The following is a 144,179-nucleotide window of genomic DNA, read 5'->3' as shown; positions in this document are numbered from 1 at the left end:
GTTACAACTGATACACCCAGCAAACAGGAGCTATGAACAGGAGTTTTGCAAGGAAGTTCTCCAAGTGAAAAAGAGGAGATTATGTGACAGTGATGGGGTGTCCACACATGCAAGCCCTGAGTGGGTTAATGTGGTCCAGAAGGGGCTAATTAACCTTATATGCTGCAGCTGGAGGGAAGCCAGGGTTTGATGAAGCATTTAGTTGCTGAGGGAGGAGTTGGGGATAGGAGTCTGAAGTCAGGAAGGGGATGCAGGGAGGAAGTCTGTAGCCTTTCCCTAGAAGCAAAGGGAGTTGGCTGGAGCTGGAGCTGGAGCTGGAGCTGGGAATTTGACTAGCCAAAATGAGTGAAGTACCTGAGGAGTTGAGGAAGCTCTAGTGGCAAACCCAGAGATAGAGAGGTGGGTAGGAAAAAGCCCAGGGAAATAACAGGAGGGAGTGGCTACCAGTAATAGAGGTCCTGGGCTGGAACCTAGTATAGAGGGAGGCACCTGAACAGCTTGTCTGGTGGGACTCTGTTACCCTAGGAGAGGAGGCCTGTATAGTGACCTGGTTGGAGGACTGAGTCCTAGAGAAAGAGAGAGGGGCCATAGTGTGAGTAACTAATGGAAGGGGGTACCAGACAGAGCAAGAGCTAATTCCCAGACCTCACCACAAAGAGGTGCCACTGAGGGAGTTTGTCAACTTGTTTGTTATGTTCTTGTTCGCATGCTGTGTGCTTGTTTAATTAGAGTATAGTATGGTTTGTTCTGGGCAGTGTGCTGAGCCAAGCAGCTGACTAGGCTGAGAACTTACTAATGAGGCTCTAGCCTGCCATACTTTGATTCCCTAATGCCCTTGAGAATCCCTTAATGGAGTGTGGGCTAACTCAAGGAGAACAAGGGTTTAAAAAGTCAGCTCCTAATCAGGGACGGCTCTAGGCATTTTGCCGCCCCAAGCATGGCAGGCAGGCTGCCTTCGGCGGCGTCCCTGTGGAGGGTCTGCTGGTCCCGTGGGACCAGCGGACCCTCCGCAGGGACGCCTGCGGGAGGTCCGCCGAAGCGGTGGGACCAGCGGACCCTCCGCAGGGACGCCTGCGGGAGGTCCGCCGAAGCGGTGGGACCAGCGGACCCTCCGCAGGGACGCCTGCGGGAGGTCCGCCGAAGCCGCGGGACCAGCGGATCCTCCGCAGGAACGCCTGCGGGAGGTCTGCCGAAGCCGCGGGACCAGCGGACCCTCCGCAGGAACGCCTGCGGGAGGTCCGCCGAAGCCGCGGGACCAGCGGACCCTCCGCAGGGACGCCTGCGGGAGGTCCGCCGAAGCCGCGGGACCAGCGGACCCTGTCCAGGCATGCCGCTGAAGGCAGCCTGCCTGCCGCCCTCGCGGCGACCGGCAGAGCGCCCCCAGTGGCTTGCCGCCCCAAGCACGTGCTTGACATGCTGGGGCCTGGAGCTGCCCCTGCTCCTAATTGACCAAGAGAGTGAGGCTGATATTCATAATAAACATACTCTAAATGTAGTCTGACTCCTTGCCCTTGCACCGCAAAAACAAACAAACTCTGCCTGCATTATTTTTACTCTTGCAGAGGAAGTCCAGTAGCAGAGTGGAGGCTATTTTCATATACTGAATGCAGTGTGTGAAATTGTCTGCCTCATGGGCAGATGGCATGTGTACATTTTAGTGCAAGAAGCTCATGGCCCTCAGACTGAGTATGGGCTCTTGAGAGCAGAATGGCTGAACTGGAGGAGCTAAGGGATTCAGAAAAGGGACATTAATAAGATTTTTCCTGGCCACAGTAGAGAGGTCCCACCCCCAGTCTGACAGCCTTTGCGCTGTTGAGGAAGATGAAAGTCTCAGGGAAGGAGAACATTAAGCTGGAGTGGAGAGAAATAACTTCAGAACTGGGATCCTCCTTCTAGATCAGTGGAATTCAGCCAGGGGTATGCTTACCCCTGGGTGTACACAGAGGTGTTCCAGGGGCTACATTAGCTCATCTAGATATTTGCCTTGTTTTACAACAGGCTACATAAAAAGCACTAGCAAAGTCAGTACAAACTAAAATTTCATACAATGACTTATTTATACTGCTCTATATACTACACTGAAAAGTACAATATTTATGCCAATTGATTTTATAATTCAATGGCAAAAATGAGAAAGTAAGCAATTTTTCAGTAACAGCGTGCTGTGACACTTGCATTTTTATGTCTGATTTTGTAAGCAAGTTGTTTTTAAGTGAGGAGAAGCTTGGGGGTACACAAGACAAATCAGACTCCTGAAAGGGGTACAGTAGTCTGGAAATGTTGTGAGCCACTATTCTAGATGATGTCATGGTATCCTCTTGCAATGAGGCTATCCCTCTGGGAGAGCAGACCCTAGTTATTTGGAAAAGGCAGGTAATAGAAATGGGGGATTTGATTATTAAAAATATAGTTAGTTGGATTTGTGATGACCAGGAGAATTGGATGGTGAATTGCCTGCTAGATGTGCAGGTTGTGGATCTCCTGAGGCAGCTAGACAGACTTGTGGTGGAGGGGAGTCGGTGCTGGTGACACATGTAGGTACCAGTGACACAGTGTAAGTTGAGAGAGGTCTTGGAGGCCAAATTTAGGCTTAGGAAAGAGTTTAAAGTCCAGGATATCCATGTTAGCATTCTCTGAAATGCTTCCAGTTCCACATGCAGGGCCAGTTAGGCAAAATGTGGCAGTAGATTGCTAGTAACATATACATTTAATTTTTAATTTTGGTTACTTAGCATCACTATGCATCATAACTCCAATCCTCTCTCTCTTCAGTATGGGCTTCAGGCAGATACAGGTGAAAATTAAGGTTGTCATTTAAAAAAAACAACACACATGGGTCTTGCTGGCACTATTGGAAAATAGTAATTAAAATGTTTGTTAGTGACAAATACAAGAAGTGGTAAAGCATATTCTGGTTGGGGCAGGTAGAACATTTGCAATATCGTTGTGACAGCTAAAAAATTTCATTAATTCACAATAGGGACTAACTGTACGAAATCTAAGCATTTGATTTGATGTTCTGTAAATGGCCTGTTCATGTGGCTGGACCTGATTAAAGCTCAAATCATATTATTCTGACTATTTTTTAAAACACCATAGGCTGCTGCATTATAGCAGGAGTCTTCCAATGGAAAGGCCAAACAGAGGGAGATACAAGCAGGACTGGTCTTAGAACTTCTGGGACCTCATCTGAGTTTCATTTATAGTGTCCTATATGGTGGTTTATCACTTCTATTACACCTTACAGAAGTCTTCTGCTGCTGAAGGCCACCTCCTGCCCTCTGGCTATGGAGAAGAGGTGTACTATGTCTTGTAACTACAAAGAAATGCTACCCTTTCAGGCCTCATGGAGTGTGTAATGACCACTGGAGTGACTGTTTCTTCACTTCCCATCTCCTGCGGCATATATCCATAGCAACAATAGAATGCTGACTTGCATGTATAAACCTTGGAGGTACAGCCAGAGCATAGCCTTCTTGCAGTCTCAGGGTATGGCTACACTTACGGTTTGCAGTGCTGGTAGTTTGCAGCGCTGGTCGTCCAGCTGTGCAGGGCCAGCGCTGCAGTGTGGCCACACTGACAGCTACCAGCGCTGCAGTGTGGCCACATTGGCAGCATTTCCAGCGCTGTACTGAGAGGTGCATTGTGGGCAGCTATCCCACAGAGCACCTCATCCCGTTTTGGCGCCGTTTTGGCGCTGAGTATTGTGGGAAGGGGAAGGAAGTGTGTGGGTCATTCCGCTTCCTGTTCCAACGCCCCGTGGTGCATCGCTTCACTTCCCAGCAGTCTCAGTTTCGCCGTCCACGTTTCTTGCCATTGTCAGTTCAGCACGCTGTGAAATGGAGCCTGAGCTGCTGAGGAATTTGCTGCTGACTGTCGCCAGCACATCACGTTTGGCAGTTGAGCTATTCCTCCTTCAGCTCCAAAGTGACAGTGAGGAGTCCGATGATGATATGGATTTTCCTAAAGCGGGTGACATGAAAATGCTTGTGGCGGTAACGGAAATGCTCAGCACCGTGGAACGCCGCTTTTGGGCTCGTGAGACAAGCAGTGAGTGGTGGGATCACATTGTCATGGAAGTCTGGGATGACAAGCAGTGGCTGCAGAACTTTCGTATGAGAAAAGCCACTTTCATGGGACTGTGTGCTGAGCTCGCCCCCACCCTGCGGCACAAGGACACAAGATTGAGAGCTGCCCTGATGGTGGAAAAGCGGGTGGCTATTGCAATCTGGAAGCTGGCAACTCCAGACAGCTACCGGTCTGTCGGGAACCAGTTTGGGGTGGGAAAGTCGACCGTTGGAATCGTATTGATGCAAGTTTGCAGGGCCATTAATCGCATCCTGCTGAGGAGAACCGTGACTGTGGGGAACGTGCAGGACATTGTGGATGGCTTTTCAGAAATGGGTTTCCCTAACTGTGGAGGGGCAATAGATGGGACGCATATTCCTATTCTGGCACCACCCCACCTAGCCTATGAGTACATTAATCGCAAGGGGTATTTCTCTATGGTTCTCCAGGCGCTTGTGGATCACCGTGGGCGTTTCATTGATATTTACACAGGCTGGCCTGGAAAAGTGCATGATGCACACATCTTTCGGAACAGTGGCCTGTTCAGGAAGATGCAGGAAGGTACATTTTTCCCAGACCGAAAGATAACAGTAAGGGACGTTGAAATGCCCATTGTGATCCTTGGGGACCCCGCTTACCCATTAATGCCTTGGCTCATGAAACCATATACAGGGAAGCTGAACAGGAGCCAGGACCGTTTCAACTACAGGCTGAGCCGATGCCGAATGACTGTGGAGTGTGCTTTTGGCCGTTTAAAAGCTCGCTGGAGATGTCTGTATGGGAAGCTAGACTTGGGGGAAAGCAGCATCCCTGCGGTTCTATCCGCGTTCTGTACCGTCCATAATATTTGTGAAGGGAAGGGTGAAGCATTCAGCCAGGCATGGACCAACGAGGTGCAACTCCTGGAGGCTGAATTTGCACAGCCAGACAGCAGGGCTACTAGAGACGCCCATCACAGGGCAACAAGGATTAGGGATGCCTTGAGGGAGAAATTTGAGGCTGAAAGCCAACAGTAATGTTTTTTTTGCCTTGACCAGGAGTGACGTGCACTGGTTACAGTGCTTTTAAGTGCCTGTGTTTTCCTTGATGTTTGTTACCTGTGTTTTCATTGGGGTTTGTTATCTTTCACTTTATGCAATAATAAAAACTGATTCATAATCAAAGAAATCATTTATTTAAAAAAAAGGAAGTACACGGGCAGGGGGGTTGGTTGTTGAACTGTACATTCATAATTTTTCATATGTACTGCCAGGAGTTCTGTGCACCTCAGGATTGTACTGTTGCATGGTGATGGGGGTTGAGTGCAGAGGGTAAGGGTCGTAGTTCTCTGGGCTCATAGGTGACCGTACAGGTGTCGGGGGCAGCTGGTGATGGTGTAGGTAAGAACCTGGATGCTGGGGAACAGGACTTGGAGCTGACATTGGTGCATAGGGGAAAGAGGTTTGGGAGGGTGGGGGTTTGGCACGGTAGTGCTCTGCCTGCATTGCTACCATTGACTGCATACAGTCTGTTTGGCGCGCAATGAGGTTTATAAGCTGCCTCGTGGTTTTCTTCAGTGTCAACGCCTTTCTCCTGCTTTCCGTTTGCCTCCAGTGATGCATCTTTTCTCTCCATTCCTGCGCATTTTTATTCTCTGTTGCACACTGGTTCATTACTGACTTCAACAGTTCTTCTTTGCTCTTGTTCGGTTTCCTCCTCAGGTTTTGCTGCTTTCTTTCAGTCACTGATAAGACTGGACCAGGACTACTCAAGGTCACTGTAAAAATGCAGCAAATGATACATTTTAAGAGAGCTTCCATTGTGTATAATCTGAAGTTATTTTAAAGTCTCACAAGCATTCCTCACACATTTCAGCAACTGCTAGAGAATTCACAGCCTCCCAGAAATGGTAATGGTAATTAACCCTGGGGTTTCCTTCCGTGGTGTGCTCGAGCAGGGTGCTGCTGCTTTGTTAAACGCAGCACCTCCATCTCCCTCAGGAATTAACCCTGGGGTTTCCTTCCGCGGTGTGCTCGAGCAGGGTGCTGCTGCTTTGTTAAACGCAGCACCTCCATCTCCCTCAGGAATTAACCCTGGGGTTTCCTTCCGTGGTGTGCTCGAGCAGGGTGCTTCTTGCTTCATGGCTAGGCTGCCTGTTTCGGGGCTTTGTTAACCCTGGGGTTCCTGCCTGCCGCGCTATGCAGTTGGGGAAACCAGCACTGAAACACTCCCTCCATTTCCCACAGGAGTTAATACTGGAAGATATCTCCCTTCTGCGGATTACCAAAGAAGCAAGGGAGGGTCTCCTACAACAATGCGGATTCCGCCCGGGTCCTTATGCAGCGTGCCTCTGTGCAAGCATGGTTCCCCCACCCCTCCTGGAACAGTGGCGCGGACGCGTTAGCCTGAATGGGACAGGGACCACAATGGCTCTCCCTTTAAACTTGGTCACGCGAATTGCCTATGCTCTTGCAGAAACTTTTGAAGAGATTACAGAGGCAGATTACTGCGACGTGATAGACCACATCAATGGGATATTCCATGTCTAGGCATGCAGGCATGCAGCCATACCATCCCCCCTCCTCTCCCAAAACCTTTGTATTGCAATAAAAGCTGCTTACCTGGGACCTGCTCCTGTGATTCTTCTGCAACAAGTTCCAGGGGCTGCGACTGGCTAGCTTCCTCCTGGCTTGAGAAGAGCTCCTGACTGCATGCCTCCTGTGACTCCGGGGTGTCTTCCCCCACCACAGTAGCCTCACTGTCTGCCTCCCCCTCCCCCTCCTCTACCGGCTCTGAACTGTCCATCGTGGTCCTTGGATTTACAGAGGGGTCACCCCCATAAATCGCATCCAGCTCCTTGTAAAACCAGCAGGTCGTGGGGGCACTGCCAGATCTGCGGTTTCCCTCGCGTGCTTTGCAATAGGCACTCCGCAGCTCCTTTACTTTTACCCTGCACTGCACCGCGTCACGCTCATGGCCCCTTTCCATCATGGCTCTCGATACCTGGGCAAAGGTATCATAATTCTTACGGCTAGAGCGCAGCTGTGCCTGCACAGATTCCTCCCCCCAAACACTGATGAGGTCCATCAGCTCGCCATTGCTCCATGCTGGGGCTCGTTTGCCACGTGGAGGCATGGTCACCTGTAAAGATTCACTGATTGCACTCCATACCTGGCTGAGCAAACAGGAAGGGGATTTTTAAAATTCCCGGGGCATTTAAAGGGCGGGTCACCTGAGGCCAGGGAAGTAGAGTCTGACCTGATGAGCAGAGTGGCTGAACAGGCATTCTGGGATACATCCTTATACCCTGGAGGCCAATCACAGCGCCGGTGTGTGGCCACACTTGATGACCAGCGCTGCAGCACCAGCGCTGGAATCCTTATTCCCCATGCCGAGAGGGGTGTTCGGCCAGCGCTGCAGCCAGGGAGTTGCAGCGCTGGAAGTGCCTTGCAGGTGTGGCCACTTACTAATTGCAGCGCTGGTGGAGGCTTTCCAGCGCTGCAAATCACCAGTGTAGCCATACCCTCAGGTAAAATAATTCATTAACATTAGTAAAGTGATTCATGGTCCTCAGCTGGAATACACAAAGTTTTGTAACAAATCAGTGACCACCTTAGACTCCTTGGCTATCACTGTGCTACACATCCTGGCAACTCAGAACATCGTGGGTAGGCGTGACAGAATTCAATTTTAATTTTTGCGTAGTTTTGACAGATAACATCAATGTTTAAGTGTTTTTTTTCAATTTATATCTATTTAATTTTTTACAGTTGCAGGAAATTAGGGGGGCTTCAGGCAATAGGGAGATCAGACAATAATTATGTAATGACAGTAGATGTTGATATTCAAAAAAATAAAGCTTTATAACTATTAAAACACATTGTCAACATCACATATAAAATTAAACAAAGTAAATTGCCTTAAATCAAACTCAAAGTTCTCAAGCATAATTTCTCTTACTTTGCTTATCTGCAAATTTTGATTATTATCGATAGAAATATTTTTATTGGTTTGTGTGTGTATGATGAAATTGACATTTACCAATAAAAATCTAATCCTTCCAAGCCAATCATAGGACTGGAAAGGACCTCAAAAGGTCATCTAGTCCAATTCCTTGCACTTGTGGCAGGACTAAGTATTATCTAGATCATCCCTGCCAGGGGTTTGTCTAACCTGCTCTTAAAAATCTCCAGTGATGGAAATTCCACAATCTCCCTAGGCAATTTATTCCAGTGCTTACCCACCCTGACAGTTCGGAAGTTTTTCTGAATGTCCAACCTAAACCTCCCTTGCTGCAATTTAAGCCCATTGCTTCTTGTCCTATCCTCAGAGGTTAAGATTTGCAACATGAGTCAAAGGGCTTGTCTACATGATTCATTAGTCTGCACCATCAGAGTGTACATTTTAGTCTGTACTAGTGTGTTGTGCACTGAATGTCCCATATGGGCCCTGCTGATGCACACAAAAAGTTCCCTAGTGTGTGTTAATGTAGTCCCATTTAAAACAGTACTATGGAAATGCACACTAGGGAACGTTTAGTGTGCACCAGCAGGGTCCACACAGGTCAGTAAGTGCATGGACTTATTAGTGAGCACTAAGCACGAGAGGGATGTACATTTTAGTCCTCACTAATGAGTCATGCACTAACTGACCTGTGTAGACCCTCCTGGCAAATGCCCTTTAAAGCTGGGAGAGACAACCACCTGCACAAGCTCAAAGAAAAACAAAACCCCTTAGGGTTGCAGGTGATTGTCTCTCCTCGATTTAAAGGGACATTTACTAAGAAGGCTCCTCTGAAAGAATAAACACAAAATTAGGAATTTAATGATGGCAAGTAATTCAGAAACTAGGTAGTTCACAGAAAAACGAGACTCAATTTCTTTCTGAGGAGTAGGATTCTGGATGAAAAACAACCTGAGATTTTGTGTGCTAAGTATTTGTGTTATTGAGGTCTTTCCTTTTGTGTTTCTGGATTATTATTGTGATTTTAAGCCTTGGTTCTGCAAGGTGCTTAAACAAAAACCTAACTCTAAAGCACCAGAGTTCTCATATTGACTGCAATGGGAATACAATTAGGCATGTGTGTCCAATGGACCAATATAAATACCTCATTCCCTTGTGGACATCAGTTGCTTAATTTGCTGGAGGTTTTTCCATCACGGATACATGCGTCATAAGCTTCTTGGGGCAGGAAATATAAACTATACCTTTGTAAAGTGCTGTGTAAAATTATGATTTTACAATGGGCACAGTTAATTTTTTCTTTTTCTATGATGTAAGATGTTACCAGTTCCAGCAGCATTATAAGAATTAAAAACATCTGCTCAATCTGGTAAAAATGTTTAAATTTTGACTCCTGTGTCATTTTTATAAATAATTGTAGTTAAGGGGAATCAATTCTGTCACCCTTCTTACATTTAATACCTTGCTCAGCAAGTTGTCTATTCAAGTGAAGCATAGTCACACACTGCTCAGCATGATTAAGGGTGGCAAAATTGGGCCCTAAGTCATCATCTGTTCTAAATATCCAGATTCTTTCTGATAATGAATTGCCTACAATGTATATCTTTATTCATCCATACCTTTCCATGAAGCAATGTTTCTAAAAATTATTACTACTTATAGGATCTTTAATATTATTGCTTGTTCTTCCAAAAGAGACTTTAAAAACTGAGTCTCTGTCAGATTTGGGGAACCCTAAATCAACAACATTTGAAGGGTGTGTGTGTGAGTGTGTGTGTGTGCGCGTGCACAACATGAGAGGACTACCGCTTTGTTTAAACTGTCCAACACTGCACCCAAGAGGCTAGACAGTATTGCCAGCTTTCTATTTTGAAAGAAACTAAAGCGTAACCAACGCATTTTGGGCCTTCAGTATTCACTAAGGTTTAATAACAGCATAAGAAATTTTCCATCTTACAGTCCTTGTAGTATCATGAAGCATTTTGTATAGCTATTATGGATAGGATATTTATTTGAAGAGCTTGTATTTTAACATTGAAAAGACAAATCCATTTCACCAGCAGGAAGACCATCATCAGATGGTACTAGGTAACTAAAAGTAAGGACATGCTTTGGAGGTGTGAAAGGCCACTCACTAACCTCTCTATCTGAGGGTGCATCAGCTCTATTTTGACTGTTGGCATTATTTGTTTTAATATTTAGGCAAGTTCTGTCTTCAGTGGGTATCTCTACATGCCTCCTTTCATTGCATTTTATTCTTCTGAATTGAAAACAGATGCAAGAGAAAAGTGGTATAAAGAATATAGACCAAATTCATTGTTGAGTCACAGCAAGTTTTGCCAGTCGTACCCAGGCTTTGACCTCCAGTGATGGAAAGTCCACCAGAGTGAGGATGCAGTGCCACAATCCACTTGCAATCCTTGCTTTACCCGGGGTGCAGGGCCTGCCGGAACAACTTACACAGTCGATGTGATGGCTGGGGTGAGGTGGTGAGGTTTTGGGCTCACAGTTGTGCTGAGTCAACTCAGTACATCTCACAGTGTGTCCGCTTTTGGGCTTCTATAGATGTGTGGAATTTAGTGTAGTGTCCTTCCCAGGCGCTCCTGAGTGCGGCTGTCTCCATAATATTGTGCACACACTATACAAATGAAGTTCTCTAAACAGAACTTTATCAGTGAAGAATTGCAAGCATGTAATTACTGTAAATGATAAGTTTCAGAGTAGCAGCCATGTTAGTCTGTATCCGCAAAAAGAACAGGAGTACTTGTGGCACCTTAGAGACTAGTGGGCTGTAGCCCACGAAAGCTTATGCTCAAATAAATTTGTTAGTCTCTAAGGTGCCACAAGTACTCCTGTTCTTTTTGTAAATGATAACCTCAGTAGGGTTTGCAGAACACTAAACTGCTGGTGCTGAACACAGGGCTAAATTCTACTTTTGTTTAAGTCAGTGTAAATGAGAGCAAATAGTGCCGCATAGGCTATGATTTGAGTACAATGCAGCCTCCATTATTGATAGCAAAATGAAAGCATCACATGAAAACATTATTGTGGTTGATAAAATAAGTTGTAAAAGAAGCATTGTCTAGTGGTCAGTAGATGTGTGTTTCTGTTCCTAATCTTGTCATTGATTCACTGCGTGCCTCTGGTTAAAACAATTTGCATGTCTCCATTTTCTCATATGTGAAATAAGGCTAAAAGTATTTACTATTTTTTGAAAAGTGCTTTCGGATCCTGGGATGCAGATGCTATCTAAATGCAAAATATTATCATTATTGTAGCAATTATCTTTGAGAATTCATGGAGGATGAGTGAGATGGCAGTGGACTGGAGAAGGGGAAACATAGTACACCTGTTTTTACAAAGAGGAACCAGGGAATTACAGACCAATCAGCCTAACTTCAATAGCTGGAAAGCTACTAGAACAAATTATTAAACAATCAGTTTGTAAACACCGAGAGGACAATAGGGTTATAAGGATTAGCCAGCATGGATTGTCAAGAATGAATCATGACATACCCATCTAATTTCCTCCTTTGACAGGGTTACTGGCCTACTGCATGGTGGGGAAGCAACAGATGTGATATATCTTGATTTTAGTAGGGCTTTTGACACAGTCCACATGACACTTTCATAAGAGAACTAGGAAAATGTGGTCTAGATTAAATTACTAGAAGACGGATGCACAGCTGGTTGAAAGATCATACTCAAAGAGTAGTTATCAATGATTTGTTATTAAACTGGTAGGGCTTATTGAGTAGGGTCTTGCAAGTGTTATTCTTGGATAGAGACTTACTCAATATTTTCGTTAATGACTTGAGTAGGGAGCATGCATATGTAATTTGTGGGTGACACCAAGATGGGAGGGGTTGCAAGCAGTTTGGAGGACAGGATTAGCATTCAAAATGACCAAGACAAATTAGAGAATTGGTCTGAAATCAACAAGATAAAATTCAATAAAGACAAGTGCAAAGTACTTCACTTAGGCATGAAAAATCAAATGCACAATTACAAAATCGGGCTAGGTGGTAGTAACACAGAAAAAAGATCTAGGGTTTATAGTAGATCAGTGTGATGTACTTGTGAAAAAGGCTAATATTCTGGGGTGTATTAACAGGAGTGTTTTATGTAAGACACAGAAGGCAATTACTCTGCTCTCCTGGGCACGGGTGAGGCCTCAGCTGGAGTACTGTGTCCAGTTCTGGGCACCACACTTTAGGAAAGATGTGGATATATTGGAGAGAGAGAGAGAGAGGTGAACAATAAAATGATAAAAAGTTTAGAAAACTGTCCTATAAGGAAAGTTTAAAAAAAACCCGAGCATGTTTAATCTTGAGAAAAGATAACTGAGGGCAGGTCTACACTAAGGGCGGGGGTCGAACTAGGGTACGCAAGTTCAGCTACGTGAATAGCGTAGCTGAATTCGAAGTACCCTAGTTCGAACTACTCACCCGTCCAGACGCCGCGGAATCGAAGTCCGCGGCTCCAAGGTCGACTCCGCCACCGCCGTTTGCAGTGGTGGAGTACCGGAGTCGACCGCGGGGCGCCCGGAGTTCTAACTCCCGCGTCCAGATTAGACGCGATAGTTCGAACTCCGAGAAGTCGAACTCACCGCGTCGACCCGGCTGGTAAGTGTAGACTAGCCCTGAGAGGGGACCTTGTGACGGGGGCCTTGTTTGTCGAGCTGGGTTGCCCCAGTGTGGGGTTGGTACACTCTATCATCCAGTCGTTAGGATTCCCTGTTAGATCAGGTGATTGCAGCAAGGCATACTCTGGACTCTTGCTGGGGCAGTGTAAACAAATGGTCTGTAGCCCCTGAGCCTCTGGCCTGGGACCAACAAGAACAATTGGAGTTCTCGCCCTCTGGGCGGGGCAGGACAATGATCTGCCTGTAGCCCCCGGGCAGGGCTTGCGAACAAATAGTCTATGGCCCCTAAACCTCTGGGCTGGTGCAGACAGTAGCAATTGGGGTTCTGACCCTCTGGGCAGAGCAGAACAACAATCAGTCTGTAGCCCCTGGGCGGGACAGAACAAACAAATAGTCTATCACCCCCTAAGCCTCCTGGCTAGGACCGAGAGCAAACAGCAGACATGCCTAGTGGCCTGTGGGGTGTGGTAGGGGAACCCAGCCCTTCCTGCTCCACCGGGTTCCAACCGAGGGCCCTATGAAGCCAGGGACTTCCCCACTAAGTGTTTAGTCATCGGCTTCTACTACATCCCTGGGGTCACTTCCTACCACAAATTGCGTCACAGGCATCTCCTCAGCTGGCGGCGGCTTGGTGTCCCCGTCAGTCTCCGCAGTTGGTGAATCATCCACAGCATAGTCTGGGTCCACGAGTTCTGCCACCTGGAGCATCACTGGCACCTCTGGAGGACCCTGCAGTATAAGTCCTTCCTCCTCTGCAGCCAGCCCCGACTGAGCTGGGCTGTCTCCTTTTATCTGGTTCTTCCACCTGCAGGGAAACGGGGAAAGAAGGCATGGCCTCCTGGGATCCCTGTTTGGCCCAGTGCAGCGTTGGTACATTCCATCACAGACCTGATAAGTCTTCAAATATGTTAAGGGTTGTTATAAAGAGGACAGTGATCAATTGTTCTCCTTGTCCATTGATGGTAGGACAAGAAGTAATGGACTTAATCTGCAGCAAGGGAGATTTAGGTTAGGTACAGTAGATGCTTGTTTGCAGCTACACCTTCTAAGATCAACTGCCACTTGCAAGCAATATTTCCCTGGGAACACTTTCCCTACCTTGAATTGTCCACTCGGTAACATCAACAGAGCCGCATTAGAGCAACATTTGTGACATTGTAATATCACACCCTATGCTTACTTGCATCATTTTTGTGTGTGGGTGCAAAAACAGACAAAATGCCAAGAAGTCTCTCCTGAAAGAAAAAGTACAGATTATCCAAGACTGTCAAACTCCAGGGACTACTGAAAACCAAGATCCAGTCAAGTGGGAATTGCACAGGTTGGTTTTGTGCAGTATGTGGAAGCAGAAGGATAAGCTTCTGGGTAAATATGAAGACAGACAGTTGAATAGCTTCCGTAAGAGTGGGCATGAAGAAAAAGCCCCTCATGTCCACCAGGCTCTCTTATATAGTTTAAGGAGAAGAGGGCACAGGGAACACTGTTTGCAGGACCTACAATCAAGGAAAAGCCCTTCAGCTTGCCGCTTCACTTGCATTGAATGATTTTAAGGCAAATGGCAGTTGGTTTACCAGATAGAAGAAATGCTTCAATGTCACTTTCAAAAAAGAGCATGGCAAAAAACAGTTGGCGGACAAACCATCAGCTTAACAGTACCAGTACAAAAAAATTCCTCACATTCTTGAAAATTTTCCCCGCCGACATCTACAGTGCTGAGGACACAGGACTTTATCTGAAAGGCTCTGTGACAGGACATAGAAAAATTGAAAAGCAAGAAGGAGAGAAAGCTTCCAAGGACAGGGTATCTGTGCTTATCTGTGCCAACATGGATGGGAGTGACAAATGCCCGCTGTTCGTGATTGGGAAGTTAAAATGACCTAGATGTTTTCTGAAGGATTTCAATAAACTTCCCCTCAGTTATGTCAGTTCAGCGACTGCCTGGGTGACAGGTGAGATTTTCATCAACTGGCTAAAAAAAGTGGGAACATCAGCTTTGCTTGCAGAGCCGTAAGATATACTTCTGACTGGATAACTGTTCTGCTCCAAGGAGTGGTTATCACGAACATTCAGCTTGAATTCTTACCCCCTAACACTACATCTTTGATGCAATCTATGGATCAAGGTGTGATTAAGAACCTCACGGAACAGTAATCCAGTTTGTGATTTTTTTGATCAGTATTTTTGCTCTTGATGTGGACTCCAATGCTGATGTTCAGACAGTCCAGAAAACTGTAAATTTGCTCAAGTGCATTCATCTTGTTGCTGAGGCCCCTGCAAGATGTAAAGCTGGTAACAATTTCCAACTGTTTTAGGAAAGGCAAATTTGTTGTGCCGGTGGCAGGTGTGAAAGAGAAGGATATTGAAGAGTTTGACGACCCCTCTGAACAATGTTCCACTTCCAGTCAATGTGGAAAAAGAGGACTAAGTAGCTGCTGTATATGAAGATTTGCTCACATTCAGAGAGCTAACTGATGAGGAATTACCAAGTGCTGCAGCTGTTGCAAGGTCAGAGAAATGAACTTGTGTTGATGAAACATAACATAATCAAGAGAGTGAGGATGATTTTGGTGAAGTTCCACCTCTGACAAACTCTGAGCTGTTGAAGACTTTGAACAGTTTTTGCTGTTACATTGTTTTGTTTTTGAGTGCAGTTATGTAAAACTTTAGCACCTACAAGTCCACTCAGTCCTCCTTCTTGTTCAGCCAATTGCTAAGAGAAACAAGTTTCTTTACATTTATGGGAGGTAATGCTGAAAGTGAGACCAGGTGTTCGCATGGCACTGTTGTAGCTGGTATTGCAAGATATTTATGTGCCAGATGCGCTAAAGAGTCATATGCCTCTTCATGCTTTGGCCATTGTTCCAGAGGACATGCTTCCATACTGATGACTCTCATTTAAAAAAAAATGCGTTAATTAAATTTGTGACTGAACTCCTTGGGGGAGAATTGTATGTCTCCTGCTCTGTTTTACCTGCATTCTGCCATATATTTCATGTTATAGCAGTCTCAGATGATGACCTAGCACATGTTGCTCATTTTAAGAACACTTTCACTGCAAATTTGAGAAAATGCAAAGAAGGTACCAATGTGAGATTTCTAAAGATAGCTACAGCACTCCACCCAAGCTTTAAGAATTTGAAGTGCCTTTCAAAATCTGAGAGGGATGAGGTGTAGAGCATGCTTTCAGAAGTCTTAAAAGAGCAACACACTGATGTGTAAACTGCAGAACCCAAACTACCAAAAAAGAAAATCAACCTTCTGCTGGTGGCATCTGACTCAGATGATGAAAATGAACATGTGTTGGTCCACACTGCTTTGGATTGTTACCGAGCAGAACCTGTCATCAGCATAGACGCATGTCCTCTGGAATAGTGGTTGACGCATGAAGGGACATATAAATCTTTAGTGCATCTGGCATGTAAATATCTTGTGATGCTGGCTACAACAGTGCCGTGCAAATGCCTGTTCTCACTTTCAGATGACATTGTAAACAAGAAGCAGGCATCATTATCTTCTGAAAATGTAAAAAATCTTGTTTGCCTGAGCGATTGGCTGAACAAGAAGTATGACTGATTGGACTTAGGCTCTAAAGTTTTACATTCTTTTATTTTTGTACATAATTCTACATTTGCAAGTTCAACTTTCATGATAAAGAGATTGCACTACAGTACTTGTATGAGTATTTTTCAATTCACCTATTTCTTTTGTTTATCATTTTTACAGTGTGAATATTTGTAATAAAAATAATATAAAGTGAGCACTGTACACTTTGTATTCTGTGTTGTAACTGAAATTGATATATTTGAAAATGTAGAAAAACACGCCAAAATATTTAATACATTTCAGTTGGTATTCTATTGTTTAACAGTGTGATTAATTGTGATTAATTTTTTGAGTTAATTGCAATTAATTGACAGCCCTAATTACTACATTACTGCAGTTCTAATGTAGTCTGAGATATTTCTCTTTTGATTCTCACTGATGACCTCAGTCTGCATTACTTCCGCTGTGCAAAGCCTGCAATGATATTCATTATTTCTCTCTCTTTCTCCTTGGTTGACAAGCCATTTTATAATACTCATACATATATTAGTACTAATACAGATGCTACGTATCTGCACAAAATAAGCAGTTATTATATCTGATGTTTATAAAATTTAGTTGATTAAATCAGGCATTGGGAACCCTGCATATCCCTTAATAGAGAATGTCTTCCATTCTGATAGGAATATCTTATCTATGTCTCACATTGCCCCCCTCCAACATCATTCCCTTAATACAACTCTCATGTCTCACATGGACTTCAACTAAATCCTTGGGCCTAATTCTCCTCATTTACACTAGTGTAAATCAGGAGTAACTACTGAAGATAAATTATACTTCTATTAAACTGGTGTAAGTAAGAGCTGAATCAGATCCTATGGGCTCGAAACACTCCCAAATTTTGGAGATTTTGAAGTGTGGATCTAGAACTTGATACTGTAGCCTGGGCTTTTCAGAGTGATGAGGCTTAAGTGAATTTCTGGCCCCAGTTGAGCTGCATGACGAATATTAAATCTGTGTAAATACTAGTTTTGCAGCCTATCCTGCTTTCTTGATTATGGTGACTGGCACCTTCCTATAACCCCAGCATTCTTTTTAAGGAAGAATTTGAGTGCCATCTCTTCAGCCCTCTCTAAATGGCATCTCTTGATAATGCAGTCTCAGGGCTTATCTTCACAGTGAGGTAATGCGCTCTACTGGGGAGTGATTTCTAAAGTGTACTAACCATGTTGTACATTAATTGGTCCATGTAGACCTTGCTGACATCCTAATACATAGCGCTGTTTGAAACAGTACTTCATTAAAGCACACTAGAAAATACTTAGTGCCCACCAGCAAGGTCTACACAGACCAATTAATGCACAATATGTTAGCTTGCTTTAGAATCACACTCCAGTAGAACACATTACCGCACTGTATAGACAAGCCCTCTGTCTTTCTAGGGCCTAAAATGGAAATCAAACTAGTCACTGCTTACAAGAGAAATAAAGTGATGATTTAAATCAGCAGCAATGGCCAATGCATATTTTTCTATTTTTCGTAAAAATAAACAAAACCCAAAAAATTCACTGCACTTTTTTAGGCCCTAAGTTTCCCATTTCTATTCCATCCCTTTCTTTCCATACACAGCATCAATTTCCCTGCTCCGAACTAAACAGTCATCTTTGCAATCAACCTATTGCTCCCAGATTTGTTCTGCAAGATAGTGTTTGGGTGCACACTGGTTGAGATTATCTCTGGATAGAAGTATCTTCACAGAGGCAGCAAAGGCATCACGTGCTTCTGTGTTTATTGTTGCAGATCAATAAAAGTTAGAAATTAAAGATTACATTTTTCCATCAGTTACACTGGTGTCAATCCAGAGTAACTCCACTGAGATCAATAGAGGTACTCTTGTTTTATAACTGAGGGCAGATTGGGCCCTGAAGAAGCATATCTTATGTCTAGTGGGAGCATCACCTGGGGAGTGGGCAGTCATTGAGCTCTCTAAATACCTTCACAGACCCTCTGGAAAGTTAAGCACACTGAAGGGAGTGCATATTTAAAATACACAAAAGAGCCATAACAGAAATAAAAGAAATATATAAACAGGAAGAAACTTATCTGAAAGCAAAAGGGGTAAGGAAAACAGGAAAAGGGAGATACTGGAAGAAGAGGCAAATAGGAAAAATAAGAGGAGATGGGGCAATTACACAGTCAGATGAAGAGAGGCAGGGTATTCTAGAAGTGTTTGGGAAGGAAAAATGTTTCCCAACAAATTTCACTGCGCATAACCACCTCTCCCTATGGACACAGGTATCACAACTCTCCTCGATGGGACTCCTATGCCTCTCAGACTCAGTTACTTACTACACTGTACCTTGATATAACGCTGTCCTCAGGAGCCAAAAAATCTTACCACATTATAGATGAAACTGCGTTATATCGAACTTGATTTGATCTGCCAGAGCGCAGCCCCGCCCCCCCTGGAGCACAGCTTTACCGCATTATATCCAAATTCATGTTATATCGGGTTGCGTTATATCGCGGTAGAGGTGTACTTTCATCCCCTGATTATCTCATCAGGATACAAAATCAGCTATTAGTCATCAGCAGGAATTGCTGCAGATGCCCTGTTTTTGTCTTGAGAGTCTTGATTATCATCTTTAAAATATTCCTCTCAGTCCTTTGTATTTTACTTTTGTATGTTGTATAATCACCTTCTAAAATGTCCTGTCAAGCTTATTTCTTATTCTCTTTGGTCATAGCATGTTGGATAGTCTTGAAAAAAAGGTATTTTTAAATATGCAAGATTTTTTTTCTCCTGGGGTAAACTCGATCATGTTATAGCAAAGTTTTGTAAATCAACCTTATTTCATTGCCCTCTGGTGGTGTTTCTAGGTAATTTAAAATAGTTTCAATGTAATTGGAAAATATTTGCTTGTAAAGCAGAGTAAGGAATTCATAAGAGAGAATTCGGTTAATCAGTCAAGGATATTACAGTTCCCCTTCAGTATGAGATTAGCTAATCAGGATTTGCTGCTCTTTTGCTGAAGAAAATAACCATGCAGCTAAATCAAGATTCTGTTCAGCTGAACTCTATTACAAAAATAATTTAAAAAAATTGTGATAAATTGTTTACCATTTTGGTAATGCCCTAAATTTTGCTTTTGTAATATGATGATGATTTTAAGGGCATGACTTTATTTAAAAGACCAAAGTAATTGTTTCAGAAGAGTTCTTATGCTCTAGGGCAGAATATTACAAAATGCACCCTTGTCACGAAATGTTATTAAACTTAACTAGAAGAGATTTAAGCAGTATGTATAAAGGCCCTGATTCTACAGTGAAGCTTATGAAGGCAAATATCTCCACCCATGCAGAACTGATTGTGGGACTAGGTTGTAAGACTGTACTGTTAATCAGCTTTCAGCTTTATGATTACAGGACCAGTATTATAAGCAGTTTTTAAATGTACATGTGGAAAAAAATCATGTCCACACAAGAAATAATAAATAACCAGTGATAATCTTTCATATTTCCCCCAATACTATTTTATTAATTATACTGCAGTAGTGCCCAAAATGTGTTAGCTGGTGCACAGATGTATAGGAAGACTCAGTCCCTGCCTCAAAGAGCTTATAATTAAGAAGTTCATATAAACTATTATCAAATTCCTTATCTGATGATCATATTGAAAGAGAATTATTTGCTAACATTTGATATTCAAAATTAAACGTTTTTATTGTACAAATATATTTTCAATTACTCCTCTCACTTACACTGCTTTTATGTCCGTGTTAATGAACTGACTTCTATGCAGTTACTTATAATATACACCAGCATATGGGAGAAAATAATCATTCTCATTTCTATACAGTGGAATTACATTGCTGGAATGAAAACAAGTAGCTAGCCAATATAATCCCCAAACTTTCAATCCCTTATGCAAGTACTTAACTTTATGCACATGCTTAACATGATAGCTAGGAGAGCGTTAGGCAGCCTCAAATATAGGAATCACTACTGGTCTGTCTATATTATAGGTTTATATAATATATATATTTATCTTTATATGTGTATTTCTGTGGAGATGAATATATAGAGTATACACACAGTAGGCCAGATCTTGGCCCCCATTCCTCCTTTGTGGTGCTCCAGAAAGTCACCTTAGCCAGTTATATGGTGATTTCCCCCAGTATAGGAAAATCCCCAGCTGGCCTTGCCATAAGAGGTGTATTGAGAGTGTGGTCATGAGAAAGGAGGCATGGCTTGACCACTGATGCACTCTGGCTATCCCTGACAGTTAAAATGGCCTATTGAGAGCTGTTGTATCCACATAAGGCTGCTCTAAGTTGGACCTGGGTCTCAACTGGCACCCAGCTAGCCCCAGTATCACTGAGAAGATAAAGATGGCATTACGGCCATCTTTGTTCTTCCCCTGCACTTCCCCTTCCTCTTCCAGTTACACCAGATGTAGTTGTGACTGGTGTCATTGACAATCTACATTTACATATTTAAAAAAAAATCCAGTCTTCTAACATATATAACAATATTCAGCCAATTTTACTAAATCTTAACACTGTTACACTACCCTGAACCTTTATAGAACTTAAACTGGACATTTGTAGGGCATTTTGAGACTTTTGTTGCTATTGGCAATGGTTTAATCTTTTTCTTCAACAAGATGATCCATGAACTGTATAATGAATGTGGAACTGTTTCAAGACATCTAGAATTTAAAAAAGAAACAAAACAAAAAACTCAACCAAAAAACCCCTGGTTAGTTAGGAGTGAAAGTGAATCCCTCAAAGGAACCAGACAGAGCTGACATTGATCTATGTCTGATCAAACTTTATATAAGTTGTATGTATTCAGAATATTGTATTACAGAACTCAGCAAGTAATTTTTTCCTCCTAAATGAAATAAAAATGTCTGTGTTATCACAGAAGGTGAAAACATCTGCTCTGGTAACACAAAGTATTTTTTTATTTGGTAAATTGTACCAGAATATCTTTTAGTCATTTCTTCTTTTGTGATCATATAGATGTGGCACTTAACAAAAAGAATCCAAGGCCTACTTCATAGTGTGCCTCCGAGCTGGGCTCAGCACAGCTCAGGAGAGTGGGCAAAGATGACTTTAAGCCACACTTGCACTCCTCCCCCTGATTGCGGGGCTAGCTAGCTGCTGGTGTCAAGCAGAGCTGCCTCTGGTTGCTTTACTTTGTGTGTGGCTGTCAATAGGCCCTGATGGCCGTTCCAGGGATTTTATAGAGTTGCCCTAATCATGCTACTTTGCTCCTTGTCACACATTCTATGCTGGGGGAAAGTGGAGGACATAGGAGCTATTACAGATGCTTGTCATGGACCAAGAATTTTCCCACACAGGAAGAATCTTCAGGATGCTGGATCTGCTGGATTTATAGCAGTGCAAAGAAGCAGGACTAGGGGCCAGGATCTAGTACTAAGTATTCCCAGCATTCTTATTGAAAAACAGCTAGCAAAATACTAAAACAATAAAGATACTAAAATAGCCACAACATATTTCCAGTCATTTGGTGGGGCCATATATTTACATCTCTTGTAATTGTTTCATGTCTGCAAATGCATTTCCTTCTATCTGTTGCTGTACAGTTGATAGGCATGAGTATGAAGTTGAATATGACAGTGGCGCAGCCAGGAATGAAAATATGAGACCTGGACTTGTCTCCCTTCTCCCCCTTACGGGTTTCACCTAGGGAGGTTGGTGTGAAATTACATTGCAGATTTAAGGGCCTGAGACAGGAAGAGAAATACAGTGGGGTTGCCACAGGTCTAACTGGACTAGAATTTGGTGCAATATTTACCATGAAGCTGATTGTTTTGGAGGAGAAGCTCTGTAACCAGAATATTGGGCTCTGTTCTCACTCAGAACCTTGAAGGGTCAGCTCCTCAGACAAGATATCTGACTCCTTCTACTGGAAAAGAAGAACATGCCAAACAGCAGAAAGATGTAGCTTGCAAATAAGTGTATTTTTTTAAAGGAAATATAGGCACAAAATAGACCAAAATAAATGTTTCTGTTCATGCCGTTTGTTACGTTTTGTCTAACAAGCCTCCCCCTTCCCTATCCCACCTCTGTTCCCTCCATTCTGTAACCTCACCACCCTGACTGCTATTGGGCTTGAAGCCAGGATGAAACTTCTATTGTACTGGGATCGGCTACATTCTTCCAACTTGCCTCCCCTTTATTTTTAATGAGTTTTGCTTTGCTTACTGAACACTCTAAGCTTCACTAACTACAGAGCAGCAGAGGATGACCCTGGCCTGGCCTGCAAGACAGCAGTTCCTAAAGCACTCCTAGTACAAGCTGGCCTGATTCTGACCCTTGTAATATTAACAGTTAAAATAACCCTGTGGCTAGACAGCACTGGAGAGAACCATGATTTACTACAGCATAAAACTGTTTTTGTTAATGAGTGGAAGGGTTTTAGGCAGTTGGATGTTCTGTGATAAGCAGTATGTCCAAAATCAGCGTAATAGTTATTTGGCTAACTGCCTGGAACGGGAAGGATCAATAAACGAAATGGGCGATTTTCTAAATTATTGGGGCTTTTGGAGTAGGTACTCACACAAGATTCAGATAAAGAGGCCTTTACCCCCACAACAATCCACAACTATTCTATGTCAAAGTAAGGCATGATGGAGTCTGGAGTCACTGGAGAGCACATTGATTTCTTTCTCTAGATGCACAGATGAAAGAGCATTCAGACCTTCTCCATGAAAGAGATCAGTGATTGAATGGATTCTTGATCTTGTGAATGCTGATTGCTTACAATTCCTGCTGACTTTAGTTGCAGCTGGGAGTTCTCAGCACCTTGCAGCATCAGGGTCTGGCTTTATACTGGAAACAGAGAATCTCAGACATAACTGAACAAGTTGATGTAGGGCACACTATAAACAAAATCAAGGAAAAACAGCTGTTCCTGGAATTTAATGAGAATGAGACAACAAAAATAATGAGACATGACATGCATAAATCCTTAATTTTGATCTAAAATACACCTGGGAACTTATTCTCCTTTTACATTGCTAGAGTTATTATAAACGAGAATCACACCCTTTGACTCTATGTTGCATATGTAATTTATGGAGCTCTCTTTTCTCTTTACATGGTGTACTGCTATTAGTATTTGTGGAAATGCCTAGGAACCAAAGTCATGGTCCAGGACCCCACTGCACTCAGGGCAGTGCAGACACAGAACAAAAAGTCAACTCCCACTCCCCAAAGAGTTACAATTCGCTCTGCTTGTAGTGTTCCTTGTACATGCTCAAACTGAGGTTCCTACTGGTCTGTTTTGTGTTTTCTTGAAAATGGAAAAACAAAGGTGTGAGGTGGGGGGGGGAGAGAGGGATGAAGTGAGAACATACTATCCCCAAAGCAAAGAGAATATTACAGCTACACATTACTGTTTTAGTTCCAGGTGCAACCTTTTAAAGTGAACAAGTATTTTTCAAGCAATTTGCTGTTGTGAAAACAATAATTTAAGTTTTGATCTCCTAAAAATGCTTATTTTTGGAAGAAGCAATGTGCAGTGACCAGTGCAGAGCAGCAGGCGCTCACTATGAGTTTGTCTCTTTGAGGAAGAGCAGTCTCGACATTGTCACTCCTGCTGCTGCCAGGCAACTTGCACCTTGGTGCATTAAACGAGATCTTCTGGAAGTTGCACTCACCATAAACCACTTCTTGGTCTCTGCTTTGGAGAGTAGGGGGACAGCGTATACAAGTAGCAACAATACAAAGCCATTAGAATCTCCTTTGGAGCTGAATTGGGGATGCTTTAGGGTGGTAGGGTTTATTCATCCTATTTTATGTCATCTTAAGTTCAGTAATTTGCAAACCTTGTAATCTATCTTTTCTAATGTGCTTGAAATCTATTGCATCTAGTAGTTGTCACCTACTTAAAGGCCACTCTATTATAGCACTCATTTAGGTATCAAGGAGTGAACTCTGTTCCCCTGTACAATGCCAAAGCAAAGGCCTTTAGGCAAGGTATATTTTTGGTGTGTGTGTGTGGGCATATAGATAACTAGATAGACATAAAAATGTAGAGTAATTATGGCAGATGTATGCTGGGTACAGGAGAGCTGGAGGGTTATATTTGATTATTATTATCTGAGCGACCAGTAAAGTCAAACCCCAGGTAGAGTGTATATTTGGGTGACATATACTGTGTCCATTCTGTTAGGAGCACCTTGGGAACTCCACCTGCTTCCAGAGTCCTGTTCAGTGCTTAGATGGCAGGGTGCAGAAAGGTTCTTATCTCATTATTTAAACCAGAGAGGTGCTTCAAACACCTCTCAACAGACAGAATATATATTACAATCCCACTGAAATTACTACTGGCCATAAATGCTGATTTAGAGTACTATACCCTCCCAATTAATTTAACATTCTATACCTGCAATATTCTAATCATTCAATTACAAGGAGCTCTTTTAACTTTAGACTCCATAATTTCAACTTGCATGCCTCATCTGCTGATAGGGCTTCAATTCCCATCTTCATTCCAATGGCTCCCAAATCTACCTGCCCACTCCCAATCCATCTGCCTCCATGCAATCCCATATCTGTTTATTTCTTTTATGTTTTGCCATGAACTTAAATGTAACATGGCCAAACCTGAACTCTTTATCTTTCCTCTCAGGCCCTCTCCACTCTTCATATTTTCTGTCATTAACAACCCCACCATCCTCTCACCTGAATCATCTCTGGCTCCTTTCTTTCCCTTACCCCATACATCCATGCTGTGTCCAAATCTTGCAGTTTCTTCCTTCATAGTGTCTCAAAGTGCTGTCCTTTTCTTTATGTCCAAACTAAAACTCTCACACAGGCCCTCATCATTTCCTGTCTTGATTACTGCAGTTGCCTTGTATGTGGCCTCCCCTATATCCATGTTGGCCATCTGCAGTCCATTCAAAAATACAACTACTAGGGTCACTTTTCTTGCCTGGGTTTCAGGTCACATCACACCCTCCCCTCCCTGTGAATCTATCCACTTGTTTCCTGTTTTCCTCCACAAAGACTTTAAGCTTCCGGTCATCACATTCAACACCCTTTGCAACTCATCACCTCTCCAATTACTTGCTCTTGTCTCTTATTATGTCACCCCTTCTCCTCCAATCTGCTGATGCCTTGAAGACTTCTGTACCTCTCTGACAACCATACTTTCCTATCTCTAACACAAATACCTTGCCTGATAAATTCTAGCATCACATTAGCCTTTTTCATGGCCCATCATGTTGCTTGGCTTATGGCCCCAAGGGATGTTCTGACAGTCAGACATAGTCACTACCCCTCTGAACTCCGGCCAATCCTCCTTTCCCCTAGGACACACCCACTGCACTGGAGGGTCCAAAACGTGGTGGTCCAGAGTAACTATATTAGCTCTACACCACCTGGGAATTCCTCATGCACTGGGGAACCTAGTGTGCTATACCGTGAGGTTTATTGAACTCAATGGAGTTATCCCAGGGATGAATTTGGCTCTGTGTATATTTATGAATTAGAGATTTAGACTGTGGGGATAACTAGGATCTCACAGCTGGAGAGCAGTAGGATGCAGGACAGCTGAATAATATGAACTGTGCTGTTTCCAGAAACATGTTCATTTACAGTTTCTTAACATTTCATTTTCTTGCAAATAACTGGCCCCTTGTCCCTGGGGAGTAGAAGTAAATGGTGCTAGGATAATTTGTATCCCTTGGGTGCCAGCGAAGCATGCTGAGGAATGTGACTGTTCCCTTTACCCAAAGACCCCTCTCACTCCCAGAAGCTCCCCTGGCCTTGAACATGCCAAAGTAATCCCAGAAGTGATTTCAGTGGGGAAGTATGCTGCATTGTCTCTACTCTCCTTCACTGCTGCTTGGGGCTTTCCTGCCCTATTTGACTTTTATTTACTCCCATCCACATCTCACAGCAAAAGGGAGCAGAACAGTCTTAGTCAATGTTTGTAAAGCTTTTCAAAGATGAACACCAGTAAGTATTATTGCTAGTATATGTATACAACTTTAACTGCCCCCTCCCAGGCATGACATGTTCAGCATCCACCTGTTTAGGAGTAGAAATCCCAACCCCGCCCCAGAGCCTGGCCCTCCTGAATCACAGTGCACAGAGCTGATGGCGCCCTGTTGGGCCTGCTTACTGAACCATTGCTTTTTAAATTCTGATTCATGCATTTTTATACTAGTTGAATATTTATCCCAGTTCCGTTGACATTAAAATTGTGCCAAACAGTGTGTAGCAGAGCTTTCTTTCTTTAAATTAGCATCAGATGCTGTGAGTGTGCAGGGAAGGGTGGGCAGGAGGGAGGTTACTTTGTGTCATGTGATCCCCACATCATATGATACGACAATAACACATTTCTTGGTGTCAGGAGCTGGATTCTTGGCAGGATTTCCCAGGCCAGCAATGAAAGTACCTGGCTTGAAAACATCCGTGGAAAGAGCTCACTTCTGCTGTCCTTACTCAGGCACAATATCCTTTAAAGCCAATTAGATATTTATCTGTGTGAGGTCTGTAGGCCAGGACTCAAAGAGGTTTTCCATTGCTTGCAAAAATAGATTACCCAGAAGTATCCAGTCATTTTGAGACACCTGTTTGTGGATTCAGACAGAGGATATACTTCACTTGACATCTTCTGTAATGAATGCCACTTACTTCAAGGGGAAAAAAGGGAAGAGCTCTGAAATGAGCAAACAACCTGTTCAAACAGCCAGACAGTTATTGTCGGGTAGGCCAACAAATACTTCACTGAGGACCTCAGAAATCTACTTAGAAAAATAAATCACTGTTGTAATGCTACATAAGACTCACTTGACAGAAACAGGTATTTCTGATCAGCATAAATATGAGGAATTATGAGGGCATGTTGCATTTATACCCCATTTTAGTAAGATACTTAAGATCACATCCAACTTAAGCAGGTGAGTTATCCCACTGACTTCAGTGGGGACTAACAGGCCAATCCTGTGAGGGGCTGAGCTCCTTGAACCGCTAGGAATGTCAGAAGGAGAGAAGGACACTGGGCACCTTGGAGGAGGAGCTCAGCTCATTGCAGAATCAAGCTTATTTGTTCCCTGTACATACTACTCACTTTTTAAATTGTGACCAAGCATTTGATTATGTGAAGGGAATTCTGTGTAGTCCATTTTTGGAGATGTCCTTACTGTAAAAGCCCGAATAAAAAGTATTTCAGTCTTTTATGCTTTTCCCAGGCTGCAGAGTGTCCTGAAAATAGTTCTATACCCCACCTCTCTTCTACCACCCCTCTCCGCTTGATACTGGACCCAGCTTTAATGAATACATTGCTGCCAGTAGAATGGCAGCTATATTTGTTTAATGAACCCAATATGGTGTTTAATTGCTGCATTATTTCCTTTGTCAGCACTCTGGATAACAAAGTTATTGGTATTTGACTAATTTTTCGTGCTTGACTTAAAATATATCAGTAAATATGATGTCAGCTTCAAAGAGGAACTACCAAGCAAACTATGGGGACTTAAGAATTGCTTTTTTCCCCCATGAGCAGTAATTACTGGAGGTAAATGAAACTTCTGGGAACTGTTATTTCAAATTGAATTTTAACTGTTTGCTTCCCAGTAGGAAAAACCTAAAATGCATTGTTTGAATGAAGCAGAACAAGGAATAAAGGAGGTGGTTAAGGGAGATGTTACAGGGGAGGTGGGTGCTTGGAAGTTTGTGTAGAATAATAATTTTTAAGACAATATATTTAGGTAGCAAAATCCATGTATTGAAATGACTAATAAGATCAATTAATATCTACTAATGTGATGTTGTTTATCTGGAGGATGGTCTTCCCTTCCTGTAGGGGAAAGGCCCAGAGAGCATTGTGTGAGGCTCACCTCTTGGAATTTCTTTCCTGTCTTCCTTGCATGAGGGAAGGATGCATAACGTGGCCCTGGGGTAGGGTGACCAGACAGCAAGTGTGAAAAATCGGGACGGGGGTGGAGGGTAATAGGCGCCTATATAAGAAAAAGACTCAAAAATCAGGACTGTCCCTATAAAATTGGGACATCTGGTCACCCTACCCTGGAGAGAGGTGACCTAGGACTCCATCACAGACATAGGTTCCATGGAGAAAATGTGCTGAAATCCCATGGATACGGGAGCTGTAGAGCAAAGAATAAGTCTCACTCCTTTAGCATGGCTCCCTCACCACCTTAGTATGGCTCCCTCCTACACAGCACACATAGGGACTTGCTCAGGGTTGGACAGGCACTTGACAACTGTTTCCATTCTGCAACCTCCTCTCCAGTTCCACCTAGTTAGTTCCCTGTGAGCAGTGCAGATCTAGCCATAAAAGAGATACTTGCCTGGAAAACAAACATGGATTAAAGTGCAAACTGGGCTCCCCATTATACCTGTACAATCCTATTATAGTCAATGTGGCCACACAGGCATAACTTATGGCTCTATGGGCCTGGCCATCTTGGTTGCCATCTTTTCCTAGGAATTCTTACCAAATTCATTTTGTTTGGATTTTGGTTTGTTGTGAGAGGGCAAAACTCTGTGCAAAAAACTGTAAAAACTGCTGTACTACCAAACCCAGTCAGTTTTTGCTGTGTTTTGTTTTTTTTTTTTGTTCTTTGTTCTGTTGCTGGGCCATGGCTTCTGCTATATGGCCTGGCCTAGCCTGATGTTTTCTTTTGGGGTCGCTCTGAGGTCAGTCAGTACTGGTGAGTACTGTTCTGCAGAGTGTAGCTAGCAGACCCTCTGCCTTCTAGTGAGACCCACTCAGACCTTTCCGCTTTCCCATTTCCAGTTTCATCAGGTTTGGTTGTTTGTTTACTACCAGTGTGCGTGTGTGCCTTCTGACGTGACGTGGGTGGCAACAAAACAAAACCTGAAGGGAGGAGAGACCAGGAGGATGTCAGAGGATGTTGGATTGAGGGAGGAAACTAGTTTTCCAAAAAATGTGTGAGTGGAAAAGCATGTGTTAGCTGAAGGACCTGGCTGAAAGCCCTCCAGGGTTCGGTCTCCTCCAAAGTGCACTGTGTCGCTCGTTTGAGTTATGTGTCGTTTGGGACCTGATCCCTTGTCTGTCTGGCTTCTCCTGTGTGCTCTGCTGGCTGGTCTCTGCTGGGTGTGCTGTTTTATTTGCTTATTCTTTATTTTAGCTTATTTAGCTCTTACTTTTCCTTCCCTAACTTGGTACCAAATATCTACTCAGGATTGTATTAGTGAGGATTAAGAATATCAATCAATTGTTTAGCTATTATATATTGTATTATTATTATATTTGAATTTTTAAAATTGTTTGTTTTTATGTGTTTCAATCACTGCTCTGTCTGTGTGTGTGTGTGTGTGTGTTTGTGTGCCTCTACTTAGAGGTGTAGAGGTGGCTGAGGTCCAGTCGTCCAGTCGCAGTCTGAGAATCTGCCCGCCTGCAGCTCAGCTGCACTCTCTGTTGTCTCTGTGTGAAAGCTGTGTGAAAGCAGAGGGGCAGTGCAGTGGTCTTTTGTTTTCTCTTTTTCCTGGCATGCACCTGGCACCGCCCCTTGTGATGATTGGTGTTGGTGTGTGTGTGTGTGGTGTGTGTGGTGGTGGTGTGTGTATAAAGTATGTGTATGGGGGTGTTTGTGGGGGTTTTTTTTTAATACCCAACCAGCCAAACCCCCCCCCCCCCCCCCCCCAAGTTGTAATCATCCCCTAAATAAACGCAGCCACTTGGCTTTTCAGTGTTACCCTGGTCCTGCCTGTTTTTCCTCACTCAATACCAAGCTTGAACGAACCCCCAGCTAATTCAGACAAACTGAGAGTAGAATTTGGCACTAATTGACATTAATCAAACATGATTAAAATAGCAATTAAATTTAATAAAATCATGAATGAATAAAACCAGGCCAGAACTGGGTGCTTAGCTGAAAATAAGACATTTTCAAGCAGGGCTCATCTCATGACAGAAAGGAGGAGATTTCACAGCCCTTTAGCTGCAGAGGCAAAGATAGAGAAAATATCCCTCCTGCAGCCCCATTCCCTCGAGATATCATATAGCAGGTTAGCATAAAGCATCATATAGCAAGGAGCCAGAAATTCAGAAAGGTATCTTGGACTGAATGCATCCAGCTCAGTTTTGGGTTTTGGCCGGGTCAGTCGCGCGAGGCGAGGCCCGGAGGAGAGGAGGAGCAGCTCCTGCGCGCTGCTGACTGCAGTCCGTCTGTGGTCGTGCTGGCCCGCTGCCCACCCCCTGCGGATGGGGTGGATGGTTCGCGCGGCCCGCTGCCCGAGCTGCTGCTGTGCCGCCGCGCTCGCGCTCCGCTCGCATGCATGCCTCGGGTCGGTCCGTCCTCCAGGTCCGTGGACCTCCTCCGGCATGACGCTGGCAGGTCCGCGGCGCCGCGCGCAGCCCGCCCTATTGGCCGCCCTAGGCACCAGCTTGTTTTGCTGGTGCCTAGAGCCACCCCTGAATGCATCCACTATGTAATCTGTGATTGCCACTGGACACAGACCCTGTGGATGCAACACATGTGCTTTTACAGCACATTATTTTGCTGTACCATGCAGCAGAAGGAAGGTAAGATTATAACAGGTCAATGAAAATACTAGTGCCAAACTCAGAATAATGTGTATTCTGAAGAGACTGCAGCATGCTCTGCTACAAACAGGTTTGCACTAAGACATGGTGAATCAACTTGATCAGCCACTAGAGGACTAAGCTCTTGCATCAGATAGTTAGGCTCTTTCATCACACTGTTCTGACAATAAGATTGGAGTCCAAGCTTGCAGACTGATGCAATAGTACTTATGGAGCTGGTAGCAAGGGAGTTAGTTAGTTACTCCTGTGACCGAAAGGAAATTTTATAAACAAAATATCCTTTAGGCTCTGAAATAAAAAATGAAGAAGCAGATCTCCTGATATAAATCAGCTAATACTTCAAAGTAAATATGAGATAAAATGACAGAATTGTGCAAATGTCTGCTGTCAAAATGATACACTAATTGATCTTTAAAACGAGTACAATAATATCTAGAAAGTCTGGCTACTTTATTAAAGCATCTACACAGGAAAAGCCGGTACATGGATCTTTAGTTAAACAACAAGTGTTATATTGGAATAGGGCACAAGTTCCCATGAAAAGTTTTAATGGGTCTGTATACTTAGAAATAACTATATGTATTTCTGTGTTCTGAATCTGGTTGAAAATGCTGGGAAAAGGACTTGGGGTAAGCTATCTTGTAGGTCAGTGGTTCTCAAACTAGGGCTGCCGCTTGTTCAGGGAAAGCCCCTGGCAGGCTGGGCTGGGCCGGTTTGTTTACTTGCTGAGTCCACAGGTTCGGCTGATCGTGGCTCCCAATGGCCGCGGTTCACTGCTCCAGGCCAATGGGGGCTGCAGGAAGCAGCGCAGGCCGAGGGATGTGCTGGCCGCCCTTCCTGCAGCCCTCATTGGCCTGGAGCGGTGAACTGCGGCCAGTGGAAGCCACGATCAGCCGAACCTGTAGATGCTGCAGGTAAACAAACCGGCCTGGCCCGCCAGGGGATTTCCCTGAACAAGCGACAGCCGTAGTTTGAGAACCCCTGTTGTAGAGATAGGGGAATGCCTTGTGAGTTAAGTTCAGGCTCTAGCAACATGTTATAATTTTGTTTTATATTTAAACATTTGTTTCCAATATTCTTACTTTCTATTACTTGAATCTCTGTTCTTTGATAATAAACATATTCTTGTTTTCACTTGATAGATAAGTACTTGTGTTAAGTAGAGTGGTGTTTCTGAGGTGACTCTGATAAACTGGTGTGTAAGATTCCTTTAGGAGTAGTGAATCTGAAAGGTCCGTGAGTGTTCAGGGGAACAGGGACTGGGTACTCCAGAGGGATGCTTGGAGGACTTGGAGGTTGATGCATGCCTATCTCTAACCTGTACAGAGAGAGCGAGGCCTGCAGAGGCCTGGAAGGTAGTGCTTGTGTTGCCAGAGGCTGGTGGAATCAGGGAGCTAATCCATAGCAGGCATAGACAAGACTTTCTCACAGTAAGGGCAGGTGGTAGGTAGCAAGGTGCCTCACAACCCTGGGTACTCCTGGGAAGTGTCACAGCCACCAAAGCTAGGGAGAGCCTGCTTGAGGCCAAGAGGCCAGCTCAAGTGAAAGGGATGACCAGCAGGGAGACTGGCATCTCAGCACCAGAGGCATGAATCTGCCACCATCAAAATACTCCAGAAGATCTCAGGAAGGAGAGCGGGGGTTGTCTGCTGGGGAAAGATCAGCCCAAAGCATTGGGCCAGACTCTGATCTCATCCACCATCTGCTTTTCAGGGGGCACCCTAATCATCTTTGCGGAGACTATCCATACATGGAATCTCATATCTTATCTTATCCCTCCAATCATACTCAAAGTACAACACAGTGTGGGACAAGGGGGGGAAGTTGACACCTACTGACTGTACCCTGGGTACTGTCTTGAGGGCGAGGGTGCATGATGGGGTATGCAAACCCCACACTGTCCAGGAAAGTGTTAATGAGCTGATGTAGGCTCAATCAGCCTGGCTCTGCTAAACCTGCAGTTGGTATCAGGCTTGGAGGGATGGCTTATAAAGAGAGAGTCCAGTTTCATTGGGTCTGACTAAGAAGGGGGCCATATTTCTAACTCTCACTTGTGAGGGAGGCCTGGCTGTGGCTTGGAACAACTTGCGAGACTGCTTACTGCCATAGCCTCCCTGAGGAAAAGTAGGCCTGAGTGGGATTACAGCTTGCTTTGTTACTAGTGACCTATCCGCTCATGCTGAGTAACTCTGCTGCATGCAGGTGGTACCCTGCCTGAAGGGGGCAACCCCTAGCTAAAATATCTTTTTCTTAAACCCGACCGGGGGGCTGGTGGCAGTTTGTCTTGAGCCCATAACTGCTCACAATCTGCTTTTGCTGACATCTGTGCAACTCCTCAGAAATTATCTTCCTTTCTCTAAGAAAAGGGAGTTGCTCCACTGTATGTAGGGTGACCACCTTTGCTGTATTTTAAGGGACATTTGGTGCCTACTGCATTGCAACCAGTTCCCAATTGGCAGTTATTAAGAGATATTAAATCAAATGAAAATATATTTTCATATATTAATCATGCAAAGGACAATATGGCCAGTTCCCAAGAACTTAAAAATCATGGGTCTGGTCTCAAAAAATCATGATATTTGCTTAAAAATCCTGAGTTGTTTTTTTAAAATAAATTATAAATGTGAGGTTCTTTTTATTGGATTTCTGCATCTTTAGGTGCACTCTGGTCACATTTTCAATTTTTTTATTTGCAGCCATGAGGTCTAGAAACTTACTTTTTTAAAATGAAAGCTGAGATTCTCACTTGATACCAGGAGCTGGGACTGTATTTAAAAAAAAAAGCTAATGTCATGTTCAAAAAAACCTAACAATGTTCAGAGCCATTAGGAAAGGGATCAAGCATTTAGCCGTATGGAGTGGAAATCCATCAACCTCACATGCATCCGACGAAGTGGGTATTCACCCACGAAAGCTCATGCTCCAAAACGTCTGTTAGTCTATAAGGTGCCACAGGATTCTTTGCTGCTTTTATTAGGAAAGGGGTAGACAATAAGAGAGTAAATATCATAATGCCACTATATAAATCCATGGTATGCACCCACCTGGAGTACAGTGTGCAGTTCTGATCACCCCATCTCAAGAAAGATATATTAGAATTGGAAAAGGTACAGACAAGGGCAACAAAAATGATTAGGGGTATGAAACAGCTTCTATATGAAGAGAAATTAAAAAAAACTGGGACTGTTCACTTTGGAAAAGAGACAACTGTGGGGGATATGACAGAGGTCTATAAATGATGCATATTGAATTCTCAAAAAAACCCAACAAAAAACCTCAAACCTTGCAGTGAATAGTTATGCACAATTTATTGACTGGAATTTTTTCACATAAACAACAAAGATGAATACCCATTTCTTCAGAGGCAAGTCTGAGTAGTGGGTATTCACCCACGAAAGCTCATGCTGCAGAACGTCTGTTAGTCTATAAGGTGCCACAGGATTCTTTGTTGCTTTTACAGATCCAGACTAACACGGCTACCCCTCTGATACTTCACATAAACATTCACTGAACAATTCTAAACAGGGAATATATTGGTAAAAAATTCAGTCCATTCATAGACAAATGTAGAAGAAGATAAAATGCTAAATTTACTTAATAAATGATTTGGCCAGCTCCATATATTCCTTTTTCCAGTATAGACTTATGCATGTGGGTAACTTTATTCACCTGGGTGGTCTCAGTGAATTCAAATAGTCTACTTATGTGAGTAAAGTAGCTCATGTGCTCAGTAGGATCAGAGCTTTAGATACTAAGGTGATATGAACATTATAAATATCTCAAGTAGGCAGAGAGTGTGTGTATTTCTCAGTGAAACAATGGCTATATGGGGTACCACGGAATTATTCATGCTTTTAACAGGAACAACAGGACTGTCAACAATATACTGTAAATAATAATAATTAATAGATTAGGACAAACAGCTTAAATATTTAAAAAGTTTCCATTAAAATGTAACTTGATACATAATTGCACACGTGCATTTGAGATGAATGCAGTGTGCATTCATATTTTCTGTTCCTTAGCACTCTTTTATATGCATCTGGGGAATCAGGGGTGGCTCTAGGTATTTTGCTGCCCCAAGCATGGCAGGCAGGCTGCCTTTGGGGACCAGTGGACCCTCTGCAGGCATGCCGCCGAAGGCAGCCTGCCTGCTGTCCTTGCGGCGACTGGAAGAGCGCCCCCCTGTGGCTTGCTGCTCCAAGCACGCGTTTGGCGTGCTGGTGCCTGGAGCCACCCCTGTGGGGAATTTAGGAACATAGGAATTACCAGACTGGATCAGATCAGTGATCCATTTAGTTCTGTATCTTGTCTATGGCCAGGACCAGCTGCTTTAGAGGAAGATACAAGAATCCTGAAGTAGGCAGTCAGGGAAGAACACACCCAAAAGGAAAGTTTCTTCCAACCTGCTTCAGTTAGAGGTTGGCTTATGCTCTGAGACACAAGGATTTATACCTTTTTCCAAGTCCTTTTTGTAAATAAGCCTATCTAATGTACCTATGGGTTTTTATTATCCATATAAACATCCAGTCTTTGTTTTTAAATCTGCTGAACTTAATGATACGGTGGCAATGATTTCCACAGGCTAATTATGCATTATGGAAATTTGATGACTTTCTGTTTCATCGAATGCACCCTTGTGTTCGTATTGTGAGGGGGTAAATAGGAGTGCCCAATTTGCCTTCTCCTTACTGTTTACTGTCTATATTGCATACCTCTATCACATTTCTTATTTATCTCCTTTATAAACAGTCTTTTCAATCTCTTTTCATGCCTCTAATCACTTTTGTTATCTCTCTTTGAATGCCCCTGTGTCCTTTATGAGTGACCAGATACGAACACAATATTGCACGTGATGGGATACTATTTAGCTATTTAACAGCTTTTCACTATTTTCTCTGGTATCATCCATCTATTACTTATGTATCTTGACCTGTTTGCCTTTTTGACTGATCTGGCACATTCAGCAACCGTTTTTGGAATCCACAATGATGCCTCTGTCTCTTTTTTGAGGTGGACACTAAAATGTCATTAAGAACATTAAAGTTGCATGGTTAGACACATAAAAGCCAGGAAATGCCAAGATAAAAAGTTGTACATTTTGTGTGTGTTAAAATGGTATAAGATAGTATTGTTATACAAGAAAATCAGTATCCTGACTTGTTTTAAATACAGATTCTGTGACAATGCATCTCTTTCATCATGTCCGGACTCAGCTTTTCTCCCATGGGTGTTGAGGAGGTCGGGGGTAAATCAATCCCACTCCAGAGGTTTAGTATTTCATGTTGGTTTATTTACAATGTTTTACAGGGTAAGCCTTAGGGGTGGCTCGAGGGCTTCTTTAAACAAAAAACAAGAAATTACATTTCCTAACTGCCACTAGAGTACTGCCTCTGCCTATGCTGGCTACCAGTCCCCAGCCATTCTCTCTAACCCATGCTGGGCCTCTCCCCAAAGAGAAATAAACACAATATTTCTCCTTACAGGGGAAAACAGCTCTTTAGCTAGTAGCAGCCTTTTCTCTCACTTCACACAACCCTTCTACACTTGCTTCCCATCCCTTCTCTCTTTTCTCTCTCACTGAAGAGGTTTTTAAAGGTTACAGGCTGCCCTTGATTAGACACAGGTGTCCATAATTAACTTGAAGTAACCTCTTTCAGTTCATAGGAAAAAGAGCTTTAACCATTCTAAGACTGATATACAGGCAAGTCTCATCTTACGCGGGGGTTCCGTTCTGCGGTTAGCGCGTAAAGCAAAAAACGCGAATAGTGAAACACTCATTGAGTTGAATGACAGGCAGAATCACCCGCACTACAGATACAGTTTTTATATTGTTATTTTTCTTTTTTTCCTCTGTTTTTGCCGACCGTGCAAAGCTGAATTCGTGCATCTTAAATGTGCCTAAGATGCGACTTGCCTGTACCGGTTTCAACCACCCTTCCAGAGCTGTCAGGTCTGACTTTGTCACAATACAGTATGGATAGATATTATTTCACTTTTCAAGTATCCAGAGCTGCTTTCATGTATCCAGAGTTTCCATTCATGTGCATGTGTACCTTGTGTTTCTGTTTTGCATGGATTTGCATTCCCCTGAGTTTTAGACTAAGTTTTTGGCTTCCTTTGAATTTAAGTGAAATTCAGACCAAAATGCTGTTTTGCCTGAGCGGGGGGCAAAAATCTAAAAAACCACCAAGTTTCACATGGTTTCAGACTAAAACTATAAATCAACACAGGTTTATGTGAAACTCAGTGCAAGTCCAATGTCTCCTGATTTCTAAGTTTAATTATGAAGGTTTTGCACAGATCTGCATCCATTCACCACATCACTGAATTTCCTCACTTGATTAATCCTTATTCCCTATGTACCATTTAATGAAATCTGTAGGAAACTTTCCTATAAACCTGTACTTTAAAAATGGGTAAAACTTGAAAGAAAAATAATTTGATTTGTTTAAAACAGCTTTCTACTCATGTCCACTAGATGTCAGTGGAAACAAAGAATTCACACTTCCTGAGTTAGGGTGGACTTAATCCCTACTACCGGGTTGGTGCAAGGCCTGTGAACCCTCTTAAACATAAAGAGGGCGATAAGGGCATGGTCTACACTTAAAAGTTAGGTCAATATAACTCTAGTGCCAGAGAGCTGGCAACAGAAATGGCTGTACGAAGACATCTGCAGCTATCCTCTGTGTATTAGAGAAGGAAGGAGGGAGCTTAGGAAAAGAATAGGACCCCAGGAGCCTGGCCCTGAGGAAAGGCAGTACCCTGAAGAGACAAGGGTGGAGAAGAGAGTTTGTGGGGAGGCGAGTAGGAAGCAGGCCAGGGAGAGAGCAGCAAGGCTGGGGACTTCGCAGCATGTTGTAGGGTTCCTAGGTTGGAACCCAGGATAGTGCATGGGTCTGGGTTCCTCTACCAGCCACTTGGCATTGCCTTGACATTAGCTCCAGTGAGACTCTATAGCCTGAAGGGGAAACCACTTAGTGACCTGGATGGAGGGCTGAGTCATGAAGAAGAAGCTGCAGCTCCTAGAGTGAGAGAAGGGCTGCAGAGCGAGTGAGAGAGAGAGTGATACTGAGTGCAACTGCAGGAAGGGGTGCTGGCCTGGCAGAGCTAATTCCTAGAACAGTCAGAAGGTGGTGCTGCCTAATGGTGAAAACACATATCCCTGTCACAGGGGTGCTCTAATCTGTAGTATCCAGAGCTTTACTGCTCAAGATCTTTATTGCCGTCATGTATTCTCCCAAAATACATATAGATTCAAATCAAACTTATAGGCCTGATTTGCAATGTAGCATTCAACTTCCACAGAAGTTGATGGTGGTGCAGAGCACTCAGCACCTTGCAGGAGATAGTTTTTGTCAGAGGATATTTAGAGATCTTAGTGTAACACTTACTTTAATATGACCCACCACTTAGTTTTCTAGGTAACTAGTTTTAGAATAATGTTTCCTTTAATTTGGCTGCATTAATAACCAAAGGTGGTAAAATCAGTTTAAAAATTGCCATAAACACAGATTTTGTGCAAACATTTCAATTATTTTTAACAGTTCTTTTAAAGTTAATATAGTTTGATGGTTTTAAAGGAGCAGTCACCACACTTTAAGTGCATATCTCTGGCATGACAGAAGGGGTCACTGAAGAACTGTTGGGAGCACATGCCTCGTTCACAGCTGGAGGGTGGTCACTGCAGAACTGGTGAACCTGTAGCCCAGGAAAGCTTATGCTGAAATAAATTTGTTAGTCTCTAAGGTGCCACAAGTACTCCTGTTCTTTTTGCGGATACAGACTAACATGGCTGCTACTCTGAAACCTGTCCAAATGCAGTAGTATTTCCTCAGAAACATTAAAGAGTTTTTTGTTTGCTTGAGCAGGTTTTGATGGGCCATCTACTATGGTTCAGTATCACCAACCATAAGTGTTCAAAACTCATAAGTCAGGCCTCCAGAATCCTGAGACTTGCTTAAAAATAGTAAATTTGAGCTGTTGTTTCTTTACCTTGGGATTTCTGAACCTTTAGCTTACACTTGAGTTATATTTTCAGGCTCTTCTCTGCAACCATGAGGGCTAGAAACTAACTTTTAAAAAAATAAACAGATTCTCATGCAGTCACTTGAGTCTGGGAGTTTGAAGTACAAACACCTACTTCCATAAGAGTTGGCAGCACTGAAAGAGGAGGCAACACAGGCCTTGATCCTGTACTATGCAGTAGCCACTTTGCACCAGCACAAAGCTATAGGCAGTGGATCTTGCACTAGAATAGCTCCCCTGTCCAGGGGAATTCTCAGGTGGGCCTAAGTTTCTTTGCCACCTCTCTCCTGGCTGCCAGCATGAGGGATGCAGATGGAGAGAAGCAGTGGTGATCAGGGCCTTCTGTATGCCCTGGGGATACCTGGCTGCCTTCAGGTGCCCTTGGCAGCGGGTGGAGGCTAGAGCAGCTGTATTTGGGGACTGGCCTGACAGAGCTGATTGAAAGGAGTCGAAGACTGAGCAAACAACATGTCTACAGTTGAAGCCAGGTAGGTGAGGGGAGCAGGTTTCAGCCCCTCTGATTGCCTGCTTCCCTTTTCCCCACCTGTTGGGGTTAGAAGCAGGCAGTGCTCTCCCCCACTTCCGTTCCCTCAGGAGAACTACTCTCATGGGGTGGGGGAGGGCGGGGGCTGGGGGAGCTAAAGAGCTCAGCAGTGCAGGGCAGTACTGCCTCCTCTTCCCTCCCATCCTGAAAGCAAGGGACTGCTCCTCCTTCCCTGCAACACTCAGCCTGGGAAGCGGGAGAACAGGACCCTATAGCTTCAGGAACGGAGTTGAGCGTAGAGGGCAGAACTGTGTGTGTGTGTGTGTGGGGGGGGGCACAACAGATGTGGTGATGTTTTCATTTCTGTGTTTAAAAAAAACCAAACCTATTATTTTTCAGACTACTTTAGGCACTGGGGCCCAGGACTGGGGGAATGAAAAAGGCCTTTGTACTTCTCTTCCTCAGATGCACTAAGTGGTCCTTGGCCACAGCTAAAGAACTGAATCTTAGTCTATTGATTCATTACTAATGTGAGGATTTCTGTGAAAAATCTTTACAGTTGGTCAAGCACAAGCCTCTGCTTCTTTGCTCCTGCTCCTTGTGGAGGCAGTGTGTAATTGTTACACCTTGTTTTCAGTGTTCTGCCCTTTTCCATCTGTTAGGACTGTGCTGCCTCCCGCAAACTTCTGCTTTGCTAATGGAGACATCATCCTTGTTCAGTCTTATCTTGTTCTCTTTATATAAATAAAGTTTGTTCTGTCTAAAAGTATATGGAAACACTTGTGTTTTTGAAAGCAAAGCAAATGGTGTTTTTTCCATTCTATAGGAATAGGATTGGGCCCAGTCTCTAAAACACCAGGATTCCAAATGCAGGAAGTTTCCAGTGCTAAAATTTTCATTTAGGCTCTTCAGTAACAATTGACTGACAAAAGCAAGCTTGTTTGAGCATTCTAAAGTAAAACTGAGACTTTGAATGATGCTTCCATAGGTGCTGTCACATCTCCTAGCTTGAAGTGGTTTCCATCATATACAGGGCTTACAGTTCCGCCCCCCCCCACCCCCCCCCCAATACAAATTGTTCCAGCACCTCTGGATGCTCAGCTATATTGTGTTGGCTTTCAGTGCTATTACATATAGCAATCCTCCCATATGCAATCTTTCTTCAGAGTATCTGACTCAGTGTTTCTCAGACTGTCACCTGAAGGCCTTGTTCACTTCTGAGAGGCTCAAAGGAAACAAGCTAAAATGGACACACACATACAGAGAGAAAGAAAGTGTTTTTGTTTATGTTTTAACAAAACCAGAATGTGTTTCCACAAAGTGTATCACAACACATCCTGATCAGGGGTTCTGAGAACTACCCCAGAATTAATAATGAATAGTAATGCAAATTAAGTGCTCTCCCTTGATTTTGCTACATTTGAAGATAGCACATTAAAGAGTATGCAAAGTTGTTAATTTGATTGTTTAGTTTGCAAATGGGGGGCGGAGAGAAAGGAACATGTTTACTGTAAAAATAATCGTTGCCACATGATGGCAGCAGAATCCACCCTGACCAAATTTGGCTGTCATTGCTGGGAAACATTTACAGCTTTTAGCAAGCTGATTGAAAAGAGCCACAGTACATCAAAAAATGAAGCACTGGCAGCATTTGAATAGCCTTTTCTCATTGTGGGGGCTAAGTGGCACAGTGGGTTAGTGCCATAGTCTTTTTCTTCTGGAGACCTGGGCTTACATCCTGGCTTAGCTCATAAATGAAAGCAAGTTGGGTGGTCTCATCCTAGTTCCCATGTGTGCATATCACAAAATCTGCCACACAATTTGGCACGACTGGCAGTCTCTGCTTGGGAGAGGAATAGGAGAATAGCCAGGGTGCCAAAGTTCAAGAGCAAGGTGAACTGGCACAGCAGCATGGGGAAACTTGTACAGCACCTGTTTACACTGAGCTAATGATAGGCACATTTTGTCATTGGTCCTAAGTTCACACTCAGTTTTAAAAACACTTTCATTTTGGTTTATCTTCTATGAGCCAACTCCAATGGTCTTGGGTTTGTTGTCATCCCAGTTGACATTAATGCGAGTTTTGATCTGAGTAAGGAATGCAGGATTTGGCTCTGTTTTCATGCATAGCAGCAAGGAACAAATTAATTTAAAACTTATTTTAAAGTGAACTTAGTTTAGCTGTTCATACATAGAGCACCAATAGCACAGTCAATGGCAGGTCAGGCCCCCTAAGCGTCTGCACTGGAGGCACCACCTCTCTGGAGGGTTAAGAGGGTAGTCAAGCCTCGAAGTAGGTATTTATATCTCCTTCATTACCATAGTAGCTGAGTACCACACAAGCTTTAGTGTATTTATCCTCACAACATCCCTGTGAAGCAGGGCACTGCTATTATCCTCATTTTACAGATGGGAAATTGAGCCACAGAGAGGCTAAGTGACTTGCTCAAGGTCAGACAGGCAATTTGTGGTGAAGAGAATTGAACATGGGTTTACCAAGTCACACTCGAGTGGCATAACCAGTGGATCATCTTGCCTCCATGTCACAGTCAACCTTTGGCTTCTCAATCCATTAATTACAATAATTTGTATGTCATTAAAAAGTTATAAGTCAGACTCTATCTTGTATGGTATGTACAAAGAAGAGTTACATATGTAATCCAGAATTTGCCACAGAAAAAATGACTGCTCTCCAGCAACAGTATTCTTCTTCCTGTCTCCATCTTACTTCATCTTCTTCTTGGACTGTTATGTCTCTCTCCAAACAGCCATAAATCAGCAGAACTTGTCATTCCTGAAGAGGGTTTGTGTTACCAGTGTAAGAGAACGCATGCCTTTAGCTGGAGATCTTCCCTGCACACTTTACAGGTTCTTTGTACATTTGAAAGTTCATATCTTTAAAGAAGGAAGAATTGTATTTCGTATCTTTCTCCAATTTCACAAAGAAACAAAATATGGCCAAACTTTTTAAAATCAGAAGTAGCTCTGGTATCATGCACGTAGATTCAGAGTAACTCCATTTGTTTTGGATATCGGAGGAATTATGAGAATTATGGGAGAAACTAAATTTAAATGAGATATTTCCCTTGGGGAAACAAAGACTTAGAGCTATTCTGACGAGAAAAGAGAGGCAACAGTGAGGGAGTTTGCAAGAGAGGGAAATTGGAGAAATTGAAGAGAAGAGCAGAGAGAGAAAACAGGAAAGGGGAATATGAGTAATGGAGAGGCATGGCAAATAAAGGAGGGATTGAGAAGAAGGAAATGATGGAGGAATGGACATAAGTTTTTGTAGCCATATAAATAATAGCTGGCTAACAACAGGGAGACGATCAGGGAAACAGAAAGTTATTTATTGCCATTTCTTAAAGGAGTCTTGAGAAACTACTGAAAAACCAAATGACAACACAGAGAAAGGAAATGAGAAATAGTAGCTATGGGGAAATCAGAAATACAAGGTGCCTGAAGAAAAGAGGTTGTGTAATGAGCTATATTGCCTGTTTTCAGAGGCAAATGTTCCTGCAGTGAGTTTTGGGAGTTTCACACACTTCTTCTGGTGGATGCATTTGGGAGATTTCTTTCTAAGGGCTCAGTCCACCAATTGTGTGTATTGGGTTTAATGTTTCCTCCATTAGGACTGTCAATCTTGCTGCCTTTGCTGATGTCCTATTTTTTGTTGCAAGTCTGTATTTCTGATGTTGCATGATGCTACACACTGTGTATCCTGCTTTCTCTTTCTCTCCATTTGTTACTCCACTTCATGCGAATCTTTCAATACAGTGATGCCATTAAGTGCTGCAAGGTGCTTAGCCACCCAGCTCTCAGTGCAGTTCGATCACACTGGAAGTAAAGTGTGCTGCTGAATAGATGATAGCACCAGGCACAGTGTAACTTGCTATTTTATGAAGGATGTGGTATTGTGTTAGTTGAACAAAATGGCGTTTCTCATAATGGAGTACAAACTTCACTGCGGAATTCGTGCGTGTACAGTACTTCAAACAGGGAGACAGAAGCACTTTGCTCTGCCCATAATTGATTTTCTACATGAATGATCATTTTCCTTTATGCTGCCCACATGCTGCTTCACAGCCATAAGCTCTTGTCTTTGAATAGGGTGTTCATTATGTACCCCAACTCCCAAATAAAAGAGCTATTGAAAAACGGTAGAAGTCAGGGCCCTTTGCAGTGAACGGGGCACTGTTTAACAGGTAGAGCAATTGTGTGGGTAGGATCACCAAGTGATAAACTAATCCCTTGTCTTTAGCTGTGCCAATGGTGGTAGTAACGCCAGAAATAACAGGCCCTTTAATCAATCTGTAAGCATGAATATAATGGTTTATTACATAAAGTGGGAGAAATCTCACTGGTTCAGTTTATTTACATGATCACTTTGCAAAATTTCATACAAACATTTTGCACTTCCTAACACCTTTCAGCCAAAGTGAACATATTTTACAGTCAAATTAAGTTCTACACCCCTCCGTGAGGTAATTATTATTTATTACTATTAGCACTACCCATTTTACTGATGGATAAACTTCAGTAAGTACAGAGAGAGTAAGTGACTTCGCCAGTGTCACACAATGAGTCAGTGGCAGGGCTGGGAAAAGAAACTGGACTATCCCAGACTCTCAATCCCTCTTCCAATAGCATTCCACCAGGAAAGGCATTCCCATGAGTAATGTATCCAGAATATCTATGTGCATATGATTCTTTCATTAACAGAAAAAGTTCTTAGCAAAAAAGGGAAGAGGCACAATTATAGTTTTAGGTAGAAAATCCTCTGGTTCCCCCTCTGTTGGAATTCAGGCACGCAGTCCTCAAGGGGTCTTCTGGAGGAGTAAGCTAGATTTAGTGTGAATCCAGTGTGCTCTAGCACAGTGGTTCTGAACTTTTTTGGGCTCAGGACTATTTGTAAATGTTTATGGCCTGTTGCACCCCAGTAAATAGTCTGGGGGTGAGGGCCCAGCTGTGGTTTTGGTCAGATCCTGCCCCCTGGAGGGGATTGGATCCTGCCTGGTACTCACCCCACAGTGATGGCTCCTGTGCTGTGGGGCTGGCTGGGCTTGGCTCTCTGCTCCAGGCATTGCAACCTTAATAGTCGACCCCGGGCAGGTCCTTAAGCAGGGGGTGTGACTAGGGGCTTAGGCAGGGCTACATTGTTAGACAGTAATATGCTAATACCAATGGGATCTGGGGAAAAGTTTGCAGCAGAGTATGAAAGCTGGGAAAAGTTGGGAGAGTTTGACTACTGTGTTTTTTTCACTAGCAAATCATTCAGCTGCACTGGTGCAAACTTCTAGTGTAGACTTGCTGCAATGGTGTAAAAAGTGGCTTGCATTGATGCAGTTTACCTCTGTCCATTGGGGACTGTTTTGAGCTGTTGTAGTTGGAGCAGCCTTGGTGCTGCTCTAACCTGTGGTAGGGCCAGCGCATGTGCACTAGGCGAATCAGAAAGCTGTTACCAGCTCCTTAATGCCCCCACCTCCTCTCCTGTACCAGTGGATCTCTGCACAGGAGACAACCTGAGCCACTGCATTTATTGCCACTACAAACTAGGCATCAGTGTTTGAAATGTCTGAAGCAGTTTTTCAAGTTCACATGCAAGAATTCACCTTATATCTGTTAAACAGCATGAAAGGAGTATGGATGTTGGTTTGCAGTCTTGTCTATTAGATACTGTACAGCTAATAATGTCAGATGCTATGTTACTTTTCATCAAGACTGTCTTCCCCAGAAGTAAACACAGAAGTTAAAATTTTAATTAAAATTTCAAACCCATTTTACAGCTTATCGTAGTGACAAGTGCATCTCACCATGTTAACATTCAGTGTAGCATACTAAGAAAATGAGCACAAACATCATTGTAAAAGGAAATTCTGACCATTGTGGGACTGCAAAGGTAACCTACACTAACATTCTTCTGGGTTCTGTTGGGTTTAAATTACCAAAGAAAAGTCAATTGAAGGAAAACAATTTTGAGGACCTTTTATTATGGCCTACAGCTTAAGAGGTCATTGTGGAATATTTGTTTTAGGACCTAGAGGCAAGATGAGGTGGAGGAACATCAGACCCAAACAAATTTCATGAAGGAGGAGTGGTGTTCAGCCACTCATCACTCCTAAAGAGACATAAAGGAGAAATTATCTAAAATTTGATATCTGGGTGGAAGGACAAGAGCATCCCAAAGCCCACTCAGTGGTGTCAAAGACCCTGATCCTGCATTATTAAAGTCAATGGGAGCCGTGTTATGGACAAAGTGCAGAGTGGACTTCCTTTCTCTTTTACTCCCGCCTGTTGTAGTCCTTTAGACTGTGTTAGGGATATGTTTGCAGTCTTGCGTATTAAACATTAGTTTCATTTTTTTCTTGTTAATGAGTTGTTGCTTGTTCAGTTCTGCAAATAAGTAGCTAAATTTGATCTACCCTTGACATCTGATCATGTTTCAACCAATACATGAGAGACTAGGGAGTTTCCATTCTGCTCTGAACAGTTATAAGTTAAAAAAGTGGACGATGGAAGCTCCTTGGCTGTGGATGAATTCTCCAGTTAAGAAAATGTCTTTGAAAGCCACAAACTAGAGGTAATCTAATTAGGGAAACACTTTCCATGCACAATTCTAGTTATAGTTCTAATGACCAATCATGTGGCATTACATCTAGAAAAACTCCCTACTTTGACCACCAAAAGAAATAACTATTTTTGTATTTTAAAACTAAACTCAATCACTAGACAGTAGAATTGTTGAAATAAAGCTAATGTACCCATCAGTGAAAATTTAATTGAGTCACTTCTCAATTATGTTGTAATTCGATGGGATTGTAAGGCAGAACTGAGTTCTAACCGTCACATCATACTCTTTTTCTTCAGATTTTATTTTTCTTTGCTCAGTTGTGGTGATACCCTAATTAAACCTGTAGGCTGCGGTGGAATCAACATTAGAATTATATTTTCTAAATGATTTCCCTGCATTGATATATGTAATTTACAAGTTCTATGAAAGCTCTTATTATATTGTATCTTCAGATTCAAACATCTATATGAATTTGAACCAAAATAAACTTAACTTGAATTAACATTTCTTTCTGGTTTTTTTTACATATTTTTTCCCTTTGTCACATTTTTCTTCCTTTAATCACCTTTTGCATTCTATTATTCACCTTTTATTCATGTGAGAGTTTAAGAAATGAGTATTTGAATTCTTGAGAAGTACTGATGCATTAATAAGCTCCTGCTGGGTAAGAAGTACAGGATTTTCTGAAACCCTACAATACGAGTTCAGATATTTGGAATGTGTTTGAAGATTTCCCCATTACAAAGAATTCACACAATACGAAAATAATGTAAAACTATTTTTATTGAAAATACATCTACAAAGTAATGTTTCTCAATCCACATTGGGTGCAATCAAATGCAGAGCCAATGAGAGATGGGGAATGGAATCTTTCTATAGTAATTGATTTCCATAAGAAACAAAGTTAGTAAAAAAAAATCACAAACTTTGTGACACAATTCATTTTTCTCAATTTGTGTCATAGAAAGACAACCATTTACATTAAGTCTTTGCAGGGTATTTCCAAATAGAGTCTCAACAAAAATTAAACTGTTACTTCAGACATTCTAAAGTTAACTTTTATAAACTCACATTGAATACAGGATCTATATAAAAATATCTCTAATTACATATCCGAAGATGCCTGTCTGCATTCTAGGTTTTCATTCTGTTAGCAAAAAAAGTTCACACTTTATCACTTTCAGTCAGAGATTCATCTAGAGCTTTGAGGTGATTAAAGCACTGACTGCTGAATACTCTCGGCTAAATTCTGCTCACTTCACTCATGAGTTGTTCCTGCTCACATTGACTGGGCTGCTAAAAATGAGTAGTATTTGTCACTCTTGGAAAAAGAAGCCTGCCTTGTTGCTTTAAAAATGGGAAAAGACTGCCTTCAATCACCACACTCATATTTTCACCAGTTACATTGACATTTACACATCAATTCTTATGCTCTTCTAGAGCCAAAAGCTACAGATGTTCTTGAATGTTTGGCAAGTGGCAGTTGTGGTATGACATGGGAATGTCTCAGTTCTCTGTCTGTCTGTCTGTCTCTTTCTCTTTTTAGTTCAGAACAAAACCAAACATTTTCAAATAAAATAGACCACTCAACCAGTTTTGTGCTTGTGAATTCATATTCCTCAGCTACCTATCTCTAACTGCACCATAAATCTTTCCAGTTTGACTCCTACAGTAATACAAGGAGTGGAAAAGGAAAATATGTACAAGTAATATTTTTCATAAAAGGGTTTCTTCAGGGAATAATCTTGAAATGAACAAAAAAAAGCCTTAGGATTCGGAGTGTATTTTCCCCCACCCCCCCTTTTTTTTTTCTTTCCTTCTCTGTGACTTGAAGGAGATCTACAATATTACTCTTAAAAATCTTTTCTTATTATATTTTTAACATTTATTAAATGTATTTACTATTCTGCAGTTTATATATATTTTTTCCTAGTAAGTAATAGAGCACCCATTAGTTTTGCTTTCTAAAAAATTATTTTTTATATTTGAGATGCTGCTGGTAAACTCACAAAGATATGGGAACCTCCCAATGGGATGGGGCGTTCTCTCACCTATGTAAAACAAGGTACATTTGGCTAATAGTTTTACTACTTAATCATGGAATGACAGCAGGCTAATTGATGACAAGATTTCCATTTTTTGAAAGTGACCTCTTGGTCACAGGACTTCCAGCAATGCAATTTTAGCAACATGAAGACAGGTTTAGAGCCCCATCCAGTTAGGTTCTGAGCATCTCTTGCCAGGTATGAAGTACCTCTTGCAAAGTGCTGGCCCTCTCTGCTATTTTTATTACAGATTATTTAGACTGTGAATGCACCCACAGTGTGTTATGTGCCTTCTGAGCACAGATGACGTACACCTCCCACCCCAAAGAGCATAAAATCTAGGGCCTGGATTCTTCAAGCACTTCTCTGCATATGTGTAACATTGCTCATGTGAGTAGTGGCATTGAAGTTAAGGGGACTACTCAGGTGAGTGAAAATACGCATATGTATAAGTGTGTGCTGGTCAGTGGGAGCTGAAAGTGCTAAGCACTTGTCAAGAACTGGCCCTCACTGACCTTAAAGTGTCCTATGAAGATGAAATCACCTCCTCAGAAATGACATTTCAGCTCAGCTGATAAAAGTGCTGATCGTGGGTATTTTTTTTACCTGAACATCTCTACTTTTTAAAAAAAATTTAAAAGTCCTCCTTTTTATTGTCCTGCTAGTAATAGGATAAAGAAATGACATATCACCAGAAGGGGAAAAAAGCAATCCTGTTAATTTTCTTGTTTGGGTGCAGTTGTCAAGTTAAAAATGTTGATTTGTGTGCTTACTGATGTTAAGAAATGGGCAATAGGTATTTAAAAAAATAAAACCCTTTTCAGGCTGTATTATCTATTGTGACTTTCCAGCTTATAAAAACAAGATCACATTTACAGGATTGAGTAACATATACACTGGTATGTTTTTTAATGATTTAATAGATACTCTCCCTTTTTCCGTCCCCGTCCCCTCACAGTTAGCACATCTCTAGCAGGACCAGTATGATAACTTGTTAATTTTTTTTTAAGTGGGACGCAAACACATACCTTGGTCACTGCTAATTCAGAATGTTTTTGATTAACTCTGTTCCAATGCTATCATATGGGAGAAAGCAAGATATAAATGGACTTCTTGAAAACAAGATATAAATGGTTGTAGAAAGTATATTTCTCACACTTCTAGTGTTGGACTCATGCCTGGTCTATCCTACATCTTGGTTTCACTGTCTAATGGTTTTACACTCTCATTTTCCTGTGAGATCAATTGGTATGGTTTTTTCATTTCATTCTCCTCTATCACAGAATTACCCATCTCAGCATCCCTCTTCTTCAGCTCATTCCGTGACAAATGTTCAATTATCCCTGCACCAATGGAGTCACCCAAGACATTTGTAGTGGTACGGAGACGGTCCCTGTGGAAAATAGTTGAGTTAGTCTTATTTTCCCCACTTGTTTAAGTGAAACATTCAGAGTCTCTGTGTTAAAATAGCTTTTGAAAATAACCATGCAATGATCCAATACTTCTATGTGTATTAATTTATCAGAAATGTTAATGGCATTATTTCATCTTTGCAGAAACTAACAATAGTACCAGAATTCTAAGTCTAATGCAGTGACCTGAGACATAATGTTACTAGCCATTTCACAGGAGGATATGATTGCTGTGTTATGAGGTGATCCGAGCAGAGTGGGCTTGTGGAAGTTCATGTTTGAGGGCTTGTGAGTACGTTACAATAAGTCAGCTGTAATGACCTCCTGATATCTGAATTGACTGAATGTTGCCTTCTTAGCTGTCATTCCCAGAATGAAAATAAACTATTGTAAATAATCTAGGGTAAGACTCATGCGTGGTGCAAAGGCCCAGAGCAAGGGCCTTTGTACCACGTAAGTCCCCAAAATGGCTGCGCATGGAGACTGCAGGCAAGCAGCCTGTCACTGGGTGACTAGCCCCTTTAAGGGCAGATGGGCCCAGCCCTGCTTGTGACTGATCAGCTGCATCCCAGTTGAGGTTTTTGAGGAGCTGGGTGCTTGTCCATATAAAGACCAGCAAGAGATCAGTTGAGCTGTAAGTTGGCAGGAATGCTCCTGTACGAGTCCCTGTGTTAGGAGAAACATCTGGAGTGCCTGAGATGTGAAGGAAAAGCATCTGGGAGTTGTAGTCCATAGTGGGCACAGGAAATAATTTTTGACATTTTTGCTTAAGGTTTGGTTCAACCAATACTCTGTTGTGACATTACTTCTTCTTGGGATAGTGGACAGCCCAGCAGGTTACCCAGCGCTGCAGGGGTGTAAATATAACCCCTACATGCTGTGAAAGAGTTGCACAGAAGGCCCCAATGGTAAAGGGCTGGAGGAAGGTCCACAGAGGAGCTACTGAGACATGTTTATGTAAACTTAGTGACTCCCGACACAGTCCATAGGCTGGAATTACAGCTGGAGAGGAAGAATGCGTAACAATCCTGGAGCCAGACTGGGGCTGGATTTCACCTTCTCCTCACATCCACCTGCCTAGACCTTAAATGTTTGGGATCTATGCACATGGTGAGAATTTCACAGAGTTTGTGATACCCTTAAAAACTGAACATTGTTGCCATAAGTAACACTACTATTGGGGTAAAGCACACTTTTCTTTCTGGTACGCACATGAGCCATGGTGCTGTTGTATTTTCAGTCCTAGAAGTAGCACCATCCATAGGCAACCCTGTGAGGAATAGTGTAACACATAGGGATGGGCAAATGACCCTAGTATTGGGGAACGGTTTAAACACCCATATATCTCATCTGAATTCCCTTGTACTCCCTCTCAATGGGCTCAAACACTTCGCTACACTTACTTTGAGCTGCTATAAGGAAGTGGGGTGGTGGTAGGAATGAACAGCTAGGTGATCTCTCATCCCTGTCTGAATGTCTTCCATGGGAGAACAACAGCCATTTCATCTCTCCTCTGCCTTCTCACTTTTAGCAGCATCCCCCTTTACCCTACCCAGATAAGAAGCAGGACTGTGAAAAGGACATAACATAAGAATGGCCATACTGGGTCAGACCAAAGGTCCATCTAGCCCAGCATCCTGTTGTCCAACAGTAGCCAATGCCCGGTGCCCCAGAGGGAATGAACAGAAAAGGTAATCATCAAGTGATCCAAACAAATACTCTCTGAAGAGCTGGGATGGAGAAAAGGGGAAAATGGCTGCTATCCTTCCTTGACAGATATTGACGTGGACTGGAGGAACACCTACCTCTTCAATTACCCCAGCCCCACAAAGGCATCTCCAGGTAAGTGGAGCAGCCTATCTTTCACCCTTATTTGCACTGGAAGACATGGAAAGGTTCCTGGCTTCTGCTGCTGACAGTGATGCTGTTCTATCCCTATAACCGTGGACAGAGAAATGCAGCTGGGCCTAAGGGGATTCCACAAGTACTTACAAATGTAGGAATGCTGCTCAGTGTTCTCCTCCTTTAGCGCAGTGGTTCTCAACTCAGAGTCCATGGCAGCTGAAGCCTGGAGCCCTGAGCCAGCCCCCCACTCCCTTTCTCTGGCCCTGGAGTTTTTATGGCATATTGGGGGGACCTCAGAAAGAAAATGTCGAGAGCCCCTGCTCTAGCCGACACAGAGGTCGGGAAACAAATGAGTCAGCCACATTAGCCAAATGTCTGGCCATATTCAGATGGCTGATAAGGCTAATATGCATATTATTCAGAAGACTAATTATTCAATTCACCCATCCTTAGGGAAAGCACACAAACCTTCACTGGTCTGTACAGCCAGAAGGGTTGGGATAAGTCAACTCTGAACGGAACCACTGAATTTTCAGACTTTGAGCCTCCTTCATGGTAGAACTTTATTCTTCAAAGTAACCACATTTTCCAACTATTTTCAGTAAAGGAATAAGCCAACTGATCACATGACTTGCAGGTTCAGAAATTATCAGAATGTCCCTGTCCAATGCATTTTATAATATGCTATAGCCCTTTAAGGACTCTGTAAGAAATACTCACAAGAACCAGTCCACTGCAATGATAAGAGTGATGTCTTCTGTAGGCAAACCAACAGATGTCAACACAATGACCATGGTGACCAGTCCAGCCTGAGGAATCCCTGCAGCGCCAATACTGGCAGCTGTAGCTGTGATGCTATGAGGAGAGATGAAAGTGAAGAAATAAGTCAATTTCCAAAAATAATTCTCCTTACTATTTAGTAAACATTTTAAAAGTTATGAAGAAAATTACTGATTTTAGGATGAATATATGTTATAATTGTGATAGCAACTAGCAGCCCCAGGGATGGAGCAGCACACCATTGTATTAGGCACTGTACAAACAAAAGAGGAAAAGACAATTGTCCCAATTGTATAAAGGCTCTAGAGAAAAATCTGAATCAAGGCAGGCATTCAAGTGGGTAGTTTTCGTTCTGATTTTTTCATACGATTTCACATTGGTGGAGAAACACGTGATGCAGAGACCTAAGGGTTCTTTAAGTAGAAATGCCTATTTTAGAGATGGGTCTGATCTAAATCCCCAATCTGAACACATACAAACTTTATGAAAGTGTGGATCTGGATCCATAGTTCGGAGGAATCAAGATTTAAAGCACAGATCTAATGATAACACATCATTTATCATCCCTATGTAATACTGGAGAACTTAATCTAAAAGACAATATCCATATAATCCATGGCAAATTTCATATATGTACTGGAGTGCAGATACCCAGAATCAAAATGAGTTATGAGGCTTTTGAATTTTGAAAAGCAGAATTTTCCCTTGTCTTGATTGAATATTGAACTAGGATGACTGTTTTTAAAACTATAAATGCTTCTTACAGCACAAAGTTCATAATGAACAAAATTTGAGATTTCTCCAATTAATTTGTATTCCTTTAGCATTAGTATTGTAGCATGTTACTGTGCTGATTATTTATGGTGCGTACTTCACATGCAGAGGAATCACAAATAGAAACAGACAATTAGACAACATCAAGTGCTTTGCTATGTCTCAATAACACCATTTCTGCTCCTAGCATTCTTCATAGCAATAACTTACTCTAACACAAGTTGCAACTGGAGTATGCACTCACTGGACAGCAGAATATAAATCTACAGCTCTTAAGTTCTGCATAGATACTCGAGCTATCTAAAGTAAAATACTTCTTAAATGATGGCTGTTGCTGACCCTCTTATATGCAATGATCAGTCGTTCACATCACTGTTATTTAAAGGCACCTTGAATCAAAGTATATAGATAATGGCTTCTGTACCTGATTGTGATAATCTGCCCAAAGTTCAGTTCAAAGTTGTTAACCTGTGCGATGAAAATTGCAGCCAAAGCCTCATATAAAGCAGTCCCATCCATGTTAATTGTAGCACCCACTGGGAGCACAAATCTTGTAATACGTTTGTCCACTCCATTAATGTCTTCTAGACATTTAAATGTTATGGGTAGGGTGGCAGAACTAAAACAAGAAAAAAGACAATATAGTTACATACTCATTTATATAATAATCTTCTATACAAGAGAGGAGTAGACTTGAAATAGTGTCCAAAAGCATAAAAAATTAGTCTATGACAATGAATTTATTCAGTTAAATCAGCCTATGTTGTTTATCATGCCAATTATATTATAGCATAGATTTCTCAGGTGTAGGTATTGTTTGAACTTTTTGGCCATAGTAATTACAGCAGTACCTCCAGTGACATTTGTAAATTTCTTCACGGCAGAAAACCACCTTTTCTAATGCTTCATGGTATTTGTGTAGACTAAGGTCCTCTCATTGACATCTGTTGGAAATTTGCATATGGACTGCAGGACTGGAAACATTCTGGTCAGATTTTATTTATAATTGGGACTTAAAATTTCATAGCCTACCTTGAAGATGTTCCCAAAGCTGTGATCAGTGCCTGCAGAAGTCCTCCAATAAATACCCAAGGGTTCTTACGAACGACCAGGAAGTAGAGTAGTGGTAGAACAATAATAGCATGAATGAGCAAACCAATGATAACTGTTATAGTGTACATGGCAAGCTGTCCACCAATCACACCCATATCTTCCATCTCAACAATTTTCCCAGCAATCAAGAACATGATACCAAGTGGGGCATACCTACAAATAAGTAAGCAAATCAATATGTGCTGAACAAACAGATGTTTGTTTACAAAGTTATACTGATATAATGACCATAAACATCCTGGACCCATTTCAAGATCCTGGGAAGTGGCAAGTCAACCTAGTGGAGGCTACAGCAGTGAAAGTGGCTGCAACACTTGCGTGGCTCTGTTGGGGTCAGGGTCAGCAAAAAGGAGGTCAGGAACCGAATGCAGCCAGTCCATCTCCCAGCCATCTACAGCTGATGGACTCCTGTGGACTCCCGACTGCCATTTAAAAGCCACTTTAAACAATTCCCTGAGGACTACCCCTGTGTGGGGGAATGCCTGGGTTGTGTAGGGCTGGCATAGTGGCTCCTTTTCCACCTGCATCCTGGTTCCCAGTGCTGAAAATGGTTGAGGAAAGGGGTACAGCCAGAAAGCTATTAGGTTTGGCTGATGCCAGGCTGCTTCAGGCCATAGGCAGATGAGCATAGGATAGGCAGAGCCTAGGCTGCTTTTATGATGGAGACTGTGCACAGGGTTGGGGCTTTGCAAAAGTAGCTTAAACCACTTTCCTCAGCTGTGCCAAATACTACTCAGACAGAGCTGAGGTTGGGATCTAGTGCTTCAATACGCCAACCTGCTAGTTAAGGTATATAAGAGAGAATCTTAATTGCAGCTGGACTTTTCACAGGGTCTTATTTACAAAATTGTTACCTGTCATTTTACTACACTCATGTAAAATAATATAACTTGATTATTACATTGATTATAACATTACACTCAGCAGCCATCAAACCCACCTTGAAGTTTTCCCAATGTAATAATTCTCACTCCATATTTTAAATTCTCAAACATTTCCAGTATAATAATAATTAATAATGTTTAGAAATGTGATTGTAAAGGACAAAATGTTTGAAAAAATATTAGAAATTATTAGAAAAAATAAACTTCTTTATAGCTTTTCATCCATTACTTAAGGAGTTTCCATGACACTGGAGATGTATATGTGTTTGTGTAAAATGATCAGCTGTAGCATGTGGGGGAAGATGGAATTTCATAAATGAATTGTTGTATTTGGCCTCTGATTGAGAAATGTTGCATCATAGACTTTGTAAAGATTTTATGGTAACCTGTCTGAGCAGGGATTTCATTGTTATTTGTCTGTAGAATACCATATAAAAACTAACAACAATTCATAGGAGAATGAACATTTGTGAATAGCAGTGACATATTAATATGCTATGCACATTGCAAAAGCAAATAGTGTTCTGAACTAATGAAAATAACGGGCATATTGTTGATAAATGGGACATTGACATGGTACCTATCTCTCTCTCCTTATAGAGTTAGAGGGAAGGAGTGATAGGAGTTAGCGTATGATAAGAGGATCTTTATATGTCAAGCAAACTCTGTCATGGACTGTAAAGAGTATATTTACCTCTTAATGGTAATGACAATAGGGATTACTCACATACATCGAGAGATGAATATACATTAAAATATTTAGATCCTTTTCAGATTATCACTGTGCAGAACTCAATTTTAAAACATCATGTTTAGTTATAAATAGCTAAATGGATATTATCCTTCAGGACTGGATCCTCAGCAGCTGTAAATTGGGGTAGGCCTAGTGAAGTCAATGGAGCTATACCAATTTTCAGCAGCAGCAGATTCTTAGATTCATAGATTTTTAAGGCCAGAAGAGACCATGGTGACCTCACTGTACATTAAGCTGTGGGGGTATTGTTTGGCTTGAAGGAAAAGGTGTGTGGCCCTTTTTAGGATGGAAAGGCTGCCCCCCCTGGAAAGACCTCTGAGTGTGACAGTGACTGGTTGAAGCAGCTTCAGACCAGGTCAGTGTGGGGATGCTGATCCTTCCCCCGCCCTTGGTGACTGGAAGAAGGGAGACTATTTAGGTCTGCGCTGGTGCAGGAAAAGCCCTCTTTTTACCTGGATCAGGTAGAGCATCACCAATCCTCCCACCCACAAGAAATAGTTAAATACCAAATTTTTCATGATCTGCTGTGGGGATTATGCTAGTTGTTCTTTCTCAGGGGTCTGGGAAGGCATTTTTCCCATACCACCAGATTGGCCAAGGCAAGGTGGGTTTTTTCACCTTCCCTACAGTGGGTTGGGGGCTTAGTTGGGGCAAACATGAAATGACGGTTAGGTTACTATGTCACCACTCATTATGTCAATGTGGGTGGATATCTAGTGCAGGTACTCCATAGGAAAGGGATACAGTGATCACATAAAATGGATTGGTAAAGGATTTAAAGGAGATATTCTTTAAATGAAGAGAAAGTGGGCTTCAGGGCTCCTATGACTGGCACAGCAGGGAGCCAACCCCACCTCTTTTATAGCCCCCTTAACCCACATTTGAGGGAGGGAGGTGGTGAGATCCCAGCAGCGGGTTGGCTGGGGACCAGGATGAGTAAGGGGAGGGGGCTGATAGCAGCCCCCCCAGGTATATGTAAGGATTATGGAATTACCTGCATTGTACACTTTTATCTGCCAGGTACTCACTGACATTTAGGAATAAATTTGTGGCCTAACTAAATCACAGCCAGTCTTTCCTGTCCTCCTTCTGGCAAAGCTGAACAATGAACTTCTAATCTGACCTACAAAACACAGATCCTCAGTATCCAGCACATACTGGAGCTGAATGTTCAAAACATTTTGACATAATAATTTAACATAGCATTTAACAGAGGCACTTACCACATGATTAGAGCTACCAATCTCATGATAGCTTCATTAAGGCTATCAAAGAAGTGTCTTAATGGCTGCCCTTGCTCCTTCATGTTCCCAATCACCAATCCGAAGCTTATTGAGAAGACCACCAGTCCCAATGCATTCACTCCATTGACGGCACCTGGAACAGGGATCACCTCCTCTTTCATTCGAGTTAGGGTTTCCATTGCCTCTGATACATTGTTTATTACGGAAGACACAATGGATGTTTCATTGGGTGGAATTGGTACTCTAAACATTCTCTTGTCATAGTTCGTTTTGAACTTAAAAAAAAGAAGAAAAGACAGAAAATGGAGCGACTTACTACAAAAACAAACAAGTACACTCGTCATTTATCACTCTTGTGATCCTAGCATTATTACTTCCCCATTTTAAAATGTCTTTTGAGTTATTAGTTTGTGTCATATTTAGGGGTAAAATAAAGTTTTAGGGTGAAATTCTGGATCCCCTGAAGTAAATGGAAAACCTTGCATTGGCTTCAATGGGGCCAGCATTTCACCTTTATTTTCAAGAATTCATGTGCTCAGATTAATATTTCTCATAGTCATGATCAAAGCTGTATGTTTGTCAGATATATGATTTTTGTGACAAAACTGTGTCTTTTAGTTTGTGTTTTTATAATAAGTCATGATTTTTTCACTGAGTTTGCCTACTACTCAGCAAGACTTTTCCATGAATTGGCCTTTTTTGGCTCTTTATATGCTTTTAAACTATTGATTACAGATATTTCACACTTTTCTACTGGAAAAATAAATGTAAGGATAATATACGTATCATGTATAATGACTTTTCCTTTTTTAAATACTGAAATTAGGACTTTTACGTATTTTTTCCACGACAAAGCCATGAATTTTTCTCTCTTTTAACCATTTGTTATTGATTTACCTCTTTGTTTACAAAAGAATTCTGTCTCGTGTGACCACCAACATCAAGTGGACAAATCAGATTCAAGTTCTCAGCATTCTCCAAATCTTTGCTTTGAAAACAATATTCCACAATGCATTCATTTCTATTTTTCCCATGATAATTTCATATCCTGCATATTTATATCTGTACCAGAAAACAAATCACAGCCTATCCTGTCTAAACACAAGGAACCTAATTCTCATTTACATAATGGCAACCTTTACACCTCTGGGTAAAATTTTTTAAAAGCACCTAAGTGACTCAGGACTCATTGCACCCAATGGTACTTAGGCATCTAAGTCACTTAGGTGATGTTGATAATTTTACCCCATTACACCTACCCACTGATAATGAGGATCAGGCCCAAGGAGCTCAGTACTATTACTAATAGTTCAAAACTATTGCACGACTTTGGGAGTTTTTAAGTGAAATGAATGCACAGTTGGCATTCTTGTGACTAAGAACAGCAACCTGAGTATAGGGGAAGAAAAGAGTTCAACTGGTCTGAGGTGTGGTTAGATTCCATACATTCACTGCTCAAGAGTATTTTCTTAACCATTAAAGGCATAAAGCTGGATTGAGTCCTTAACTCCCAGTGGAAGTATCATTTCTCAAATTCCATTTCAATATAGGGAAACATTTGATCATTTATTAGTTAATATTATCTTTAAGGGCATGAAATAGGGTATCAAGTTCAAGGACCTTACAGAGAGATTCAGAACTTTTCTGCTCATTCATCCTGATGTCAGGCACTAGAACTCTGCACAGATGTAGAGCTTTTCTGCTGACTCACCCTGTTGACAGATTATGGCATCCTTTTAATGCCAAACCAGGATATTAAAGGGTCTGAGTTGATAATGGGTGTCATTCTGAGGCACAGAAAACTAGGGTCTAGTTTTAGTGCAGGGAAAAATTCTAGTTAGTCTCAGGAGAAAATATAGGCTGAGGTTTATATTTTATTTTTGCTTTTTAGGTTGCAATAAAGGAAATCCCAAGAAGGGGGTAAGTTTGGCCTGCAGCCAGTGAGTGTATTCTGTTAGGAGCAGGGTGGGAACTCCACCTGCTTACAGGGCAAGATGAAACAGCTTTTTCACAAAGGGAGTAAATGTAGGAGGTCTTGAAATTGATGATTGAATTGCTGAGTCAACAACATCAACCCCAGGCTGCTATTCAACAAGCCTTCCTGCCATTTATGAAGGAGTACCAATAGCAGAAACATTTCCAGGAGCAACTGCTTTGAAGTCTCTGTGATGGACAGTGTTAGTTGGTGGCATCACCTAGTGGTTAGGGGGCTAGGCCTCTGCTTGCCCCACTCCAATATTTCCTCTTGGCTACTGTTACGATCCTCCAGTCAAGTCACCCATCAGTCTTATCTATCTGCAGGGTGACAGACTCCTAAGGAAGATATGGCGTCCCCCACCCTCAGGATTGGGGTGGTGCGGGGGAACCTTTAGTCTGTCTATTGATCCCTGTGGGTGTCCAATCCCTGCTGCAGGATTCTAAAGGTCTTTACCCTCTGTTTCCTTCCCCAAAGGAGAGTTTGGAAGTGAGAATTTTCATGCCCTTCTTAACAAGTGGGATTAGTAAGGGAACCCAGGCCCCCCACTCCACTAGTCTGTGGCCCAGGGTCTTGTAAGAGGCACCAATGTCCAGCACCAGGACTGCCTTAAAGCTGTCTCCCTAGACCAGTTCCTACCACCCACTCTCTCACCAAAGTCTTACAGTTTGCCTCAAAGCAGTGAAAGAAGAAGAGAATAATTGAACCTTCAGCCCCTCTGGGCTCAGCAGGCAGGCTCTTTCCCTCAGAGAAAAGGCTTCTGCAGCACCCTTCTTCAGGAGCTCTCAAGTTTGCTCTTTCTCCCTGCCCTATCAGGTCCCTTCTGCTCCACCTTCAGCTGGCACATGTTTTGCAGGTGGGGCTGGGTAAGGTCACCTAGGCCCTGAGTTGCTCCTTAACCCTTTAGTTCCAGTGTGGGGTTTATACACCAAATCACAGTCTGAGATGCAGTGCCTGAACTGCTAATAAATCCCAGCCCTTATCAGTCCAAGATGGGAACCAGAAGACGGTCACTTTTAAGTAGGCAGCTACAGCATCTCAGTGGGAGGAGAGCTAGATTATCTGTGTGGGCCCTTATGTGAAGGGAAAGGCACAAGCTATATATTGGGGGCTAGGTGAGGATATTTCTATGAATTACGTGGTTAAACTGAACTCTCGTAGAGCTCAAACCTCCCAACCTGCCACTGCCAATGTGAAATACACCATAAGAGCAAAAATGAACTCTCGTAGAGTTCAGTTAGATCGAAGTGACATTTTAATATCTTACTTCCTGATACTGCAAGTCTGTATTCTTTTGACTATTTCTTCAATGGGACTACTCATGAGAGTTAAGAAAGGCATTGCAGGACTGGGAGATCAGGAAAACTAGGTTGTTATATTTTTGGCAGTAATACACCATGTCCAAGTGCAATACATGACGGGCCAGAGATCCCCACAAGTCATTGGAGCTATGCTGATTTATACCAGCTGAGGATATGGCCCCTTCGTTTCAAGGCAGAGCCTTTTTTTCCTTGATAGAATTATAGAAATTAAAAGAATGGCATTATTGGACTTTTGCAAGCTGTGGTGTTATTCAATTATTCTAGTATGAAAACAAACAGTATTGATTGTCTTACATACTAAAATGAATTATCACTGTATTTGGTGATACAAACCATTGAAAGCAATTTGATTTTAATTTACTGCATGACATTTAAATTAGCAACCTCATACTAGTGTAGCTGAACACTTCAGTAATTAATTTGCAAAAAAGATAGTGACATAAAATGGTTACTATTAAAATTCAGTATTTGCTAACAGAGATAACACCATGGTATTTGAGACAATGCAATTAGAATATAATGTAAATTTGGTGACTCAGATACTGTGGTGTAACTTTTGGTGAAGTATTTTTTAATGGCGACCATTATACCAGCTCAAACCTCCCAACCTGCCACTGCCAATGTGAAATACGCCATAAGAGCAAAAATGAGGAACATAAGAAAAATGGTACCTCAGATTCCTGATTCAGCATTTCTCTTAATTTCATGCAGACTAGTGTGATGCACATTTTAATCATACTAAATTATTTATGAAAGCATTAATGTATCAGGCATCTTAACAGTAGCTGCAATATATCTCAACCAGCTATTATAAGTGCAGGCAATATCTAGCATTATGTTGATATACTTAATATGTCTTGTTGTATGCTTAACACTTCTGTTCCATTGTGCAGGGACTTGCAGGAAAGAATAATAATAAATGGATGAACAGGTTCAGAAAAAATACAGTTAGCAGGATGAACCTTGCCATTCTCTTATGTCAGATGGTCTTAATTTCCAACATTAGGTGCCACAAATTCCTCTTTGTGATACTTCAATAGGCTTCAGGTTCCACTTATTTTCAAATGAAAACTGCCAAAATGCTGAGCATCCCACAGGCTCTTGTGCTGCCTTTCCTTCCCCAGGGCTGTCCAGTTCATCCTGATCTCTCCTGTGACATAGCCTCAGAACATGAAGAATTAGAACTGAATAGCAACTACAGGTTACTAGACAGGTTGCTAATTCTTCTGGGTCATACCATAGGCTCTTCAAATTTAGGGGAGGCAAAGAAATGAAGGGATCAGAGTCAGAGATAGAAAGCTGTGCCAGGGATCTATTAGAATATCATGAGTGAGAAAGAATACAGGGATTATGAAGAGAGAAGAGTTTGAATAAATTTATCTAAGCATCAGATAAGCACCTGAGTTATCTGGATACTTACTGGCACTGAATCATTTGAGTTTCATCCACTGCTAATAGAAACCACAAAAACAAGTTGTCAATGTACAGTGGAGTGAAGACTTTGACACTTATCACATGGATGGACACAACTGGTGTAAAGACTCACACAATTTAGTTTAAGGCTCTTAGGCTAGCAGTGATCCGAACCTGTTATTGATGCACTGGAAGAGATCTGAGGGAGACAGGGAGGTAGTAGTATATGTGTTCTTCCATAGTGGGAGAAGAGAGTAACACAAAAATTCCCAGGCAATTCCCAAACATCTAGGGAAGTGTATTGCCTGGATTAGAATGGGATGTTGGTAGTGATGATGAACTGCCTGAGGAAAAGCAGGGGACTAGAGGTGGTAAAACTGATTTATTCGGGGGGGGGGAGCACTTTAACATTCTTGGCAAAATCTATGTGTCAGCACCTTTCTTTCCAGCTTGACACACCATGGCAGTGTGAGTCTTTGTCCCTCTCTAGTGCCTAATCCAAATAAAAGTCCACTATAAGCTCCCTCAGACTGTGGGGCTAGACCCCAGTGGTGGGGGCCTAACAACCTTGTGCTACTTTTTTGCCAGGAATTTATTGGCAGGGTTTTCCCAGCTCTGACAAACATCCCTTGCATGCACCCAGTGGGGACTGAGCAGGGCCTTTTTACCCTGTAGTGACTCCCCCTTCCCACCAGTGGCTGCTGTTGTTGAGTGTGGAGAGACAGTCTGCTCCACCACTCTCAATGCCCCTCTTGCTGGTGCAGCCCTTGTGGAGATTCCTCCTACCTGCCAGCAGAGAGAGGGAGGGCAGGGAGAGGAGGCACCAGCTTGTTGCCTCAGGGTTTTGCTGACAGAGAGTGGAGGGGGACAGAACAGGAGGTGGCGGTGGTCAAAGGACTGAAAGGGAAGCGGAAGCAAGGGCAGAATGGGGAAGACTGCTCCAAGATCCTGCCTGAACAATCCCCAGGGTTCCAGGCTCTCTCCCCTCCCCCAGTAACCCACTCCAGGCTATCCCAGGGTCTCCCTCCTGCCCCCAGTCTGCCCTGACTCCTTCCACTACCTTACTACCCACAGTTACTTCTGCTCCCCCAACTCCCCTGGCTCCCGCATTCCGCTCCCCTTTCTCCTGCTTTCCTCAGTCATGCAAATGGAAAACAAGTGTCCACCTCAAGGAAACGACTCATGGTAAGGACAATATAATGTCTTATACCACAGTACTGTAGCATACCATTAATAGCTGATATATATGAGCATGGGCTGTAGCACATGGGAGGATGGAGTACAAAATTTGGAAATAACTGGTCAGCTCCAGCTGCTGCTTAATAGAGCTACTCTTTTAATTCAAAGGTAAAAGCTCATGTTTCCAGGGCTGAAGGTCATAGATTCAAACTCCAATGATTCAAACAGAATCATTATACTTGTATGTAAGGGCAGGAGAATAAAACCTCAGTATATTTCACTACATTATTTCCTGTGTGGGCTAGCAGGATAAAGAAAGAAAAGGCTCGAGTGCATATTCCGCAAATCTCTTCAAGCAAATACATTCGTTTTTGAAGGAGACAACAGAGCAGAGAACCATTCCACCGCAGAATTCACCACATAATCTTGTTTTTCAAAAGATTATCAGAACTGCTTGATTTTGATGCAGATTTGATGGCAATTTGGATATAGAGCTGATGGCAATTGTGATTTCCATCTTTCTGCAGCCACACATCATTGTAATCTCTTGGGAACAAAGGATTATGAAATATGTGTGTCAGAATTTTCAGTCTTTATGCTAATACTTAGAATGTTAGTGAACCAGACTATGCCAGTTAAATAATTCTTCACAAGTCTTCTGAGAAACACACTGAAAACCTTAAAGTAAGTTTTTGAAAAGAAGGCTACAGGGCCAGGGTATTTTGATGTCTAAATACCTTTGTAAATCTGGCCCATAATTACTTCTGCTGTGAAATGGATTAATATTTTATATTACAGATTTGATGATAAAATAATTTCTAGTTTTTAAAAATCCCATCGTATTTTATTTATCTTACTTAATTCTAAGTTCAAGGTATGATTTAAACATTAATAATGCTGAAATGGACAGATTTAAAGAGATGCTTTCTCAGTAAGCACAGTCTAATGATGAAAGGGACCAGCCAGAAACAATTGTCCTTAAATAGCTCCTATTTTTTCAGCTACTTCTGGCAATTCTTCTGTACTGTAAGGTAAATTGAGAAGCACAGTATGTTTGTCAACAAAACCTACAGAACATTTTTATTTGCATAACAGTTCTTGCATTGTATAGAGTGGAAATTGTACATTTAAATAAAAATTTAACTCTCTTACTAAGTTAAAATCTCCTTGCATATACTGAAAACAACTAGTATGAACTACTTTGCTGTTCACTACTATCAGTCATTTAAACTGGCCTCATTCAGGTGTTTGTTCAGAACTCTTTTCCATGGTAGCTTGGAGTGTTACTGAGACTATTTAAAAGACCATATCCCCTGAGTACTGAGCACTTGAAGGTGAGACATTTTAAAGATACTGTAAGGCATAGAGAAGCCTCAAGATACAGTTATGGCCCCAGGCAAAGTTTCTGATACAGACACTAATTAATGGTGTATAGCATCAGCTAAAGATGAGAAACTATAGTATCAGAAAGAAATAACCATATTCATAGTAACATACATATAGGTAGAAGGCTCACTATATTCATGTATTGCCCTCTAAAGTTTTTTAAGGCAATTTAAAAATCTCATTAGTGTCTTTTGTTTTTCCCTTTTAACAGGAATTTTGGTTAGGCTAGAATACAGGTGGAGGAACACGATAAATAACAATTAAGTGGCATTCCTGCCTTATCATCAGGCAGTAAGTGAGAAATATAAGCAATGCTTTATATTAATTTGATCTATACGCTTTGTCTTTGAAGTGTGCAGAGTTGGCTTCTCTACTTCCAACTTATGTTCTTTGCATACTTCCCATGTGATATTCCTGGATGTGTTCCAGCCTTTGTACCAATAGTACATTGATTATTCACCATCTCCTCGTCCCCCTGAGCCCAATATTGTCTTTGAAAAGAAAATTCTCCATTGATTTTCATTAAGCTTGCCTTAGGCTCATGAATCAGGCAATCTGGAGAAGTTTTAATTTTTGAACTTGCTGGCCTAAGTGGGTTTTCCCAAGTTCTCATAGCAAGTACCACTGTACAAATGAATGAAAACAAACATCCATTTTAGTTCATTTTCTTTAGCTGAAAAACAACAGTACATGTAAGATCCATGATTGCTGTAAGGACAAGCAAAATCATTGGCTGTTCCTTAAAAAAACATTAATAACATTTCAGTCTTTAATTTACTACATGAAAGATACCATATTGGAGTTTCAGTTAGAAATAACAGCACAGTTTTACCTGTTTAAAGCAGGCTTCCACCAAGTTTGGAGGGAACATGTTTCTGTGAAAAAGGGATAAAATGTCAGAAATATTAATCACTTTCTAGCAACATATTAACCAGTAGCTCAGCTGATGGGGATAAACTGATTTATCACTAAGATGAAAAAATACATGTGTATATGTTACAGTGAATAGGACCTCACTTATAGTATGACCTTATTATCTTTTCAGGACAAAATTTAGGAGGGATGGTTTGGGCCAGTGAGTAAAGAACTGTGTTTCAAATCCTCTATAACAGGCATGGCCATGAAACAGAATGTTGGTTGGTTTGCTAATGAACATGATTAGAAGGTCTGTACTGACTTTTTTTTGGTATAGGTATTTATTAAAATGATCTGGATACAGATTAACTTTGCTCAATATGTAATGCGGCACCACTTCTTTTCAAATGAAAACTGCTGACATTTTGACAGTCACACAATCTAATGTATCTTATTGTGATTACTAAAAGGGAATAGTCAGTGAGTTTTCCTAATTAGAGCTGGATGAAATTCTTCAACCAAAATATTTTTTTCAGGAAATGATGCAGATTCAGTGACACTTAAACATTTCACACACTCATGTCAATTTTGCCAAATTGTTTCAGTTAAAAAAAAATTCCCCCAAAATATCAAAACATTTTGTTTTGACATTTTCAAAACAAAGTGTTTCAATTTTTTGATTTGAAATGACTTTTTGTTTTGAAGGTTCCTTTTATTTTACTTTTTTTAAATTAAAAAACATTAATGCTCAAAATTGAACAAAAATGTTTCATTTTGTTTGACCCAAAGCAAAATTTTTTTGATCGATCAGTTTGCCTAAAATTTTGAAAAAAATATTTTTCATTTGAGCCAAAACAATTTTTTTATTATTTTTTTGAAATTGCCATCAAATTGAAAAAATCTGTTCATCCAGCTCTCTTTCGAATGTTTAAATTACATTTGACATAGCATAAAGTATTTTAGAGTAATATTTTATATGTATTACAAGTGTTTTTTCCACAATGCTGAAATTCCACAAGGAATAAATGCCAGTCTGCACCTAGCTTATCTTGAAGAATTATCTTGAGTGAAAGCCTCTTCTTGCTCCATTCTGGAGACCACCTTCCTGGCAGCATGGCTCTTGGAGGCCTCCCTCCATGTCTGTGCTCTGTGACCCCCTCCGCTGGAGTTAACAAAGCATGAACTTCTTCTGAATTTCTTGGTGGTAAAGCCATTGGGTTCACATTCATTATCTGCTTCCCCACTTCCCGGCACACCCCTGTGGAACATCAGTTGGATAGAAATGGCACTGCAGAGTTTCTTTTAGCTTGGAGGAAACAGGCTACATTGCTTCTGCTCCATGCTGCTTATCTACTTTTCCCTGGTTTCTCTCCTCCATGCAAATTGAGCAAAGGTAACCATATGGCCCCAAAGCAGGGTCTGCCATGTAAAATATGATGAATGACTAAATGAATGGATTCAGGTGGAATGAGATTCTTGTTGGAGTAGGGGGTAAAGGAGAGGAGAGGAACTTGGTGTTAGATGTTGTAGTATTGGGAAGAGGAGAGGAACATGTGGCGGCAGTAAAGCAGGTTTCTGAACACAACATTGCTTTGAATTTTAAAAGCAGTTTCTTTCCTTGCCATTTTGTTCAGCTGCCTATTTGAAAGTACTTACTGTGCTAGTTCTGTATTTTGTAACGACATTGTTGGCATCACCAGCTTCAAGTGAAGTTTGGCTAGTTTAGCTAGTCACTGTCCCAGATTGTCTATGTTAATTTTCCTTGTGATGTACATCTAAATATTGCTGCTGTTGCCATTGTTACAGAAGATGTACAATATAATAGCCATACCTGATTAAATCAAGAAAGGCATCTGCTGCTGTCACTTTCATAATTTTGCCTTCTCTGTGCATATTTTCCTTTGTACCTTTCCCAGGGTGGATGATGACCACAATGATTATACCAATAATTACAGCAATGATCGTAGTACTCATGTAGTAGACTATTGCTCGCAATCCCATTTTCCCTGATGCTTTACTATCCAGGGCAGCCGTTCCTAATAAATTTAAGCACAAGGACATTCACCTCATAAAACTGTGAGTAAAGATTGTAAACTCAGCAACCTGAGTATGGCTTTGTGAGAGGAGTTCTGATAAGTACATTTTAAATAACCCAAGTTATACTGGCCTAGTAAAACTACTCTGTTCCTCTTCACAGGTAGTGCTGCTATTGTTGCATCCCCCGCCCCCCATGCTTGTTATTACATAATTGTCTGTCAGGAGAGCTTAACTCTCCTCTGAATTATCTGGTGTTAGCAACTGTTGGAATCAGGATACGGAACTAGAGTGACCATTGGTTTGATCCGATGTGGCAATTCCTTTGTACCACAGAGATAATACATTGAGTTTTGGTTGACAGATTAAGCATAATCCAAAAATGCTTCATAGAAATCTGATGCATTTAATCTGGAATGTCAGGGAAGAAATCACAGAGTACCTTCAGACAATATTGACTACCTGATGTGTTTATAGAAGTGTATGTGCATGGAGTGCCTTTTAAAAAAGTTTAATACAATGACCTGGGTTTACCTCTGGCCCAAGCCATGGGAGATTCAACTAGATTAAGTGACATTAGTTTAATTCAGAAAATCCTTGAGATTGTACAGATTAAACATTTGGAATCTTTTGTAGACGTCCCAAAAGTTTGAGACATTAATCTTAACACTTGGCTGATCTTAGTGCAATTCTGATTTAATGTGGATACCAGGGTGCCCAATGTGGCATCTACTTAATCATTTGTTCACTAGGTTGCACAAACAGGCTCAGATTGTGGTTTTCAAGTGGAGGAGCCTTTCTGTAGTAGGAGACCCAAGAGGAACTCTGGCTCCCTAAGTAAGAATTTCCCAAGGATCCTAGGAAATGCACAGTTGGGGTGGTTGATCCATCACTCTTTAAACAGATATGGTTAGTGTTCTTCTTGTTACCACTTTAAGGGGTGAAACACCTTCCCAGCATGCATTTGGGATGCTAACACAGGTATTTAAAATAAGTAATAATGCTTCCACTGAAATTGTAGCTACCACCTGTGGAATGATGCAAGGGATGGACAAGGATCCCTATACCTTCTCCATCTCCTCTGTATGGACTCACATAGTGTTGGGCACTATCTAGCCTAGGGTATCTCCTGTTTCTGTCTGTCTGTCTTGCTAGGTTCTTACATTGATACCAATCACCATAGTATCTGAGCATTGTCTTTTCATTTATAGCTGTCTTTGAATTTATGAAGTACAGTGAAAGGCACCCATTTTGAGAACCTATGTCATAGGTAAAACATGCAACATATAAAAAAGGACTGTCATGAATATAAAGTGAACATAAATAATATGCAAACCTAAAACAAGAACCATGGCCTAGCTAAACTGATTTGTTTTTGTAAAATTTATTATACATGGTAATTGCTGTAAATATGCACTGTTTGGAGTTACAAGGGTATTACCCTAGATGTACACTGATGTAACTAAGCTCAAAAGAGACACCTGGGTTCCATTCCTGGCTCTGCCACAGACTTCTGGTGTGAATGTGATCATGCCACTTAGGCCTCACCTTTCATTTGCACTCCCTTTTTGTGTAAAAATTACACCCACAAAATGATGCAGAAGGAGATTGCTATACTGACATCTTTAACTGCCTGTTTTAAACTTCTACTTCTAATGCAAGGGCAAAATTTTACAGGCACAAATTGTATTGTCAAATGGGAATCCAACCTTTGGAATATATGGCCTGTAACTCCTCTGTGCCTCAGATCATTCATCTGTAAAATGAGGAATAATACTTGCCTATGGTAGCTCACTGTGATGTTATGAAATCTAATTCCATGTTTGTTATGTGCTTTGAGATCCTTGAATGTTATATACTAATGAGTGCAAAGTAGTAGTATTTTTTTAAACAGGAAGTAAATCATAAAAACCCTTTTATCTTTTTTTTTCAAAGTTCCACAAAAGAACTCAAATATTCACCCTACTTTACTAATACGTCTAAACACAAACTTAGTAATTGTTGGCCCTTTCTGGTTCCATAATGAACATGTTCAATTTTTATACCAGATGGGATTTGTTAGGATTATGTTATTTTAGTTCTTCAGCATGTAAAAAATGTATAATTAACAAAGATAGAAAAAAACATGTGAGATTAACAAAATCAAGAATAAATTTATATTCACTTTCAAGTCAATTTGTTCAAAACTTTGCTTATGAATTTTGAGTTTAATTGATCATATGTTCTTATTCCCCTTGTACTATATTGCTAAACAAGTAGCAATATCCTGTGTATTTTTTCCTCTGCATTTTAGCTAATAATAGTCTCTGTTATGTCCTCTGTCAGGAGATACTGTCCTGCTCTTGCCAGGTGACTTGGGGGCTAATGCTGAGTGCCCTCAACTCCTGGAGATTTTGTAGGTTTGGCCTCTTGATGCTTTTTATAAGTTTTACCATCTCCTTGTACCGCTGGCCAGATACCCAGGGACGGAATGGCCACAGCTCCCAAAGTCTGGGAATTGGGGCTGCACAACACCTCTCTGGAGGTGATCAGCACTTTTGCAGAATCAGACCCTATGATCCTATTTCATTGTTGGACTGGCATGGGGGTAGTGTGATAAGCTGGATTTGTTGTCTTACAGTACATCTGCACTGTACAGTAAGAGACTTGTGGCTCAGCTGCAGCTTGACCAGGTCAGCTGACTCTGGCTCATGGCATTTGGGCTGCCGGGCTATAAAATTGCAGTGTAGACATTTGGGCTTCGGCTGGAGCCTGAGCTCTGGAATGTTCCCCTTGCAGGTTCGCAGATCCCGGGTTCCAACTCAAGCCTGAATGTCTACATTGCAATTTTATAGCCCTATAGTCCAAGTCCTGTGAACCTGAGTCAGCTGACCTAGGTCAGCCCTGGGTCTTTTATTAGTATAAACATACCCTAAGGGGCTGATCCAGAACCCAGTGAAGTCAATGGGAGGTTTTTTCCATTGGCTTTAGTGGGTTTTGGATGAGACCCTGAGTAGGTACCAGGAGTCATACTCTTTTCTTACTAAGCTGCTTTCCAACTTGGCTTCCTATTCTGCAATCATGCTGTGATGTTGCCTTGTATTTCAGTTGGTCTGGTCTTATTCCTGCTCTTCTTCAGATAAAGGATTTTCTAGTTTGAGGCAAGGAGGGACTGACTGCTCTGCCCCTGTTCTTGATGGTTAAGAGTGCTAAAATAAATATTCAAGATGGAGTGCTGAGAGCCTAATATTAACAAAGGATCATGTTTCACTATATGAGGATACAAATTTCCACCTCCCAGAGACTGTTCCTGGGAGGTACTGAGTATCCTCCCCTCCTACTGAAGTCATTGGGAGCAAAGGGCACTTAGCGCCTCACGAGGAGCTGTTGGCACTTTGCAGGATTGAGCCCAAAGCTTTCAACAGCTTTCATCGTGTCAACACTAAAAAAATAATCCAAAAAAAAATCCAGATTTTTTAAAACAAGAAGGAATGAAAGGTTTTATTTTCGTAATTATTTTTAAGGGTTGATGAGGCTTCTTAGGGCTGAATGGGTCTCTGGCAAAGTCCTTAATGGAGAAGCAATAAAGTTAGCTCCGAGGCTTTTATGTGTCACAGGCCATTGTGTACACATTCTTTTCTTCCATAGAAAGCCAGCAAAAGCTCCCATTGTTCTGTGGAGATGTATGTGCCCCTTTAATCCTGGTTGCAGCTTGCTCTCCCACATGGCTGCTGGCTCTCAACTACTCTGCCATCTCATTCATCTCTGCTCCATCTTCTTCTTCTTCGTATGCCCTCCCCTTCCCCATGGGCCTGGGAAACTTGCAGGCCCACTGGTCACCATAAACAAGACTGCCTTGCTGTTGTCAAGGCAACCGTGAGCAGAGTGCCTGTAATTTTTATATCCACACACACACAGGCTGAATGGGAATCATGTTTGGGGGAAAAGAGGTTTCTAAGATTCAAAACAAACCCAAATTCCGCCCCCCTCTTCACATACTCTCTGCCCCTCTTCTCCTGAAATGAGTGTGAATCAGTCATACTGTGGCTGAAATAAAGACATAACAAGCAGTTCTCCAGAGTGCTTGGGACAAAGGGCAAAGCAGTACATCGCTCTCTAACAAAGGTGCTAGAGAGGAAATTGAACAAAATGTTTTGAGAACTAGGAAAGGTAGCAACAAGTACGGTAATTGAGAGAGAGTGCAAAGAGTCGTAGTTAATTATGGGCACAGTGTAATTACAGACTGCATCTTACCAAAAATGATTGACTACCAGCCACTATTTTATTCCTTCCCAACCAGAGCATAGCCATACAAATTAGCTTAGGGCTGTGATATGGTGATTTTCTTGAACCCAGTTGGATTATTATTATTATTATTATTATATTATTATTATTTTATTTTATTTTCTTAACCATTGCAAACAGGGCTCAGTAAAGTTGTTCTGAGATGGGTGTAAGCTAATTTGTAGTTTTGTGTTGTGATAAGGTAAAGAACTAACCGGAGACTGATGATAAAATAGGTGATTTTTTTGTGCTCCTCAATAACACCAGGAATATAATACATAGACATTTTCATCATAGCACTTAAAGTCAGTGGCTTTGGAGCTGCTGACTGCTCCAGGGTATAATCTTAAGAGGCAAGCCTTCTCCATCCAGTCCTGCAACTTTGGAATGCGCTTCCCTTTGATTAGAGTTGGGGTCAAGCTGAAAAATGGGCATCCTGATCAAATGATGGATTTTAAACTCCCCAAAGTCAGGGGTAGTGAACTTTTCAAATCTGGTTCAAGCCCACATCTACCTTTAATATGCCAGTACATCATAGTCCATCAAGGATATATTTCTGCCTTTGACCTTTTAGCTTTTCTACATACATGAGCAGAATTTACTAAAACAGCTGAACAGAAAAGATTACACAGCTAATGGCACATTGCTGATCAGCTGCTAGAGACCAGGATCAGCAAACAGCGGGGTATTGTGAGGGAGTTTTCCAGGTGAAGGAGGAGCAACTAGATGACCCTTGGGGTGTAGGGGGGGAGTTTGTTGTCTATTTGTGTTCTTGCCGCTTGACTGTAGTATATAGTGTGGTCTGTCTGGGGGACTGTGTGCTGAGCCTAGCGACCTGCTAGCCAAAGCTAAGAGCTTCTTAACAATGCTTTGATCCCTAATCTCTTTAGGAACCATTAACCAGGGGGTGGGGGCTAACTTAGGGAAAACAGGGGTTTAAAAGTCAGTTCCTAAGTGACCAGCTGGGGCGGGGAGCAGCAAACAGGAGTTTTATGAGGTAGTTTAGAGAGAGAGGGAGAGAGCCAGATACACCTAACAGTCTCTAAACTTAGGCCAATAAACACTGCCCTGAAGCTTCCCCCCTGCCCCCCTCTCCAAAAAACACCTGCAGGAGTTAAAAAGAATGCAGGCAGAAGTCCAGCAGCAGAGTGGGGGTTATTTGGTTTATTGCACTGAATGCAGCTTGTACGATTACCTGCCTTGTGAGCAGGTGGCATATGTGTTGTATTTGGTGCAAGGAGAAAAGGCCCTCAGAGACCGAATATGGGCTCTTGAGAACAGAGTGGCTGAACCGGAGGAGCTAAGAAGACAGAGAGATACATAGATGAGACTTTCTGGGACACAGTAGAGCAGTCCTACCCGAGTATGACAGCCTCTGTGCCGCTGAGGAGGATGAAATCTCGGGCAAGGAAAACATCAAACTGGAGTGGAAATGATCCCATAGTTGGGACCCTCCTTTCAGATGATGTTGTGGTATCGTCTCACACTGAGGATACTTCACCAGGGGAGGGAACCCAGTTATTAGGAAGCAACAGGTAATAGTAATGGGGGATTTGACTATTAAAAATATAGATAGCTGGGTTTGTGATGACTGGGAGATCTGCATGGTGAATTGCCTGCCAGGTGCAAAGGCTGCAGATCTCTTGAGACATCTTGACAGACTTATGTGCAGTGCTGGGAAGGAGGTGGTCATAGTATGTGTAGATAACATAGGTAAAGGTAGGAGAGAGGTTCTGGAGGCCAAATTCATGCTGCTAGATAAGAGATTAAGGTCCAGGACCTCCATGGTAGCATTCTCTGAAATGCTTCCAGTTCCATGCACAGGGCCAATTGGACACGCAGAACTGCAGGGTCTCAATGTGTGGATGAGACGATGGTGTAGAGAGGAGGCTCTTAGGTTTATTAGCAACTAGGGACACCACCCCTGCCCATTCTGGCTAATAGCCATTGATGGACCTATCCTCCATGAATTTATCTAGTTCTTTTTTTGAACTCTGTTATAGAAAACTCAATAATAATGGTGGATTTCAACTATCTCCATATTGACTGGATACATGTCACCTCAAGACAGGATGCATAAATAAAGTTTCTAGACACCAATAATGATTGCTTTTTGGAGCAGCTAGTCCTGGAATGCACAGGGGGAGAGGGAATTCTTGATTTAGTCCTAAGTGAAGCAAGGGATCTGGTCCAAGAGATGAATATCAGTAATAGTGACAATAATGTAATTAAATTAGCATTCTTTTGGGTGGGAAAATACCAAAGAAACCCACCACAGCAGCATTTAACTTCAGAAAGATGAACTACACAAAAAAGGGAAAGCTAGTTAAATGGAAATTAATAGGAACAGCCACAAGAATGAAATGCCTGCAAGCTGCATGGAAACTTTTAAAAAATACTGTAATAGAGGATCAAATTAAATGTACACCCTAAATGAAAAAGAATAGAAGAGGACCAAAAAAAATTCCACCTCTGTTAAACAGAGTAAAAGAAGTGGTTAGACACAAAAAAATCATCCTTTAAAAATTGGAAGTCAGATCCTACTGAGGAGGGGAAAGGAGCATACACTGAGGCAAGTCAAATGTAAAGGTATAATTAGGCAGACCAAAAAAGAATTTGAAGAGCAACTAGCAAAAGACTCAAAAACTAACAGATTTTTTTTTAAGTACATGAGAAGCAGGAAGCCTTTCAAACAAAGGATGATTGAGGTGCTCAAGAAGCACTGAAAGAAGATAAGGCTATTACAGAGAAGTTAAATTAATGTTTTGCTTTGGTCTTCACTGCAGAGGATGTGAGGGAGATAGTCACACTTGACCCATTCTTTTTAGATGACAAACCTGAGGAACAATCCCAGATTGAGGTGTCAGTAGAGGAGGTTTTGAGGAACTCAGATATGAAATTGCAGAACTACTAAGTGTAGTATATAACCTATCACTTAAATCAGTTTCTGTACCAGACGACTGGAGGATAGCTAATGTGACGCCGATTTTTTAAAAAAAGACTGCAAAGGCAATCCTATCAATTACGGCTGATAAACCTACTTCAGTACTAGGCAAATTGGTTAAAACTATACTAAAGAACAGAATTATTAGACACGTAGATGCAAACAATTTGTTGGGGAAGAGTCAACACAACTTTTGTAAAGGGAAATCATGCCCCACCAATCCATAAGAATTTTTTGAGGTAGTTAACAAGCATGTGGAGAAGGGTGATCCTGTAGATATAGTATATCTGGATTTGCAGAAAGCCTTTGATAAGGTCCCTCTTAAGGCTCAAAGCAGTCCAAAGGCTCTTAAGCAAAGTAAGCAGTCATGGGATAAGAGGGAAGGTCTCTTTGTGGATTAGTAATTGGTTAAAAGACAGGAAACAAAGGGTAGGAATAAATGGTCTGATTTCAGAATGGAGAGAGGTAAATAGTGATGTCCCCCAGGGATCCGTACTGGGACAAGTGCTCTTCAACATATTCATAAATGATCTGAGAAAAAGGGGTAAAGTTTGCAGATGATACTAAATTACTCAAAATAGTAAGCTCCAAAGCAGAATACAGAGAGTTGGAGATCTCACAAAACTAGGTGACTGGGCAACAAAATGGCAGATAAAATGTAATGTTGATAAATGCAAAGTAATGCACATTTGAAAACATAATCCCAACTATATGTACAAAATGATGAGGTCTAAATTAGCTGTTACCTCTTAAGAAAGAGATCTTGGAATCATTGTGAATAGTTCTCTGAAAACGTCCGGTCAATGTGCAGCAGCAGTCAAAAAACTATCAGAAAGTTAAGAACCCTTAGGAAAGGGAAAGATTGTAAGACAGCAAATATCGTAATGCCACTATATAAATCCTTGATATGCCCGCATCTGAATACGTCATGCAATTCTGGTCGCCCCATCTTAAAATATATATTAGAAATGGAAAAGGTACAGAGAAGGGAAACAAAAATGATTGAGGTTATGGAACAGCTTCCATATGAGGAGAGGTTAAAAAGACAGGGACTATTAAACTTGGAAAAGGGATGAGTAAGGGGGATATGGTAGAGGTCTATAAAATCATGAATGGTGTGGAGAAAGTGAACAAGGAAGTGTTATTTACCCTTTCACGTAATACAAGAACCAGAGGTCATCTGATTAAATTAATAGGCATCAGGTTTAAAACAAATAAAAGGAAGTACTTTTTCACACAATGCACAGTCAACCTGTGGAACTCATTGCTGGGGTATAGCAGGATGGTCACCCTGCTCTGGCCCTGAAGGGCTTAAAACCTCCGTGGGAGAGGTCTGTGGTGGGGGGGAAAACTAGGCTAATTGGGGGAAGCATCCACAGGTGGGGCCACACCCCAATCAGACCACAGCTGGCCCTATAAGAGGGCTGAGGGCTAGAGACTGAGAACACACTCTTTCTCTAGCTTCTAGAGAGAGAAGGACCTGGCTGCCTAGGAAGCTGAGGAGGGTACCTAGAGTGGAGCAGGGCTGGGGAAGGGCAGAGGGAGCTGAGGAGCTCCAGCCTAGCAAAGCCCCAGGGTGCAGGCTGAATTAAGGGCCCACAAAAGGGTATGAGGGCTGCAGAGGGGCAGCCCAGGAATAGGCAGAGGCAGCTGGTCCAGCCCCCCTTGCCGATGATGAGTGTACAGACTGCCGTCTGCCCCAGTGAGCAGGGGCTAAATGGAGACTGGCAGTAGCCACTGAGGCAAGGTAGGAATAGGGGGTTGGGGGTTCCCCTGGGAGGGGAGACCCAGAGTGAGGGGGTACTGCGGTGGGCAGGACCCCTGGGCAAAGGGCACCAGGGTCTGGGAAGGACACGGGGCCAGAGGCAGGTGAGACACCAGCCCACAGAGGGCGCTCTGGGCTGGAAGAGCTAATTCCCTGGATGACCAGCAGGAGGCGCCGCACCGGTGAGTTGTTGCCCCGCCACATGGGGATATTGTGAAGACCAGAACTATAACTGGATTAAAAAAAGAATTAGATAAATTCATTTAGGATAGGTCCATCAATGGCTCTCAGTCAAGATGGTCAGAGATGCAAGCCCATGCTCTGGGTGTACCTAGGCCTCTGACTGCCTCATGTTGTAATTGGACAACAGGGGATAGATTACTTGATAACTGTCCTGTTCTGTTCATTCCCTTTGATGCATCTGGCATTGGCCACTGTCAGAATACAGGATACTGGGCTAGATGGACCATTGGTCTGGCCCAGGATGACCAGTCTTATGTAGGTAGCTTCCCCACTTGAGGTTTGCCATATGATGTTAGTGAAAGCAGCATTGTGCCCTTGATATCATTACTTTTCTTCTTTAATTTGGAAATTTGGGGTAATCCTCAGCTCCTGATTTCACCTGTTAAATCACACTTTCAGAGTTTTTCTGCCTCTCTCTAACAGTACCTATTGGTGAAAATAGGAGACTTACTTCTTTGCTCTTCTACAATAAATAAATATTATCTGAGACAAAACACAGCAAAGATTTTGCCCCAAACTCTTTTTTTGCTGCTTTAAGAAAACAAAGTTGTTGTAATAACATAGTTTTGATGTATAATTATAAAGTAGGACAGGATCTGTGTTTAATTTTTAAAATTATAAACTAATATCCAACTGATGAGTGGTTATAGAGCAAAGTGGTTTATGTTTTCATGAATATTTAATATGGTGGATAAGTAGAAAGTGATGTCTAGGAGCTATTTTAAATTAATACTAGCTCCATATTTTGGCAACAAAATTGGCAACAAGCTCTTTCCAGAATACTTTTTTACATACACTTCCCCTGAAGGTTTCAGTCTCAGTTTTTCAAAACATGACATAGAAAACAGAATCTTTGTTGCTAATTATTTTTCTATTTATCCTTTTACAGACTCTTCATTATGAGACTGTAGTTGCTAGGTAAAGTGTCCTATGGTAGAACAGTGGTAATGCTAACTGTTGATTCAAGAATGTGGCCTTAATTTAGTTTTTTTTTTTTAAAGTTGTCTTTCACTCCCTAAAGAAACAGTCTTATGCTTCATCTACTGTGCAGGGACTGTATCAGCAAAGCTGTAGCACCATAGCTATGCCAACTTAACTCCCTAATGTAGACATAGTAGACAGTGACAGAAGGTGTCTGTTACACTTCAAGGCAACTGCTCCTATATTTCTCCTCAGTGGTCTAGCAAGGGCACCCACTCACAGGCTTCCAGCTCCCTAGAATGGAGACATGCATCTCTCTCCTTTGTGACTGGGTTATTTCTAGGCTGCACAATTCCCTGCCTTCACTATGTTATTCACAGCACAGACAGGTTGGTGAAGGGCACCTGCTTGCTTCCTCTTCAGAAATGGGTAACAGTGTGACTGCCCACAATTATAGTTACCACACAGGTCTTTCTGAGCAAGCCTACTTTAGTCTTGAGGTAAAAAGAGAAAAGATACTACACTTGATCTTTTAACAAAGAAAACATACCAAAAGGAATCAAAGAACCTACACACATGCTAATGCACTTACCAGAGAAATTCTCCCCCACACCTCAATTCTAAAATGGATTTTGGGAGGAGCAGTCCTTCAAATCCCCACCCCAGAGGATTCCTTGTGGTTACAAGTTCATCACAGCACCCTCATAATAGGTTTAGTTTTCCCTTTATACAGTTCAGTGGGGGGTTGATCTGAAGTTGTCAGGAGCAGGTCATTAGAAGATAATACATTTTCCTTCCCAGAGCTTAGCTTCAAAGGGTGGATTCAAAATGGGTCATTTGCATTCCCCAGGTACTTCCTAGGAAATCCACTTCACAGATACTGTTCCAAAGTCTTTTGAAATTCCTAATACCTTCCAGAAATTGCATTAGTCAGTCTCTTACAGAAGGTGCATACATACAATCCCACAATAACACACACACAACTATATGTTTACCATCAGGAATGGTAACATATAAAAGCCAGTAGGAGAACACGTCAATCTCCCTGGACATTCAATAACAGATTTAAAAGTAGCCATCCTTCAACAAAAAAACTTCAAAAACAGACTCCAAAGAGAAACTGCAGAGCTACAATTCATTTGCAAACTTAACACCATTAATTTGGATTTGAATAGGGACTAGGAGTGGCTGGTTCACTACAAAAGCAATTTTCCCTCTCTTGGTATTGACACCTCATCATCAATTATTGGGAGTGAACCACATCCACCCTGACTGACTTGGCCCTGTCAACACTAGTTTTCCACTTGTAAGGTAACTCCCTTCTCTTCATATGCCAGTATATTTATGCCTGTATCTGTAATTTTCACTCCATGCATCTGAAGAAGTGGGGTTTTTTTACCCATGAAAGCTTATGCCCAAATAAATCTGTTAGTCTTTAAGGTGCCGCTGGACTCCTCGATGTTTAATACTATATACCCCAAAAGTATTAACCCTAATTCAATAAGGTTTAATTTAGTTCAGTAAAGGTTATCTTAATTCTGTATGGTTTGTTCAGGTTATTACAGGATATTATCAGTGTCATATGGTTTTTCTGTTGTTGTAGGAACACGACCTCTTGAGTGGCGGAAGGTAGGTTGACAGAAACATTTCTCATGTTGACCTAGTTGCCTCTACACTGGGGGTTAGTTTGTCATAGGTAGAGTACTGAGGGGTGTGGATTTTTCACACTCCTAAACGCCATAGCTATGTCAGCCTAAATTTTACATGTAGACCACTCCCTACCCCCCACATCCTTTTGAGCACTGCAGGATGAGTAAACTGACATCTTCAGACTATAAGAATGATTCCCACTGTGGGTGATGATGAGGATATGTGGAATGAATAACAAGATCAGAGCAAGTATCTGCCTGGAAAAGTTCTAAAGAAAAGTCATTAGTCATTTGAAACCAGTGGGAATTTTTGTCTGACTGTAGTCAACATGCTTGGGCTCAGAAACCCTGATCCTCAGGGGCATTGAATGTCTCCTGGGAGGTACTGACAACCCTCCACTGCCTCTGATGCCAATGGGAGTGGAGGGTGCTGAGCACCTTGCAGGATAAGGCCCTAAATTAATACAGAGTTAGACACAACTAAACTCCAGACTTAAAAAAATTAATTAATCAACATAGAAGGAGATAATGCAATAGCAAAGTACAACATTGTTAATGTTTGCAGATACTTAATACTGTAGCTTCACGTTAACTCAGCAATGCGAAAATTAATACAGTTGATGACAACTTGAATTTCACATAAAAGATGTGTCTAAAATGCAGCATTGTGTGATGTTTTGCTGTGTGGATCTACTTCATGATGAGAGATGAAGACAGGACCCTTGAATTCAATTCCCCTTATTTTTACGTAGCTAGAAGTTTTAATAATCAGATTACACATTTTAATAGGTTTTTGCCAGCTTTATGCAAACACTGGACAAGAAAAAAACTCACAAAAATAGTATTAAAGTAATGTAAGTAAGTTCAATCCACACTTACATGGTTGTGACTAATTCAGCTGCCCATCTAATAACTGTGTGCAGGGTTGCCAGTGAAAACCCCACTGCATGTAAGAAGTCCCATTGCATGAGACAAAGAAAGAAAAGACCATAAGAAAACCATGGGAATTGACTGGGCATGGAAAAGCCCAGATGAGCAGCCGAGTAAAGTGATGTGCTCTAAGATAGTCTAAGTGACTCTCTGAGACCTTTGTTAACCTTCCACCACCAAACTAAAGGGATCATTGGGATGATTCCCTGCATAGGATGGAGTGACCCCCTCTCGGACGCTGCTAAATCATCGTTCCCAGAGATGACTAATCCCTGATGATTGTACAAGTAGTTTTGAATAATTCATTTTAAATACACCAGATTGCACAAAATGCCAGATATTTTTGCCAGCAATGGATACCTCTGGATATTTCTGCAAAGTGTATGCACACATATGCACACACCATTTCACATGACACAAGTAGGAAGAACATTTGCTTTGCTATCAAGAGGTTCAGTATTTTTTGTCAGAAAGTAAAAGTACTGCTACAGTAGCAAGTATGCCTAATCTAGGCTGGTTTGCGAAGTGTGTTTCATCCATCTCTCCTTGGTTATTGCTATGAGAAAATGTTTAAATGGATAAACATCTGAATAGATTTCCCAGTCCTCCATCTCTCCTGTCTGCAAACACTTGCACTGCTGGTTACACAGAGTTTTATCATGGGAAGGAACACTTTTGCAGTAGCCTCTTAAAATATTGAGACATCAGTGACTGAATGGACACTGTAGGCACTAATAAAAATCTCAAGTGGTTTTATGTTGCTTTTTACATTTTGATACTTTTATATCATTTAATTTTGGTGTGGTATAAAGTATCTTTTATTCTTGTTGACCATTAACATTTAACATCGTTATTGCTTTCTTTTTAGACTGTAAATCTTATAAAACCATGTTTGGTGCCAATGCAATAAAACCACCAATTTGTCATGTAATATAGTAATTTACAATGACAGTAGTGCATGATTTGCTTGAAAATGGTTTCAGTTTGAATATTGCAGCATCTTAATTATTCTTTCTGTTTTCCCTGCATGAGTTGTGCATGCTTTACATAAAATAAATAAGGAACTATTTTTTGAAGTTCTTTGTTATAAGTTCATCAGGACAGAGTCTATTAATGAAGGCAGGGGAAAGTTAAATAAAACTCTCCAGGGTATGACAGGTATTACTAAGTAATTAATCTGAAACTAGAGTACTGTACTTTACAATTAAATGAAAAGTATACTGTATATACAGTACTCTCAAATGCTGCATCTCATTGTATGTAACTGATGTTCCTGTTACAGCAGGAAATTGCAGTGCAACTGTTGCAGGAATATATTGTAGTGTTCTGCAGACCATAAATGATTTACTTTGAAGTGCTGCAAGGTAACAGGAAACTTTTGGATAACCAAATGCCAAAGTAAATTTCCTGAAACCCACATCTGCCAGAGCAGGGCCCTGCTGTGGGGCTGTTTAGATACCCATTTAACTCTTCGCATTATTCCATCCTTTCCTCACGGTATTGGAATGTGCTAAACAATATGGTTTTTGAAGGGAAACTAGGGAGTAATTTATCTTCTTTATGTGTGCTAAGCAGAGCAGGAGGGAGAAGCAAGCGGGGATTCACAGCAAGCCATGAAGCAGTGATTAGTAACAGCTGACAATCTCAGACCAAGACTCTTTTTTTTCTTTGGTTACTTCATTGTAATAGCAGAATACAAAGGACTGACTGTCCCAATGCCAAGAATCAGAAACCCAGGAACACAGAAAATAGCTGCTCAAAATGTTTGTTGTTAACAAAACACTGCTGCTACCTGCGTAGTGCAGTTCTAAAAAGCACTAAAGACAAGACTAGCATGTTCTCCTAGAAATGTGATTTTTCTGTTTCAGTTTAAAGCTTCCCATTCACTAGAACAGTGGCAAAAAATCAACCAGAGAACATTTGCTTAAGAAAAAGGATTGCCAGTTGATGGTTTGGTTGGCTCTACTAATGTTAAATAAGCGTGATGTAACATGGTAAATTACTTCAGTTTAATTAGAAGTAAGTTCATAGTAGTAACTGGCGAGGCAAAGCACATTAACATAATCTGAAACCCACAAAGTTTGTAGTTATAAGACAAAAATAAATATCCCAGTATCTAAAGTATGAAAAATAACCAAATGAAAAATATTGCCTTCCATTTATTCTGTAAAGCATTGCCAAAAATAACGCGTTGATATTCTGGAAAGATACTACTGTTCAAGAAGACATAGGCAACTTGCTTTCCCAGCTGTGTTAAGAATATTCCACCTGTGTTTCACAGGCTCCACTGGCTTCTAAATGCAGTTCAAGGTATTGGATTTAATCTATTAAGACTTTGATCTGGATTCTGACAAATTAAGGCCCTGATCCTTCAAAGACATATGCATGAGCTTAACTTTAAACATACATGTAGTCCCATTGAATTTGAGTTTCAACAGCTGAACCTGAAAGTGTTAAGAAAAAACTTACGTTGCAAGGAAAATTAAACACTTATGATACAGCAATACATTCTGTACATATGAAGCATGACATTCTAGGAATAGACAGTGCATATGTTATCTGACTGGATAACTCATGATGAAAATCACAAAATGTGACATACATTTTGAATACAATTGTGAGTTTAATGTATTCCTAAATTAATAGTACTTACTATATGTTTATAGTATAAAAGTATATTTGGCATAAAAAGTGGGAATGTGCTAATAAAGTTTGCAGATGACACAAAGCTGGGAGGTATTGCTAACACAGAGAAGGACCGGAATATCATACAGGAAGATCTGGATGACCTTGTAAACTGGAGTAACAGTAATAGGATGAAATTTAATAGTGAAAAGTGTAAGGTCATGCATTTAGGGATTAATAACAAGAATTTTAGTTATAAATTGGGGACACATCAGCTGGAAGTAACGGAGGAGGAGAAGGACCTTGGAGTATTGGTTGATCACAGGATGACTATGAGCCGCCAATGTGATATGGCCGTTAAAAAAGCTAATGCAGTTTTAGGATGCATCAGGTGAGGTATTTCCAGCAAAGATAAGGAGGTGTTAGTACCGTTATACTAGGCAATGGTGAGACCTCATCTGGAATACTGTGTGCAGTTCTGGTCTCCCATGTTTAAGAAGGATGACTTCAAACTGGAACAGGTTCAGAGACGGGCTACTAGGATGATCTGAGGAATGGAAAACCTGGCTTATGAAAGGAGACTCAAAGAGCTTGGCTTGTTTAGCCTAACCAAAAGAAGGTTGAGGGGGGATATGATGGTTCTTTATAAATATATCAGAGGGAATAATATTAGGGAGGGAGAGGAATTATTTAAGCTTAGTACCAATGTAGACACAAGAACAAGTGGATATAAACTGGACACTAGGAAGTTTAGACTTGAAATTAGACGAAGGTTTCTAACCATTAGAGGAGTGAAGTTCTGGAACAACCTTCCAAGGGGAGTAGTGGGGGCAAAAGACATATCTGGCTTTAAGACTAAGCTTGATAAGTTTATGGAGGGGATGGTATGATGGGATAGCCTAATTTTGGCAATTAATCAAAGATCAATTGCCAAATTATCAGCAGGTAAGTATGCCCAGTGGTCTGGGATGGGATGTTAGATGGGATGGGATCTGAGTTACAACAGAGAATTCTTTCCTGGGTGCTGGCTGGTGAGTCTTGCCCACATGCTCAGGGTTTAACTGATCGCCATATATGGGGTCAGGAAGGAATTTTCCTCCAGGGTAGATTGGCAGAGGCCTTGAAGGTTTTTTGCCTTCCTCTGCAGCATGGGGCACGGGTCACTTGCTGGAGGAGTCTCTGCAGCTTGAGGTCTTCAAACCACAATTTGAGGACTTCAATAACTCAGACATAGGCTAGTGGTTTGTTATAGAAGTGGATGGGTGAGATTGTATGGCCTGCATTGTGCAGGAGGTCAGACTAGATGATCATAATGGTCCCTTCTGACCTTAAAGTCTATGAGTCTATATTTGCTTTTAGATCTCTATTTTGTGATACATATATTAGCATACATTTATGTTAAATTACTTTAAAAATGAAACATTCAGTGCTTCTCAGAAAGGTGCTGGTTGAAAGGAAACTGAGATTTTCTTTCTAAAGAAAAGATATATGGTGTACAGGCATACAAGATTTCCTATACTCTATCCTAATTTGCCTCAGCTCTGACTTGAGGGACTACTTTAGGGTTGAGAAGGTAGTTCAGTCTCTTGGTCAAGTCAGTCTTAGTCTTCTTTGCTGAATCTTCCAGTTGTAGTGATAGTTTCCTTGGTGAAGGTGCTTGTCCACTGGGAACTGGATTGACACCACTAAAACTCATTTTACATAGTTCACGGAACAGCCATAGATTGGATCTTTAGCTCAGTCACAAGTGACTTAATCAGGATTTGAACAAGTAGAGCAGGAAGGTTCTGTATCTCATCAAATGCAGAGCCATTTTTGCCTTTTAAGCTAATTAATGTCAATCATGAAATTGGTTTTCAGTTACACAAAGGACAATTTTAGCATCCAAAAAGTAGACACTCCACCCAGAAGCTAAGTAATTCTGGATCTTCTATATAGGGTCAGATTATGATGTCACTTATCCTGCTGTAAACCAGGCATAAATCCACAAATGATCTAATATGTGTTGATGTAACCGTGATTACAATTTGGCCATAGGATTTCTACTTCCAGAATTTAATACTTTAGACAACTAATAAAGCTCTGAGATGTCACCTTTCTTCTGTAATTTAACAATATTAAGATGACCTGAAAAAAGAAGTGTGCTGCTGAGAATTGTATATGTATTCTCCAATTACATTTTCTCCCAAGGATGTGTTTAATTATTGTGTAGTGAATCCCTAACCCATGTTTTCTTGTGAAAATGTCTTTATTAAATCCAACAGCCTTGAGTCTTGGATTCTAGTAATTGCTGCTCATTGAGGAATGAAATATAATATAAAGATTTTTAATGGTGTAATTATAGTTTCTCATCAGTACAGGATTTGTTAATATGTGAACATATGCTATACCATTCCTTGGGTTTTGTTAACTTGACCTCATGTTATGTTATGTAAATTCTTAGGGATATATTTGTATCTTCTCTTTCATTCTGTCCTCAGGCCTAGGCTTTCACGAAGTCTTTTTGCCTCTCCCTCTCTAACTTTAAAAATCCACCTCTTCCTCATCAGCCCCTCTTCTGAAACCCTGGTTTATGACCTGGTTCTCTCTCTCTTGGACATTTATAACTCTCTGACCTGGCTAGCTCTCTAGTCTTCAACATTGAGCAGTCAGAATAAAGTTCCTTTCGTACTGCTCTGAGCATGTCATCCTGCCCACCTCAAGTCTCTGCACTGACTTTCTGTGATTTTTCTAAATTCTGTACAAATTCCTTATCCTTATTAAGTCTATGCACAGCTCAGCATCTGAGTACATCTCATCTTATATGCTGCTTCTCCCCATGTTACCTCCTGTACTCTGCCCACTCCTTATATCATGTTATTCCCTTTGTTTCCTCCTCCCATTCTCCCTTTCAAATCTTTCTATCTTAAGAGGTGCAGCACAGAACTTGCAGCTCTTGAGGAGTGGAGGCTAAGGTGGGTTTATGCCCTAACCTTTGTGTCCTCTTGATCCTGGGCTACTCCGAAGGCTGGAGAGGCCCCTAGCATAACTTAGGCAGCTCTGGGGTCCTGAGTTACAGCAGTCTCCCTGCACTGTTCTATGGGCTGCCTGATGTAGCCCTATGTCGACATGCCCTTCCCATCCTGGCACAGCCCTTACATCAGGGCTTGCAATGGGCACCTCAAGAGGCAACCTTAATGGAGTCTTTCCATTGGCTTCAGTGAGCTTTGGAACAGGTCCATAATGAAAAAGGGGAATATATCACACATAACGATGACATGATCGTTAAAATGACAGTGGCTGCTGCTGCCTTGTCTGCACTAGGATACATTATTGCCACCAGTTGAGCTACTCTAGTAGTAGTAGTAGGCATCCTTTAGTCTCAAGAGACCATGGATATGTGGCCCCTGAGAGGAAAATAATGTATTCAGTTGGTTTTATGGCAACCATAGCTGTGGCTGAAGAGACCCACTCAAGAGAGACAATCTCTGCCACATCTGTCACATTTAAAGGTAGTGTTTTGACCCTTTGGGCTCTGCCTTCTGCAAGATCTTTTCTCATCTGCTAAGCTGGACAGCTTCCTCTTGAAACTCCAGAGACCTTTGTTAAGTTCTTGTTTCCAAAGGCTATGGACCTGAGTGTGATCTTGCCAGTTATCCACATCCATGTCCATTTCTTTGAGGTCTCACTTGCACACATCCTTGAAACGCAATTTTGGATGTCCTTTGGGTCTTTTTCCAGATGCCAGTTCACTGTAAAGGATATCCTTTAGGATGCACCCATCATTCATTTGGCACACATGCCCAAACCAGCAGAGGCATCTGTTTGAGGATTGTTTGCATGCTGGATATACTGGCCTGCTTGAGCACCTCAGTGTTTGGTGACTCTGTCCCTCCAGGAGATTCCAAAGATTCAGTGAAGGAACACACATGAAAGCTGTTGAGCCTGTTTTCCTGATCAGAATGTACAGTCCATGACTTGCTCCCATACAAAAGCGTGCTGATAACATGCACGATACACACAGATCTGCTACTCTGAAACAGATCTTTGTGTGTTCTGTCAGTTGGTTATTTGGCCATACCCTCTTGCTCAGTTTAGATATTGTTGTGGCAGCTTTTCTGATGAGGATGTTGAGTTCCATTTTAAGTGAGAGGTTGACTGTGATAGTGGACCCAAGGTATGTGAACTTGTTCATCACTTCAAGTTCATAGGTGTTGATCCTGATGGAGTGTGTTTCTTCAACTCCTTAGCACATTGTTTATAAACTTTTTTAAGGTTATGATAAGCCTGAAGTCTTGGCAGGCTTTGGAAAAACTGTCCATGAGGTTTTGGAGATGGGCTTCTGTGTGGGTTGTCACTGCTGCATCGTCAACGAAGAGGAGGTGTTGGATGAGGGCCTCCTGAGTCTTGGTTTTAGATTTGAGTTTTCAGATTGAACAGTTTTCCATCAGATCTTGTGTGCAAGTAGACTCTGGCAGTTGAGAAACCAAAAGCTTGTTTCAGAAGCAAGGAGAAGAAGATCCCAAATAGAGTTAGGGCAAGTACACTCCCTTGCTTGACCCTGCTATGAATCTGGAAAGCCTTGGAGACTGCGCCATCATATTGGACTGTGTCATACATGTTTCATGGAAGGACTGAATCATACTTAAGAGCTTGGTGGGGCATCCAATCTTTTCTAGAAGTGCAAATAGTCCACTTCTACTGACAAGGTGAAAAGCTTTTGAGAGATCGATGAAGGCTATGTAAAGGGGCTTTTTTTGAACTCTGTATTTCTCTTGTAGTTGTCTCAGCAAGATCATGTTGATAGTAGACCTTTCAGCTCTGAAGCTGCGCTATGATTTAGGATAGATTCTGTCTGCAGGGGTCTGGAGTCTGTTCAGGATGATTTGGGCAAAGGCTTTTCCCATGATACTAAGAAGGGAAATGCCATGATAGTTGTTACAATTGCTCCTGTCACCCTTGTTTTTATAGAGAGTGTCTCCCATTTCTTGTGGTACTTCACCTTCTTTCTAGCACAGGTAGAACAACTCATGAAGGTGTTGCAGTAGGATAGGTTTTCTGCATTTTATGACCTCTGATGGTATGCAGTCTTTTCTTGGGGTTCTTTCCATTGGATAGGCCATCTATGGCAAGGCTAAGCTCCTTGACAGTTGGTTCATCATCAAGTTGGTTCATAACAGGCAGGTTTTCGATGGCGCTGATGTCTGCGTCTGTAACAATATTTTCATGAGAGTAAAGCTCACAGTAGTGTTCTACCCAGTGATCTATCTGCTTGGTGCAGTCATTGATTGTTTCCCCTGTTGTTGATTTCAATGGGGCTGTCTTCTTTGAAGTTGACCCAAGGTTTTCTTGATCCCAGATATGTTTCTGATGTTGCCTGTATCCATTGCTACTTGGATGCTTTTGCATAAGTGCAACCAATAGTCATTTGTGCAATGTCAAGCAGTTTGTTGTACTTTGGTTCTTGCCACTCCCAATGGTTGTAAGGTTTTTTCATTTGGGTCTCTCTCTTGTAGTTGGTTTGGGCAGTGTGTTTGGCCTCTATGACTGGTGTCATCTCACTCGAATATGCGTCAAACCAATCATTAGTATTGTTTTCCTTCTTCCCAAAGACTGACAGAGCTGCATCTTAGATTGTGTTTTTTAGTTGCTCCCATTTCTGCTGGGCACTTGTGGCACAATCACTGGAATCAAGGGCTTGTTGTAGTATGTTCTTATACTGCTGTGACTTTTCTTGGTCCGCTATGTTACTGATATTAATAGGAGGACATCCTTTTGCTTTAGATCTGTGTATTTTCTTTGGTTTAAGTCTAACCTTGCTGCATACCAGAGAGTGGTCTCTGTTGCAATTGGCATTTTGATAACTGTGGGTAATGAGGATGTTGTTAAGGTTGTTACGCCTTGTGATAATAAGATCTAGTTGATGCCAGTGGCCAGATCTGGGATGTTTCCAAGACACTTTGTGTTGTGGCTTTGTCTGGAAGAATGAGTTTGTTACACAGAGGTCATAATAAGAACAAATTCTAGCAGTCTGATTATATTCATCTTACCAGTTCCATGTTGACCAAGACAGTTAGTCCATGCTTCATGATCAGCTCCCACCGTTGCACTGAAGTCCTCTAGCAGGAAAACATATTTATGTTTCGGAATCATGATGATGGTGGTGGTCACCTGGTTGTAGAACTGGTCCTTGATGTCAGAAGACGAGGAGAGTGTTGGGGCATACACAGTCACAAGGTTGACTGGGCCCTCAGATGTGAACATGCATAGTGCCAAAATTCTCTCTGATCCATTTGTAGGTGGCTAAGTCATCCCCAGAAGTGAGTTCTTGATGGCAAATCTGACTCCATGCTCTTGCGTTTTATGTGCATCATGATTTGTTGGAGGTCCTCAGATAATCCAGTTGTCATGGTAAGAATGTTCCAGCACCCTATCTTTAAGGGTTCCAGCTTTTCTTTTGCTTCATTTGCCTGGTGCATTGGTTAAAGTTCACTTGTCAAGTTATAAAACTCTAAGCTTCAAGCTGCCCTAGTCCTCAGTGAAATGGTGTGAAATTTGAAGAAAAATGTACTGTAGAAAAGACTTATGTACTTTAAAGTTTATTACCAAAGACATTCGGATAACAAAACACTAGTTCAGATCCCTGAGTGGCTGTTCTTAGTAGTAAATAACCAAAATGTCCTGCACCTAACTCATTTTTTCTTTTTCCTTTCCCCCGCCAGCTCATATAAGTAAATTACAAATACAATCTCACTGTATTTTCAACTGATAATGATCAAATGAGATTTAGAAGAAAATTGTTTCTTATTTCAGTGGTTAGGATCATCTGACAATGTGCCACAGTAATACTAAGGTGTCACATTGTTTTAGCTGAAATTAACTCATTACTTTTCTAACAGCACTTATATTTCAGTTATTTTGTAACTCAGTAATGTTTATATTGTTAGCAGAACTCATTACAAAAGTTCACACTTGACATTTCTGTGAATGGGCTTTTGTTTTCATTTTTCCCTGTTGTTTGTTCTAGTGACCCTTGAACTTCAGGTCACTAATGCAGTCAAAGCCTTACATGATCAAAGACCTACATTTTTGTTTTATCTTTCTGCACATGCTTGTAGGAGGCAATGGAAAGAAATGAAATTTCCTCCAGAATGCATGACAGTAGCATTCAGTGCTTTTTAATGGTATTATTCAGCTCCTTTCCAGGTCCTGATGTTGCTAAATAGGGCTGAAAAATATGTTTTAGCTTACACAGTTCATGTGGTACACAGTTGCCATGTGTGCAGGACCCAGTTAAGGCCAGGGTAAAGGATCAGAAATTCTAGGAGGTCTGAGGTCCTCCCAAAAAGTTGGTGATTTTTGAGGAAAACAGATGAAAGAGAAGATATTTGTAGAATAATATTATTATTAGATTCTGAAGTTATGCAGAGCATAATGCTTTTCACATATTTCAAGCTATTGAATATTAAAAAGCAATATTTATACATCCTATCTTGATTTTGAGGGCCTGATTCTCTCCCCAAATCCACCCCCCTTTGCATCACTTGAACAGTGCAAAGGGGCAGATATGGGCTACATTTAGTCAATTTAGACTTCTCCAAATCAGTTGTTTTGAGTAATTTAAGGGTTAAACTCACTGCAGTTGTGAATATGAAATAAAGTAGACTACTGGAGTAAGAACATTTTGTTAATAAAATGGCCATTCATTAAGTGAACTTTTGACTGAAACCTACTTTATTCTAGCTATGAAAAGAGTCTCTTTTCATTGGAGAATCCCTGATAACTATCAAAATATTTGCATGCACACCAGGAGTGGGTGAGTGAAATGGCCTTAATAATGTAATTATTGAATTTTGCTTTATTAATTGTGGTGTTTCAATAGGGGAAAGATAAGTATTGGTGCCCAATGTGATGGCATCACAGCCTTTTTTTTAAACTACCACCAGTGAAAAGTGGTGATATTGGATAACCAACTATTACCTCCCCCTCTGCAGAAATCTGAGCACTGGTTAAGGGTGACCACAGTTGTCTGTGGGATTACTATAAGATAGGGCCCTGAACCTGCAAACGTTTACTCACATGTTTCAAGTTAACATGCCTGTAAGGCCTGGTCTACACTGGGGGGGAGGAAATCGATCTAAATTACGCAATTTCAGCTACGTGAATAATGTAGCTGAAGTTGACGTACTTAGATCTACTTACCGTGGTGTCTTCACTACAGTGAGTTGACTGCTACCGCTCCCCCGTCGACTCTGCCTGCGCCTCTCACCGAGCTGGAGTACAGGAGTTGATGGGAGAGCACTCGGGGATCGATTTATTGTGTCTAGACTAGATGCGATAAATCGATCCCTGCTGGCTCGATCACTGCCCACTCATCTGGACATACCCTAAGTGTTTTCAGGATCATGGCATGGGATAGTCCATAAAATTAAAAAAAAAAATACAGATGTATATAGTACAGTATAATCACACACCCTGTTTCATATATCAATTAGAACAGACCTGTGAAATACACTTTACTGTTGCTGAATTCAAGTGTCCAAAAAAAATCACTGGAACATTTTTTTTCTCCAGATAATTAGCTTTTAGTTTGGTGACTCTAAGTATTTCTTTAAACAGTGATCCTCCTAGAGGCTCATGTATGTGGCTTTTTCATGTACCACATGCAGCTCTTCTCAAATCCACATTTGTTTGGGCTTCTTTCACTCTGCTTGATCTCAAGCAGAATAAGAAACATACTGAGCCTCTTCCTGCACTCAGTCACAACCATTTAGCTGACAAATAACTCTACAGAAGTAAATGGGATAATGGTGGTACAAAACTGGTATTCTTTTTCTTCTAGCATTTGCAATGCTTGCCAAGTCACCTGATAGCACCTTCATCAGCAGAATGAAGGACCCTAAGGCCACCATGAAATCTTATCAGTTGACACTTGTCGACAACATGCAACATTGACTAATGGAGCCTGCATTGACAAAGTGGGTTGTTGCACGGAGCATATACATAGAGGTTAGCTGTGCATATTCCTTGGCCAGTTTGGAACCTGTTCAGCAGAGTCCAAAGGTGATGTGGCAGGTCAAATTCTGGCAGTCAAATGGTTGGATCAGTGACAAGGAAACATTCCAAAGGTCTTTAGCCGACCACTCATCATGCCATAGGGTTGCTGCTGACAGATTCAGGTTTGACAGTTGAGACCACAATGGACACCTCAATGTAAGTCGTGCTCAGGGGTGACTGATAATGTCTATGTACAGTGAGAGACCTGGATTGGCACATAACTTTTCTACCACTCTGGCTGTAGACAATCTGTGATGAATGTGTGGAGGAGCTTTGTCACCCAGAATTGGTAGCCATGGGATAGGAGTGGGGCATGGCTGCCTTCGATAACATGCATGATCGAGTTCAATTCAACATCTACCAATTTAGTGTAAGGCGAATGATGCCACACGGGCACAGTTTTCCGCTGAGGAATAGCACAGTGCTAGAGCCGCTGTGTGAAGTGTCTATGTGCTTGCACCCCATGTTGAACTGACTAATTTGCTGATTAGATTATTTCTGGTCCTGACTTTGGTAACAGTCTTTTTTAGATGATAGTGGAAAGTCAAAGAGCAGTCCAATGTGCCACCAAGGTAGACCGGTTTTGCCTTATGTTTCAGTCATTTTCTGTTGAGAAAGATGTCTAACTCATGCTTATATTGTGGAAGATTCCTGAAACTGTCTTGGTCCCACTTGGTTGAAGGTGCCAACTGCTATAGTAGGCTGCCACCTTGGTCAGGTCGGCATTCAAGACGTTCTCCAATTTGGTGAAAGAGTGCCACTGGATATTGCAGCAGATGTCATCTGCATAGATAAACTTGCATGACTGAGTCAGTGGCAGGTCGTTTGTGTACAGATTGAACAGATGGGCACAAGCACAGAGCCTGGGGGTAAGGAATTGGATTGTGTTCTCCATGCACTTGTTCTAGCACCCATATATACATGAAAATGCCTGTCATGAAGTAGAAGTTCAACTATGTCCATCACATATGCTGGGAGAGCTCTTGACACCTTTACCAGAAGACCAGTGTGCCATAGTGTATCATAGGCTGTTGTCAGATCCAAGAAAACAGCTCCTGTCTTCAAGTTCTGTTGAAATCCATTTTCTATATATGTAGTGAGGGCTAGGACTTGGTCACATACACTTTGACCCTTCTGGAAACCAGCTTGATTGACACTGAGAATTGTCCCCACCTCTGGAGATATAAGGACTTTAAAGATGATAGATAGCGGAAAGATTGGTTGGTAGCTGACCGCATTGTATGAGTACTCACCGAGTTTTAGAAGAGCGATCACTTTTGACATCCTCCAGAGGCTTGGAAGCATAGGCAGCGGGTATAAGAAGCAGGGGAGGCTCCCCAGACAGCTGGCCCGCCACCTTTGGAATGCACTGCTGGCGAAAGGGAGCTCTGGCTGTAGTCCTGCCTGGGCTCTGCCCTGAGGCCCTGTTCCCACTCGTCCTGTTTCCACTGAGACCCTGCCCTCTCTTTGCCATTTCCCGTCCCTACTCCACCCACATGGGGGCCTTGTAGGAGCAGGTGAAGAGGCGCATGTGAATGGTTAGCGGCCGGCCAACTGGCAAGCAGGCAGGAGCTTGGAGGAGGGGGCAAAGAGGGAGGGGGTGAAGAGGCATGAGCAGTGGGCCAGGGGGCCTCAGGGGAAGGGGCCAAACAGGGCTGGGGATGGAGCCTGGGTGCAGCTTTGGAGGGAGGAGGCAGAGCATGGGCGGGGCCATGGTTCAGGAACATGCAGCTTCCCCAAATGGAGGAGTCATACACCGCCCAGGCTTGGCAGGCTACCCGCATTAACAACGCGTGTCAGGAATTTGGATAACCATTGATGGGTGTTGGTGCCAAGATGTTTCAGAAACTCTGGCAAAATATTGTCATATCCCTCTACCGTTCTGGGGTTTGATGTTCCCCGGTAGAATTCTTACACAGAATTCTAGCCATACCTAAAGTTATGCCCTATCCTACTCCTCCCTGCCCATTTTGGAAGTCTTTCACTAGTGATGGCCCTGCCATTCAGATCCCAAATGCTGCTGGCCCTAGAGTACATTTCAAATCCCATCAAATCTCATCTTTTTTTTTTTTGAAGTTCAGGTGTCCCTGACCTGATCATCTCCTTTTCTCCTTCCTTTCTTCTCCATTCATCACCAGGACACAATGATTTCTGTAATATGACTTTCAGTGGTATATACTTTTTCTACCTTCGTCAATTTTGCCACCTAAACATATTCAAGAAACTGCCCATAAGCAAATAAATTCCCAGCACTTCTTTCAATCTGCCTATAATTCTGTTGTATTTTAAGTCAGTGCTTTGGAAGTATATGGCCACTGTGTGATGGGACAGCGCCCCCACTCATGCCAGCTTGATTTGACTGAGATCTTGGGCCATTTGTTAATTTCCAAATATTTCAGTACTAGTGCTTTTTGGACTCTTTTTTTAATTCCCCAAAGCTTTTATCTTGCCATTTTCTACCATTGTCAAGCAGCACTCTGAGTGAAACACTTGTGACAAATTAGGGTCATCTTGGGATTTTCATTACTTCATTATTAAAGTTCAGCACCCCCACACCATGCACAGTACTGCACAAGTCAAGAGGTGCATTGTAGAATTTTGGGGGTTTTGCCTGTCTCTGCTGGAGACAGATTACCAGACTTGATGCAACTATTGGTCTAAACAGGTATTGCAAACCCCGTGTTCTCATGTAATTTTGGAGTTCCATCCTTCTGACTTCTGTTTCCATGGAAGTGAGGTCCAAAGGGTTGCTTATACCCGGCAGGCAGTCTAGCAGCTGAGTGTAAGAAGTCTTGTTGGTAGATTTCAGCTGCTGACTGTCAACTCAAAGCTGCTGTAGAAGTGCCAGTTTGCAAAGAAATGGCTACAGAGCATGGACCCAGTCCTAGCAACCTTACTTCACATGGGTTGTCCCATTTAAATACAGATTGGGAGTGGGTCCTTTACAAACAAAAATTTGTATTGCCAGATTTTTACCTGGCTTCAATTTTGTGCAAATGCAGGCATTTCTCTGTGTGCACAAATGAGCATTTGGATAGTCAGATCAAGTAGTACAATTGTCCAGTTATGCAAACTGTATGAGTAAATGCTTGTGCACATACAGAAATGTATATGCCCCTAAAATGTACAAGTGCACAAAACAGAAGCTGCCTGACAATTTGGTTTCTACAACTGTGGAATACTTGGGAATATACTGATATTGTAGCGGTGGGGTAGGTGGAAGTTAAAAGTATAAATACCCTATGTTTTTGTTTTCTTAAAACACATTTTAAAACATTAATTATATTAATTTACAATGTGTTAAAAAATAAATCCCCTCTAAGTTGGCTGAATAGACAGTAGGCTCGGGTGTCTGCTATAGTCTCAGACCTTATGTCATTGATTACTTGTGGTGTCAGTGGGCTGATTAAGCTTACTTTATAAAGTAGGCAGAAAACACAAAACATATTGGGAGACCCAAAGGAAGGGTTAGTTGTAAGGTCAGATCCTGCTCTTAGAGCTGGGTTAAAAACCCAGCAGAAAGCCTATGAGTTTCAGGCCCTAAGACACCACTGTAAATCTGGAGTAGATCTGGTAAAGGCATTAATTAAAATCAGAATTTGACTCAAAGGGATTTTTTTTCTGCTCTCACTCCCTTCTTAGCAATAGGGTCACAAGATTAGCATTAAGGGGCTTTGTGGAAGGATGTTAAAGAAGATTGGAAGAGCACCAGGGATGGCATGCTAAAATACCAAAGATAAGAGTGAAACAACGAAACAGTGAGAAGTGAGGCAGGATTCACTAGTGGAATGACTGTAATTGGGACTTCTGATGCAGCAGTTTGGCAGCTGGGGTTGCTGATGAATGAGAGTAGAGACATAGGCAGAGGTAGAGTTTTTTGAAGGGCTTTGTAGGAGAGAAAATTGTTTTGTATTCTCTGATTCCGAATGCAAGAAATCAAATTATTTGAATAATCATAAGTAGATTAGCACCAAGATTAGCACCAAGATTCAGATGTCCAGAATACTTTCCAACCGGATATTGATAGAGGTAAATATTGGGGGAGATTCTACACAACTCAGGTATTCCTACACCCTGGAAATTCTCAGCTGGCTGATCAAGCCAACTTTTTACATGAGCAGCACAGTACAAGGAGTTTTCTCTGGGGTCAGAATCTGACCCAATATTTTAAGTTCTAAAACCTATGACATTCCAGAAGGCTCTAAATGATGGGATTTTTGTCTTTCCTCTTCCTAGATGGGACCAGTATATAGATCATAAAACCATATTAATTTCAAAGAGATAATTCATTTCAGTAGAACTTGCAAACATTCCACATGCTGAAGCAAAATAGACAAAATAAACAGCTCTTATAATATTCTGATAAGTAAACAATTGGATTTCTCTCCCAGGTATTTTATTTCTCAGTTGACTCTGTACTTAGATATTAGAGCTTTTTTAGAGCCTACAAAAGAAATGTGAGAAGTCTGTGAAACATATATCACTCTTATGACCTACTGTATATGGCAAAATATTACCCAGGTGTTTCTCAGTTTTCGTATATGTACTATATGAGCTGGAGCAGGAATGTTAGCTTCTCTTAACCTGAGACATAGAAGGCCAGGACAGACTGGTGTTCCAATACTTTTAACTTCCATCTCTGCTCTCAGTACCCAAACTGTTGCACATGCAGTATACAGAGCCAGTGGTCTCCTCCACAAACATGCATGGAAGGAACTTTATTCCTTCATGTAAGAGGAGGAATGTTGGCTACATGGCCCTGGATCTCCCTCCCTGAAATCCTGTGGATGCCATTCCACTGATGCTCCTGGAACTGGATGTTTATGGAGTTTTGGAGCAGGCACTATTCTCTGTTCAATCTGGATTTATATATGGAAATCAAGGAGGGAGTTAACGTCTGTTTTAAAGCATTATTAACTGTTTTTGCTGAGACTAAGTAGATGCAGGGGCCCTTAGCAAATGGTAGCATGATTTCTCCAAGGAGACTTGTTGCCAGGTGGAGAGAAAACCATCAGAGCTATATAAAAGGGTAGAAATTCATGCAGCATAGCTCCTGTCTCCACAGATATGGGGGTAGAGGGAAGATTTACTGCCTTCCTTGTTTGATGGAATGTTTCCTAGAAAACTTCACAAGATGAACATCCTGGAGTTTTCTGCCTCCTCTAGCAAGGATGCTACCGCTTAGGGAGGGGGGAATCTGTTCTTTTACATTGTCTACTAATACTCATGTCCATGTGTTAGAAAAGGATATTTATGACTGTCAGAATTATAAAAAAATATTAGAGGACAGTCACAGGGCACCTCCATCACTACCTGGTGAACCACACTTCCTGGCCAGTTCAGGTAGTTTCACAGTTACAAACACACACTGGGTTTTTTTCTTACACAGTAACATGGTGCAATGCAGATTTACAGCAAGGGTAGGCTTCCCTCACGCCTCAGCCCTGGCTCATTCTCTGAGCCTCCTTCTGAGCTACCCCTTGCTTCCTGCTTCATCCATTTATATTCTCCCAATTACCTTGTTAGCTCAGTGATTGCCACCCAAGTGCTTTCAATCCCCCAACAGAAAGCCTATAATTAATTCCAGCTGGGCCTGCAGCCTTCCTCAGACTTCAGCAACGTCAGTGTCAGGGTGCTGCTAATAGTACCCTGTTACTCACCTCCCCTTATTTCACCTGAGGCCTTTTTTTGCCTCTGAAAGAGGTCCTCTTCGCTGCCCATGCATTTCCCTCTTTTTGGGGTTGGGATTCTACTGGGGGTGTCAGTGCCCTTTGGGAATAGCCCTTCATGGACTACCGGTGAGGGTTTCCTGCCTTCCATGCACAAAAAGTACACTTTTACAATGGAGGTTATCCCTACAGCTCCGCCTCAGCCCATAGGTCATCACGCCAGTCACGTCCCACAAGCCTTTGCTCCAGTTTACTTGGCTCTGGGCTTATCAATCCACATGGACTGTTCCTCTAGAGCCATCATTTTGGGATCCCTCTCTTCCCCTGCCTTATCTTTCCCCTAGTTTGGGAATGCCAGGGTAGGTTGGCCCACCAAGGCTTCCTTGTCAGGAACCCCACCCCCCTCAATTCAGCTTGTTCTTCGGGCGGGGGGGGGGGGGGTCAGCTGAGCCTCCACCCTCTTTGGCCTCTAGGTGTCACTGCTTTGTCACCCCGGCTTCACTGTCCTCTCACATTTTTCTCACCTACCCCCCCAAGTCCTCCTGTGTATCACCTCTTTCTGAGCCTGTTTTCTTATGTCTAGGGTTATCACACACTGGACCTGGAGGACTCCTGGAGGGCGTACACTCATGAGCTTTTCATGCTGACCCACCAGTTGGGGTCCCTTCTCCCACTTTCTACCCTTTCTACATAAGAGGAATGGGGTCCAGTCAGTTCCTAGCATTACTGTGTAAGGTAATGACTTTACTATCCCTACTCATTGCTATCTAAACTTCCCTGCCACTTCCAAGGGGATAAAGGCCATGGGATAAATGCTCTTTTCCCCGTGTATACAATAGATCATTACCATTGTCCCCTCCTGTTGCCACTGCTGTCTTACCAGGGCACTCCATACAAGGGAACATGCTGCCGCTGAATCAACACCACCCCGTCTCGTTCTTCTGCCTACTTTGATAGAAATCGTTCTTACCCCAAGTCCCATTTTTACACCTGTCCACTCTCAGAACCTATAGTCCATGTAGAGACAGTCACTCTTTGTGTCCTTTGCCCCCACTCTGGTAGCAGACTACTGTGCGGGCATCTGAGGCACCATTGCCTGCTCCCCGTGTTCCCTTCTTGTGCTTCGCTGTATGAGATTCTTCCGCCTTCTTTTCCCCACCTTTGGTCATTGGGGTACACAGCCCTTTTTGTGGAAAATCCACTTCCACAAACTCTTCTGTTAATGTCACCTCTGCCTCTAATGATTCTGGCTGATGCCTGACTGATATATAAATTGTTGTCTATTGCACAGAGTGAAATGTGAATGCTCTCTTTTGTTTTTACTTGAATAATATGAACATATAATCTTATGTGCCAAACCATTTGGGAGCATTCTACCTGTTTGCTCATCACATTTGTTCAGGTAGTCAATTTGTTTTGGAATTTGGGTACAGCTAACAGCAATCAAGATGATTTATGTATGCTTGTGTAACCTTTCCATACCCAATCTTCTACACTGCATTGTTACATAAGTATCTTTGGGTTAAGAGAATTCGACAGCATTTGGAGAGACATTTTGATCTTGTGGAGAGGGCAGTGGGACTGGGAATCAGGAGATTTGGTTCTATTTTCAGTTTTGCCATTGACCTGCTGTGTAATGTCAGGCAGTCTCTTCACTTCTCTGTACGCCTGTTACCACTCCACCTTTGTTTGTCTTATGTATTTAGATGGTAAGTTCTTTGGGGGCAGGACTGGCCTTCAGTACTTGTTTGTGCAATGCCTAGCACGATGAAGCCCAGGTTTTGGTTGGGGCCCCTAAGCTCTACTATAACATAAACAATAAATGATACTAAGTGTTAGTGAAAGATTGTGAAGAGTTAGGCATGCTGTTTAAATCTACAAGTGTCATTCCTTCTTTAGATAGTCATATTGCTATTGCATGTCTCCTGGTATCTGGACACTAGGGTGACCAGATAGCAAGTGTGAAAAATTGGGACAGGGAATTGGGGATAATAGGTGCCTATATAAGACAAAGCCCTGAATATTAGGACTGTCTCTATAAAATCGGGACATCTGGTCACCTTACTGGGCCCACTCATTGCCACCCATGTGTCCAGGATAGGATACTTCAACATGGGAGGAAAGGGAAATCTATGAAGAAGATGCTTGGAAGCCCATGGTAGCAGAGGACCAGTTCCCAAAATACTATTTGTGATCTTGCCTTGAAGTTACCAAACAGCCAAAGAGTCGTAACCTGGTTTGTCTTGATTGCTTCTTGTTGGCTGTTCTTTCACAGTTGAAGAAAGGAAAAACAAAGTTTGTACATGTTCATTTTGTCTAGTTCTTTCCTCATGCTATGATTTTGTGGGGCAAATAGAAGAGAGGTCAAGTTACACTTAAAGTATCTTGGGAGGGTGAGGAATGGAAGGAGACTATTCTGACCATCACAATCCACAATTTGGAAATGCTTGTTAGCAGAGCCTTTATATGTAATTATAAGAAACTGTATATGGCTCATTAAGGACAAATGACTGCAGTGAAACCATACCTCACTATGATACCATTGCACATTGAATAATTGTCTCTCTGTTTGAAATACTCAGACAAATCTTGTAGGGCAAAGTTTAAAGCTTGATATTTCAATGTTTGCATTTTAATTGCATGGTGATCCTAAAGTAATGTCTCAAATGTTGGTACATAATCCTCAAAAAGTAATGCAAGACTAATGACCCTTGCAAAGTATATGGTCAATAAAATTGCTTCGAATAAATCCATATATGCTTATTTCTATTAAGTATTATAATAGCCAAAGAACAGAAGGCTCTGCATTGTTTCTTTTGGAAAAAGACCAAAACAGTCTCAGGATGTGAATGTGCACCCAATATGTTGTCTTCAACTTTTGAAGTTTATTCTCCCATGAACTTACGTGATTAACTTTCAGAATTATGTATTGACAGAAGATTAGAACCCTTCACTTTCTGAATTCATCTATTACCTGTGTAATAGTCAGCAACTATTACATAAATATGACTTAGTTTTACACTCTTGTAACTTCTTCCACACCTCAGTAATCCTCAACAAAATTAAACAGCCCCAATCTATTCTAGAGTGTATATGGGCAAATAGGTCACCACATACACCTTCTGGGATTGTCCACACATCCAAATATTTTGGTCACACAGAGATAAAAGCTTGCAGAAACCCAGAGCATTATGTTCTGTGAGACCCTCTCCCAAATCTACAAAGAACAAAGGTATACATTCAAAATATTAACAATAACAGCTTCGATTATATGGTACCAAGACTGGTTTGAAAAGCATTAGGCTTTTAGCTAGTGAGTTACTTATAATACACAAAATCTGAATTTAATTAAAAATTACATCATACTATACCTAGAAAGATGATAATCTGTCATTTATAAATTAAATACTTACTGCATACTTACCTGAGTATAACTCTGCACCAAACCCCCATGTGTATATGTTTATAAAACCTCTATGCCAACCATTTGCAGAACTATCAGTTTAGATAATGTTGCACTAAATATCTATGTTTATAGTTATTTGTAGCAATAGAGCAGCAAGTAGTATCACTGCGAAAGTTTAAATCAGTGGTTCTCAATCCAGGGGCTGCATGTGGCCCAGTCAGCACACAGCTGTGGCCTATTTGACATTCACAGAGCCATACGGGTAGTATATATATTGTGTGGATGCAGCCCACATAACACAGAGAGAGCTGCATATGTGGCCCACAATGGTAAATAGGTTGAGAACCACTGGTTTAAATTGATAAAAATTGAAAAAATGTGTAAAAATAAACATTGATATTATCCAATGAAATTATAAAAAAATAAAAAATTAATTGTGCCAAGTCTAGATATAAGCACTTCCTTGGAGAATAAAATCTTTCCCTTGCGGCCTGTATTCTGCTCTTCTCTCGAGCCTGGTTGAGGTACAGTGGGGTTTTTATATTATATTAATTATAAATATATTATTTATTACATATTTCATTTATGTTCAAAGCGTAGAGCATGGATTAGCCCTACCTCACAGGAAGGCTGTGAGGATAAATACATTGAGGCACTCAGCTCCTATAGTGATAGTGACCACATAAGTACTTTAGATGGGTGGATAGCTTGTCAGTTTTAGCCAAAACCTTTAAATATGGTAATATTAATGCCTCTCATGAAAAGGAGAAGACTAAAAAAAGTACAAAGCTCAGAGGAGTGTGACAGAAAAAACATCAGCCATGAAGATCTATAAAACTAGGAGTTGCTCATATCAGGTGATGTAAGGTTTTTTCAGAAGACACTGGGCTGAGGACCCATTTAAAGACTGTTGTTTCACAAAAGCCTCTACTGAGGCCATGGACGTTGTGCAGAGCAGGCTCTATCAGTCTGTCATTTTTACTTTTTTATTTACACATGTGAAAATAAGACATTGGAAGAAATCCCATGTAGTGATTTACAAATGTCTTACCCTGCTGTTCCAGCTCCAACTAGAGTCACTCTCATGCACCCAGCAGGGATGTAGGGACACAGGGACTGAGCAGGGTTTTTATTCCTGCAGTGATTCATCCAAGTCACTGGGGGTGGCAGTGGTGTCAACACTGAGGGCAGAGGGAGATTGACTCTCCTCTTCTGCTTTCAGTGCCTTCCCATGCTGGTGCACAACCAGCTTGGTGCTGATGGGGAGGAGGAGATGGGTGGAGGCGACAGGGAGGTGAAAGGACCAGAGTTTGAGGGGCAACGGAAGGATGGAGGGCAGGTTGGGAGGAAAGGGAGTCAAAGGAAACAGTTCTGTTCCCTAGGGAGATGTACAGCTCAGTCTCTAGTTTCACTTTGGGTCAGATTTTCCACATCTGTATAAGCTACGTACATAGAAACAAACTCCTCTACCTCACTAAAGTTTGTCAAAATAAATACTATCCTAACAGTACATACTTTAGTAATCTAGTTTTTCATGAATAGCTGATATATATGAATATTGTCTCCTGGGCATTATTTCAGAAAAATAAAAGGAGGGCAAAGTTGTGTCCGCTGCCTACCTCTACCTCCCCGCTCAAGCTGTGGCTCATTGTAGGGAGTTAGCAAAACATTCACATCCTGGAGGGTGTCTCATTGATGGCCGTTCCATGGCAGGGATTGGGGCCTGGGTCCCTCTGCTCAGCTCCAGGCCAGGCCACCGCGCTGCTTCCTGTCCGGCTAGTGGGACAGTGGGGTGACGCTGAAATCATGGAGATTTGGCCTCTGGACCAGCCTGTCCCACAGCAGCTCTCACAGGCCTGGTGGGGAGACATCACTGTGCCAGCTGGCGAGGAACTATGCAAAGTCAGGAAGGGGGGCCACTCCCCCTTTGCCCCATAGCAAAAAGCACCCATAATTCTCTAGCACTTGTGAAGGTGGAGTCTGTGCTCATTTGCTTTCAGAAAAGTTGGTCCTCATGGTAAAAAGTTTAAGAACCACTAGAGAGCACAGGGCAGGGTAGGAAGGATCAGGTTGGTCAGTTACCTACCCTGTGTGAGAGAGGTGTATGGGAGTGTGTGTTTGTTACCTCTCCCCGTGTGAACCTTAAAGATAAGAAAGTAAATAAAAAGAATCCATCTACGCAGTATTTCTTTTTAACAAGGTCTCAATCAACTTGATGTTAATTTGAATATTTGTACTGCATAGTACTGACTGATTGCCATTGAACTCGCTTGAATACGAGTAATTTTACCAGGTGTCCCGTATTTAGCACAGGGAAATATGGTCACTCTATGTATGGATCTTATACCAATAAAGCTAGTGTGGCCTAGTGCTTAGCTCATAAAATGGAGTCATATGTTCTGGGTTCTATTCCTAGCTGTGCAACTGAGTTGTGGTGTAAATTTGGAAAACTTAAACCTCTCTATTCCCCAGTTTCTCCTTCTATTAAATAGGGATAACAATACTTTCCTACCTCACAGGTGTGTTGTGAGCCTTAATTAATTAATGTTCATCCTTGTAAGAAAGTCACTAGAAAAGGACAACACGTTATTTATTTTTATTATTCTCCTCCTCATCCGCAACTTCATCATCACTAGCTTGACTAATACCAGGAGCAAGTTAATAATGAGATCTTGAGGCTTAGAAGAGCCTATTGGGTGGAAAAGTGAAACCAGAAATGAGGGAGAAGTTCCACGAGTAGTGGAATGGAGGTTGAAGTCTCTTGCACAACAGATACATATTTTCCTGGGCTCCATCCTGCCACTGAACAGACTGGAAGTAGACAAGTATGTGACAGAGGAGTGGCAGAGGTACCTGCCCAAGTTCAGCACAGAGTAATTTAAATCTCCAGTGAGTCTTGGAACAACAGTGGAATACAGACTATTCTCTTACCCTTGATGGCAGTAGGACATTGTTTCTGGGTAGGATGTAAGGGCAAGGAAGAAGAGTACAGTCAACTGCAACTTTATAGTAGATATGTTGTTTTGTGTAGTTACAATGACTTTGGCATTTGAAAAATCCAGTTTTTGGATCATTTGGCTGTTTTTTGAGAGTGGATCTACTTTTTTGTGAGCAATGCCTCATGTTGCAGGTTAGTATAATTTGTTGTATAGCTTTGCAATGCCATGTCTGTCAAGATTATGGAGTGCACATTCTTTTATGACTTCATGTTTTTATTTTTAACAAATTCATGGAGAGGAGAGAAAACTTTTTAAAAAGTTGATTAGGCTTTTGTACCTGTAACTAAACTGGATACGATGAGTGGTAGGACCAACATCTGCAACATTCTCATCAGTAGTTCTCCTGGAAAGGAAAAGTACTTGACTTCCCGGTAGCTCATTTTGTATTGTCGGAGAGAAAATCCAAGGATTGTGCCTGAGGGAAACAAAAAGCATGACTTACTTTTCTAGCTTAAGCACTAGTAACATAATATGAACATAAGTGTGTGTGCAGTAGTTGCCGTTAGGTATCTCAGTGGAACATACAGTGTTTTTATGGACCAGATTCTCATATCCTTACTCACATTGAGTAGTCCCATTGAGGTCAATGGAAATTGCTTCTGAACATGAGTAAGAGTATAAGAAGGTGGTTTATTGTTTGCACTATAATTTTATTTATTTATTGGATTTATAGAAAAGATTTTTCAGTCATTAGGTGCCCAGTTAATGCTCCAGGTCCCTTTATAATATTAAAATATACAATTTCAAATAAAAAACAGTAATGCACTGGTCATATGGCCTGGGGAGAGAAGGAATCTGTGAGTTACCAGGTCACAAAGCAAGTTATAGAGCCGGCACATTGCTCTATGGATGGAGCTGTCCTTAAATTCTACTGCAATATGATTGTGATTGTTCTCTTCAGAGGCGATGTGTAGGGGGGGGCATGTGCGGGTCAAGCGCTCCCTCAGATTAGCCTGCTGGAGGTGGGGAGGAAGAGGGCTCAGTCGTTCTCTCTCTGTGCCTCCCTCCCTGGCACGTTTGGCCACACTCCCTGGCAGCCGCGTGTGGGGCGGGATGGAGCCGCTTCTGCCTGAGAGAGTCTGGCTGGGAGGCAGCAGCAGCCTGCTCCCTACCCGGGCTTGTCTGCTGGGGACAAGGGACAAGCATGCCGGGGCATCGGGGGTAAGGGCGGCTCCAGCTTGCTCAGCCCTGTCCCCTGACAGCAAGGCCCAGCCGGGAGGTGGGTCCCCGCTGCCTCCCAGCCAGGCTCTCTCAGGCAGAAGCAGCTCCATATCCTGCTCCCTGCCCAGCTGCCAGGGAGAGTGGCCAAATGTGCCAGGGGAAGCGCAGGGAGAGAAGGACAGAGCCCTCTCTCCCGCAAGTAATGTTGGACAGAGGAGACACATGGGGCTGTTATGTGTCCTCCCCTTTAGATTCTGTCCCCCTCCCCAGTATAGAGACGCACCAGTTGTCTATGGTTCTCTTCTTTGTATGGGAAACACAATTCTTGTGCATAAAGAATCCATTGGAGTAATGTATGTGGACACTTCATTTCTGCACTTAATAAGCTCTATGCTGAATAATAAGCAAGTAGAATAGACAGGCTTCTTACTTAGGCTCTGATCCTGTAATTATCTTCAGATGGATGCATCCTGTTGCCCACTGAAATCAATAAGGGTCTGTGAGAATGTCAGGATCCAAACCTTATACTGTGTTATAAGGGCTACATTTTCTGGTCCAGTCAGGTCATTTTTTTGCACATAGTGGAGAATTGGGGTCCCACTATATGCCTGCTTCAGTGGATAGTTCTATGAATATTATCTGAATGTGAGAGCAAGTTACTGCAGCTCCTGAAACTTGAGATGCCAAGAATTTCTGCAGATTTTTCTGGTTTATTCAATATGCTGTTCAGTAAACCACTGTATGTCGTATTACAGTGGTTGTCCAGCATTCCACAGTGGAAGGAATCAGAACTTCTGAGATGCAGAGAATGATCTAGAGGGCTGAGCAGAGGCCTGGGAGCTATGGGCTGAGCTCTAATCTTTGCTTTGCAAATGACATCATGTATGGTTGGGGCAAGTCATTTAACCTTGCTGGATCTCAGTTTTCCCTCTTGTAAAACTGGTATAATGATACATAATGTACCTGCCGCAAAGAGGTGTTTTGAGGATTAATTATGGTCAGATAATATTATTAACAGTGCAGGAAAGGATTTAAAAGAATAATTCCCTCCAGTGCAGGAGTCACTAGGTGAAATTTTATGGACTGTGCTGTGTAGGTCAGGCTAGGATGATCATAATAATCCCATCTGACCTTAAAATCTATGAAAAATAAAAAAAGATATTTAACATGACTTTAGTAGAGATTTTAAATATTTAAATACCAAATTTTATATCCTTGCTATAGAACATATTTACAATTTTTTTAAGTGACTAATGAGTCTGAAAAAGATATGGCAAATTTTCTTAACTTGTTTCAATTCAGTCTGTAGTGCTAGCTTTTAAAAGTCTTAAACAATGAGACAAATCAGCTTATTGATGTAGTAGACCTTTTAAAGATAAAGTACAGTGAAAAGGTTATCTATCAAAATCAAATCAGGAAGCAGGGCCTGATCTAGTGTTGCTGTGAAGCAGGGTACTTAACATCTCTTAGCAGTTGCTAGTACCCTGCAGGATCAGGCTTGAAGAGGCTGAATGCTGGAGCTGGCCTTTTACAGTAAGAGTTTCAAGTTTCCGATTCAGTCTGAACATTGTACTGAAACAAAGCCTCACATTAAATGTTCCCACAACCTGTTGCACAGGTTTTTCCTCTGTACAAGTAAAGAGAAAGCAATCTATGATATTGGAAGCCCAACTTTCTGAATGGTAAAATAGCGCACCACTTCTGCATTGTAGTGGAGAATCATTTTATAACAATCTCTTGGCTTCTTCAAGACAAAAATCAATGCTGTTTGTTAAAGTCAGTGAGTGGAATTTTAAAAGATAACTATGGTACTGCAACAAAACCAGAGCCTTGGTTGAATTGTTCAGTTATTCTTGTAAACAGAAAGAACTGAGGTTGGGAATAATCAGAGACTGGTTTTAGGATGTACCTATCACGGATGCAACTGAATTCCTGGAAAACTCCCAGCTTGTGGGACAGTCCCAATGGTGGAGTCTTTTGTTGTCTTTCATGCATCGATTGACATTTTACTAATGAACTCGCAATAGACAGTGCTAAAAGTGCAGAAGACAGTGTGATCTCTGTTGGCCAACTGTGAGAAAATACCCAGCTGCTAGAACTTCTTCCTTTATTTGACTAGAATGTAGGGATGGAGGGAATTTTGATGTTGTGCCCCAATTTCCCCTGGAACACATGAGGAAGGGTAAATTTGAAGAAAGGAGATACAAGGTGAAAACATAGTTGGGAGGGAGGAAAGAGAGGAAATCTGCCATGAAGAACATGGGGCTTCCAAAATCCTAGACCCAGCCTTGGGAATATTTTATTGCAGTTTTTTTAGTGATTATATTCAAATGAGATTCAGCATGTTTAAACACAATGGACAAAATGGTCCAAAACACAAATTATTCACAGAAAGAAGAAATTAATAAGGCTGGCAGTGGCATAGGGATGAAAGTGGGTAAACAAGTTAGATGTGATCTTATAATACATATGGCATAAAAAAAAAGGCAAATGTGCTTTGGGATTGCTTATACTGAGCCATGATATCATAGGACAGGGAGAAGCATGACTCTGGTGAAACTAAAACTGGAATATTGCATTCAATTCTAGACACTTTCACACCAAGAAGATGTAACAAATTTAGAATGCCCATTTTCCCCATTCATATCTTAGAAACTATACCTGTTTCTCTAATGGCTAGGAAACATAATTGTCTATAATTATTGGAAAGGTATAAACACCAGGTGGAGAGTAATTTAGTGTGCTACAACTAAACTTTCTGCAAGAAAAGAGACCAAAATTAATACATTTTAACTAATTTTTGAGAATAATTTATTTATGAAGATGATTCTTATTCTTTTTCCTTTGAGTAATAGTGAACATAAATGATGTATTTTTCTATGTGGGCATAACAAAAGGTGTCTTTTGAGATTCTACGAGAGGAATCTAAGCACCAGCAGTTTATTTTGAAAGATAAAATATTATGCCTCATTCTGTAAAATGAATTTTAAAATGAACATAAAAATCCCCTTATCGAGCACATAAAGAACTTCTTAAAATCCTGTCTATACTACAGTGTGGGCTTGGTCTTGAAATGGTAGAAAACTGTTCCAGGACCTGGCTCATTGTGTTGTATAGATGGGACGGATGGCAGGCCACACACTTTCAAATAGGATTTAATTTCTACATCAATAGAACCATCTGGTCACAGTTAGAAAATTAGCGATGGACTCTAACCCAGAACCAAGCACTTCTGAATTCTAGGGAAATTTAAATCTAATCTCCTCTCTAATGCTGATTTTTTTCCTGATCTCATCACCTTGATATCTGAACTTTGTGGCTGGATCCTTCACTAAGTCTTGTAGCTTCAACAGATTTCTTCCCCTGAAATAACTGAAATATTGAAACTAGAACAGAAATTCTCAAAGATAAAAAAACAATTTTGAAATGAACAGTAACAGGAACTCTGTTTTGTAAAACCATTGAGTTTCCAGTTTTTAAAACTAATCGTGAATCCCTAACCTGTTTCTCTATTTCAGAAGCATGCAGTTATGGACATAAAGGACTGCAGATTTATTTACAGTGCACATTTCTTAAATAAACGTTATTTGCAGATTATTTCAGAACAAAATATTTAAAAATAAATTATTTTTATTTTTGACATGATCAAAAGCCAGACATAGCTGTTTCAAACTGAAAACATCAACATGTATTCCACAAGAAAATTACTAGACAGTGCTTCCATTACAAGATCTGAATTTTCCTTACTGGTGCAAACAGAAGACATCAAAACCTGTCACCTAACTGAGACAGAAGTTCTTACTCTTACTCTTCCACTAGGTAAAAATAACACACCAAACTGAGGGTGGCTATTAATGCTGATTCAGCACCAGTCCTGCACCAATGCTGGGAATAATGTTCTGCTTCCAATAAGACATAATGAATAACTGGACGCCACTGATTTACATAGGTAGCAATGGAACCTGCCAGATCAGATCTGAGCACTTATCCAGTACTTTGTTCCTCACAATGACCAGACGCAGTTGCTTCTGAGGATGGTGCAAGTTCTCAATTAGAGACATATATGGAATGCAATAAGCTTCTTTCTCACTCTAAAAAGTTAGTGGTTGGCTTATGCCCTGAAGCTTGAGAGTTTATATCTTTTACATGACTGTGGATGTTCCCATAATCCATATAAATGTGTAATTTTTTTGAATCCCACTAACCTCATGGATCTAATGATATTTTGTAGCAGTGAGCTCTATACACAGATTATGTATTTCATAAAAAGTGTTTCTATTAATAATTTAACATGTCTTTCATTTTTATTGAATATTCCCTTGTTCTTGTGTAAGGAGCACTTGATTTACTATCTCAACACCATTAGAAGCATTTGATTATTTTCCCTACACCATTTATTATTTTATACACCTCTACCCTGTCCCTCTTACTCATTTCCTCTCAACTCCACACTAGTGTTTGAAAATCTCCATGCCTCTAAATAATTTTTATAGACCCTTTCTATACATATTTCTGTGACCTGAGCAAAGCTTTCACATTAGCTGTCCACATTCATCGCTAGACCTTTTCCCTTGGGGCTTACACTGAATTTAGAATTAGCAATGAGTAGTTCACATTATTCTTTCCAATTACTTTGCATTTGTCAGCAGCTAAATTTCATATGCCACCATATTGTCCATTCACCAAGATTTTGTTAAGTCTTTTTGAAATCCTCACAGTTTTCTCCAGGTCTGTCTATCTGATATATTGTAGTTCACTCCCTTTTCCAGAGCATTAAAAAGTGTAGTAAACACCACCAGTCCCAGTACAAGATGTTGGGGCATCCTGCTGTTAATCTGGTACTTTATTGAAAACTGACCAATTATTCCTACTCAAAGGCTTTTGAAAGTTCAGATGATTATATGTGCTATTTCCTCTCTTTTAGCATGTGTGAGGTTTTCTAGTTGATTTTCGTTTACTAAAGCCATGCTAGTTTGTCCCTGTCCTGTCACGTTCATAGTCTGGGAGTATAATGTAGTAAAATCTCATTCCATGGGCAAGTATTAATAGAAGGGTAAGGGAGGTGTCATTTGATTTGTAAGCATCTACAGAACCATAATTTCAATGGTGTCACTGTCTAGGGCATGGCAGGGAGGACTTGCTGCCTCCCCCTACCCTGCACCTCTGGCTCCCAGCTCCAGGTCCTCCAGTTCATAGAAATTTTGATAATACAGTAATTGGAAATGAGCTGAATTCGGTATCATTTGAAAGCCCTTTCTCGTATGAACACAGTAGTACCAAACATGGCAAACCTAAAACAATTATGTAGATATATATTTGAGAAAATATTTAAAAATCAACTTTTTTAAATTGTACTTTAACAGAGGGTTGCATTGCTTACTTAAAGAAAAAAAAGATTGTTGGTAATCCCAGAGAAGTAAGCCTTGACAAGTAGGACTGAAAACATTTATTCATGAACATCGTCATCTCTGTCTAGTGCATCACTGCTAGACACATTGTCACACTAATCCTTGTCTGCGCTACACTCACACAGGTCCATACAAGGTAAATATTTGCTGCATGGAGAGCATTTGGATTTGATTAGCTGTAGGATTGATTCGGAAGCACGTGGTATTTCACACATAACTGGTGTCATTGTTCCATCTTCCAAGACCCATCCATGCCTGATAGGGAGGATAGTTTTGGATGAACTCAATAATCCTGGAGCCATTCCATTGCTTGATAACTTGCCCCCTTGAAGCAGATATAAATGCATCCCTTGTTGGTGGCAATTTTGCTGAGTGAACTTAGTGATCAGTGGGACTAGCAGGTATGATTGGCAGGATGTACACAGGTCATTTGCTCTGGTACCTTGTAGAGTGCTGAATTAAAGGCTGACCAGGTTGGAATGTATCTTTCTCCTGAAATGGTTTGGTATGGTATGTCCTAGGTGTCTAGATCATTTGAGGGTACGTTTTCTGTCTCTTCAGCTGAAGCCATACTCAATTATTTTTAACCTCTGGAGTGCATCCCAGTTTTGCACAATAACCAAGTGAGGTCAAAGATAGCAAATATAGAAAACTCTATTACAGTCAATTTAACTGCTGCTTCATTGAAAACTGGACTTCTTGGCTTCAGATGTTTTGGACCTTGGTAGGATAGTGAGTCATTAAGTCAGGAAGCTCCTTCAAGGAATGGTTCTTTGTTGGTCCAGATAGCACTTGAGGTTGAGACTAATTCCCATTAATATACTCCTGACCATAGCAGTAGCATAAAGAGTACCATTGCCATCAGCTGTATCTTCAAGGAAGTCTAAGTTATCGACAGCACAAAATATAAACTTACCCTTGATGAAGTCTGGGGGAATGGACAACCCTTCATTCAGTTCCATGCAGCAAAGAACTTTGTTTGCAATTGAAGTCTCCTGGTAGAATGCTTTGTTACAGTCAATGGAGAAGCCAATGCTGTGCATATGTAACACCAATCTCTCTCTCTCTCTCTTTCTCTCTCTCTCTCTCTCTCTCCCCGCCCTCCCACTTGTTAAACCAATAGCGACTTGTCATGGTAGACTACACATATGCTCCGCAGTTATGTATGTGTTGGAAACCTGCCTTGCATTGAAGCACCTGTATATAAGGCTTTCTGATAAAATGGCAGCCTTCTTCTCCACTTGCTTATTTTCCTTCTCATTGGTGCTGACATCACTGCAATCACCAATGCACCACTTAAAGAAGTAGTGCATGTCATATGGTATTATTTTTCAGGTTTGGCATCAGCTTTGGATCCCTGAAACTCCCACATACTGCAGGACAAAAAGCTTTTCCACAAAAATTTAGCAGCTGCAAACAGTCTTCATATTACTGTTGACATCGGTGCTTTCTTCCACTTTTGATAGAGCCACATCTTTTGTAGCTTTTAAGGATATGCATTGTGATTCATTTCTGCAGATAGGATTGCTAAAAAGTACATCAATATCCCACAGTTCAGCTTCAATAAATGCTCTAAGAGCCTTTCTTGTAAGCATCTGTTTGTCTTCAATGCCATTCAAAGCACATACTTTTCTGTACTTAGCTTCTGCATCAGCTATTGACTCCACTTCCCCATCCATTTCAGCCTTTGCAAAGCAATTAATGAATTCCAGCTGTGGTGCAGTAGAAAAATGGACATTGGTTTCTGTTGCTTTTTACCTTTTGACACAACCCATTACATACATTCTTGGTGTAGGATTCAATGTGATACACAATGTCATATGTGTGGGCATCTTTCAGGTCAATTCACCCACTCAACTTTACTTTCCATGCAATGTTCAGGAAAGCTCTACAACCTCATCCCCTATGAACCCATCCCAAGGACCTCCTACATGCTTCCCAAGATACACAAACAAGAGGACCCAGGCAGACCCATCACATCTGGCCACAGTACTCTTACTGAAGGAATATCAGGAGTCCTAAAAACCATCCACAAACCACTGCACAAAGACCCAGCTTCCTCCAGGACACAACCGATTTCCTCCAGAAACTCTGCAACATTAACAACCCCCCTCAGAACACCATCCTTGCCACCATGGATGTCACCTCACCATGGATGTCACCAACATGCCTCACTATGATGGCATTGCTGCCTGCCTCAAATATTTACAAGATAATGGACAACCTTCAGACATCCGCCCCAAACACATTGACAAACTCATCCATTTCATCTTTACCCATACAAATTTTACATTCAACAACAAACCACGGGAACAGCCATGGGTACTAGGATGGTTCCCCAATATGCCAAATACCACCTCCCCCAACCTTGCCAAGCTCATCATCAGAAGCTAGTTCCCCACAGACCAGAACACACCAACTCAAAATGGAACCAGACACTGCCAGAACAATGAATTTAAAATTTGTAGATCTATCTCCGCTGCTATGATAGCCAACACCCCCCACAACACACCATTCGAGATCCATGGGTCCTACACATGCCTATCACCACATGTGGTATAGCTCATCCTGTCCACTAAATGGCCCAGTAACAACTAGGTGTGTGAAACAAGATGATTGCTATACTCTGAAATGAACTCACACAATCTATCTGACCTCTCAGTCCTTATCTCAAAGGAAACCTGTGCAACCCCTTCAAAAGATGAGTCTGGGAGCTTAAATTCATAACTTTGGTAGATACTAAAAATCCTGGTCTGAACAGATTTATGACTTATTACAACAACCTATGACCCACTTAAACCCTCCCCCCAGCTTCCCCACCACTTTTTTCCCTTGTGACTGGAGAAGTGTTAATGGGCTACTTCACCTTGAATGGTTCCTTGCATTAACTACTTATGCTAAAGAATCTATTCCATCTTGTATTTAGTTGTGACTCTCTCTGAGTACCTTTCCTAGACCTGAAGAAGAGCTCTGTGTAAGCTCAAAAGCTTGTGTCTCTCACCAACAGAAGTTTGTCCAATAAAAGATATTACCTTATTCACCTTGTTCCTGGGACCAACATGGCTACAACAACACTGCATATAAAGACTTTGATTAATTTACCCTTTTTATTTCCATCTTACGTTATCTGCCCTAGTTTATGTTCCTTTCTATTGGCTTCATATAGGTTTGATTTTTTCATCTAAAATGACCTCCTGTACCTTGCCATTTAACCCCATTAATATTTTTCTTGCCTTCTTGTTTCCTTTGTTATTTAGGGGTAAGCATACTTTCAGTGACTCCATTATGATATACTTAAGTAAATGCCATGATGAGCCTATGGATTTTAATATACTCTTTACTTTAGGGTCTTTTTGACTAGATGATCACCTCCAGATGAACTTGATCATATTGTTGTCAGTACTGCTCAGTAGTTACTTCTTAAAGTAGTAGTTACTTCTTAAACCAACTCTAGTTTTAGTCTTAAAGTCTCTAGTCTTAAACCAACTCTTACTCTTCTTACTTCTTAAAGCAACTCTAGTTTTACTTAGGATTCAGTTGAGTGTAGTCTTGCTCTTGTGTGCATGAGAACTAATTGTTCCATCATGCAATCATTTAAATTGTCGAGAAATTGATTCTCTAAACCTTGTTCCACTGTGACATATGACCACTTTATATGTGGGTATGAAATCATCCATTATTACTGCTTTATTATGCTTCTTTGATTTTCCTTAACAAGGTGTGCTCAGTGGTGGAGATTTTAACCCCATTTTCAGCCCCTTCATTTCAGGTAAAAGCGGTGAAATAGCCTAAACAGGTTCTAAAAGTCCTTATTCTAGTCAGGAGAGAATTCCCTTGCTGCAGGAGGATGCTGTCTTCCTTCTACAAGCTGTCTTCTGGAAGCTCTGGAGTATGAGGCATGCCAGGGATTGTCGGGGTAGGGCTGTAGCACATAGTGTTTCCGGGCTGATGCCTGTAGGTGGCCAGGGACCTACTGCAGTAATTCACACAAGCCCCAAGGACTAAGTTATGTTGGGGTTTATGCCACCATGTCATAGGTCTCACCCCCACTTGGAGCTGTTGGGTTCACAAGATGGGGACCTGCATGGATCCTTCTAAACTTAAATCCTAGTTTAGATCTGGTAAAAGCTGCCACCACCCAATAATGTACGTGTATTGGGACACAGTCCTTCCCCAAAATCCTTGGGGATCCCAAGAGCCCCAAATCCATGGAGTTCTTACACCTAGGAGAAATAAACCATTTCCCCCTTCTTCTCTCCCCCCCCCTCCCTTTTCCTAGGAGAGATACCGGGATCCAACTACAGAGGGATGCCTCCCTCCTCCCCTTTCCCTGAGAATACCCAAGGAAAGATCAACCAAGTCCTTAATAGAAAAGATTTATTAAAGAATAAAAAGAAAGTAACTTGTCTCTGTAGTACTAAGATGGAACAATACACAGGGTCTAAACTTATCAATCTCTGGAGAGAATTCCCCCTCCTTTCTTTCTCAGTAAAAGCAATAACAGTACAGAATTAAAGAAATTCTATAGCAAAACACAGAATTGCAAATACAGAAATAAAAGTATAAGAATACTAGTTCCTTGCTAATACTCACTAGCTTGCATAGAAGAATTTATTGCAGAAACCTGGGAGGACTTGATTAAGATGTCTGGGCTCCCTCAACTCCCAAGAGAGACTCTCTAAAAACACAAAGAACAGAAAAAAAACCTTCCCTCCACAGGGATTTGAAAATATCTTGTCCCTGATTGGTCCTCTGGTCAGGTGTCCACAGGTATTGCTTGTTAACCCTTTACAGGTAGAAAAAAACCTTAACCCTTAACTAACTGTTTATGATAGACCCAGAATTGGGAGAGTGTTAAGATAGCTTAAAGCCATTTTAATTCCCGTTCTCTTAGGCTAAAAGATCTGTGAGTTTTCTTTTAAAGATGCATCACAGAATATCACCCAATATATATTTCTTGGTAGTATAATCCTCCTAATTTATCTGGGTGTAGTCCCTTACCAGTTGGGGGCTTGATAGAAGCGGCTCCCAGCACTTCTTACAGACAGCAGCGCAGAGGAGAAACTGGGGGAATTGAAACAGGGACTGCTTGCTTCCTCCTCTGCTCGAGAGACAGAAACAGCTTGGGGCCAAACCAGCCACCCTGTGGACAAGCCAGGCACCCAACTGCAGGCCCCAGATAGCCTGCACATGGCTAGGACTGCCCCACCGGTGAGCTGAGCACAAGCAGGAACAGTTTGTGCGGCTAGAACTGGCTGCAAAGTGACAAGTTACAGCAGTTGGAGGGAGACAACCCAAGTTGCAGCAGAAAGTAAGATGCTGTTTTGTCTCTTTCAGCCAGGGGACCTGAGACTGACCCAAAGCCCACAGCTCCACAGGTAAGAGACTGAATCCTCTCACTCCACTGTGCCTGTGAGGACTGCCTGCCATCCAAGCCTGCTAAGTTTCCCCTGAACTAGAAACCAGGGATGGCCAAGGCTTGTGGCCACCAAGGACCTCTCTTCCGGAAGGAAGAGCTAGGACACCACCAGTAGGGTGACCAGACAGCAAGTGTGAAAAATCGGGACAGGGGGTTGGGGGTAATAGGAGCCTATATAAGAAAAAGACCCCAAAATCTGGACTGTCCCTATAAAATCGGGACATCTGGTCACCACCAGCCTTTTAGTTCTTATTGATCTCCAACTCCACCAACCAACTATGGCCTGTGGGGAGACTGTGGGGGCATTTTTGTTATTTTTACTCAGTTCGTGGGCATTTAGTGTTTATTGCTGTGAGATTGGTTGTTACTCATTTGTATGACATCCTTACTTCCCTTACTTGTTCCTGTCCCCTTTACTAACCTCTACATGTGAGCATGTCTCATCTGAGATCAAGAGCATGTCTCATCTTTTGCAGTTCCTCCATGATGAGGGCGTAAAAATCATTAGAGGTTCAGGTTCCAAAAAGTGAAATTATCTGGTGGGACATCAGCTATCACAGATATGACCTTAATTCCTGATTTGATCAGAGACTCTTCCCACAGTAAATAAACCAAAACCAAAACAAAAAAACAAGCCCCCCCCCAAACACTTCTACTCTTAACACTGTTTGACCTCCTGCATTTCTGTGCTCTCAGAATCACCTGGATGCTTTCTTATAACATATACGTATATTTGAAATCTTCCCTAATATCAAATGGATGATCTCAAATTATCAGAATTTCATTCTTTCTATTCCTGGATCTGTGGCTCTGAGGCAGCCCTGCCATATGGACTGCCTAAGACTCTCAGGCTTATTGATGATTCAGGCTGCCAGCTGGCCTGGGGGTCTGGAAGCCCTAGTGTCTTTAGTCCAGGGCAGCCCACATGTCAAGGTTTCCCCAGAGCCACAGACCCTGGGAGCTCCAGGCAGCTGCTGAGTGAAACTATCAAGGACATCAATTTCACTCAGTGGCTGTCAGGGTCCTTGGGAGCAAATTTAGTTTCAGAAACACCATGTCTTGGTGTTTCTAAAACAAAATATTTTTGGAATTTTGGTTTTAATGGAAAATACAGTAGGAAACATATAAACATAGGACATGAAAAGATGGGGGTTGCCTTACCAATTCTAACAAGACAATTCAATTAAAGTGGGTTATTATTAGCAGGAGGAAAAAATCACTTTTGTAGTGGTAATCCCATTTTTTCATGTACTATGTGTATATATATCTTCCTACTGTATTTTCTACTCCATGCATCTGATGAAGTGGGGTTTAGCCCACAAAAGCTTATGCCCAAATAAATGTGTTAGTCTCTAAGGTGCCACAAGGACTCCTCGTTGTTTTTGCTGATACAGACTAACACGGCTACCACTCTGAAACCTGTCTCCATTTCACAGGGGATTTCAATATTTTGAAATTTGATTTTGTTCCAATTAGGAATGAAAACTAAAAATTTTGAAAATCTCTCTGTAAAGGAAAGTCCTGGAGTCTGTGTCTCCAGGGCAGTCCACCCGGCTGGCTTCCTCAGAACTGCAGACCCTAGAAGACCTGGGGTCCCTGACTCAGGGGCAGTTCATTTGTCTGGCTTCCTCTGAGCCATGGATCCTGGGACCCCAACTCTGCTGGCTGCCCCAAGGCTGTGGACCCTGGAAGCCCTGGGACTGAGAAGCAAGCTGGCAGGAAACCAGACATGTTTCACTAGTTGCCTGGCAGGCAGAGTTCCATTGGAACTTTGTTGAAATAGAATAATCTACTCAGGATGTTTCAATTTTGATGAACTGAATAATTCTGTCAGAACTCTCAGGGCTGCTATGAAACATAGTTCATTATTATGCATTGAGATCCTCAGATGGAAGTTATTTAGAAGTGCAGAATAATAATGTCCTATTTTTAAAATCTGTTTTGAAGTAGAGGGACACTTTTTTGTGTCAGTTATAATGATGTAAATCCTAAATAATTCTACTGAAGTCACTGGAATTATGCCAGATCACTACTAGTGTAAGTAAGATCAGAATCTGGCTCATTGATTATATCCCATTATATGTGTTACAACGTTTTATGTACAATTAAGATGCTGTTAGCCACTTTGTAAAAATTATAATAATAACTATAATTATCTTGACATACTTTTCTGTCTGGATATCACTCCTGCTGCATCCTCTTGAGAAGTGCTCATATTTTTGGTCCCTAAAATAATGGCTTCCAACAGATAAGTTTATTCTCTCTTAAGCAGAATGGAATATTGATTTTAATATACTGGTCAGTTTACAAAGTTTCTTTATTAACTTTACATTTCTCTCTTTTCCCTTTTGGATTGGAAGTTGACATATTTTCTAACAGTTTATGATTCTTTCCCATTTACTGTACAACAGTTTCAAAATACCCACATCCATTATAATCTTTCCTTTATATTGGTGAGGCATCCAAAGGCCACAGTTAGGATCCAGGTCTCATAGAGCCAGGCATTGTATGAACACCCAGGAACATGCTTTGTCCTTTCCCTAAAGAGTTAACAATCTAATTTAAGAGAGAGTCTTATGTAAGATTTTACATTGTCTTGTATTTGTGTTAAAATATCCCACATCAGTTTGTCTAAATGTACGAACAGCATATCCATAACTACAGGTAGGAGTCCTTCCCGCAAAAGATACACATTTTTTGGTTCTGTCTTATAACTGTTTTACCTAATCAGTACATCTTAGTTTTGACTTCTTGGATGTACAATTGTGCATGATACTTTGTGGAAAGTGCCCACTTTCATAAAATCATAGAAATGTACAGCCAGAAGAAACCTTGAGAAATCACCAAATCTAGCACCTGGCACTGAGGCGGACCAAGTAAACCTAGACCATCCCTGACAGGTGTTTGCCCAACCTGTTCTTAAAGACCTCCAGTGATGTGGATTTTATAACCTCTCTTGGATGCCTATTCTGGAGCTTAACTACCCTTATAGTTAGAATTTTTTTCCTAATACCTAACCTAAATCTCCCTTACTGCAGATTAAGCCCATTATTTTTTATCTTGTCTTCAGTGGACACGGAGAACAACTGATCACTGTCCTCTTTATAAGAGCCTTTAATATATTGCAAGACTGTTATCAGGTCCCCTTCAGCTGTCTTGTCTCAAGACTAAACATGACCAGCTTCTTCAATCTTTCCTCATAGGTCTGGTTTTCTAAACCTTTTATAATTGTGATGGTTCTCATCTGGATTCTCTCTAGTTTCTCTGCATCTTTCTTAAAGTGTGGTACCCAGAACTGAATTCAGTAGTCCAGCCGAGGGCCTCACTACTTCCAGATAGAATGGGACACTTACCTACCATGTCCTTCATATGACGCTTCTCAACAAACCCCAGAATTGTATTTGCCTTTTTTACAACTGTATCACATTGTTGAGACTCATTCAATTTGTGATCCACTATAATCTCTGGATCCTCTTCAGTAGTATTACCACTTAGCCAATTATGCCCCACTTTGTAGTTGTGGATTTGATTTTCCTTCCTAAGTGTAGTACTTTGCACTTGTCTTTATTGAATTTAATCTTGTTGATTTCAGACCAATTTCCAATTTGTCAAGATTATTTTGAATTCTATTCCTGTCCTCCAAAGTGCTACTAATCTCTCTTAGCTGCAAATTTTATAAGAACACTCTTCACTCCAGGTCCAAATCATTAATTAAAATATTATATCATTGTATGGTACTGGAACTAGGACAGACCTGTGTGGGATCCCACTAGATATATTCTCCCAGTTTGACAACTGGTAACTACTTTTTGAATATGGTCTGTGAACCAGTTTTCACCCACTTTATAGTAATTTAAACCACATTTCCCTATTTTTCTTATGAGAATGTCAAGAGGGACTGTGTCAAAAGCCTTACTAAAATCAAGATATATCATGTTTACAGCTTCCCCCAATTCATGAGGCCAGTAACTCTGTCAAAGAAGGAAATTTAGATTGGTCCTTGACAAATCCATGTTGGCTATTACTTATAACCTTATTATCATCTAGGTGCCTATAAAATGATTGTTTAATAATTTATGCCAGTATCTTTCTAGATATCAAAGTTAGATGACCAGTCCCTAGGTCCTCTTTGTTCCACTTTTTAAAGATCAGTACTATGTTTGCCCTTCTCCAATCCTCAGTTATCTCAAAGATAATTGCTAGGAGTTCCAATATTGCTTTAGCTTCATATCATACTTCATATGACATAAAGTTTCATATCCTATGCTAACTCCTATCACTCATTCCCTCTAACTCTATTGGGAGGGAGTCATAGGTACCATGTCACAATCCCATTTATAAATAATATGCTCATAATTTTCATTAGTTCCTGAAACTGTTTGCTCTTGCAATGTGCATAGCACTTTAACATCCAGAATACATGATCTCTGTAGAGACCTATCATAACTCCTGATTCCTGCAATGACCACCCATTAATGTATGAAATCTAGTACTTGGGTAGTCTAATTGTGTAATTGAGGTGTCTGTCACAGTGCTAAACAAATGTTTGTTGAATCAAACTCTGCTTGTGCCAAAAGTATTTTATGCCTGTAAACACTAGGGGGTAAAGATGTTTCATTTCATGCAACATAAGACTCTTGTGAGGGACATTGTCAAAGGGTTTGAAAATCCAGTTCAATAATATTTCCAAGTTCTCTTTTATCCAACATTTCTTGACACACACAAATAATCTGAGTAAGTTAGAGCAAGGATTTCCCGTCACAAAAGTCAGGCAGGCTGGTTTGTCCCTAATTATATCATGCTTATTTAAGTGTTTTTATAATTTTTAATGATCATTGCAATCATATCTCCTGGTATTGAAGTAAGACTTTCTGATCTGTAATTCACAAGATCACCTCTAGCAACTTATTAAAAGATAGGTAGGTTCCTGTACAAAACTTGCAATCCTCTAGCTCTCTGGTATACTAGCTGATTTTTAATAATTTGCATATATTTGCTAAGCCACTTCATTCTTAAATTTCTTAACAATTATTGGATGAATACTGTCCAGTATTACTGAGAGAATAGTCTGTTTAATGTATCGATTTGTTACAGCACTTCTGTTAACACTTCAGCCTCAGAGTCTCTCATCTGTATCTTCCCAACATTCTCTTTGGTGCTCAACCTCTTGAAGGATCACACCTCTAGGAAGGATGATCCATGAATCATGATCCTGTAATCCTGTTGCATACAGGATTAATGAACGTATATTCACATCACCTGCAGATATGGCATCTACAAATAAATCTCCTGGTCTGTTAAACATTTTTCAGAAGGGGCTACAACTCACGCACCCTAAAGACTACACTAATGGCAAAAAAGACTAGGTGAAAATAATTGTAAGAAACACCAAAATCGGTGCACTAGACAGTGTCATCTGTGAGTTGCCTTTTCGGTACTTCCAATAATATCTGATTAAGTAGAGTCTTGATAGACTGATACCCAGACAGGTGTGTGGCATTTTTTGTTTCGTTTGTAAAGTTGGTCCTCATGAAATTGAGGAACGGCTATAATGAATTAGACGCAGTTAGGGGTATAAGTAGACACATGTAACCTTCTCTGTATACAGTATTTCACCTAAGGCATATCAACCAGGGTGCACAACACACCTCTTATTCAATCTTACACCTTTCTTGAACAAACATTGTGTCAGTTCTGCCATTTTGCAAAGAAATGTGGAAGCCATGCCAATATCTAGTAAGAATAAGTATAAGACCATCTGACTGATTTCTATCTATGACCTAGAACCCATCCCAATGGCCAATCTCCAGATTTGTAAAAACAAACAAACAAGAAAATGCATAGAAAACACACCTACTTATTCTGTACATGAAGGTTTAATATTAATTGTTTGAACTACCTCCAATTCCCTTTGTCTCTTCTCCTACTTACAACCCTGCTCCTCTTCTCAGGTGTACTTTTCACCTAGAACTATCACCTCTTCCTTTGCCCCAAATCACCTCTTTCAAAAAATTCCTCAAAATGCAATTATTTTGGATGTCTTTTTACTCTTAGTTAGCTATCACTGGCTGTCACTCAGCCTACCTTATGTAGCCAAGGATATACCAGATAGTCACAGAAATCTAACAATTTTCTTGATTCATACTAAAATCCTTAAAATCAGGAGCCCTTTATTTACTTTCCAAAATACTTTTGCTCACAATTTATCTGTAAACGTAATAGCGACATATAAAATGTTACTTAATCTGCCATATCCTGGTGTCTTTGGAATTACCCTGAAATACGGTTTAAATATTAGCCTGGAATCTAAACAATTATATTATGTTAAGGAAATGATAGTGAAAATTTCAACCTGAAAGATGAAAGTTTCAGAAATTTGTAAGCAACTGAATCATAGATTAGAAAGGGTCAGGCAACCTTAACAATAGTTTTTACAATAGCTCCAGCTAAAATAGTGTTTTTAATTCCCTTTAGGCATATGCTGGGTGTCATGCAAATATAACAGCCCATAAAATGACCTTCAGACAAAGTTCAGGTCACCCTTTCTATCTAATGTAACATATTTTTTTTCATAGAGCCTTTGTCCTGTCCTGTTATCTTTTCATATAGAGAATTGAAATCATAGTTAAAGCCACGCAAACATCTTTAATGCTATGCTTATGCCAACTTCTCACATTCTATGCAACATAGCCTTCAAATCTAGTCTGTAAGAAGTAGTCTTAAATCAGCTTTAAACAGCTTAGAATGAGGTTTTAGAAGGTCTCTGACATCTATTTAGAAAAAGTTATATTAGTACAATTTGTATGTAGAGTGCAGTAAATGTGTACTTTCTGCACACAGATTTTATGACTGCTCCAAAATGCTATTTTTCAGCAGTATTCTACCCTATGATAGTTCCAGAGTTTGGAGCATAGGAAGTTTGTACATATAGTTATTTATCTAAAAGCACTTTTACCTTGGTTGATCTGTCCCCAATACGTACATTTCAATTCCCACATTGACCAAGTATGTGATTTCTCTGTACTGTATGTGGCTTTAAATAAAATGGTAGTCATTTGAATTTTTGGATGCTGTTTAGTTTCAAAATATGAGTGTGTAATAACTGTAAAATTAAAGGTATGGTAGTATTGTAAGAAGAAGTAACTGATAAAGAAAACTTGGTACATTTGAACTTTCAGGTTTTGTTCTGTTGTAAGAAAATTAAAGTGATCTTTTACATTTTTTTTCCCATAGTGATTTTTTTTCAGTCTTAACTCCAATTTCAGTGTTTGTCTGGGAATATGCTTGAGGCATTTTTGAAAAGTTTGGAATTATTCAGTGAGAGGAGTCAGTGAGGAGCTTGTGAACTGTGCAGGTTCTTGTGTGTCTCTGTCTCTTTTGCTCGCTTCCAGGTGAACCCTTTGTGCCCTATGTGATGTGCTCATGCCTGCTCACCTAAAACCACACCTTGGTAGCCTGATGTCTTGGTTCCATGTGAATTTTAAGCTCCCTACCTCAGGCACTGTGGCCATGTGCACTTGCAAAGTGTATATTGGGGTCATGTGCATCTTACATGGGGAAAATTATACCCCTCTTCTCGGGCTACAGAGGGCCCGTGAGCAGCAGAAGAGGAGCAGTTTCACCACACCAGGGAGGTAACATTTGGGTACACCATGCACATCACCTGCGTGGCTCAGAGTTCTACTCTTTTGTGGGGTGAGGCAGGAGAATCTTCTGCTGTGCACATGCTCTGGTCCTTCACCTATTCCAGCCATTAGGCTCAATTAGCAGTGGCAAAGCAGCACCGCTTTCACTCTATGGACTGGGGAATGGATTCCTTCCCTTTCCCCCATGGAGTGTCCCAGTGCACAGCTAGATTAGTTAGACTGGGCACTGTGAAAAGATTTTAGCTAGAGAGTTCATTAGGGTCGTGATCACCTCACAAAATATACAGGAACTATTGCTTATCTTATGTACTCCCCATTCTCCTTTAGCGCCACTGGACCTCTCCGTTTTAGTAGTGCTCCCCTATGACCAGCTTCACAAGAGTTCTACTCATAAACTCTATGTGACTTGAGCTTTTCCCTTGGGTAGCCACTAAACTCCACTGGAGTTCCTGTGGAGTTTCAGAGTTCTTCTGGAAAAAATCTGTATTCCTGTGGAGTTTTGGAAACTGGGTGGTGGGCAGCAGGAATCAGGAGAGACTATATAAGGAGGGAAGCATGGGGGAATGGAACAGCCGTTGAGATTATGCCAAAGTTTTTGGTGAACATTTCAAAGTCTGTAAGACCTACTGCAAACTTTCCAAAAGTCATCAGGACCTGCAGCACACCTTAGAAGTGCTACTGGTCATTTTGTCATACTCAATTCACTAGTGAACAACTCCCCAAATATGCCTTTCTCCATCTCAGTACAGGTCCTGTACCCTAGAACTTGCCAAGATTCACTGAAAAGCTCATTTAAAGTTTCTAGACAACTCATTCGCAGACCAAAAAAACTTACAGAAGTTTTCAAAACTTTAGAATGACCTATTTTTTTCCACATCATATTTCTCAAAGATAGCTTGTTTGAAATCAGCTCCAATTTTATAAAAATATAATAATAGTAATAATGAGCCACAGACCATTCATGCAAAATTTGACACCAAAAGGAACTTTCTTGAAGGTTTCAGAAAAGGTGCCAAAACCAGGAATATTATAGAAGTTAGTCTCAGCTTTAGCTCTGGAGAAACTTCTGACATCTCCATATCAATAGCTTTATTTTTTTACTTTAATTGTTTTTATTGCAGCAGCCAAGGAAGCCTTTTATCTGTACCCTAGCAATTGATTCTGTGCTTTCCCCTCAAAGATAATTGGCACTTTGCATTGCCTTCTCTCATGTTTCATGCTTTGCAATAGCATGTATACACCCATCCTTTTTCATCAGTTCTGTTCATTCTCTTCAATTTTCATTGCAGTAGCACCTGAAGTTAGAGGTAATAGATACACTTCCCCTTATCTCGTGAGGATCACGATGCTATTTCCCTGTGCACTATGCTCTTGCTTATAGGTGAGTGCTAGGTAATGTCAGTTAAGTCAACAAAATATATGTGCACAAATCAGATAAATGTATATCCATTTTCTATGAGCAAATATGTATCTATGCATTCATAACAATTGTTACATGAACTCAGATGCCCATTTGAAACTATGGTCCCGTAATTGTGGGCTAAGACCTATGATCCTACAAATTTAATCTCTACCAGAATCAGTCCTGCTTAACAAATGAAGTGGGAAGCGCCATATTAAACCTGCTTTCTCACCTTGACAAAACGGCCTGCAGGAAAGTGTTGGTACGTAACGTTTGATTTTACTGTTAGTGAATTCAGTCCTTTTGAAAGCTGCTGTACTGACAGCCCTGGAAACGAAAGCCCTTGGTTTATTTATCTAATTGTTAGAGCCTGGGCTGTCAGCAATGAAAGCTTCCTCAAATGTGCCCTGCCTGCTACCACTTGGTGATGTTTCAACCCTGCCATGGCACAAAAACACAGTTCAGTTTTCATGTTCATTCAAACTCTGGTCCTTTTACTGCGATAGCCAACAAGGTTGTCAATTCATGCTAACGGTGATTAGTTGTGTGATGTGGACTATTGTCCACTAGGAACTAGACCATGCCCACCATCTGGTTTTATGTAGATTGCCAAACAACTGAGAGATGGTAACAAAATTTAGTCGTTACCAACCAGATACAGAGTGACAATTTAGAGGTGTTCATACTCTTAAGCCATCCAGTCCCCTATTAATATATATTTCTACCTCAGCATACCAGTAACAGGAGGTCTACTTATTTATAACCTCTAAAGAGTGAAGTTGCTCTTTTATTGAGAGCCATAGATATGCCTCCCCTTTATTTGTGCATATACTGTAAGTTTACACATCATTTTACAAACATAGGCAAATTCTGCTCTCCACTGCACTAGTGTATCTAAAGTAACTCTTCTGAAGCTGCTGGAGTGAGAGGTTCTCCAGATATACCAGTGTATGAGTGGTCAGAATTTGTCACAATGGCCTTTTCTACAGTGGGAATTTTCAACAGTTCTAGCATCACTGCTGCTCCACTAGTGCTAGCAATGGTGGATGTACTTGTGAACAGGAGAGCCTATATTAGTGTTCCCACCATTGCTAGTGCTGGGGGAACTACACCAGTACTAGACCAGTGCTGGGAGAATCGCTAGTGCCTCAGTGTAGACTTAATGATATACCTTGCTGTGAGCAGATTAGTCTCAGAATTAGATTGCTTTTGAATTAGATCATATTTTTAACTTCAGATCCTATAATGCACCTTCCTCAGTGGACAACCAGTTAAAAATACTTGGTTTTATGTTACTGATATTAATTAATTTTTTGTTGACTGTGGCAAATTCTTACTTAGGAATCAAAACACTGTTAACCAATTACTGTTGATAAAAAGTGAAAAGGTGCTATTTCTGTTAGGGATATAAAGTAGGTACTGTATTTGGCCCCCAGACTGCATTTTCTGTCTGCAAAAGACCACCAATAAAATGGGAATTCTTAGAAATAATCCTACAGATATGAGAAACCGTAAAAGCAACAATGTCTGATTCTTAAGGAAGCTTAGGAAATGAAACAATCAAATCTACATAAGAAAGCATCATTACAGCAGTTTCTAAAGGTATTAATGGGACTGCTCACCCAAGCAGGATTTGGCCTCATTTGTAAACTCTAAAATTTGGCATGTGGGTGAGCGGGTTAATATGTTTAGGCTTGAAATTAATCTGATCACAATTTTTTTTATTACAGAACCAAAATCTACTTGCGCCACAATAAAAGGAATTGTTTTATTCAGTGCAAGATGATATTGTTTAGATAGCGAAATTCTAGTTAAGAAAAATAACAATTATGAATAATAAAATATTTCTGTATAGAACACTTTTTGGTGAAAATTCATTGTCTTCAGATAAAAAGTCTTTCCATCAAATCAATCTTTTATGTAGCTAAAATATTTTAAAATATTTTTAAATTTTGTCACATTCTAAATCCAGCAATGCTCATTTCGCGGGCCAGACCCCCTCCGATTGAAGTCAATGGAAGCTGAAAAGTTTGAGCATGCTATTTGATCTACTGAATTTCCACCATGTGTAAAAACAATGTCTGATCAGGCACCATCCTGCAGTCCTTGAGCAGGTAGAACTCTTATTGCCTCTCAGATTGTATCTGAAAGATGCAAGTGTAAGAATAAGAGTAATTGAGAAAGCATGACCTTGGATTTAGGTTTGTGTTTTATTTTATATTCGTCAAGGGAAAACACAAAAGGTTTAGATTCTGGGTTCTGATCTCTGATATTTGGCTTGTCTGAGAAGCAAATGACCCTATAATTAATATTGGGAACTTCTGTCTCTCATTTCAACATGTTAATTGCATGGGTTAGTGGAAAGTGACATTCTGAGGCATTGTATTGCAACTGCTTTTTGGCAGAAACAGATTTTGTTTGATTATTCAGTCCTTTTGATTCTGTTATAGTAGGGTTGATTCTTAAACAGAGGAATTAATAAAACAGCTGAATTAATGTCCTTTACCAAAATGATTCACCTCTTTGAATACTAGAATAACTAAAATTATACTTTCTCCAAAACTTCAACATACACTTTCATAGCCAAAAATGTTCCAAGCCAGCAAGTTATTATCAGTGGAGAAGAATTTGGGATCTCTTTCAGAATGCTAATTGCTGAGGCCAAATGACATTTTCTAAGGCTGTCAAATGCAATGGAGAAACAGAATATCCCTATTGATCAAATTACTCACCAACAATGACAGCAGTGACGGTGAGGAGCACAAAGGCATTCCTCACTAGGTAACCTTTAACATCTTCCTTAGTTATGCTCTGCACCTTCTTTTTTGCCAGGAGTGTACGTTTCCGTACTCCTTGCTGAAAGCGCTCCATCCTATTTCCAGATCTTGGATCTTCTCCGTTACTTTTAGTCATCTATATTTTGAAAAGTGATTTCTTCTTTTATAATTTACTGCTGTTAAAATCTCCCCAGAAAGACAGAAGACCCTCTTCCTTGGGAAGTGCAGGAGGAAGCTAGAAGACAAGATATGTCAAATGTCACAATAAGTTAAACTTCAGAGGAATGATTAGTCATATCTACTCATGCAGTCAAATGCTCATCATATAACAAGCAGACTTGGATTATTCAGATTAATCAATTGATTGCAGTATGTGGTAAATAAGTGTCACAGTTGGTAGAACCCTGATTTGAAAGTACAGATTTTGTTCAGATCTGTATTTCTGCATCTGCAGGGAATGGGCCTGATTCTTCTTTCACACGGGTATAAATGAGGAGTAACTTCACTGCAGTCAATGGAGTTACAATACTATAAAATGGATGTCACAGGAGAATCAGCTGCTGTATATCTATAACTATTGATCAAGCCTCATTTTCATGTATTTAGCAGGCACATATTTATCTGTACAGAATCTGCCTATCCCACCTTTCAATGAAACTTCTGATAAATATCTTTTTAAATCATAGCATTCAGAATATTATGTATTTCAGATGTTTCTAGATAATTTTAATGCTTTGTCCTGCATTGATTTCTCTCCTGTTATATTGCAAAACACAGCAGGAATAGTTTATCTCTTTATTTACTACTCAGGAGGTATGTCTTTGATAGTAACATTCCTCTTTGAAGTGTGTAAGCTACTCTGAACACATCTGTAAAACATCAGAAGATGTAATTCAGTTAGCATGTTTCTTCATGTTTGTTACAAGTTCACACTACAGATAATGCTTTACATTGATATGATCTGATAAAAATCACACTACAGATTTGCCTTTAAGATTTTTTTTTAAAGCTTTCATTAAAATAGTTGGGACATGTTTGCAAGATAATCTACTTTTCATTTCAAACACGCCGTAATTTTTTTGACTGCTTGAAATTAATTTATTCTGTAATTAAATCTGCACAAAACTATTTTGCAAAGTGAGAATCTGCTTTTCCATAATGTTGGATAACACATTTATGCCTGCTACCTATTCTAGTATTTCTCTAGTAGGGTCACAAATTCATGAATGGATATAGCTGGCTGCACCACTGAAATCCATTCTCAATTATATAGGTCATTTATATCTTTCTGCCTTGCTACATCTATTGCCTAATTAGCTTTGCAGAAAGCATTTAGAAAGTTCAGGTTTTGGAAGAAGGATGTTTGAAGGGGCTAATCATGTTATTTTAAAAGGTAAGAAAATGTTTTTGATGGGATTTGGTCTTGCTTTTGGAGTTAATATATGTTTAAAACTAATACGTTAATATACTGTTCTCCCTGCATTTTAACACATTGTAATATGGTTTTTTAACAAGATTGTCTATACACACACATCTCTCATTCCCCCTTTCCTGTCTTCCCCTCTCTCCTTTTGTTTAACAAATGTATATTTTAAATTGGGAAAAGCTAAAATATTTAATTAGTCTTTTCTTAATTGACTGTAGAGCGGGGGAAAGGTTCTTAGGCTGAACTAACTGTATTGTGTATGGTATTTTTGATCGTGGAGGCATGACTGCTGTGTGTTTGAAAGATTTTTCTTCAGAAAATTAGTTTGCAGTATTTTGTAACAAGCTTTTAGATTCACCCAGTCCCCTTCTCCCTCCAGGACCAGTTAACACAATATCACCCCAATCTGCTCTTTATAAGTAAGATTAAAATCAAGAAAGAACATTCAGTATACCCCCCAAAGCATCACCATATCAAATGACCTAGAAAAGTATTTTACAAAAGAAGAGAATGAAAAGCGAAAAACACCAATAAAGAAAACAAGCTCACCTTTTCAAATTCTGCAATGTTCCCAGCACAAAAGCCAAGCAACAAGGTAAATTTCCCAGTAGGTACAATAGAGATGGAAAAATTCAGTGAGCAAGAGAAGTAGAAGACTGACAATATGCATGTGCTCCGGATACAACAACTTACTATCACTGCAACTTAAGAAAAGGGGAGGAGACTATTAATCCAACTCTGGAAAAAAAATAAAAAACACAACTGAAGGAGGAAAAAAAGGCTGAGCTTCTGGAATATTGATTAGTCTTGGCACAGTAAAAACAGGGTTGCTTTCTTTGTTTTTCCCCTTTAGACCACTTTCACGCTTTGTCAGTTCAGCTTCATTAGAAATGCAAAATCAGGGCTCAGGAAGAATTGAAGAATGACACACAACACAGAAGGCTGGAAGTTTTTGTGATTAGAGATTCCAAACCAGGAGTCTGTAAAAAATTAAACATAATTATATAACATTATTCCACTACTTTTTCAAAAAAATGGTGAAATATCTGAGGATGTTATTCTACTATAAGAAGTGTTTTGATTGGTGGTTCCAAAGTGTTTTCTAATCCTTAATGACAGTTATTTAAGGAAGCATCTTTCTGTAAGGTGGGAAACAGTGTTCCAGTTACTTCTGAGAAATGTAAAGCTATCAAGAATCAATCAAAATATGATCAGATCTAGTTCTTTGTAATTTTCTTGTTACTCAAAAAGCAAGACAAGACTTGCCTGTAGTTCAGTAATTTAAACTCTTTTAGAGTCTACCCAGTTCAGAAAAGATTGTCTCAACAGCACAGTGTGACTAATAAAGGAAAACAGCCAGTTTTTCCTAAAAAATAAGTGGCCTTTTTGCATTTAAAAGCTTGCACCATTGGAAGAATCTTTTGCAATAAATAAATAAAAAGCAGCATCTTTTACCTTTTCAGAATATGAATTTTGATTTTAAATGCTGGTTGAGTAACTGACAGGTGCCGGGTGATAAATCATGTTGTTTAAATACCGGAGGCTTACTTTTTAGCATATCTTTCATCAGATTCCTGAGTGGTGACTCCCTATTGAGGATTACAGATGAAAAGTGTTAAGTATACTATGTACTAGGTGCTAATATTATTATTACTACTTCAGAGGACAGGACTTTCAGTTAATAAGCTTTCTGTAAAAAGAAAAAATATTAAATGTCACAATCATCATACAAACTAGTCATAATAAGGATAAACTTTGAGAATAAATTTGATAGGATTAGAATTATTTGCCAAAAATCACACCAATGTTTCTGTTTTCTTATTTAGGGAGTAAGTCGATATTCACCATGCGAACTGTGCCTGGTTTCAGCTGTATTCTAAATAAAATGAGGACTATCTAAAAAAATCTCTTTAAAAACCAGGGCGAGTCAGTGGATAATTACTATCTACTCTGCTTAACAATGTTGCCTTTAGACACAAAGAATATTGGATTAAAGAACAACGTTTGTAGTTAATTTAGGTCCAAATTCTGAGTAAAGACTGAAGAATCTAGTACTTGGATATTTAACGTTGAGTAAAGAAAACAAACATCAAAATTGAACTCATTTTGAACTGCCTATGAATTGGATGAATGCATATATAATTTATTCAATTAAAAATTAGCTTATCTTATCTATTTTAATAAAATGAGCAAGTGATTATAGACTGCAATGTTGCAAATGTAATAGCAATTTATTTTCTTTAACAGTACTTGCTATACTTTAAATTCCTGCCTAAGGGTTCCTATTTATCCCATCAATCAACAGAACGGTATTTTTTATGATGCAGTTTTTAAATGCTTTTGCCATGTAGCCTGAAACTGGGATTTGACCTTTTAGCTGACCTGTGGGCCTTAGTGATCTGCTTGTTTGATTTTTCCCTTGGAGGCTGGCAAGCTTTCTGTGGAACTTCTCAAATAAGGATTTGATCCTGTCCTCATTTAAATCAATGGTAAAGCTCCCATTGAGTTCAGTGGGAGAGGATCAGGTACCAAATCAGGTGATTTGCAAGTATTTCTTCATTTAACTACTTATAGATAGTGTGAGAATGTAGTATTTTCTTGTGAAAGGAAATGAATTAAAACCTAATGAGAAAATGAACATTGAGTTGTCTCAAAGTTTAGTATTTTAAATTCAACATATGGTTCCAGTAGTGCTAGAAGTTTTTATGGTTTCTGGGGAAAGGTACTTAAAACATGATAATGTTAGACTGAAGTTAATCAACAAAGAGAATATAAGAAAGCGAAAGCAGTGTGCCATGTGGCTAGAGTAGGGGAATGTGAATTAAGAGACACGTAATCTATGCCACTAACTCACTGTATGATCTTTACCAAATTATATTAACTTCTTTATGCCTCAGTTTCTCTAGCTCTAAAACAAAGATAATACTTATTGCTTTGGTTATGTAGGGTTTTACTGGCACCCATCAGTATCTGAGTGCCTTTGTGAAGCACTGTTATGAGAGAGTCTATATAAACGTGAAGTTTTGTTATATCTCTCTGTAGATGCATCAAACTATTAAACAGCAACCAAGACAATCCAGCTGTAGAAAATGTAAGAGGTGGAAATTAAAAGTAATACATAATAAACTTCAATATGACCATTTTTTGGATGATGATTGATGATGATTGATTGATAATAATAATAATATATATAACACAGATGGGTGCATTGATCCCAGCTGAAATATGCATTTTAACCATTCTTACCGCTAAGCAAATGATCACTGTATGCTAATGCTGGGTGAATCTCAAAAGTTCTGGAGGCTTAGACACACTCATGAGTGGCCTATCAAAGCCTTACTCAAATTATCTTATATCAGAAAAATTGTATGGAAATCTCATGAGAACTTAGCACTCATCCAAAGGCCTCAGACAGCTTTAGAAATGTGTAAGTATCATTATGCCCTACTGTACTGGTAGAGAAACTGAGGTGCAGAGAGTTTACGTGACCTGCCCAAGGTGACATAGTGAGTAAATGGCAGAGCTAGGAGACAGGTGAAGGCCTCTAGCTTTCTAGTCTCATCCCCTATCCACTAAATCATGGTCCCTCCCATGCTGTGAAAATAGTTTCTCTTGTGATATTTTGGCAGTTTTGTTTCCAGTCTAGCTGAATTAATGTAAAGGGTAGGATTTTTGTCAAGGTTAGGTTTGGTTGGAAAATTTAGGGCTGCTTTTTTTTTCTTTTATTACAAACCAGTTCACCCATCTCTGCTTATCACAGTCGATTCTAATGTATCTGATTTTTGGTTGACCAGATGTGAAAAATGTACAGTACTGGTGATTAAGGGCCAAATTCTGGTCTGGTTATAGCCAATGACAAAATTCTTATTAAAGCCAGTGGGACGTGAAGATGACCCTTTACTCCATTTACTCCATTTATTCATATGTGCTCTGCATACCTCTAAGAATATATTAGCAAAGATCACCTAATTCTTTATAATGACTGATTCTTTTTCTAAACAAATGCTTCAGTGCTGCTTTTTCTAAATATTGCCAAGGAAAGAATGAAACAAGGAATACAATTTAAATTCATACAGGAAAAAAAACAGCTAAGCTTACTGTAGAACCATTCTGGGCTTTCTTTCCTAGATAGGAGGTTAGGTATGATCATATTTGAAAATGTAAGGTGTCCCCTAACAAGGTGTAAGTACATACAGATAAAACTATATGAAGTTTACCTAAACTATCCCATGTCTTATAATTGAACACACATGATTTCAGGGAAAGTTAAGTTATGGACAAGTGCCAGTCTTGTTTCACATAAGAATTGCTTTAATTTTCTAGATAGAGAGGAATCCATAAAAGGCTGATATTTGCCAGCTTTTCACCACACAGTTATTGCAGCTATCTCCTATAGCTCAGATACTGCTATGTGGTAACTATTGGCAAATGCTGACTCTTTTTAATGGCAATTGCATGTCAGGTTATTTTAGAGCTCAAATTCTGACATGCAGTAGACATGCCTGCATCTGTCTGTGGCTCTTGCCAGGTACAGGTTTTTACAGGAATGTGTGGCCATTGCCATTCCCTGCAGGAGTGGTTTCAAACCCAGTCCTGTGCTTATTACTTAGCTGTATGTGGTAAAGGGAAATCCAATATTTTCCTCAATACTGTACAGTTATAAATATCAAATTAGTAGTTGTAGCATTTTGATGGATGTTTATCAACACCAGTGCAAAATTACATTATCAGACTGCCTCTCCTTTCACCAAATGTATGAATGTGTTTGAAATCCAGCATTTCCCCTTCCATTCAAATCATCATGAAGGGCTTGATTAGGGGTGGCCAACCTGAGCCTGAGAAGGAGCCAGAATTTACCAATGTACATTGCCAAAGAGGCACAGTAATATGTCAGCAGCCCACCATCAGCTCCCCCACCGTGCTCTCAGCGCCTCCCACCCACCAGCAGCCCGCCCCTTCTATCAGTGCCTCCCGCTCCCTCTCCCACCTCCCAATCAGCTGCGGTGTGCAGGAGGCTCTGGAGGGGGTGGGGGGAGGAGTGAGGGCACTGCAGGCTCAGGGGAGGGGGCAGGAGGGGGTGGAGTAGGGGCAGGGCCTGTGGCAGAGCCAGAGGTTGAGCAGTGGGCAGCCCCCGGCACATTGGAAAGTTGGCGCCTGTAGCTCCAGCCCCGGAGTCGTTGCTTATACAAGGAGCTGCATATTAACTTCTGAAGAGCCGCATGTGGCTCCCGAGCCACAGGTTGGACACCCCTGGGCTAGATTGTGCCCTGCTCGTCAATGTAAGGGAGCAAGGATCTTTTAAGACAGTGGTTCTCAAACTAGGGCTGCTGCTTGTTCAGGGAAAGCCCCTGGCGGGCCGAGCCAGTTTGTTTACCTGCCACGTCCGCAGGTTCGGCCGATCACGGCTCTCACTGGCTGCGGTTTGCCGCTCCAGGCCATGCAGGATGCAGGAAGCGGCGCGGGCTGAGGGACATGCTGGCCGCCCTTCCTGAAGCCGCCATTGGCCTGGAGCAGTGAACTGCGGCCAGTGGGAGCCACGATCGGTTGAACCTGCACACATGGCAGGTAAACAAACCGGCCTGGCCCGCCAGGGGCTTTCCCTGAACAAGCGGCAACCCTAGTTTGAGAACCACTGCTTTAAGATACTGCAGCATGTTCCTGTGGTGCTATAGTCTGCACTATGAGCCAGTGTGAAATGGGGGGACAGGGCCCTCATTCAGTTCTAATCTGAACAATTTTCTTTGTAAAATAAAAGGCAGTTTCCTTCCAGTAGAAGGTACTCTTATCAGCTCCTGTGAGAGAGAGCACGGATTCAGCAGTTTATCAAGTACACGGAATAACTCTGGTGCTCAAGATTTAGCAGATGCTGTGAGGAGGCAAAGAACCTCTTCTTTGCTAAGCCATGGCAAAAGATCTTCATTTCATAATTGGTCATCAATGTGAAACCTCCTCTACTGGCAACTTCAGCCATCTCTTTCCACTTCATCTGTTGCAAATAGTCGATAAGCCAATGTGATTTATGATGGGGAAGTTGTAGAAGAAAATGCCAAGGGGCCACTCTATTGATGATGGAGTATAAAAAAATTATTGTAAAATCCTACTGAGCCACCAGAAGTGTGATTTTTGGAAGCACATCTTCTCTGATATTAGGTAAAACAGTTGCTATCTGATCTGCAGGACTCATATTTTCAGTGATTTGTTTCTAAATTTGTATTTATTTTCGAATTACAGTGGTGGCCGTTCCCCTGCATTACTGTGTTTCTGCTGACTGTAGCCAGCATACAAATCCTCTGATTTTGTTTTTACCTCTTTTCTCTAAAAACATTTCATTTTAATTAGAGAACATGCACAAGTTTTTTGCCATGAATATAAGTTGTAACTTTATACTGAGATTTCTGACAGCTTGTTTCCTTTAAATATAAGGAGACAGATCACCACCTCCTAGGATATGTGGGAGGAAAACGTAATGGATTTACACAGGTAGAGAATACACTTGTGGCTTCCCCGCCCCCCAAAGCATTACATCAAGGGAGAGAGAGAGAGAGAGAGAGACTGTGTGTGTGTGTGTGTGTGTGTGTGTGTACACAATGTACAATGAGGTAGTTTGCCCCATAGAACAAGCCGGGGGTTTGGCCTCCACATATTAGAGATCTACTGGAGGACTCCACAATGGCTGTTGAAGATTTTGGTTCCAAGCTGCCTTGCAGTGTCTCCACCACAGCTTCTGGCAACATTCTGCCTCTTAATGGGGTTCCTAAGCAGCTTCAGGACTAATTATGGAAAAAGGGGGTGGGAGGGACTGCACTGAAGCCAGAATCCTGCAGTCTCCTCCCTGTCGTGTCATTTAATCCCCATTCTGTTTTCCCTCACTTGTTTTCCTAAGCTTCTCTCCAATCAGTTCTAACCTTAACCAGTTTATGAATTAACTGAACTACTGAGAGTCCCCAGGAAAAGTTATGCCTGGGAAATACTCACTGCTATACCCTTCCAGGTCAGTGCTGGCCAAGGTGGCAAGGCAACAGAGCCATAGTTCCACCCCTGCCCCTTCCAGGAAGACCAGTGCTACTGGTGGAGCCAGCATAGCTCAGTGCATGTATTCCTTTGCTACCTCGTAGCAGGCCTCTGTGCAAAGGCACAAGGCTTCTCACCCCCTTTACTGTGGGTGAGAATACCTGCTTGGGGATGTGCTAACTTCTCTGCAGATTCCTCACAGGATTAGTAGGGGACAATGTGCATTTCCTGGATCCTGCTGCTCACCCTCCCACCTTGAGTATCCCCCCACCCATGGGATACAGAGACAGGAGGCATATGATGCTGTGGAGATAGTGGATGACTTCTCTTCCACGAACAGAAATACCACCAGGCATGGTCTGGCCCATACAATGATCACGGTCACTCTGGCTCCTTCTCCCTTGCTCTTCCCCTCTGTTTTCTAGACATCCTGCCCCCACGAAAGCAGGACAGACAAACAAGAGGCATGATTAAAGGAAATTATTATTTCTAAAATGGACTCATTCCAACAGCATCTCTGTATGAAGCCTATATTGTGTACATACTCTCATTTATGCATCTGCATTTTACCTATAATTAAATGACTTTGTCTAAACTAAATGAATTCTGGGTAGTTTTTACATTAGCAAATAAAATACAAATACAAAGAATACCACTCATTTAAATGAAGCTCAATTAAGGAAACTCATTTATGTGGAGCATTATGTTAATGTGAATTTTTTCATACATGTTTACTGTTATAGAATCATAATTATAGCAATCAAGACCACATAGAAATCTTTTGAAAAAATAATTATAATTTAAGACACACAGCTCAAAGTGCTGTTATAATAACGACTATTATAGCAACTGTTTAGCATTTGGACTTTTTTGGCAGGAGGGCTATGCATTGTTTATTGTGAGAAAGAAACAAGCTCTGAGGAAATATGCAAATTTTTTAGCAAGGGGAAAATGCAGTTTCAAGTTTAGAAAACTGAATGGCAAAAAGTCTTTTGTGTTACTGTCTGTGTATATAATCAATCCATAATGACTGAGATGATTTCAAGTCATTATGTTCTGCTAGTTGGTCTCTGTTTCATATAACACAGGAGAGAACTCAAAATGCCATTCTGCTTCAGAGTATCCTTGGCATCTGCCATTCATGCTATGTGGTAGTCATCCTTTTTTTTCCTCTGAAAGCCTCTCCTCTGCTGGGGCCTGATCCAGTGCCCATGGGAGACAGTGGGAGTCTTTTCATTGACTTAAAAGGGCATTGGGTCAGGCCTTTACTGCCCACTACCCTTTCTCCATCTCAAAAGATGGTCAGAGGGCAGCCTTCAGACCCTATATGAAAATTAGGCTGGTAGAAGAGCTACATAGCACAGTGCCCCTCTCTTTTCAGTGGAAAGTTGACATGTCACTTATGTGAAATGTGGTTTCAGCTTGCTCAGTTGGGTGGCACTAGGTTCTTTCTTTCAGTACTCATGTCAAGTGTCAGAGGTGACGTGAGTATTCATGGAACAGACAAACCGTACTTTAGAAAAATTAAAGATCTTCAAAGTGTATATTTAAAATTTTGCTTAGAGGGCAACCATATCAACAACTGTGACAGCTACATTGTACATTATTTATTTAACTTCATTCACTACTAAACAAAGCATTATTGATATGTTATAAACACAATTGTAGAAATGAATAAAACCACTCCAGACCAGACAATAATTTTACTCCAAACCAGACAATAACCTACCAAGAAATGAAAATCAAACCCTGAACAGTATCGTGTCCTATGCAAAAATTTACTACAGCCAGCAACAGATGTGACTGAATCTCACACAGATCAGCAGAGAAGCAGCCATTGGTTATGCTTCTGTGTGAAGCACATAGAGCAGCAGAGATCAAATTGTTTTTTATTTACTTTATGTACTAATTAGATGTTATTTCTGCCCTATAATTCATAAATGGTTTCCATATGCTCTTGTGCTGACATACAACCCTTATCATAGTTGCTCTGAAGTTGTATACAAGTTTGCACAGAGCAAAAACTTACAGGATCAAGGCCTGGATGTTTGTCTGACTTTTTTGTTCTCATTTCCCATGTAGGCCTTAAATTGTACTACTAGTTAAATCTGTCAGAAATGTGCATAATCTGCTTGGTGAGCAGCAAGGGTGATTTTTTTTCTAAAGCACGTCCAAGTCTAATAGTTTCTGTAGGTAACTGCCTTGTCACACATGGCTATAAAAATAAATAATAAAGTTTTGGTTTGATCTTTCTGTAAAGCTGAAAAAAAAGCCATATTAAATATTTATAAACTTCAAAAAGATCCTTAGTACATTGTGTGGTGTCTGATATCCAAAATATGTGGTGAGGATCATATTGCCATATGCTGCTCCTCCTCTATTTGTGTACTGTGATCAGATTTTCAATGTGGAAAACCCCTTCCGTCTCCTAAGTTAGCCACCCTATTCCCTTAGCTAAATGCCCACTGTATTGCTTTCATTTTTCCACTTGCTCATTTTCCTTCACTTACATCTGTTCTGTATTTCACTCACCCTCTCTCCCACACAGTTGTCCAGTCACTCATATGTGCACTCACTGATCTGCACTTTCACCCTTTTACCCATTCCATCCTTCCTGCTGCCTCTCACTTCTGTTGCTTTCCCTCTCGCAAGTAGGTCTCTCACACTTCCTCCTACGCTGTCTTCTTCAGTGGAGCCACAACTCCTCACTCCCTCCTGTCAGCCTGGTACAGTGATCTCCTTCTCCCAAGGGCACCCATTGACTATAGTTCCATCTCCACCTCTTTGTTCCCCCATTATTTTCTCTTAGCTCCATTTGGAGGGGGACAGACTTCATTCTCATTGAAATGCGACGAGAGTTTTACCACTGACTTCAGTAGCAGATTTCAGGCTTTTTAACCTGTTCTCCGCTGATCTTTGCTCATTCTTGCTGCTTGACCCCCTGACTCCCAGTCATACCTTATTTTGTGCTCCTTCTGGATGTATCCTTTGTCCAGAGATGCTGGAACAATTTGTCTAGTGGGGGTGCTGAGAGCCATTGTACCAAACTGTAAACCCTGTATATGATGGAAACCACTTCAAACCAGGGGGTGCAGCAGCACCCCCAGTACCTCTAGTTCTAGCACCTGAGCTTTTGTCCTTCTGGTTTTTGTTCCTTCATTTTTCCCTTCCCCATCTATGTCTCCATGTCTCTGTCCCTTTTCCTTCCTCTTTCCCTGGCATCCTCTGTTCTCTGTCTTTAAAGCTTCCCCCTTTCTCTCTCTCTTTCTCTCTCTTCTCTGTCCTCTCTTTTACCCTCTACACCGGTGTCTACAAATTCCAGACTAAGGCAGGGAGAAGAGGAGGGCTGGAGCAGTACTGGGCCAGAGAGGCCCTGTTGCTCAGGCAGTGCTGAGCATGCTTCTGGGAGAAGACCATGGTAAAGGGAGCTTCAGCAGCCCCAGAAGGAGAAAGAGGCCATTTCCTGGAGGAGAATTTCTCTGCAGCAAGAGAAGAGGATGCTTCTACTGAGGGGATCTGACTGTGAGTCTCCCCACAACCCCCCACAAACGGATGCCCTCCAACAGGGAGGGAAAGCTATGGGCAAGGGCTTGACAAGGCTGCAGGTGTCATCCCTAGATTATGGGCTTTGGAAGTAGACTCTCGGGTCACGTCTACACTTACAAACTTACTGTGGCACAGCTGTTCTGATACAGCTGTGCCGCTGTAAGAGCACTCATGTAGCTGCATTATTCCCACAGGAGGGAGCATTCCTGGCAACATAATAAAACCAGCTCAATAAGCAGCGGTAGCTATGTCTGCAAGAGAGCATCTCCTACCGACATAGTGCTGTGCACATAAGCACTTATGCTGGCAAACCTTGTAGCTCAGGGATGAGTTTTTTTTCACACCCCAAATGACAAAAGTTTTGCTGACATAAGTGCTAGTGTAGACATGGCCTAAGTCTGCTGTGACCATGCCCTAAGCTGAGATGCAGTGGTAGTAGGAAGTGGCCCCGGGGAAGGTGAGCAAGTGGGCTGGCCAAATTTTGGCCAATGCACACTGCTTCAGTTTCAGGGCCATGGACTGGAACCTGGTGGAGAGGGAGAGCCCAGGCCCTCTACCCACCCTGGGGCTATGCCTCTGGCCCCAGGGAAGGGTTACAATCAAAGAGGCCAATGTAGCTAAGGCCTCATCCAGAGGGCAGGGACACCTTGAACTAACAGAGAGGCTGGAGTTGGAGGCCCAGGCCAATAGGTCTGCTGAGCATCCAAAGTACCTCGCTACAGACTGATAGGACTGGAGTCAGAGGCCCAGATCACTAGGCCTGCTGACTGAACAAACCATCCCACAACACCCATTCTCACCAGGGTCTGGATATAAAGTTGAAAGTTCTACTCCTGCCGAGCTATGGGCATGGAGTCCTTGCCACTCTATTCCTGCTGCCACTTGTATCACTTAGCTGCAACCAGCAAGAGATGTGACTGACTCCCTCTGCCACACAGATCAGTGGAGAAGCAGCCATTGGTTATGCTTCTGTGTGAAGCACATAGAGCAGAATAATGGGAATAGTGGAGGTAGGTGGAAATCCCCTGGGACGATCAAACATGTCTGCAATATATTGAAACTGAAACAATTTCCCATTTTCAGTAAACTAGCAAGGGACACAAGGTCTGTCCCTCAAAGCAGGGACATCCCGTTAGCCTACAAACAGAGTATAAAAAAAATCATCATTTTAATTGATTTGTTAAACTCAAATGACCTCAAGAGCAAACAGCCAGATACCTTGCAAAACAAAAATTTAAAGGCTGATATAAGGCCAAAAAAGTGAATTCATTTAAAATACCACTTTATGCAAGTCTTTCACATAACTCTACAAAATGCCTGTAGTTCTTCCAGTTGTGTCTACCACCTACCGTTAACTTCAAAATAGTGATGTATTGGGTGTCTTACTTAGCTGCTCTGTGAATGGGCCCCATTCAGCATTGCTCCTGACTCATTCCGCATGCAGGCAGAGCTCCCACTAAAGACAATGGGAGTTCAACACTCCTGACCCACTCTTTACTCAGGCAGAACTCCCATTGTCTTCACTGGGAGCTTTACTTGCATAAGGAGTGAGTCAGAAGTGCTGAATAGGGGCCTGAGTCAGCTGTATCTTGATTTCCATTTCCTGATGATGATTCATTTAGCCTCTAAAATCACTATAGAAACCCTTTTTGTGCCATTAGCTTGCACTTTCAATTCATTCCATGATCTTGAAACACATCATCTGGGACAGGGCTTTATACTGGGTGTGTAATGTGATTAAGGCATGATCCCACAAGGGGGCTGCATGCTTCCTGAGAAATGTTGGGTGCTCTCAGCTCCCAGTAACTCCAGTGCAAGTTGAGACCACTCAACACATTGCAGGCTCAGGTCCCTAATAAATTATCACAGACAGGCTTGCATCTGAAGAAGTGGGTATTCACCCACGAAAGCTCATGCTGCAAAACGTCTGTTAGTCTATAAGGTGCCACAGTATTCTTTGCTACTATCACAGACAGAACTCCAACAATTCCAAAACTCATGGTAGGAGAATCAAATGAGAGCTATATACCATGAATTTATTAATATCATCAGCATTGTTCATGTGGCCTTCAAACAGCTTTAAACAAGATTCCAGGGGCTTCGTATCACTATGAGCTATTAAAGTTGTATGTAAAATTTTAATTAAAAACTGAAAAAATAACTATAATAACACATTTAGAAAAATTGAAGATAGAATATTATCTGTACAGTTATTTAAACTAGCTTCAGTCATGATGACATCTGTCCAGACCACCAATTCAGGCAGTCACAGTCCCCAGGGGGAGAAAGGGATGGCTGAGGTTCACGACACTACTTTCCTTTCACTCACTACTTTTTTTTTACCCAATATATATGTAAGTTTTTACTTATTGCATTGCTTTTTTCTTTTTTTTTTTTTTTTTTCCCATTAGTTAACATTATAGTATATATAAAATAAAATATTATAAATTTTAGATTGAAATAAATAGAATTGAATTAAATTAATTAATTTAAGAAAGAAAGAGATAGAGAGAGATGAATGAAATGCAATGAAGGGGGCTGGGGATGGGGGGGGGGAGGAGGAGGAACTGAGAGGATTTAGTCTGAAGAAGAAGAAAAGAATGGGGTGAAAGAATGAGCAGGCCTTCAACCTTACCTGATATTATTATTTATTAGATATGATAGGATATATACCATGGAATATATGATGAGGAAAAATGAAAATAAAAAAAAAAATCAAAGCAAAATGTTCATTGCTATATTGGATTTGATTTTATCTGATCTTTTAAAAAAAAATTCTTAAATGCATCATTTGTATGTTTGGACAGAGCTTTGTCTCTTTTGAGAGAGATCTTAATGATGACATACTACTGACTGTGAACAAATGAACAGCCTATGCCTTCCCTGATAATATTAGAGATTTTTTATATTTTTTTAAGATACAAATGACAATGGCATATGGTGTTCACTGAGTGTGTGTGCTGCTGTGGTGCTGTGCTGTGCCCTGCCAGGCTGCTGGGCAGCTGGCTGGGGGCTGCGCTCTCTTGCATCATGGGGCATGCCATGCTGCCTGCGCTGCCCTGCTGCCTGCACCCACACACCCACCACACCACACGCACAGCCCCCCCCCCTGCAACCCAAAGGGGCACCGGCACCACTCTCTACTGTCTAGAGCCTGCTCAGCTCTCTCTCTCTCGGCAATTTAAGGCTGGCCAATTGGCTTTTTCTGCCCACATCAGCGGGCCTGCATCTGTGTGCAGAATGAAGGTAGACTATGGCTCAGTTTCTGTTAAAATATTAGTCTATTATTTTTTTTTTTTCCATTTTTTTTTTGCTGATTCAGGGGCCTGCTCTTCTTTCTTCCCCCCTGAAGCTTATAGTCATTTGGAGACTGTGTAGTAAAAAAAAAATAATACTCTAATATGGTAGTGTTTTACACCCACTCTGCACTGGTGTATAGTGACTACACAAGGTATAGAGCAGTGCTGAATTGGGCCCATAATCCTGAATAACATTAGTGGATAGTCTACATATGCTGTGCGCTACAGAACAAACCACCAAATAACTATGAACCGTTCAATTTTATTTTAGTTTACGTGTATCAATAGAAATATATGGCCACATTTATTGTGGCACAGTACTATTAAATGGAATTCAATTCCAGTGAAAGGCACCAAAAACCTTCAGTTGCTTTAACCTAAATCAGTGCACCATTGTGGTATAGGGTAAAACTCTGTGGCTATGGGCTGTTTTATTGAAAAGTGGAAGGGAAATAGCCCTTTGTTTTGTGGTTGTTTATTGCCCAGCATGTGGTGTGTGTAGTCAGGAGTCAATTCCATGACTGCTTAGTTGAGGATGGGCATGAAGGAGACCTTATGGGGTGACAGTATACAGTACAGGCCATGCTTAATTAGTATGGGAGCTATAGAATCAGGGGGAACTATAGAATCTGTGTCCAGAAGCATCAATAAAGACTCCCACTTTATAGTCATTACAAATTCCATTGATTTCAATTAGAGCTGGATCAGGGCCTTTGATATTAGTTGGACATTAAATACTCTCCAATCTCTTATCAGATTATAATTACTTTTTTCCTGTGGTACACCAAAAACAAAAAAAGAGGTTGGAAAATTGTATCTAGCTTCAGACAACAGAAAAGAAGTATGAGTTGATGGATCAGGCCTGTCTGTCCCCTTAGCAGATTGACCAGAGAGTGGCTGTCTGGGTTTGGTGATTAAACTTCATCATAGAAATCATCTGGAAGCTGAAAGAGTTACATTTGTGGTGATGGAGACCATGTAACTGAACTGAACCCAAAATGAATATAAAATATTCCCTGGTAGAAGCAAGTAAGAGGTTTTTTTTTCCCCTCTGCACAGGTGAAATTTACGGAACCATTTCCCTCTGAACTGATACTTGATGTAAGTAACAGTTTCTACCATTGCACTTTTCAGAAGTATAGAGTAGGTTCCAACCTTCAAATTTTCCCTTTTAGTGTGGCTACAAAGCTTACAATAATTCAGACTTGCTGTTTGAAGACCTTTTCAGCTTCCCCTTGATTTTTTTTTTTAATTACTAAACTGTTTTCCCAGAGGAGGTCTGCTACTTTGGTCTTCCAAGCAGTGTTCGAACAATTATCTGTTCTATTCAGTTTCTATCTGAGTGCTCCAGATAAGAGCTCTGGAGAAGGGAACATATTCACTTCCCGCAGTAGGGTATCGGAACATTATAATAACCTCTCCCACAGTTCCAAAATCTCAGAGCTATTCACTTCATACAGGCACCTTTAACACTGTACAATAAAGGGGACATTCAAAATCTCCATGCATTACTTCCCACTGAGAGCGCAGAGCTCAGGATGCACAGCAGTCTTCAAAAAGCAAGAACAATTCTATTATAATCTTCTGTTTTTTATAGCAGACTTCTGTCCAAACTCAGCAGGACAGCTGTGCAAATAAAAATGTTTTCAAGACATTTTATGTTTGTTTGATTCTCTTGACACACACATGCTCCCTGTACATAAACACAAATGTGTGTGAAAATTCATGTATAGTGTACACACAAGACAAGCTGTTGACTTC

The 144,179-nt window shown here is 41.2% G+C and overlaps 1 protein-coding gene across 1 annotated transcript; it reads right to left on the bottom strand.

The window, feature by feature from the left end:
• Positions 1–47,389: 47,389 nt before the first annotated feature.
• SLC1A3 (solute carrier family 1 member 3) lies at positions 47,390–129,246 on the bottom strand. The gene is made up of 10 exons (XM_039545757.1): positions 129,112–129,246; positions 127,092–127,371; positions 103,601–103,738; positions 66,671–66,875; positions 64,817–64,859; positions 56,689–56,984; positions 53,747–53,980; positions 53,139–53,333; positions 51,881–52,015; positions 47,390–49,296 (listed from the first exon to the last, which is right to left on the bottom strand). Exons 2-10 carry the CDS (start codon positions 127,270–127,272, stop codon positions 49,092–49,094), a joined length of 1,632 nt encoding a protein of 543 aa, XP_039401691.1. The 5' UTR covers positions 127,273–127,371; positions 129,112–129,246; the 3' UTR covers positions 47,390–49,091.
• Positions 129,247–144,179: the final 14,933 nt, after the last annotated feature.

The sequence above is a fragment of the Mauremys reevesii genome, linkage group 6, assembly GCF_016161935.1.
Source record: "Mauremys reevesii isolate NIE-2019 linkage group 6, ASM1616193v1, whole genome shotgun sequence".
NCBI lineage: Eukaryota > Metazoa > Chordata > Testudines > Geoemydidae > Mauremys > Mauremys reevesii.
The sequence above is the reverse complement of the archived record's forward strand: the minus strand, read 5'-3'. Positions and strand labels throughout refer to the sequence as shown.

What these genes read in the sequence shown, in the direction of transcription:
- SLC1A3 (XM_039545757.1), bottom strand. Translation starts at nt 127,272, where the DNA reads ATGACTAAAAGTAACGGAGAAGATCCAAGATCTGGAAATAGGATGGAG. An exon ending in GCTTTGGGAACATCTTCAAG is followed by an intron (nt 53,334 to 53,746) that starts GTAGGCTATGAA and finishes TTCTTGTTTTAG; the next exon opens with TTCTGCCACCCTACCCATAA. An exon ending in GGGCAGATTATCACAATCAG is followed by an intron (nt 52,016 to 53,138) that starts GTACAGAAGCCA and finishes CTCTCCTCATAG; the next exon opens with CATCACAGCTACAGCTGCCA.